A 144,179-nucleotide genomic window follows, 5' to 3' on the forward strand; every position below is an offset into this window, starting at 1 on the left:
ACTCACACGAGTGTAGCACTCACACGAGTGTTACACTCACACGAGTGTAGCACTCACACGAATGAAACACTCACACTAGTGTTACACTCACACGAGTGTAGCACTCACACGAGTGTTACACTCACACGAGTGTTACACTCACACGAGTGTAGCAATCACACGAGCATTACACTCACACGAGCGTTACACTCACACGAGTGTTACACTCACACGAGTGTTACACTCACACGAGTGAAACACTCACACGAGTGTTACACTCACACGAGTGTAACACTCGCACGAGTGTAACACTCACTAGTAAAACACTCACGATAGTGAAACACTCACTCGACTGAAACACTCACACGAGTGTAACACTCACACGAGTGAAACACTCACACGAGTGAAACACTCACACGAGTCGCTCTAACACTCACATGAGTGAAACACTCACACAAGTGAAACACTCACACAAGTGAAACACTCACACGAGTCGCTCTAACACTCACACGAGTGAAACACTCACACTAGTGTTACACTCACACGAGTGTTACACTCATACGAGTGAAACACTCACACTAGTGTAACACTCACACGAGTGTAACACTCGCACGAGTGTAACACTCACACTAGTGAACGTGACACAAACACGAGTGAAACACTCACACGAGTGTTACACTCACACGAGTGTAGCACTCACACGAGTGTTACACTCACACGAGTGTTACACTCACACGAGTATTACACTCACACGAGTGAAACACTCACACGAGTGTTACACTCACACGAGTGAAACACTCACACGAGTGTTACACTCACACGAGTGTAACACTCACACTAGTGTAACACTCACACTAGTTTTACACTCACACGAGTGTTACACTCACACGAGTGTAGCACTCGCACGAGTGTAACACTCACTAGTGAAACACTCACGATAGTGAAACACTCACACAAGTGTAACACTCACTCGACTGAAACACTCACACGAGTGAAACACTCACTCGACTGAAACACTCACACGAGTGTAACACTCACACGAGTGAAACACTCACACGAGTCGCTCTAACACTCACATGAGTGAAACACTCACACTAGTGTTACACTCACACGAGTGTAGCACTCACACGAATGAAACACTCACACTAGTGTTACACTCACACGAGTGTAGCACTCACACGAGTGTTACACTCACACGAGTGTAACACTCACACGAGTGTTACACTCACACGAGTGCAGCACTCACACGAGTGAAACACTCACACGAGTGTTACACTCATATGAGTGTTACACTCACACGAGTGAAACACTCACACGAGTGTTACACTCACACGAGTGAAAAACTCACACGAGTGTTACACTCACACGAGTGTAACACTCACACGAGTGTAACACTCACACTAGTGTAACACTCACACTAGTGTTACACTCACACGAGTGTTACACTCACACGAGTGTAGCACTCACACGAGTGTTACACTCACACGAGTGTAACACTCACACTAGTGTAACACTCACACTAGTTTTACACTCACACGAGTGTTACACTCACACGAGTGTAGCACTCGCACGAGTGTAACACTCACTAGTGAAACACTCACGATAGTGAAACACTCACTCGACTGAAACACTCACACGAGTGTAACACTCACACGAGTGAAACACTCACACGAGTCGCTCTAACACTCACATGAGTGAAACACTCACACAAGTGAAACACTCACACAAGTGAAACACTCACACGAGTCGCTCTAACACTCACACGAGTGAAACACTCACACTAGTGTTACACTCACACGAGTGTTACACTCACACGAGTGTTACACTCATACGAGTGAAACACTCACACTAGTGTTACACTCACACGAGTGTTACACTCATACGAGTGAAACACTCACACTGGTGTAACACTCACACGAGTGTAACACTCGCACGAGTGTAACACTCACACTAGTGAACGTGACACAAACACCAGTGAAACACTCACACGAGTGTTACACTCACACGAGTGTAGCACTCACACGAGTGTTACACTCACACGAGTGTTACACTCACACGAGTGTAGCAATCACACGAGCATTACACTCACACGAGTATTACACTCACACGAGTGAAACACTCACACGAGTGTTACACTCACACGAGTGAAACACTCACACGAGTGTTACACTCACACGAGTGTTACACTCACACGAGTGTAGCACTCACACGAGTGAAACACTCACACGAGTATTACACTCACACGAGTGAAACACTCACACGAGTGAAACACTCGCGCAAGTGAAACACTTACACGAGTGTTACACTCACACGAGTGTTACACTCACACGAGTGTAGCACTCACACGAGTGAAACACTCACACTAGTGTTACACTCACACGAGTGTAGCACTCACACGAGAGTTACTCACACGAGTGTTACACTCACACGAGTGTAGCACTCACACGAGTGTTACACTCACACGAGTGTAGCACTCACACGAGTGTAGCACTCACACGAATGAAACACTCACACTAGTGTTACACTCACACGAGTGTAGCACTCACACGAATGAAACACTCACACTAGTGTTACACTCACACGAGTGTAGCACTCACACGAGTGTTACACTCACACGAGTGTTACACTCACACGAGTGTTACACTCACACGAGTGCAGCACTCACACGAGTGAAACACTCACACGAGTGTTACACTCATATGAGTGTTACACTCACACGAGTGAAACACTCACACGAGTGTTACACTCACACGAGTGTAACACTCACACTAGTGTAACACTCACACTAGTGTTACACTCACACGAGTGTTACACTCACACGAGTGTAGCACTCACACGAGTGTTACACTCACATGAGTGTTACACTCACACGAGTGTAGCACTCACACGAGTGTTACACTCACATGAGTGTAACACTCACTAGTGAAACACTCACACCAGTGTAACACTCACACTAGTGTAACACTCACACTAGTGTAACACTCACACTAGTGTTACACTCACACGAGTGTTACACTCACACGAGTGTAGCACTAACACGAGTGTTACACTCACACGAGTGTAGCACTCACACGAGTGTAGCACTCACACGAGTCTAGCACTCACACGAGTGAAACACTCACACTAGTGTTACACTCACACGAGTGTAGCACTCACACGAGTGTTACTCACACGAGTGTTACACTCACACGAGTGTTACACTCACAAGAGTGTAGCACTCACACGAGTGTAGCACTCACACGAATGAAACACTCACACTAGTGTTACACTCACACGAGTGTAGCACTCACACGAGTGTTACACTCACACGAGTGTTACACTCACACGAGTGTAGCAATCACACGAGCATTACACTCACACGAGTATTACACTCACACGAGTGTTACACTCACACGAGTGAAACACTCACACGAGTGTTACACTCACACGAGTGTAACACTCGCACGAGTGTAACACTCACTAGTGAAACACTCACGATAGTGAAACACTCACACAAGTGTAACACTCACTCGACTGAAACACTCACATGAGTGAAACACTCACTCGACTGAAACACTCACACTAGTGTAACACTCACACGAGTGAAACACTCACACGAGTCGCTCTAACACTCACATGAGTGAAACACTCACACAAGTGAAACACTCACACAAGTGAAACACTCACACAAGTGAAACACTCACACGAGTGTAACACTCACACGAGTCGCTCTAACACTCACACGAGTGAAACACTCACACTAGTGTTACACTCACACGAGTGTTACACTCATACGAGTGAAACACTCACACTAGTGTAACACTCACACGAGTGTAACACTAGCACGAGTGTAACACTCACACTAGTGAACGTTACACAAACACGAGTGAAACACTCACACGAGTGTTACACTCACACGAGTGTAGCACTCACACGAGTGTTACACTCACACGAGTGTTACACTCACACGAGTGTAGCAATCACACGAGCATTACACTCACACGAGTATTACACTCACACGAGTATTACACTCACACGAGTGTTACACTCACACGAGTGAAACACCCACACGAGTGTTACACTCACACGAGTGAAACACTCACACGAGTGTTACACTCACACGAGTGTAACACTCACACTAGTGTAACACTCACACTAGTTTTACACTCACACGAGTGTTACACTCACACGAGTGTAGCACTCGCACGAGTGTAACACTCACTAGTGAAACACTCACGATAGTGAAACACTCACACAAGTGTAACACTCACTCGACTGAAACACTCACACGAGTGAAACACTCACTCGACTGAAACGCTCACACGAGTGTAACACTCACACGAGTGAAACACTCACACGAGTCGCTCTAACACTCACATGAGTGAAACACTCACACGAGTGAAACACTCGCGCAAGTGAAACACTTACACGAGTGTTACACTCACACGAGTGTAGCACTCACACGAGTGTTACACTCACACGAGTGAAACACTCACACGAGTGAAACACTCACACTAGTGTTACACTCACCCTAGTGTTACACTCACACTAGTGTTACACTCACACGAGTGTAGCACTCACACGAGTGAAACACTCACACGAGTGTTACACTCACACGAGTGTTACACTCACACGAGTGAAACACTCACACGAGTGTTACACTCACACGAGTGAAACACTCACACGAGTGTTACACTCACACGAGTGTAACACTCACACGAGTGTAACACTCACACTAGTGTAACACTCACACTAGTGTTACACTCACACGAGTGTTACACTCACACGAGTGTAGCACTCACACGAGTGTTACACTCACACGAGTGTAATACTCACACTAGTGTAACACTCACACTAGTTTTACACTCACACGAGTGTTACACTCACACGAGTGTAGCACTCGCACGAGTGTAACACTCACTAGTGAAACACTCACGATAGTGAAACACTCACTCGACTGAAACACTCACACGAGTGTAACACTCACACGAGTGAAACACTCACACGAGTCGCTCTAACACTCACATGAGTGAAACACTCACACAAGTGAAACACTCACACAAGTGAAACACTCACACGAGTCGCTCTAACACTCACACGAGTGAAACACTCACACTAGTGTCACAGTCACACGAGTGTTACACTCATACGAGTGAAACACTCACACTAGTGTTACACTCACACGAGTGTTACACTCATACGAGTGAAACACTCACACTAGTGTAACACTCACACGAGTGTAACACTCGCACGAGTGTAACACTCACACTAGTGAACGTGACACAAACACGAGTGAAACACTCACACGAGTGTTACACTCACACGAGTGTAGCACTCACACGAGTATTACACACACACGAGTGTTACACTCACACGAGTGAAACACTCACACGAGTGAAACACTCACACGAGTGTTACACTCACACGAGTGTAACACTCACACTAGTGTAACACTCACACTAGTTTTACACTCACACGAGTGTTACACTCACACGAGTGTAGCACTCGCACGAGTGTAACACTCACTAGTGAAACACTCACGATAGTGAAACATTCACACAAGTGTAACACTCACTCGACTGAAACACTCACACGAGTGAAACACTCACTCGACTGAAACACTCACACGAGTGTAACACTCACACGAGTGAAACACTCACACGAGTCGCTCTAACACTCACATGAGTGAAACACTCACACAAGTGAAACACTCACACAAGTGAAACACTCACACGAGTGTAACACTCACACGAGTCGCTCTAACACTCACACGAGTGAAACACTCACACTAGTGTTACACTCACACGAGTGTTACACTCATACGAGTGAAACACTCACACGAGTGTTATACTCACACGAGTGTAACACTCACACGAGTGTTACACTCACACGAGTGAAACACTCGCGCAAGTGAAACACTTACACGAGTGTTACACTCACACGAGTGTTACACTCACACGAGTGTAGCACTCACACGAGTGAAACACTCACACTAGTGTTACACTCACACGAGTGTAGCACTCACACGAGAGTTACTCACACGAGTGTTACACTCACACGAGTGTAGCACTCACACGAGTGTTACACTCACACGAGTGTAGCACTCACACGAGTGTAGCACTCACACGAATGAAACACTCACACTAGTGTTACACTCACACGAGTGTAGCACTCACACGAATGAAACACTCACACTAGTGTTACACTCACACGAGTGTAGCACTCACACGAGTGTTACACTCACACGAGTGTTACACTCACACGAGTGTTACACTCACACGAGTGCAGCACTCACACGAGTGAAACACTCACACGAGTGTTACACTCATATGAGTGTTACACTCACACGAGTGAAACACTCACACGAGTGTTACACTCACACGAGTGTAACACTCACACTAGTGTAACACTCACACTAGTGTTACACTCACACGAGTGTTACACTCACACGAGTGTAGCACTCACACGAGTGTTACACTCACATGAGTGTTACACTCACACGAGTGTAGCACTCACACGAGTGTTACACTCACATGAGTGTAACACTCACTAGTGAAACACTCACACCAGTGTAACACTCACACTAGTGTAACACTCACACTAGTGTAACACTCACACTAGTGTTACATTCACACGAGTGTTACACTCACACGAGTGTAGCACTAACACGAGTGTTACACTCACACGAGTGTAGCACTCACACGAGTGTAGCACTCACACGAGTCTAGCACTCACACGAGTGAAACACTCACACTAGTGTTACACTCACACGAGTGTAGCACTCACACGAGTGTTACTCACACGAGTGTTACACTCACACGAGTGTTACACTCACAAGAGTGTAGCACTCACACGAGTGTAGCACTCACACGAATGAAACACTCACACTAGTGTTACACTCACACGAGTGTAGCACTCACACGAGTGTTACACTCACACGAGTGTTACACTCACACGAGTGAAACACTCACACGAGTGTTACACTCACACGAGTGTAACACTCGCACGAGTGTAACACTCACTAGTGAAACACTCACACTAGTGTAACACTCACACGAGTGTAACACTCGCACGAGTGTAACACTCACACTAGTGAACGTGACACAAACACGAGTGAAACACTCACACGAGTGTTACACTCACGCGAGTGTAGCCCTCACACGAGTGTTACACTCACACGAGTGTTACACTCACACGAGTGTAGCAATCACACGAGCATTACACTCACACGAGTATTACACTCACACGAGTGAAACACTCACACGAGTGTTACACTCACACGAGTGAAACACTCACACGAGTGTTACACTCACATGAGTGTAACACTCACACTAGTGTACCACTCACACTAGTTTTACACTCACACGAGTGTTACACTCACACGAGTGTAGCACTCGCACGAGTGTAACACTCACTAGTGAAACACTCACGATAGTGAAACACTCACACAAGTGTAACACTCACTCGACTGAAACACTCACACGAGTGAAACACTCACTCGACTGAAACACTCACACGAGTGTAGCACTCACACGAGTGAAACACTCACACGAGTCGCTCTAACACTCACATGAGTGAAACACTCACACAAGTGAAACACTCACACAAGTGAAACACTCACACGAGTGTAACACTCACACGAGTCGCTCTAACACTCACACGAGTGAAACACTCACACTAGTGTTACACTCACACGAGTGTTACACTCATACGAGTGAAACACTCACACGAGTGTTACACTCACACGAGTGAAACACTCACACGAGTGAAACACTCACACTAGTGTTACACTCACCCTAGTGTTACACTCACACTAGTGTTACACTCACACGAGTGTAGCACTCACACGAGTGAAACACTCACACTAGTGTTACACTCACACGAGTGTAGCACTCACACGAGAGTTACTCACACGAGTGTTACACTCACACGAGTGTTACACTCACACGAGTGTAGCACTCACACGAGTGTAGCACTCACACGAGTGTAGCACTCACACGAGTGTAGCACTCACACGAGTGTAGCACTCACACGAATGAAACACTCACACTAGTGTTACACTCACACGAGTGTAGCACTCACACGAATGAAACACTCACACTAGTGTTACACTCACACGAGTGTAGCACTCACACGAGTGTTACACTCACACGAGTGTTACACTCACACGAGTGCAGCACTCACACGAGTGAAACACTCACACGAGTGGTACACTCATATGAGTGTTACACTCACACGAGTGAAACACTCACACGAGTGTTACACTCACACGAGTGTAACACTCACACTAGTGTAACACTCACACTAATGTTACACTCACACGAGTGTTACACTCACACGAGTGTAGCACTCACACGAGTGTTACACTCACATGAGTGTAACACTCACTAGTGAAACACTCACACCAGTGTAACACTCACACTCGTGTAACACTCACACTGGTGTAACACTCACACTAGTGTTACACTCACACTAGTGTTACACTCACACAAGTGTTACACTCACACGAGTGTAGCACTAACACGAGTGTTACACTCACACGAGTGTAGCACTCACACGAGTGTAGCACTCACACGAGTCTAGCACTCACACGAGTGAAACACTCACACTAGTGTTACACTCACACGAGTGTAGCACTCACACGAGTGTTACTCACACGAGTGTTACACTCACACGAGTGTTACACTCACACGAGTGTAGCACTCACACGAGTGTTACACTCACACGAGTGTAGCACTCACACGAATGAAACACTCACACTAGTGTTATACTCACACGAGTGTAGCACTCACACGAGTGTTACACTCACACGAGTGTTACACTCACACGAGTGTAGCAATCACACGAGCATTACACTCACACGAGTATTACACTCACACGAGTGTTACACTCACACGAGTGTTACACTCACACGAGTGTTACACTCACACGAGTGAAACACTCACACGAGTGTTACACTCACACGAGTGAAACACCCACACGAGTGTTACACTCACACGAGTGAAACACTCACACGAGTGTTACACTCACACGAGTGTAACACTCACACTAGTGTAACACTCACACTAGTTTTACACTCACACGAGTGTTACACTCACACAAGTGTAGCACTCGCACGAGTGTAACACTCACTAGTGAAACACTCACGATAGTGAAACACTCACACAAGTGTAACACTCACTCGACTGAAACACTCACACGAGTGAAACACTCACTCGACTGAAACACTCACACGAGTGTAACACTCACACGAGTGAAACACTCACACGAGTCGCTCTAACACTCACATGAGTGAAACACTCACACAAGTGAAACACTCACACAAGTGAAACACTCACACGAGTGTAACACTCACACGAGTCGCTCTAACACTCACACGAGTGAAACACTCGCGCAAGTGAAACACTTACACGAGTGTTACACTCACACGAGTGTAGCACTCACACGAGTGTTACACTCACACGAGTGAAACACTCACACGAGTGAAACACTCACACTAGTGTTACACTCACCCTAGTGTTACACTCACACTAGTGTTACACTCACACGAGTGTAGCACTCACACGAGTGAAACACTCACACTAGTGTTACACTCACACGAGTGTAGCACTCACTAGTGAAACACTCACACCAGTGTAACACTCACACCAGTGTAACACTCACACCAGTGTAACACTCACACCAGTGTAACACTCACACTAGTGCTACACTCACACTAGTGTTACACTCACACGAGTGTAGCACTAACACGAGTGTTACACTCACACGAGTGTAGCACTCACACGAGTCTAGCACTCACACGAGTGAAACACTCACACTAGTGTTACACTCACACGAGTGTAGCACTCGCACGAGTGTTACTCACACGAGTGTTACACTCACACGAGTGTAGCACTCACACGAGTGTTACACTCACACGAGTGTAGCACTCACACGAATGAAACACTCACACTAGTGTTACACTCACACGAGTGTAGCACTCACACGAGTGTTACACTCACACGAGTGTTACACTCACACGAGTGTAGCAATCACACGAGCATTACACTCACACGAGCGTTACACTCACACGAGTGTTACACTCACACGAGTGTTACACTCACACGAGTGAAACACTCACACGAGTGTTACACTCACACGAGTGTAACACTCGCACGAGTGTAACACTCACTAGTGAAACACTCGCGATAGTGAAACACTCACACAAGTGTAACACTCACTCGACTGAAACACTCACACGAGTGAAACACTCACTCGACTGAAACACTCACACGAGTGTAACACTCACACGAGTGAAACACTCACACGAGTCGCTCTAACACTCACATGAGTGAAACACTCACACGAGTGAAACACTCACACAAGTGAAACACTCACACGAGTGTAACACTCACACGAGTCGATCTAACACTCACACGAGTGAAACACTCACACTAGTGTTACACTCACACGAGTGTTCCACTCATACGAGTGAAACACTCACACTAGTGTAACACTCACACGAGTGTAACACTCGCACGAGTGTAACACTCACACTAGTGAACGTGACACAAACACGAGTGAAACACTCACACGAGTGTTACACTCACGCGAGTGTAGCCCTCACACGAGTGTTACACTCACACGAGTGTAGCAATCACACGAGCGTTACACTCACACGAGTATTACACTCACACGAGTGAAACACTCACACGAGTGTTACACTCACACGAGTGAAACACTCACACGAGTGTTACACTCACACGAGTGAAACACTCACACGAGTGTTACACTCACACGAGTGTAACACTCACACGAGTGAAACACTCACACGAGTGTTACACTCACACGAGTGTAACACTCACACTAGTGTAACACTCACACTAGTTTTACACTCACACGAGTGTTACACTCACACGAGTGTAGCACTCGCACGAGTGTAACACTCACTAGTGAAACACTCACGATAGTGAAACACTCACACAAGTGTAACACTCACTCGACTGAAACACACACGAGTGAAACACTCACTCGACTGAAACACTCACACGAGTGTAGCACTCACACGAGTGAAACACTCACACGAGTCGCTCTAACACTCACATGAGTGAAACACTCACACAAGTGAAACACTCACACAAGTGAAACACTCACACGAGTGTTACACTCATACGAGTGAAACACTCACACGAGTGTTACACTCACACGAGTGAAACACTCACACGAGTGAAACACTCACACTAGTGTTACACTCACCCTAGTGTTACACTCACACTAGTGTTACACTCACACGAGTGTAGCACTCACACGAGTGAAACACTCACACTAGTGTTACACTCACACGAGTGTAGCACTCACACGAGAGTTACTCACACGAGTGTTACACTCACACGAGTGTTACACTCACACGAGTGAAACACTCACACTAGTGTTACACTCACCCTAGTGTTACACTCACACTAGTGTTACACTCACACGAGTGTAGCACTCACACGAGTGAAACACTCACACTAGTGTTACACTCACACGAGTGTAGCACTCACACGAGAGTTACTCACACGAGTGTTACACTCACACGAGTGTTACACTCACACGAGTGTAGCACTCACACGAGTGTAGCACTCACACGAGTGTTACACTCACACGAGTGTAGCACTCACACGAATGAAACACTCACACTAGTGTTACACTCACACGAGTGTAGCACTCACACGAGTGTTACACTCACACGAGTGTTACACTCATACGAGTGTTACACTCACACGAGTGAAACACTCACACGAGTGTTACACTCACACGAGTGTAACACTCACACTAGTGTAACACTCACACTAGTGTTACACTCACACGAGTGTTACACTCACACTAGTGTAGCACTCACATGAGTGTTACACTCACATGAGTGTAACACTCACTAGTGAAACACTCACACCAGTGTAACACTCACACTCGTGTAACACTCACACTAGTGTAACACTCACACTAGTGTTACACTCACACTAGTGTTACACTCACACGAGTGTTACACTCACACGAGTGTAGCACTAACACGAGTGTTACACTCACACGAGTGTAGCACTCACACGAGTGTAGCACTCTCACGAGTCTAGCACTCACACGAGTGAAACACTCACACTAGTGTTACACTCACACGAGTGTAGCACTCACACGAGTGTTACTCACACGAGTGTTACACTCACACGAGTGTTACACTCACACGAGTGTAGCACTCACACGAGTGTTACACTCACACGAGTGAAACACTCACACGAGTGAAACACTCACACTAGTGTTACACTCACCCTAGTGTTACACTCACACTAGTGTTACACTCACACGAGTGTAGCACTCACACGAGTGAAACACTCACACTAGTGTTACACTCACACGAGTGTAGCACTCACACGAGAGTTACTCACACGAGTGTTACACTCACACGAGTGTTACACTCACACGAGTGTAGCACTCACACGAGTGTAGCACTCACACGAGTGTTACACTCACACGAGTGTAGCACTCACACGAGTGTAGCACTCACACGAATGAAACACTCACACTAGTGTTACACTCACACGAGTGTAGCACTCACACGAATGAAACACTCACACTAGTGTTACACTCACACGAGTGTAGCACTCACACGAGTGTTACACTCACACGAGTGTTACACTCACACGAGTGCAGCACTCACACGAGTGAAACACTCACACGAGTGGTACACTCATATGAGTGTTACACTCACACGAGTGAAACACTCACACGAGTGTTACACTCACACGAGTGTAACACTCACACTAGTGTAACACTCACACTAATGTTACACTCACACGAGTGTTACACTCACACGAGTGTAGCACTCACACGAGTGTTACACTCACATGAGTGTAACACTCACTAGTGAAACACTCACACCAGTGTAACACTCACACTCGTGTAACACTCACACTGGTGTAACACTCACACTAGTGTTACACTCACACTAGTGTTACACTCACACAAGTGTTACACTCACACGAGTGTAGCACTAACACGAGTGTTACACTCACACGAGTGTAGCACTCACACGAGTGTAGCACTCACACGAGTCTAGCACTCACACGAGTGAAACACTCACACTAGTGTTACACTCACACGAGTGTAGCACTCACACGAGTGTTACTCACACGAGTGTTACACTCACACGAGTGTTACACTCACACGAGTGTAGCACTCACACGAGTGTTACACTCACACGAGTGTAGCACTCACACGAATGAAACACTCACACTAGTGTTATACTCACACGAGTGTAGCAATCACACGAGTGTTACACTCACACGAGTGTTACACTCACACGAGTGTAGCAATCACACGAGCATTACACTCACACGAGTATTACACTCACACGAGTGTTACACTCACACGAGTGTTACACTCACACGAGTGTTACACTCACACGAGTGAAACACTCACACGAGTGTTACACTCACACGAGTGAAACACCCACACGAGTGTTACACTCACACGAGTGAAACACTCACACGAGTGTTACACTCACACGAGTGTAACACTCACACTAGTGTAACACTCACACTAGTTTTACACTCACACGAGTGTTACACTCACACAAGTGTAGCACTCGCACGAGTGTAACACTCACTAGTGAAACACTCACGATAGTGAAACACTCACACAAGTGTAACACTCACTCGACTGAAACACTCACACGAGTGAAACACTCACTCGACTGAAACACTCACACGAGTGAAACACTCACTCGACTGAAACACTCACACGAGTGTAACACTCACACGAGTGAAACACTCACACGAGTCGCTCTAACACTCACATGAGTGAAACACTCACACAAGTGAAACACTCACACAAGTGAAACACTCACACGAGTGTAACACTCACACGAGTCGCTCTAACACTCACACGAGTGAAACACTCGCGCAAGTGAAACACTTACACGAGTGTTACACTCACACGAGTGTAGCACTCACACGAGTGTTACACTCACACGAGTGAAACACTCACACGAGTGAAACACTCACACTAGTGTTACACTCACCCTAGTGTTACACTCACACTAGTGTTACACTCACACGAGTGTAGCACTCACACGAGTGAAACACTCACACTAGTGTTACACTCACACGAGTGTAGCACTCACTAGTGAAACACTCACACCAGTGTAACACTCACACCAGTGTAACACTCACACCAGTGTAACACTCACACCAGTGTAACACTCACACTAGTGCTACACTCACACTAGTGTTACACTCACACGAGTGTAGCACTAACACGAGTGTTACACTCACACGAGTGTAGCACTCACACGAGTCTAGCACTCACACGAGTGAAACACTCACACTAGTGTTACACTCACACGAGTGTAGCACTCGCACGAGTGTTACTCACACGAGTGTTACACTCACACGAGTGTAGCACTCACACGAGTGTTACACTCACACGAGTGTAGCACTCACACGAATGAAACACTCACACTAGTGTTACACTCACACGAGTGTAGCACTCACACGAGTGTTACACTCACACGAGTGTTACACTCACACGAGTGTAGCAATCACACGAGCATTACACTCACACGAGTGTTACACTCACACGAGTGTTACACTCACACGAGTGTTACACTCACACGAGTGAAACACTCACACGAGTGTTACACTCACACGAGTGTAACACTCGCACGAGTGTAACACTCACTAGTGAAACACTCGCGATAGTGAAACACTCACACAAGTGTAACACTCACTCGACTGAAACACTCACACGAGTGAAACACTCACTCGACTGAAACACTCACACGAGTGTAACACTCACACGAGTGAAACACTCACACGAGTCGCTCTAACACTCACATGAGTGAAACACTCACACGAGTGAAACACTCACACAAGTGAAACACTCACACGAGTGTAACACTCACACGAGTCGATCTAACACTCACACGAGTGAAACACTCACACTAGTGTTACACTCACACGAGTGTTCCACTCATACGAGTGAAACACTCACACTAGTGTAACACTCACACGAGTGTAACACTCGCACGAGTGTAACACTCACACTAGTGAACGTGACACAAACACGAGTGAAACACTCACACGAGTGTTACACTCACGCGAGTGTAGCCCTCACACGAGTGTTACACTTACACGAGTGTTACACTCACACGAGTGTAGCAATCACACGAGCGTTACACTCACACGAGTATTACACTCACACGAGTGAAACACTCACACGAGTGTTACACTCACACGAGTGAAACACTCACACGAGTGTTACACTCACACGAGTGAAACACTCACACGAGTGTTACACTCACACGAGTGTAACACTCACACGAGTGAAACACTCACACGAGTGTTACACTCACACGAGTGTAACACTCACACTAGTGTAACACTCACACTAGTTTTACACTCACACGAGTGTTACACTCACACGAGTGTAGCACTCGCACGAGTGTAACACTCACTAGTGAAACACTCACGATAGTGAAACACTCACACAAGTGTAACACTCACTCGACTGAAACACACACGAGTGAAACACTCACTCGACTGAAACACTCACACGAGTGTAGCACTCACACGAGTGAAACACTCACACGAGTCGCTCTAACACTCACATGAGTGAAACACTCACACAAGTGAAACACTCACACAAGTGAAACACTCACACGAGTGTTACACTCATACGAGTGAAACACTCACACGAGTGTTACACTCACACGAGTGAAACACTCACACGAGTGAAACACTCACACTAGTGTTACACTCACCCTAGTGTTACACTCACACTAGTGTTACACTCACACGAGTGTAGCACTCACACGAGTGAAACACTCACACTAGTGTTACACTCACACGAGTGTAGCACTCACACGAGAGTTACTCACACGAGTGTTACACTCACACGAGTGTTACACTCACACGAGTGAAACACTCACACTAGTGTTACACTCACCCTAGTGTTACACTCACACTAGTGTTACACTCACACGAGTGTAGCACTCACACGAGTGAAACACTTACACTAGTGTTACACTCACACGAGTGTAGCACTCACACGAGAGTTACTCACACGAGTGTTACACTCACACGAGTGTTACACTCACACGAGTGTAGCACTCACACGAGTGTAGCACTCACACGAGTGTTACACTCACACGAGTGTAGCACTCACACGAATGAAACACTCACACTAGTGTTACACTCACACGAGTGTAGCACTCACACGAGTGTTACACTCACACGAGTGTTACACTCATACGAGTGTTACACTCACACGAGTGAAACACTCACACGAGTGTTACACTCACACGAGTGTAACACTCACACTAGTGTAACACTCACACTAGTGTTACACTCACACGAGTGTTACACTCACACGAGTGTAGCACTCACATGAGTGTTACACTCACATGAGTGTAACACTCACTAGTGAAACACTCACACCAGTGTAACACTCACACTCGTGTAACACTCACACTAGTGTAACACTCACACTAGTGTTACACTCACACTAGTGTTACACTCACACGAGTGTTACACTCACACGAGTGTAGCACTAACACGAGTGTTACACTCACACGAGTGTAGCACTCACACGAGTGTAGCACTCTCACGAGTCTAGCACTCACACGAGTGAAACACTCACACTAGTGTTACACTCACACGAGTGTAGCACTCACACGAGTGTTACTCACACGAGTGTTACACTCACACGAGTGTTACACTCACACGAGTGTAGCACTCACACGAGTGTTACACTCACACGAGTGTAGCACTCACACGAATGAAACACTCACACTAGTGTTACACTCACACGAGTGTAGCACTCACACGAGTGTTACACTCACACGAGTATTACACTCACACGAGTGTAGCAATCACACGAGCATTACACTCACACGAGCATTACACTCACACGAGTGTTACACTCACACGAGTGTTACACTCACACGAGTGTTACACTCACACGAATGAAACACTCACACGAGTGTTACACTCACACGAGTGTAACACTCGCACGAGTGTAACACTCACTAGTGAAACACTCACTAGTGAAACACTCACGATAGTGAAACACTCACACGAGTGAAACACTCACTCGACTGAAACACTCACACGAGTGTAACACTCACACGAGTGAAACACTCACAAGAGTCGCTCTAACACTCACATGAGTGAAACACTCACACAAGTGAAACACTCACACAAGTGAAACACTCACACGAGTGTAACACTCACACGAGTGTAACACTCACACGAGTGTTACACTCACACGAGTGTAACACTCACACGAGCGTTACACTCACACGAGTGAAACACTCACACGAGTGTTACACTCACACTAGTGTAACACTCGCACGAGTGTAACACTCGCACGAGTGTAACACTCGCACGAGTGTAACACTCGCACGAGTGTAACACTCATACTAGTGAACGTGACACAAACACGAGTGAAACACTCACACGAGTGTTACACTCACACGAGTGTAACACTCACACGAGTGTTACACTCACACGAGTGAAACACTCGCGCAAGTGAAACACTTACACGAGTGTTACACTCACACGAGTGTAGCACTCACACGAGTGTTACACTCACACGAGTGAAACACTCACACGAGTGAAACACTCACACTAGTGTTACACTCACCCTAGTGTTACACTCACACTAGTGTTACACTCACACGAGTGTAGCACTCACACGATTGAAACACTCACACGAGTGAAACACTCACACTAGTGTTACACTCACACGAGTGTAGCACTCACACGAGAGTTACTCACACGAGTGTTACACTCACACGAGTGTTACACTCACACGAGTGTAGCACTCACACGAGTGTTACACTCACACGAGTGTAGCACTCACACGAGTGTAGCACTCACACGAATGAAACACTCACACTAGTTTTACACTCACACGAGTGTAGCACTCACACGAATGAAACACTCACACTAGTGTTACACTCACACGAGTGTAGCACTCACACGAGTATTACACTCACACGAGTGTTACACTCACACGAGTGTTACACTCACACGAGTGTTACACTCACACGAGTGAAACACTCACACGAGTGTTACACTCACACGAGTGTAACACTCGCACGAGTGTAACACTCACTAGTGAAACACTCACGATAGTGAAACACTCACACAAGTGTAACACTCACTCGACTGAAACACTCACACGAGTGAAACACTCACTCGACTGAAACACTCACACGAGTGTAACACTCACACGAGTGAAACACTCACACGAGTCGCTCTAACACTCACATGAGTGAAACATTCACACAAGTGAAACACTCACACAAGTGAAACACTCACACGAGTGTAACACTCATACGAGTCGCTCTAACACTCACACGAGTGAAACACCCACACTAGTGTTACACTCACACGAGTGTTACACTCATACGAGTGAAACACTCACACTAGTGTAACACTCACACGAGTGTAACACTCGCACGAGTGTAACACTCACACTAGTGAACGTGACACAAACACGAGTGAAACACTCACACGAGTGTTACACTCACGCGAGTGTAGCCCTCACACGAGTGTTACACTCACACGAGTGTTACACTCACACGAGTGTTACACTCACACGAGTGAAACACTCACACGAGTGAAACACTCACACTAGTGTTACACTCACCCTAGTGTTACACTCACCCTAGTGTTACACTCACACTAGTGTTACACTCACACGAGTGTAGCACTCACACGAGTGAAACACTCACACTAGTGTTACACTCACACGAGTGTAGCACTCACACGAGAGTTACTCACACGAGTGTTACACTCACACGAGTGTTACACTCACACGAGTGAAACACTCACACGAGTGAAACACTCACACTAGTGTTACACTCACCCTAGTGTTACACTCACACTAGTGTTACACTCACACGAGTGTAGCACTCACACGAGTGAAACACTCACACTAGTGTTACACTCACACGAGTGTAGCACTCACACGAGAGTTACTCACACGAGTGTTACACTCACACGAGTGTTACACTCACACGAGTGTAGCACTCACACGAGTGTAGCACTCACACGAGTGTTACACTCACACGAGTGTAGCACTCACACGAATGAAACACTCACACTAGTGTTACACTCACACGAGTGTAGCACTCACACGAATGAAACACTCACACTAGTGTTACACTCACACGAGTGTAGCACTCACACGAGTGTTACACTCACACGAGTGTTACACTCATATGAGTGTTACACTCACACGAGTGAAACACTCACACGAGTGTTACACTCACACGAGTGTAACACTCACACTAGTGTAACACTCACACTAGTGTTACACTCACACGAGTGTTACACTCACACGAGTGTAGCACTCACACGAGTGTTACACTCACATGAGTGTAACACTCACTAGTGAAACACTCACACCAGTGTAACACTCACACTCGTGTAACACTCACACTAGTGTAACACTCACACTAGTGTTACACTCACACTAGTGTTACACTCACACGAGTGTTACACTCACACGAGTGTAGCACTAACACGAGTGTTACACTCACACGAGTGTAGCACTCACACGAGTGTAGCACTCTCACGAGTCTAGCACTCACACGAGTGAAACACTCACACTAGTGTTACACTCACACGAGTGTAGCACTCACACGAGTGTTACACTCACACGAGTGTTACACTCACACGAGTGTTACACTCACACGAGTGTAGCACTCACACGAGTGTTACACTCACACGAGTGTAGCATTCACACGAATGAAACACTCACACTAGTGTTACACTCACACGAGTGTAGCACTCACACGAGTGTTACACTCAAACGAGTGTTACACTCACACGAGCGTAGCAATCACACGAGCATTACACTCACACGAGCATTACACTCACACGAATGTTACACTCACACGAGTGTTACACTCACACGAGTGAAACACTCACACGAGTGTTACACTCACACGAGTGTAACACTCGCACGAGTGTAACACTCACTAGTGAAACACTCACTAGTGAAACACTCACGATAGTGAAACACTCACACGAGTGAAACACTCACACGAGTGAAACACTCACTCGACTGAAACACTCACACGAGTGTAACACTCACACGAGTGAAACACTCACAAGAGTCGCTCTAACACTCACATGAGTGAAACACTCACACAAGTGAAACACTCACACAAGTGAAACACTCACACGAGTGTAACACTTACACGAGTGTAACACTCACACGAGTGTTACACTCACACGAGTGAAACACTCACACGAGTGTTACACTCACACTAGTGTAACACTCGCACGAGTGTAACACTCGCACGAGTGTAACACTCGCACGAGTGTAACACTCGCACGAGTGTAACACTCATACTAGTGAACGTGACACAAACACGAGTGAAACACTCACACGAGTGTTACACTCACACGAGTGTAACACTCACACGAGTGTTACACTCACACGAGTGAAACACTCGCGCAAGTGAAACACTTACACGAGTGTTACACTCACACGAGTGTAGCACTCACACGAGTGTTACACTCACACGAGTGAAACACTCACACGAGTGAAACACTCACACTAGTGTTACACTCACCCTAGTGTTACACTCACACTAGTGTTACACTCACACGAGTGTAGCACTCACACGATTGAAACACTCACACGAGTGAAACACTCACACTAGTGTTACACTCACACGAGTGTAGCACTCACACGAGAGTTACTCACACGAGTGTTACACTCACACGAGTGTTACACTCACACGAGTGAAACACTCACACGAGTGTTACACTCACACGAGTGTAACACTCACACTAGTGTAACACTCACACTAGTGTTACACTCAAACGAGTGTTACACTCACACGAGTGTAACACTCGCACGAGTGTAACTCACACTAGTGAACGTGACACAAACACGAGTGAAACACTCACACGAGTGTTACACTCACACGAGTGTAGCACTCACACGAGTGTTACACTCACACGAGTGTAGCAATCACACGAGAGTTACTCACACGAGTGTTACACTCACACGAGTGTTACACTCACACGAGTGTTACACTCACACGAGTGTAACACACGAGTGAAACACTCACACTAGTTTTACACTCACACGAGTGTTACACTCACACGAGTGTAGCACTCGCACGAGTGTAACACTCACGAGTGAAACACTCACGATAGTGAAACACTCACACAAGTGTAATACTCACTCGACTGAAACACTCACACGAGTGAAACACTCACTCGACTGAAACACTCACACGAGTGTAACACTCACACGAGTGAAACACTCACACGAGTCGCTCTAACACTCACATGAGTGAAACACTCACACAAGTGAAACACTCACACAAGTGAAACACTCACACGAGTGTAACACTCACACGAGTCGCTCTAACACTCACACGAGTGAAACACTCACACTAGTGTTACACTCACACGAGTGTTACACTCATACGAGTGAAACACTCACACGAGTGTTACACTCACACGAGTGAAACACTCACACGAGTGAAACACTCACACTAGTGTTACACTCACCCTAGTGTTACACTCACACTAGTGTTACACTCACACGAGTGTAGCACTCACACGAGTGAAACACTCACACTAGTGTTACACTCACACGAGAGTTACTCTCACACGAGTGTTACACTCACACGAGTGTTACACTCACACGAGTGTTACACTCACACGAGTGTAGCACTCACACGAGTGTTACACTCACACGAGTGTAGCACTCACACGAGTGTAGCACTCACACGAATGAAACACTCACACTAGTGTTACACTCACACGAGTGTAGCACTCACACGAATGAAACACTCACACTAGTGTTACACTCACACGAGTGTAGCACTCACACGAGTGTTACACTCACACGAGTGTTACACTCACACGAGTGCAGTACTCACACGAGTGTAGCACTCACACGAGTGTAGCACTCACACGAGTGTTACTCACACGAGTGTTACACTCACACGAGTGTAGCACTCACACGAGTGTTACACTCACACGAGTGTTACACTCACACGAGTGTAGCACTCACACGAGTGTTACACTCACAGGAGTGTTACACTCACACGAGTGTTACACTCACACGAGTGTTACACTCACACGAGTGAAACACTCACACGAGTGAAACACTCACACGAGTGAAACACTCACACGAGTGTACAGCCTTAGCGCCGGCATTCCTAGTATCGGCTGGCCATAGCAAATGTTGTGGTAAAGCGGTGTCTAGTTGTGCGGTCGTGGTGGAAGTGTACAGCGTGTTAATAGTCGTGTGGTAGTGTTGTGGTACAGTGCAGTCGTGAGGCGGAGCGCAGTTGAGCCAACTTGAAATTGATGTCGCCTTAAGTTTGACCCGCACCGCACTTTCACCCGCCCCTCGATGTCCGTCGACTCCACTCGAGGCTCAAACCGCGTGCGTGCGGAGAGACGCCCAAAGACTTGGCGCTCTCCGCCGCGACGTAATAAGAGGGCGTGGTAGACGTCGCCCCCTTCCTTCACGCCCATAAACGCAAAGGGCGCTGTACGAAACGTTGCAGCGCAACAACCACACGAGCAGACGTGACACAAACACGACTGTAACGTACGGAGCCCGGCGGTCGCTTGACCGTTGGTCCAGCCTTAGCGACGGCGTCCCTAGCAACGGCCGGGTATAGCAAACGGCGTGATTAAGCGGTATAGAATGTAGTGTATTCGTACAACGTAATAAGTCGCAGTGGTAGCGCAATTGTAGCTACTTGTAATTCATGATGTATCCTTCAACGTGACCTGATTCACACGTACTCACCCGTATCTGCTCCGCCACTTGGATGTCTGTCGTTTCGAATGTCGACAGAGCTTAAAACCGCGTCCGTGCGGCGAGACGACTTCGTGCTGCCGCAGCTGCCGCAACTTCCGCCGTTGTGCATTCTGTTGCTAGGCGACGTAGTAGGGAAGGGGGCGTGGTGAACAAGGCCACGCCCATCGACTCGAGGAATGGTCACGTGCCCACTCATGAACATCGCCAGTAAACGATGCACGCACTACCGCCATTCACCACTAGGTGTCGGCGCCGATAACAACGGCGAAGTGCACAACATACCCAGGTGCCGTGGGCTGAGATGACTGACTGGAAGACACACCATGGTCCCAACTGCTAACCTGGGTTTTAACCGTATAGCGCTCGGCTCGTTGTCACTGGAGGGCGACTGCCTCCAACTCCCCAGCGGCGTCCTTCACGAACCTCCTCCACAGTGGCCGATCTTGACACCGCTGGTACCAGTAATCGGCAGTCCAATCAGCTCCGCATCCTTCTGCACCACTGTATTCCATCTCCCTAGTATGTGCCACACCCATTTAGCCCTATCTATCTGGCCAAACAGAAGCTGGCATGCAGTGGCTAGGTATGCAGGCTACATGTCACCGATGGAAGTGTCCAGATCTTTCAAGGTTCTGTGGGTTCCTCGCACAATCCAGTCTGGTTAAATCCAGAATGGATCGTATGGCTAGCCTGAAGGTTTAAAAGTTACGCAGATGTTCCATTAAGAGGGCTACACGTTTCACAAGCATAGAGGGCATAACAAGCCAGGTAGCTTCTACATAGCGTTACACAGCTGATGAAAAGATGTCGCTCGACTGATTCAGAGACCTCGGCTGCCAAACCAGAGCTGGTCATAAGCGCACTGCCCAAGTACAGAGACTTCTCTACTCTCCCCACAACTCTCCCATCACTTATGAGGAGTTAATGGAGGGGAGCATGTGATGACATAAAATACCCAGGCAGGTACTTTGTTTTTGTGGGGCCAATGGCAAGGCGCTATTTCTGAAGTAGCATGCTCCAGGTTCAGCAGTAGGATCTGCAACTCTTTCTCAGTGGGAAGCAATCGCCAGATAATCCGCATACGTAGTATGGTTGACACAGACATGTAGACATGCAAAGATTCCCCCAACTCATGTACTGTACCACTAGGACTGCACTAAACAGCATCTTGGATGAAATACAATTTTATACAAAACTGTGTTGCCTTTAAGGACTAGCCTTATTCAAAATCAGTCAAATTCACTACGGGGTTGCACAAAACTTTCAACATGCAAACCATAGGATATCACATAATCCACATTCATAATTCTCAAAAAATTAATACTCAATTGAAAGTGTGCACTATTGACTTTTTAGGCTGAATTTGAAGAAATATTCTGACACAGCAGGTTGCTGGACGTATGTGGAACGTCTTTCGTACCATACATATCCAACCATGCTAATAAGTACTTAAATCAGTTCTAAATAATGTTAGTTAATGCTGGAGCACCTGGATGTAACATCTTTCAAAAACAGATATCTTGGGCCGTCATCATCCTCTTCCACACAAAAGAGAGAGAGAATAGTGCGTGAGCAACATCTTCCATTTTTAAACCATGAGACTTTCTTTAAAGTAGCAATCACAGTACAAACGTGTAGGGACTGTGTTGGATACCGTCTCCTTTACTAAAACAGATGCTCCCTGCTTCCCCATCTCAATCTCTCCACTGTCAAGTGGTTCAGATGGACAAGCCTCTGAAGGAACCGGAATGGCGCAAGGGTCACGTGCGGCTGCACCGAGCCCTGCTGCAGAGAACATGGGAGAGCCCTCGTCTGCATAGACTGGCTGCTCAACACTTTTAAGATGCCCGGCGCTTGCTGTACACCTTTGTGATCACGCCATTAGTGCGGGTTCCATCCAAGGGTGAGGCGATGGGGGTGATCGCATCCCCCTTGAGACGCCAAAATAGCTTTTCTAGTGTTATTTCTTCTATCTACGTGGCTTTCCCAAAAGACCCAAATAATATTTTATTGATATTTACCAGTAAGACGTGTTTTAAGCAGCTTAAAATGTCGGCGCTACCGTCTCTCCCGTTACGAAGTTTATAGACCCGCCTCTGCACTACTGTGCACTGCAACTCTAATCCAGTGTTGTTGCGCTGCTAGGTGTCATTCAGTGGGCAGGCAGGAACATCGAGACGTCGCTGCTGGGGTTCACTCGAAGTGTGCAGCGCGTGTGGTCCTCGGTGGAGAATGGGGGTCTGGGACAAGTCCGTCGTCCACATCTTCACAGAAGAGGAATACTGTTTGGAATCGGAGACGTCCACATACGAATCTGCCAGCATCAGAAAACAAATATTGGCGATGAGTAAAATTCCATCTTTGGTCACAAATTTTCTTTTGAAATGTGAAAATAAGTACATTTAACTTCACATTGTTTTAGTGTAAGTGCTCATCTCAGAAATATCCACATGCAGCTGATTGCTCACACCATTGCCGGCAGAAGGAACTCAACTGGGGGAGCTCTGGAGAGCTCCTCGAGGATTATCAATTATCTTTAAAGATGGACAGGCGTCTTGGAAAGGAAGTACCCACATGCGTATTGCCGATAAACTCGTTGCAGTGCGCCTATTTTACTGCTGGGTGGACAGGCACTGTGAATTTAGGAAACATGCTTTCACCTTTAGGTCAACCCAGCCTTAAATTAGTCTGAACCTATACTAGGTCTCCCCTAGGTCAAATCAGCCTTAAGTTAATACAAACCTAAATTGGCCCTCCCTTATGGTTTACTTTGGATACATACAAGGCACAATTATTACAACTAATACTCATAACCATACTATCCACCCTACCCCTAAATCTATTCCGAACATTTGCTCCTGTCTGTAGCCGGAAGGTTACACTTCATATGAAAGTGTATGTGCTTGTATTTTAGATGTAAATTTGCAGCATGGGTCTTGCAACGTTGTCATGTACACTCAATGGGGAGAAAACTCGCCACGCAGGAAGTTGCCCATGGTGGAAATGGAACGATGAGATGGGCTGTGTGCAGGGGACGGGTCCTGGCATCACAGGACAATGCAGGGTGGTAAGTGGCCTTGATCAGTGACCATCATGGCTGCTGATTGAGAGCATACAGTAATGTTTCACGACGGATTACCACAACATTTTTTCTTAATAGTAGAGTTTTGTTATGGGTATAGTGCAACAAAACATTCCGTAAAAGTAATCTTCCTACAATATATACATTGCAAGCAGTATTTGAACATGACTTTCTCTAATTTTGTACAAACTTTTTGTGTTTAAAAAGGAAAACATTTCATTTCAATGTTTGTTTGCAATCTGTCCCTTTGAATATTATACGTATGGAAATTAACCAGAGAAAGCCCACAGAAACCACGGGATAACACTCAAGCTAAGTCATTCAGTACTACGTCGCATATCCGACTTGCTGGGGAGTGTGGTATAGGCATATCGGTGAAACGTTTGTATGTGACTGAACATCTATATACAATGACAGTCAATACATGCAAAGATGCTGCACTGGGTGTGGCCGGTGAATTGATCAGGACGAACATGCAACGTACTCTATGTCAAGCATTCTTGCTGTACCAAATCCTACAGGTACCATCCCATCACCCTGCAGGCGCGTGCCCCCAGCAAACACGATGGCTCCATCTCCACAAATCCCACCAAACCCCAACTACAAACCACTGGTTCACAGGCTCATGTCACAGTGGTTATCATGCTGATTTACCCAGCAAAGCGTCACTGAGCAGTGACTATTTTTCAGAAGAGTCTTGCCAGGTTCTCACAGGAGGGGGTTACGATTGCTATGTATATTCCCAATTGAATCATTCGGGCACAATTGTTCATGAGAATAACATGACTCATGATGCCGCCACACAATGGCCTAACCTTGCGAATGACGTCACAAGATCTTTAATGTCCACTCTGAAGCAGACTGAGTGTATGTTTACAGTTAATAAACCCGCAGTATCAAATCCGAGCAGCCGCTGGATTCTAACCGCGCACCTTCGTAATAAGCGGCAAACGCACGACTGCTAGGCGGTCACCGCCCATTTGATTTTCGACCTCCCATTATCTTTGCATGAAAACAAATCACTTTGTTGACGTTTGTTTTCGCCACTAATTTCACGAACCAAATGAACCGTGACCCGGTGAATGTCACCGGAGCGCAGTGGCGACAATGGAGCCTCCAGACGGCGCTCTGCCAGAAGCGCGGAGCGAGTCCCGTGAGCCAGGCCGGCTCCAGTGCCATCACTTTCCTCACGAAGAAGCGAGACGTCTGCACCATCTCGTTCAACACCACCCAAACGCGCGTGCACAAAAGCACGCAGAGAGTGACCTTCGTTTAGAATTAAATACTGGAGGGGGCTGCTGTGGTGCAATGCCTAGCACGCTGGCCTGGCAACAGAGAGGTTGCTCGTTAGACCCTCTGGCACAGCAGTTGAAACAAATGGTCAAGTAATCTTAAATTCCCCTGCCTATCTACCAAGCGGTAAAACATATGACCAGTGTGGAAGAGTAGACCAAATATTTTGTAAAGGGGCTCTCACACGAGCATCCTCGTGGAAATTCTTTCTGCCAGCAGAGGCATGAGAAAAAGCAATATCATGACTGTGCCACAGCTCCACAATCCCAATTGTTTTGGCAAAGTGGTCAAAGAATGTTGCTAATTAAAAAGGTTGCTTATGTATTTAACACGTGGGTGTTTAGAGGCCAGAGCACTGAACTGGCACCACCGAGTACCTGAGTTTGAATCCAGGCAGCTGCCTGTGATTAAAGCGGGTTCTCAAATCGAGTGAGTTAATGGTCTCAGTCCGGTCGTCATTGACTGCACAAAATAATGCATCACATTACTGTCACTCTGCACTTTATTGGGATATATTTCCAGCTATGAGAAGTCACAACATTATTACGACTAACATTACTCCCATATGAGGAACGGGTGGGAAAGTCCTGCCCTTTACTATGTGGACGAAAGGTCAATTTAAAGGGTACAAAGTAGCTCTGTGATATCAGATTTAGTGGGCTATGATCTAACACAAGGCTTGTATTGCTCTGTAAGACACGAATGACTACTTGGGGACCCATGACATGATGGCGAGAGCACAGTCGCGGTAAATTGGGAAAATATGGAAAAAAATGCAGGTTTACGAATAAAAAACATTGCGGGTTTATTACCAATACAGTGGCTTCTTGGCATTGAGCACGGAGGTGGGTGTGGATGTGGAGCTGAAAGTCATCTCATACCTTCCTGTTCCAATAAAAAGTATAAAATCAGAGTACTAGTCAACAGACGTCTACTGCCATTAATATCAACAAAAAATATATAACACACACATTTGCATGAAATTGTCCACGTCTACAACATGGCCGTGATGAACCCAGTGAGACAGTCAAAGCTGGGGACAGCATGAAGAATCTCAGTACTGTTAGATCAGTTTCTCTGGCAAAGACACTGACACAGAAGCATGTACACATACAAAGACAAAGATACCCCATATAGCCTTTACCAAACTTTTGGAACAAGTGGTGTTTTTGCAAGAACCCATGAAGTCCGGCTGGCATACTTGGAGCTGGGTGGCCAGCACCACGCCCGGCCGCCTTCGTCTCCCAAGTGGGTATGTTTACACACCGCACCAGGTACTGATTTCAGGTTGAGTCGACATAGAGGAGGCCGAAGACCGGTTCGGATAATCGTCACTGGTGTTGGCCATGAGCGGGACCGAACTCGGGTCACCAGGTTCGTAGTGCAGCTCGCTAAGCGCTACAATACCACTCCCCACCACTGCACACATACGTACACTCACACACAAAACAAAAACACAAAGAGTCACATCGTTTATACAGGCTGCCATGCAAGTGCTGCTGGTATGTGCCTATTAAGACTGGCAATGTGCACAAGGGGGTGGTGGGGCCAGTTCCAAGCCTAGCTCCCTTTGCTGATGTTAATACACGCTGAAACATGCACTTATTTGGAGCTGAGTCTACATACAGGAGACTCGAATTGGTTAAGATATCACTCACCACTGATGTGAGCCATGGCACGGAATCAAACTTAGGTCGCTGGATTTGTAGCCACTAGCCTCCTGCAACACATACGCCAATTTCTACACACGTACACTCAGACCCCTGAAAAAACAAACAGAAATTACCAGGGATCCAACCTCAGGTGTCAACAGTGCCAGCGTAGTGTATCTGACCCTGGCCATTGTGAACTCTTTCAGAGCAGCAGGTAGATACCCCTCTTAATCCAGGAGCTCAGCAGTGCTCACTTCATGTAGGACATAGCCATTCTGATTGCCCTGAACCACACAACCAACTTTTCTTATTCCAAGCCAAACGTTCCATTATTGCATGTAGTCAGCTGCTTCTATTTCCTTTCTCCGTGAGCTTCCATTCCGTGCCTCTTTTCTCGTCATATCCACCGTCCTCGTGTCTCGTGCCACCGCAGCCTCCCATCTCCCCCTCGGTCGCGCTCTACTCCTTTGGTGCTGCATCGGTAGCATCTCCATAGCAACTTTCCCTTACACCTCCTTTGTCTCTTCTCAACACATACCATCAAAGTCTAACCTCTCTAACCTTCGCGATAATCTCAAAAACCCCTAAGGCACATGACCACTTCGTCACATTAAAACATGAGGCAGGATGGAGAAACTGCACCTGTAAGATTCACTGTGGTGCAGTTTGGCAGCATTGGTGAAGAAACCGGACACAATGCACGGGGTTGGCATCTCCTACTCATGCAGATGGAGCGGAAAACAAGACACACAACACACACATTGGGAATAGTGACTCAAATCCAATTCTTTGGTTCTTTCAGTAAAGTCACGAAGACAGAAAAATAAAACAAAAAATAATATATCACGACGTTAGGATCGCAACACAAGCGCTGCTTCAGCAGTTCCGCTGCTGGATTATTTTTTCTGCCTGAGGACGACCGCTTGTGTTGCGATCGAAACGTGATATATATTTTTTAATTTTCTACCTACGTGACTTCACTGAAATAACCAAAGAGTATGGATTCCTGCAGTCACGAAAGACTCAAATCAAAATTAAAATCCAATTATCTGTGATTCAATTTTCGCCTTATCTGTATTTGTCCACGGGTAAGAGCAGATAATGAGAAAGTTGGCAATGTGGGAAATATCCTGGGTCAGCTGGGGATTTGATGAAGATAACGCTGCAAATAAAAATGGAAAGGAGAAGGGGAAGAGGGAGGAACTGATCAGTTGGTGGAAAAATGTGAACAGTTAGACGGGACTCTCCATGAGAAGAGCCTGAAGATCACGAAAGATGAAGAGCATCGTTCTTGGGCATCAACCCTCGGTTATAACGACGACAAGAGATGGACAAGAGCAATGAGATAAGAGTTGTCATGCAACATGTAACATTACATTTGGTTTTGCACTTCAGCCAGGCAGAGGTGGCGCAAGCCTGTGATCCAGTACTGTGGAGGCAAGAGTTGGCGTCACACAAATGTTTGTTAGAATGCAGCACAGCACAAATCTTGACGCCACCTGTTCCATCTGTATGGGAAGGAATGTTGCACTCCTCCGCACTCAGAGACTGATCTAGGCAACCATACTAAAGGAAAGTGTGCTACTTGAAGGTGAATTGCTAATAAAATTACGATGAACGCTTACAAACCACTGCATTGACATAGTTGGGAACCCAGGTAACCGCAACTACCGGTCAACCCGATATGTTTACCTGTGACACTTGGATCGGACTCGCACGAGTTCAGCCCGTGAGTCTGTCACTCCACATGGTCTCAAAGTGCCCCTAGCCTGGGCAGAAGCAGACATCGTCGGGAAGTCATCTGTACTTGTAGAACATCTCTGAGAGATGGTTGCATCCCTCCACGGTTAGGACGGTGCTCGTGTACTTGTGGTTGAAGAGCTTTGGAATTTCTGGATTAAAAGTAGAAAGTCATGGTGCAGTTCTACAATTATTTGCTTGTGTCACTGCTGGCAGAAGGGCCTCCACTCGAGAGACCGTGCAGTGGCTGGTGCACCAAGCAGTGGCGAGGCCTTTGTGTTCCTGAGGTTGGTGATCATCAGTGTTGATTTCGTCAGCATTTCACTCGTTTAGTATTCGTCTACAATAACCTGCAACATTTTAGTCAACCCATCATCTGTTTTATTTAGACATTAAAATAAACATGCCAACTAAATGAAATCCACAGAATAAGACGTTACGTAAATTCCACAGGTATTTGGTAACTAACAAAATTAACGCTCCTGTTGATACATCAGAAGCCACCGATTACTTTTACTCAGAGTTGACCTACAATAATGGGAACAAAGCAGCATGGGTCAGTATAACCGTAGCACTGAGAACCAACACGGCCTGCTCATCACATGCAATAGCACGGCATCGATACTTGCATTTTAAAGCCACGCTAGCATCAACCACACAATCAACTCAAACCTCTATATCAAAAGTAGCAGATGTAATAATCCTCAGCTCTTCTCTCTTCTTCTTGATTTGCCAATAAAAAGAATACCATGTGTAAGTATGTATGTTGAAACTTCTTTTGCACCATTCAAAGTCAACTGTGCTAATCGGAGGTGTGGAAATTTAAGGTGAATTGTGAATAAAAGTATGAAATAAAGACAATTAGGGCAGGAGATAGTGCTTTTGGAATATCGATTTGATCATCAAAAGCAGCACGACAAAGTGCCTGAATAATAAAGGTTGTTTCCAATCGGTACACATTACCCACTGTGAAAATGATCAGAAAACAATGACACTAAGCTGAAACTTATGCAAAGAACAGAGTTGCATTCTTGGGATTGCAGTGAAAGACAGATAGGGGAACATGTGATTCAGGGAACAAACAGAATCAGAGAAATCTTATTGTAGATGTAGAGGTGCTAACTACTCACTGTTCGGTAACCTGCATTGCCACTAGGTATCAAAGGGGCAGTGCAGCGCTACCTCTGTGTGAATAACGGTTGGGGTCAGACGAGGTGAACTGGATCGTAGCCACAGTTTGGTAACAACCAATCAGACAGTTCCACGTGGGAATGTGGGATTGGTTACACCTGGCCACAAACGGGTATAAGAAGGGTGAGCGCGCGAAGCGCGGGGAGTTCTCTCCCTACACGAAGACCGAAGCCCGGGCTGAAGATAGCCAGGACCCTGGACCCAGCCTTCCAGCCCTTCTGAGGGCTAAGGCTCAGCGTATCCAATGGTCAAGACCCACCGGGCCAGCAGTGGGTCAGATAGCCTCCCCTAGGTCCCAGCCGGAGGACTCTAGGATAGCGGTAGACTCGAGAGTAAGTCCCGCCAAGACAGGAAGCTGTACTTCCTTAGGTTAGCAAGAGACCTGTGTAGGTCCCGCTAAGTCTAGAGGCTGTACCTCCTTAGGTTAGCAAGAGACCTGTGTGTAGGTCCCGCTAAGTCTGGAGGCTGTGCCTCCTTAGGTTAGGAAGAGACCTGTGGGTAGGTCCCGCTAAGTCTGGAGGCTGTGCCTCCTTAGGTTAGCAAGAGACCTGTGTGTAGGTCCCGCTAAGTCTGGAGGCTGTGCCTCCTTAGGTTAGGAAGAGACCTGTGGGTAGGTCCCGCTAAGTCTAGAGGCTGTACCTTCTTAGGTGAGGGGACCGTATACCCCTTTGTGTGTTAAGGACTGTGTAAGAGAAGACAATAAAGAGTGTGCCTCATAAGAAGTGTATTTATCATTATAAACACTACATATGTATGTACAACTTCTTTCGTACAGTATAAAGCCAACCACGCCAATCAAACTGTTAAGAAAAGCAAGGAGGGGCTTAGGCTGGACACCACTCGATGGGATGATAGCCGATGGACAAAACCGGTGCCGGAATTGCAGCCAAAGAAGAAAACAAGGGCAAGACAGAGCGATGAGATTAGTTCAAGAGCGCGATGGATTGTGGCACCGCGCAGGGCAATGAGGGATGCCGATGGCATGGGGATCTGTTCATTCAGCAGTGCAGATACCAGGGCTGATGTTGACAATGTACATTTACATATACAGTACATTGACGATTAATTCTGTACAGAAAGTACAGCTGTTCCATTACGATTACTGTCAATCTTAGCTCATTACACCGAGGTTAAAACGTTCCCATATAAATAAGGTAAATTGTTCTAACTTTCTCAGCAGCCCAAGCGTAATGAATATTGGTGTACAGTGTCCACTCATGTGCTTCATCAAATATAATGGCATAGCGGGCACAAAAAACAAAACTCAATTAACCCTCGCACAGCACTCACTAAACACTACACCAGGAAGCAGAGTGCATTAGACACATTGTTTAAGGGAGGATGAGATACAATCCTGAACTGTATGACTGAAACCACTGCTGGCTGCAGGGCCTCAACTAGAGGGAACCCTAGAGAGGTGAGTGTGACAGTGAGACCAAGGTGAGTGAGCAAGCGCGTGAGTCGCGAGCAAGGCAGCGTCCCTCTCACCGTTGCGTGGGGGGTCGGGCACGAGGCTGTGGCTGCCACTGCAGGTCGTGCACCCCCACGCGTAGCTCCATCGTGTGGCTGGCAAAGATAGTTGTCACCGATGGTGGCCGTGAGCAGGAATCCACCTACACCCTACACATACATAGACAGAGTTGTCATTAAAATGGATCCTCGAGTTGTATTGATTTCATGGTTTCAGCACAGCCACCAATGATTTACATCAAGACCCAGTGTGTCGCACAAGACACCCATAAGCGCACATAGAGACACAGACTCCCAATGAGTTGTGATTAAACCTGATCCTCCATTTCAGTGAGTTGATGGTCTCAGCTCAATCACCGATGACTTACGTAAAGAACAATAGACTATTCTGGAGATACGACTCCTCTACTTAGCCTGGCACCATCAGTAAACCTCATGGCACCTGGGTTTCCCCCGTGACCTTCTGCACCTAGCCTGGCACCATCAGTAAACCTCATGGCACCTGGGCTTCCCCCGTGACCTTCTGCACCTAGCCTGGCACCATCAGTAAACCTCATGGCACCTGGGTTTCCCCCGTGACCTCCTGCACCTAGCCTGGCACAATCATTAAACCCCTTGGCACCTGGGTCTGTCATATGACCTGCTGCACATTGCCTGGTAACATCAGTTAACCCATAACACCTAGGTCTGTCACGAAACCTCCTGCACCTAGCCTGGCACCATCACTCAAACCCGTGGCACCTGGGCCTGCAGAATGACCTTCTGCACCTTGCCTGGCATCATCAGTAAACCCCTTGGCACATGTGTCTGTCCAATGACCTCCTACACCAACCATGTCACAATCAGACAACCCAAAGTACCTGGGTCTATCCTGTGATCTTCTGCAGCACATAGCCTGGCATTTTCAACAACCCCTTGGCACCTGGGGTTGTCCTGTGACATCCGGTACTTAGCCTGGCACCACCAGTTAACACCTTGACACCTGGGTCTGTAGCGTGACCTCCTGCACATAGCCTCGCACAATCTATAAACCCCATGGCACAAGGATCTACCAGTTACATCCTGCACCTGGTCTGGCACCATAAGTCAACCCCTTGACACCTGGGTGTGTCCTGTGATATCCTGCACATAGCCTGGCACCACCAGTCAACCCCATGGCACAAAAGTCTGACATGTGACCTTCAGCACCACTCTTCCTGCCTGTACCCTCTCATCTCACTCTACCTCCCTCCACACACTCACCTGTCTCTCATCTCACTTTACTCCCCTCCACAAAGTGACTTGTCTCCCATTCTAGATTTGAAGTTTTCGTGACTGCAAAGATCCATACTCTTTAGTTCTTTCGGTAAAGTCACGTAGGTAAAAAATAAAATAAAACAAAAAGTGAAAACTAAATCAAATCACGGCGTTTCGGAGGCAGCACAAGCTTCCGTCATCAGGTGGCAACAGTCACAGCAAAATTACTGTGGTGAGTCGAGAGAGCTGTTTGTGACAAGAGATTATATCGGGTAAGAAGGGGGGAGGAGCCAGGGAGGACGGATGCAGGGTGGGGGGGTGGTGGGGGACGGAGATTAGAGAAGCTCCTGGGCATGGTACTCATGTACCACGGATGGGGGGGGGGGAGAGTGGGATGAGGGACAAATTTGCACGACTGAAACATTGCACGTCAAATTTCATAGTGATGGTAGTGTGTAAGGCTGGGAGTAAAAGACCGGAGATATGAATATAAACTATAAAGCAGTTAAAGTTTAACTTGGTTAATAACATCCTTCCAATGATTGCTCAATTGCTCAACACTCTCGTCCACTCACCTACCTCTCCCCTCTCATATCACTCTAGTCCACACGCTCACCTGTTTCTCCCCTCTCCTCAATCTACTTCCCTCCACAAACTCATCCGTCTCTCCCCACTCACCCTACTCGACTCCCCTTCACACTAACCTGTCTCTCCCCTTTCATCTCTCTACGCCCCTCCACACACTCACTGTCACTCCCCTCTAATCCGACTTTACTCCCTCCACATACTCTGCTGCCTGTCCCCTCTCATCTCACTCTACTCAACTCCACATACACAACTATCGTCCACTCTCATCCCATTGTACTCCCCTCCCCACACACACAATCACTTCCCCCTCATCTCACTCTAGGCCACAATCACCTGTCTCTCTCCTTTCATCTCATTCTACTCGTCTCCCCACTCACTATCACTCCCCTCTCATACCACTGTAGTCCCCTCCACACACTCACCTGTCTCACACCTCTCATCCCACTCTGCTCACCTCAATACACTCATCCATCTCTCCCCGCTCATCGCACTCGAAACCCTCCACACACTATCCTGCCTCTCTCCCCTCTCTTCTAACTCTACTCCCCTCCACAAACTCACCTGTCTCTCCCTTATCGTCTAACTATACTACACTCCACACTCACCAGTCTCTCCCCTCATTTCCATGTACTCCCCTCCACACACTCACTGTCGCTCCTCTTGAATCCCCCTCTACGCCGCTCCACAAACTCCGCTTCCTCTGTACTCTCTCATCCACTGTGCTCCCCTCCCCACACTCACTAGGCTCTCACCTTTCATCTCACTCTACTCCCCTCACACACTAATCCATCTCTCTCCCCTCATCTCACTCTAGGCCACATTCAGCTGTCTCTCTCCCCTCTCATCTTACTCTAGGCCACACTCAGCTGTCTCTCTCTCCTCTCACTCGAGGCCACACTCAGCTGTCTCTCTCTCCTCTCATCTCATTCTACTCCTCTCCCCACACTCACTGTCACTCCCCTCGCATACCACTGCAGTCCCCTCCACACACTCCCCTGCCTCTACCCTTTCACCTCACTCGACTCCACTCCACACACTCACCTGTCTCGCCTCTTTCATCTAACTCTACTCCCTACCATACACTAACCTGTCTCCCCCTCTCATCCCACTCTACTCCCCTCCACGAACTCACTTGTCTCTCCCGTCTCATTTCACTCTAGTCCACACTCATCTGTATCTCCCATCTCATCTCACTACTCCTCTCCATACACTCACTGTCACTCCCCTCTCATCCCACTCTACTCCCCTGCCTCTCCCCTTTCATCTAGCACAACTACCCTCGACACTCACCTGTCTCCTCTCATACCACTCGACTCCGCTCCACACTCACCTAACCCCTCTCATCCCACTCTACTCCCTCAACAAACTCACCTGACCCTCTCATCTCACTCTACTCACCTTCACACACTCACCCGTCTCTCCCCTCTCATCTCACTCTACTCCCCTCCACACTCACCAGTCTCTCCCCTCATCCTGTTCTCCCCTCCACACACTCAGTCACTCCTCTCTCATCCCACTGTACTCTCCTCCACACACTCACCTGCCTCTCCACTTCCAACTTACTCTACTCCTCTCCACACACTCACCTGTCTCGCCCCTTTTATCTAACTCTACTCCCTACCATACACTAACCTGTTTCTCCCCTCTCATCTCACTCTAGGCCACAATCACCTGTCTCTCTCCTTTCATCTCATTCTACTCCTCTCCCCACTCACTGTCATTCCCCTCTCATACCACTGTAGTCCCCTCCACACACTCACCTGTCTCACCCCTCTCATCCCACTCTGCTCACCTCAATACACTCATCCATCTCTCCCTGCTCATTGCACTCGAAACCCTCCACACACTATCCTGCCTCTCTCCCCTCTCTTCTAACTGTACTCCCCTCCACAAACTCACCTGTCTCTCCCTTATCGTCTAACTATACTACACTCCATACTCACCAGTCTCTCCCCTCATTTCCATGTACTCCCCTCCACACACTCATTGTCGCTCCTCTTGAATCCCCCTCTACGCCGCTCCACAAACTCCGCTTCCTCTGTACTCTCTCATCCACTGTGCTCCCCACCCACCCCACACTCACTAGGCTCTCCCCTTTCATCTCACTACTCGCCTCCACACACTAATCCATCTCTCTCCCGTCATCTCACTTTAGGCCACACTCAGCTGTCTCTCTCCTCTCTCATCTCACTCGAGGCCGCACTCAGCTGTCTCTCTCCTCTCTCATCTCACTCTAGGCCACACTCAGCTGTCTCTCCCCTCATCTCACTCTAGGCCACACTCAGCTGTCTCTCTCCCCTCATCTCACTCTAGGCCACACTCAGCTGTCTCTCTCCTTCATCTCATTCTACACCTCTCCCCACATTCACTGTCACTCCCCTCTCATACCACTGTAGTCCCCTCCACACACTCCCCTGCCTCTACCCTTTCACCTCACTCGACTCCACTCCACACACTCACCTGTCTCGCCCCTTTCATCTAACTCTAATCCCTACCATACACTAACTTGTCTCCCCCTCTCATCCCACTCTACTCCCCTCCACGAACTCACTTGTCTCTCCCCTCTCATCTCACTCTAGTCCACACTCATCTGTATCTCCCATCTCATCTCACTACTCCTCTCCATACACTCACTGTCACTCCCCTCTCATCCCACTGTACTCCCCTCCACAAACTCACCCATCTCTCCCCTCTCATCTCACTCAAATCTGCTCCACACTCACCTGTCTCTCCCCTCATCTCAATGTACTCCTCTCCACACACTCACAGTCACTAACCTCTCATCCCACTGTACTCCCCCCCCCCCCCAACACACTCCCCTGCCTCTCCCCTTTGACCTCACTCTACTCCACTCCACATACTCACCTGTCTCCCCCTCGCATCCCAATCTACTCCCCTCCACAAAGTCACCCGTCTCTCCCCGCTCATCTCTCTCTACTCCTCTCCACACACTATCCTGCCTCTCTCCCCTCTCCTCTAACTCTACTCCCCTCCACAAACTCACCTGTCTCTACCCTCTCTTCTCACTCCACTCTGCTCCACACTCACCAGTCTCTCCCCTCAATTCAATGTACTCACCTCCACACACTCACTGTCGCTCCTCTCGAATCCCACTCTACGCCCCTCCACACACTCTGCTTCCTATGTCCCCTATCATCCACTGTACTCCTCTCCACACACTCACCTATCTCTCCCCTCTCATCTCACTACTCCTCACAACACACTGCCCTGTCTCCCCCTCTCATCCCATTCTACTCCCCTTAATAAACTCATCCCTCTCTCCCCGCTCATCCCCCTCTACGCCCCTCCACACACTCTGCTTCCTCTGTCCCCTCTCATCCACTGTACTCCACCTCCACACACTTCCCTGCCTCTTCCCTTTCACCTCACTCTTCTCCACTCCAGACTCACCTGTCTCCCCCTCTCAACCCACTCGACTCCGCTCCACACACTCACCTTTCTCACCCACCTCATTCCAGTCCATGCCCCTCCACACACTCCTCTGCCTCCTACCTCTCATCTCACTCTACTGCTCTCCATAAATTCACTTGTCTCTCCCCAATCAACCCATTCACTCTACTCCCCATCACATGCAAGAACCTGTCTCTACCCTCTCATCTCACTCTAGGCCACACTCGCCTGTTTTTACCCTCATCCCACTGTACTCCCCTCCCCACACTCACCGTCACTCCCCTCTTATCCAACTGTACTACTCTCCACACACTCCCCTGCCTCTCTTTGAACTCTACTCCCCTCCACAAACTCACCTGTGTCTCCCTTATCATCTAACTATACTACACTCCACACTCACCAGTCTCTCCCCTCATTTCCATGTACTCCCCTCCACACACTCACTGTCGCTCCTCTTGAATCCCCCTCAACGCCGCTCCACAAACTCCGCTTCCTCTGTACTCTCTCATCCACTGTGCTCCCCTCCCCACACTCACTAGTCTCTCCCCTTTCATCTCACTCTACTCCCCTCACACACTAATCCATCTCTCTCCCCTCATCTCACTCTAGGCCACACTCAGCTGTCTCTCTCCCCTCTCATCTTACTCTAGGCCACACTCAGCTGTCTCTCTCTCCTCTCATCTCACTCGAGGCCACACTCAGCTGTCTCTCTCTCCTCTCATCTCATTCTACTCCTCTCCCCACACTCACTGTCACTCCCCTCTCATACCACTGCAGTCCCCTCCACACACTCCCCTGCCTCTACCCTTTCACCTCACTCGACTCCACTCCACACACTCACCTGTCTCGCCTCTTTCATCTAACTCTACTCCCTACCATACACTAACCTGTCTCCCCCTCTCATCCCACTCTACTCCCTTCCACGAACTCACTTGTCTCTCCCGTCTCATCTCACTCTAGTCCACACTCATCTGTATCTCCCATCTCATCTCACTACTCCTCTCCATACACTCACTGTCACTCCCCTCTCATCCCACTCTACTCCCCTGCCTCTCCCCTTTCATCTAGCGCTACTACCCTCGACACTCAAGTGTCTCCTCCTCTCATACCACTCGACTCCGCTCCACACTCACCTAACCCCTCTCATCCCACTCTACTCCCTCAACAAACTCACCTGACCCTCTCATCTCACTCTACTCACCTTCACACACTCACCCGTCTCTCCCCTCTCATCTCACTCTACTCCCCTCCACACTCACCAGTCTCTCCCCTCATCCTAATGTTCTCCCCTCCACACACTCAGTCACTCCTCTCTCATCCCACTGTACTCTCCTTCACACACTCACCTGCCTCTCCACTTCCAACTTACTCTACTCCTCTCCACACACTCACCTGTCTCGCCCCTTTTATCTAACTCTACTCCCTACCATACACTAACCTGTCTCCCCCTCTCATCTCACTCTAGGCCACAATCACCTGTCTCTCTCCTTTCATCTCATTCTACTCCTCTCCCCATTCACTGTCACTCCCCTCTCATACCACTGTAGTCCCCTCCACACACTCACCTGTCTCACCCCTCTCATCTCACTCTACTCCCCTCACACACCAATCCATCTCTCTCCCCTCATCTCACTTTAGGCCACACTCAGCTGTCTCTCTCCTCTCATCTCACTCTAGGCCACACTCAGCTGTCTCTCTCATCTCACTCGAGGCCACACTCAGCTGTCTCTCTCTCCTCTCATCTCACTCGAGGCCGCACTCAGCTGTCTCTCTCCCCTCTCATCTTACTCTAGGCCGCACTCAGCTGTCTCTCTCCTCTCTCATCTCTAGGCCACACTCAGCTGTCTCTCTCCCCTCTCATCTCACTCGAGGCCACACTCAGCTGTCTCTCTCCTCTCTCATCTCTAGGCCACACTCAGCTGTCTCTCTCTCCTCTCATCTCACTCGAGGCCACACTCAGCTGTCTCTCTCCCCTCTCATCTCACTCTAGGTCACACTCAGCTGTCTCTCTCCTTCATCTCATTCTACTCCTCTCCCCACACTCACTGTCACTCCCCTCTCATACCACTGCAGTCCCCTCCACACTCCCCTGCCTCTACCCTTTCACCTCACTCGACTCCACTCCACACACTCGCATGTCTCGCCCCTTTCATCTAACTCTACTCCCTACCATACACTAACCTGTCTCCCCCTCTCATCCCACTCTACTCCCCTCCACGAACTCACTTGTCTCTCCCGTCTCATCTCACTCTAGTTCACACTCATCTGTATCTCCCATCTCATCTCACTACTCCTCTCCATACACTCACTGTCACTCCCCTCTCATCCCACTGTACTCCCCTCCACAAACTCACCCATCTCTCCCCTCTCATCTCACTCAAATCCGCTCCACACTCACCTGTCTCTCCCCTCATCTCAATGTACTCCTCTCCACACACTCACAGTCACTAACCTGTCATCCCACTGTACTCCCCTCACACACTCCCCTGCCTCTCCCCTTTGACCTCACTCTACTCCACTCCACATACTCATCTGTCTCCCCCTCTCATCCCAATCTACTCCCCTCCACAAAGTCACCCGTCTCTCCCCGCGCATCTCTCTCTACTCCTCTCCACACACTATCCTGCCTCTCTCCCCTCTCTTCTAACTCTACTCTGCTCCACACTCACCAGTCTCTCCCCTCATTTCAATGTACTCACCTCCACACACTCACTGTCGCTCCTCTCGAATCCCACTCTACGCCCCTCCACACACTCTGCTTCCTATGTCCCCTATCATCCACTGTACTCCTCTCCACACACTCACCTATCTCTCCCCTCTCATCTCACTACTCCTCACAACACACTGCCCTGTCTCCCCCTCTCATCCCACTCTATTCCCCTCAATAAACTCATCCCTCTCTCCCCGCTCATCCCTCTCTACGCCCCTCCACACACTCTCCTTCCTCTGTCCCCTCTCATCCACTGTACTCCACCTCCACACACTTCCCTGACTCTCCCCTTCTATCTTACGCTACTCCTCTCCAAACACTCACCTGTCACCCACTCTCGTCCCACTCGACACCTCTCCACACACTCCCCTGTCTCTCCCCTCTCATCCCACTCGATTCGCCCCCACAAACTCACCTGTCGCTCCCCTCTAATCCCACTAGACTCCCATCCACACAATTGTATCTTACCTCTCATCTCACTGTACCCCTCCACACACTCCCCTGCCTCTCCCTTTTCACCTCCCTCGAATCAGCTCCACACTCACTTGTCTCACCCCTCTCATTCCCCTCTACTCCCCTCAGAAAAATCACCTGTCTCCTCTCATCTCACTCTACTCTCCTCCACACACTCAACTGCCTCTCCTCTCTCATCCCACTCTACTCCCCTCCACAAACTCACCCGTCTCTCCCCGCTCATCTCACTCTACTCAGCTCTACACTCACCAGTCTCTCCCCTCATCTCAATGTACTCCCCTCCACACACTCACTGTCGCTCCTCTGGAATCCCACTCTACGCCCCTCCACACACTCTGCTTCCTCTGTCCCCGCCCATCCCACTCTACTCTCCTCCACACACTCCCCTTCCATCTTACTCTACTCCCCTCCACAAACTCACCTGTTTCTTCCCTGCGAGTTTGCGTTGCATTGTAGCCATGCCAGCTGCCCCGGGGAGCGCCAGGACCTGCGCGCAGTTCCAGGTAGGCGAGTGGCGCCGCTGGTGTTGAGTTCCCACCACACTCGCCGCGCCACAGCTGGGTGCAGACCCCAGCTGCGCTGTAGGGGCGGGGGGCAGACACAGAGAGAAGCAGATGCTCGCCGATTGATTCGCTGCTGGGTGGACGACGTGGCAGCGCATCGACGTGCAGAGGGGGAGCGCAGGAGGGAGGAACAGGATCTGCCCGAGCAGACTCCCACCACAGGGAGTTCATGGAATATTCTTGATTCCTCACAGGATACGGTTGTTCTTGCTCTATTTCACCCTTGCAAATGCTTCCAAGCTCCTCTCTCGAGTCCTCACCTGGTGACATAAAATCAACTCTGGGACACTTAAGAATCGTGTCTGGTTCACAGGTGTGTTTCTGGGTCGTGCCGCGAGGTGTGGTTCAGCACGATGAGCGACGTCTTGCTCCACGTGTTGGGAGCTCGTGCAGGAACTGTGGGGAAAGCGGTGTTGGTGGGCGGGGACAATCGGGGTGGGACGGCTTCACGAGTAGCGAGACAACATATAATGAGGACGCCTGTCTCCACGGCTGCATCGCATCGTAACAGCAATGCCGGCGATTGAACTAAGACACCGTGAGGCGGGTGCCGCCACATTTGGATGTTTGACGACAAATTCCATTACTCGTCACAGATTAGCATCATGTGGGAGGAAACCGGAGACCCCGGGAGAAAACCTGCCATGTGTAAGTGGAGACAAGAGGCTGATATTTAGGAATCCACTGCACATGTATCACGTGTCGCTGTGCACCACCTGCCCTTCCCGCACGCGTTCTGGGAGTAGTCGGTGAGCCGGTGGCTCCACGCGCCGGCGACGATCGTGCAGATCGACTCTCCGCCACCGGGGGGTCCTGGTCCTGAAACAACAACAACAAACACGAAGATTCCCCCATAGCCTCAATGCTACGTTGGGGCAAGTGCCGAGTTGAAACCACGTGCTGAGTTTGTATGGTGTCTCCCTTTTTTGCAGAGTGTAGAGTGTGAGCGAGTATATATGTGTTTGGGAGCGTGTCTGAGTGTGTGATAATGTACAAGTGTTTGCGAGTGGGGAGCAGTAGCGTAGTGGCGTGAACCCAGCGAACCGAGTTCTATTCCTGCTCACGACCATTATCAGTGACAAATATACAAACCTGTTCCGAGCCTCCCCTAAATCAGCCTTAAATGAGTACAGGCAGTTCCTGGGTTACGGAAGACCCGACTTTATGAAAATGAAATTTGATTTAAAGCTTTCGTGACTGCAGGGATTCATATTCTTGGTTATTTTAGTGAGAATTTTATTGTTTTATGAAAATGCTCTGATAAATGCATGAAAAAATTAAGATGCAGAAATGTTTGCATAAGTTAAGCGCAAATAGTGCAGCGCGGTGAGGTTGCGGATGAATACCGCGGAGGGACGCATAAGGCACGCCGCCTTACGCCTCACTCCACCAAAACGCCTCCTTCACCAAGCCCCACCACGATTATGGGCAATGTAATTTTTGTATACCATTACATTATTGTTTGTTCTCTATGCTTCGAATTATCTTTTCCCCCATGTTTCTATTGTTAGGTTTTTACTGTATTTAATGTGCGTGCATGTGTGTGCGTGTGTATGTAAAGTCTAGGCCTAGCCTAATGCACGGTAAACAAACATTCGGAAGTGACTGCTTTCTGTTAACGATTTTTATTAAAATGTTTCGTGGTATTCATAAACAATTGGATCCAGAATATGTCCCATTAGTTTAATTATGGGTAGTGTTATTCGATTAAATAAAAAACGAATATGAAGTGCAGAGTATGTAGAGCAATAGAATATAGGTAGCAATAGAAAACAGCACAATACAGTCCTGAGGGAAAACGAACTAGTATTCAGGTAGGGGAGGCACAACTATTTCTGGCTATTGGATTTTAGCTTTAATTCAGGGACAAATTGTTCAATTACTGACATATGGAAAATTCGGGTTACGGATCGTTCTCAGGAACCTAACCCTTTCGTAACCCGGGGACGACATGTACCTGGTGCTGTGTGTAAAACATCAGCACTGGGGAGACTAAGCCAGGTGTGGTGTTGGCCACCCACCCTCTCGTGTGATGTGTCGACCTTCACAGGTGCTCTCGAACAGCACTTTTCCCAGGTAGCGTGTGTCTGCAGATTGCCCGATATGATATAATCACAACTTTCTGGACCACAGAGGACACGTGCTGCAGGATTGGAAGGATACCTTAGTGGTCCCCCTCTATAAGGGGGACCGTACTACCGGAGCATCTTCCTACTCAGCGTGCCGGGAAAGATCCTAGCAAAAAAATGTTCAACATCGCCCTCTCGCCAAACACACCGAGGAAAGGCTTGCAGTGCCCGAGTGTGGCTTCAGACGGGGCGGCCTGCACGGATGTAGTATTCTCTGTCCGTCTGCTATAGCAGCAGCAGCAGATGCAGCCAAAGCAGCTCCACTTCTCAGGAAGAAATGTGAACTTGGCTTCCGATGAGGTGGACTCGCCATGTTCATGATGCAGGTGGTGTCCACCTCCATGAAAACAACCCCTCAGTGTAATAGGGTTTTTCCCCTTTTTTCTGGCACCGAAACTGAAACCTATTTACAAGGATTCATGTCTGGTCGAGCACCAATTGGGTCGAGGCTCGAAAGAAAGCCGTCCCTTGGTGTGGACCAATCAGTTTCAAGGACAATGCATATATTATCATAGTATGTTTTCCTGTTTGCATTTTGACTGCAAGTATTGTGGTTAATGCAGACATGGATCCTTGTAAAAAGGTTTCAGTTTCGTTGCCAAAAAAAGGGGAAAAACCCTATTATTATATTTTGGTACTGGCAAAGGAGGTCTAATGATGAAGATGCTAACCCCTCAGTGTTTAGTGGCAGCAGTAGTAGAGGAAGGCACGCCATAAAGGAGCGCGCGTGACAGAGGGGAGCACAGAAATTGTTATAACAGTTTATTATAGTCATGAATAATGTTACCACCTTCGAAATATTATCGTTGTTTATCAAGTAGAATGCAATGTTGTTAATTTTATCATAGTTTATTGTTCTAAACAATGTTAAGAATGTTATAAAGGTTGTCAATGTTGATATAGAAGAATGCAATGTTGTTAATGTCGATTTAGTTCATAATACAGTTGACTCAATTATCCGCTTGCGATTTATCCCATTTGAGGATTAACCACGCACCTGATATTGACACAAATTAATAACTCATGGATGTTTCCCTTAATCCCAAATTAATAATCTAAAAACAGTGATACACTTATTCATGGAAATGTTTATTACAAGTCACGTGCTCCGGTTAATCTGAAATCCATGTGATCGCCCCTACGGTACTTTAGTTGCATATCTTTACAAGTGGGCGGAGTTTGATGTTGATTGGCGTGGCTCTGCTTCTGTCCACTTAGTGGGCCGAGTCTTCTGCGCGGGAGCAGGAAAGTTATCCCTGAGCATGTGCATCGTTCGGTCGATCGTTAGCATTCGTTCTAAATCAAATACTTTTGTAACAAAAAACAAGATCAATACATTCTTTACTAAAAAAATGTTGTTCATTAACAAACTCAATTTCCTTAACTTAAACATAATGTATATCTATATTAGTGGTTTTTGGCAAAGAGATCCACGTAAAATGGATATTTTTGGATGGTCCGCAATTTTTTATTAGCCATGGCTGTCCTCGGCATTAGCACGGATAGTCAAGAGGCTACTGTATTGTAATATATGTTACCATTTATCAATGTTGATATAGTAAAATGCAATGTTAATGGGGGAGAACATACAAACTCCACGCTCTCTTATACTCACTCTTATATTCACTCACTCAACCTCTTGCATACTCACACTGCGGAATAGCGGGCGAACATACAGAATTCACATGCTCTGATACTCACTCGCACACACACACGCTCTTACCAAATAAATACATTAATTTTAAAAATGTAAAGGTGCAACCCTGGAATTGCTTGCTCACGTCACTGTTGGTGGAAGGGGCCTCCAGTAGAAGGAGCTCTAGTAGGAAAGCCGTGATCCAGCAGTACATTGAACATCGCTGTAAATAGAAATGTGGCACCCATGAAATCATAGAAGTCATGTTACCGGCTTCCTGGACTACCTGGGACAGCTTTCCCTGACACTCCCCACCGGCTCGCGGTTGACGACGCACTGACAAACCAGAGTGACTATGCCAATATAGTAAACCTTCTCTATTCACGAGGGTTACAGCCTTGTGTTGCAGTCGAAACGTCGCGAGAATTGTATTGTTTTATATATATTTTATTGTTTCCCTTCAACGTGACTTTACCGAAAGAACCAAGAATATGTAGAAATCTTGTTCACAGTAAAAATGTGATAGTTATTGATAAGAGAACACAGCACTGGGGGGCGATAGCCGCAACACTTTCCCTGATTGCATTCGCCTCATTCTTGATGGATCTCACAGTCCACGCCAAAATGTCGGCCTATCACAGACGTGCTCTCGAGTGCTAAAATGATAACTGTGCGTTGTTGTTATCAAACACCTGCATCTCCCGATGAGTCGTCCACCTGAATTCCTCACCATCTCCATTGTCATCAAATCATCATGAAAGGTAATAAAAACGAATTGTCATTCATATTTTATTATTTATTGTAGTCAGTGGTATTAAACATTTACTATTCCCCCCTATGTTCACTCGTGCCAGGAACGCAACCCCATTTTTCCTGGTCAACAAGGTTTCTACATTCGCGCGCGTTTTCAAGAACATAACCCTTGTGGTTTGAGAGGGTTTACTGTCCATATTTTATCCTGGAAGAAGCCAGTGTTATTGACGAATGCGTCCATGTATTTGTTGTTGTGCTTGTGTACCACTGCCAAAGTAGAAACACCAAGTCATTCGCTGTGCGGTGTGTACATGAGAGCAAACAGTCGGTGCGGTAGACCAAAATTGTTAACATGGGTGAGGGAATGAATCTGACTGCTCACCCTTCATCTAGATGAATCATCGATTGTGCATTTCATATATTGTACCGTCAAAATACACGACTGCATTCTTCTTCAGGGTCATTGTCAATGACGCGACACAACTGGGTGGGATCGTTTTGCATTAGTTCACCGATTTCAGGCTCACAGCCTTGCAGGTCAATGCCGCGCAAAGAACACATTGGCAGTTCAAACGTCTTTTGTGCATTCCATGTCGCCTTGGGTCTCATAAAGCCATCCTCACTGTCGATGTGATGGTAATGTCTGTCACTAATGGCTTCTCTAGGCCAGTGGTTCGCAACCGGGGGGGGGGGGGAGTACGTGAGGTGATTTATAAATGTGTGAAATTATAGCAAACATGAGTCACTGGTGAATAATCACGTATGAATCTGCCAATAGAAAATTACGACGCTAACATCGAAGTCCATATCGTGACCTAGATCGGTATAAAAGACCTTTCTAAATAAATTATCAACAATGTTGTTTCCAAAAGTAACCAGCGAGCGCGAACAAATTACGCCGTTGGTTTGTTTATTCGCTTACAAGTTACTGGCTAGTTAGGGATACCTCACAAAATGGACAACTGGTTAACATTGACGTCCATTAGTCATACATTTATTTCTCAGAGCCGTGATGGGTCAGGCAAGCGAGGGTAATCGGTTGAAACACAATTCTAAAAGAGGGCTAATAGTAGCCAGAGAAGGTTGCATTCTTTTTAAACGAATCTAGACAGAATATATTCAAACCTACGAACATAAATGTACAAAAGACACTTAAATTGACGACTTGGTTAAGTTTGACTTTTAAACGCTTATCTTAACACTTGTTTTCGATAGAAAGTAAAATAAACATTGAGTGAACCTCTAGGTGGGGGGAGGGGGTAACGCGCAAAACGATTCTGTGATATTTCCATTTGTCCCGCCAAAATACTGTACACGTGAGTTTTACTCAAACTTGCCGCTACCAAAAACTGCAGCCCTTAAGCGTCGGGCACAAAGAGAAGACTACATACCTGATATATAAAATCTATATGTAACACAACAATAATATATGCATAGTCAAGAGCTTACTTACCGACCGCTGTTGTTTGCGAGGGCTGGCAATTTGCGATGGCGGCCCCGCCCGCCGATCCTCGGGTGTGGGTGGGATGGCTCACACCACGCCCGGCCGCCTTTGTCTCCCCGGTGGCGATGTTTACACACCGTACTCATTTGATGCCGAGTCGACCTCGGAGTGTACCAGGACCACCTAGTACAATCGTCACCCGTGTTGGCCGTGAGCGGGAGTCGCGAGTAGCTCCCCACGCGCCGCCATGACAGTTTCGCCACCAACACCACGTGGTCCCCACCTGGGTCACGTGCTCAGGCGGCGCGTGCTCCGGCGGCACGCGCAGCACAGGAGATTGAGAATCTGATGGCTGGGCGTAGGGAACGTGGTAATACGATCCCATTGTTGTAGCGTAGCGGCCCTTGCCAACACGGGACGCGTTTGGTTGATCGGCCTCCGCTTGTTTCGGGAACATGTTCTCGTGTTGCGAACAAATTGAGAGTTATAGCAGACTCTCGTGAAGGAGAACGCTCGTTAAGCGAGACGCGCCTGTGGTTGGGAAACGAAACGACGTGAATGCAAATGTTGCAATGAAACCACAAATATACAAATGAGCGATCAAATCACAGCATCCGTGAGAGATGGTGTGTGCAAGATGAGTTTGTTGAAGTTGAACTGCCGGCTCCACTCAATTTCCAAAGTGTCTTTCCACTTGGGCGAAGACTCACCACCTCAGCTGCCTGGACGCACACTTCGCAACCAATTTCCCTGATTTCGACGTGAAAAGGTGTCACTAGGCACGAAACCCATTTCAATGCCCAGCCTAAAACAATGGATGTGACCGCGGCTGAAACGAAACAACTCGTTGAAATGTCACGTGATGAGTTTTTTTTTCTCACGGAAAAGAGAGAATCCGCAAACCCCGACATCTTAACGCGTGCCTCGAAACCGATGGTACCCTTTGCAAGCATGTAGTGTACACGTGAGTGAGCGCACTGACTTTGGATGTGACCGCTGAAGGTGGGATGTGCAATGTCAGCCACACCGCAAGATTTTGAGAAGCTGTGTCGCATGCCTCAAGCAACACGCGTCTCGACACTCGACCTGGTGAGTCCAAATTATTGCTTCATTTATTTATCAAAAAAATTCATATTTGTTGTTCTATAATACCGACACAAAATGAACGTACAGAAATATCCTGTCACTTGAAATGTTTTTAAATTATGGTTATTGTCAGTTTAATAGGAATTTTGTCTTCAAATAGGGTCATATTGCAAAATTGTTTTGAAAGTGCTGCTATACAGTGCGGTTAAATTGCAATCTTCAGAATCGAATATTAGTGTAATTGATTAATTGCAAATATTGGAGGTTATTCCACACAATCAAAATATTCAAGTTGATCTGTGCAGAGTCCCAAAGACGCCAAGCGTCCAGCAACAAACAGCACCATCAAATGTCAAAGGAATGAGACCCACGTGAGTATTGAACACATCGAACACAGAGCCTAGGACGAGGGTGGGCGGAGCAGAAGTGGTGGTTACATCGAGTTTCCCCCTCCCAAAGGAAAGTGGAATATTGACCACCTTGCTGAGAGCTGCATACAGAATGGCATTGCAGCCCATGCTCGTTTGGAGCAGCAAGACTCAGATTTTTCAGTTTATGCCAAAATACACTTTCATTTACAAAAGCAAACCTGACAGCTCATTTGCGAGTCCACTGCTGTACAAGGGCCTCCACACACCGTGTCGGTCATTTTTGTTGTTCGACCATACTTTACCATGCTGCTCGGTATGGGTTGGGGGGGGGTACAGGATCTGTTCAGATGTCACCGATGTCAGCCATGGCCAGGAATCAAACTCAGATGACGCAGTGCATGAACCACTGCATCATCACTCCATCCATTATCTTGGATCCAGCTAAAGGTAAAAACAATTGCTGTAACATTTTTTTGTTGCAGCAGGAAACCATGAATAGCGAATACAGTACTATAAAGACAAAATCGGTAGCACACGGATACCTTGAGTTTGCTATATCGCAGGTGAGTTCGTTGTCACATTGTGTTTGATATGCCGTTATGTGACACGCACTTGCGAGATCATATGGATTTGTTTTACTGAAATCATGTGTTTTTATGGTGAATTCCTGATTTAGACCCCACCCCGCCCTCAAGCTGGCTAATGTAGACGCAGAGCAACAACTGCAATCTCACATTCAGGTGGTCAAGCCAGACAACCGCGCCAAGAGCAGTGGAGTGTATCATCACTGTGATGTCTCTTTCGTATTTGTGGATCGGGCGTTGCGTCGTTATATGCTGTACGGTCTGTTCTGGATGACCACAGTCACACACTACTGGGGAGTTTTTAATTTTCCACTTGTGCATCAGGTATCCGCATCTACTGCCGTGGTTTGTGCAGTGGATACAGTTTAGGGTGGACCATGAGCTTCGTGGAAGATCAAACCTAGGGATCTTCTTGCGTTGGCTCTTTCACAACAAGGCGGTGTTTGTGGGCGATGGGTGAGGGGCATGTCTAGTATGCGAGACTGAGACTGCGAGCGCAAGACATGGAAACGTCTCCTCGTGGTACATGCAGGCAGTGGTTTGCAAGGCTGGCACGGCCCGGTTTTATTCATTCGGGCTTTAATCGTTTTTTTATATAAAACCGGAGCACCTGGATCCTGCCCAAATCCGGTTTTATTCGGTTTTATTAAAGCGAAGTCGGGATTTCAGTCGCACGCACCTATTAGCAGCGTTCGGGCCGGGGCCCGGGCTCAGCCGCCGTGCGCGTGAGTCACGCGCACGGCGGCATGGCCACGTCGACCGCCGCTGCTGCTGCGTCTGAGCGAAACTGCTCGACGATGGGATTTATCCACTCCAAGTTGAGGAACAGCCTGGCGCCCAGCACAGTCGAGAAGCTCGTCTTCATTAAGTCGAACCTCAACGCGTTCTACGACTGCCCCACGCCCGGCGATGGCCACGACAACACCGAGTCCAGCGGCGAGAGCGACAACGAAGACGACGCGGCGGCGGACGACGACGACGAGCAGGATTGAAGTGTGCACGAGACGCCGATAATACAACCAGGTTTTAATCGGCAAAATCGGGTTTAATTCCATTAAAACCAATAACCCGATTTGTCGGGCAAAAAAAAATCGGGGTTTTCCCACCCTTGAGTGGTGGTGCTGGCCTATTTGGTGACCCCGAGCAGAAATTGTTTTGCCCCTACCCCTTTCCTATCCATAAACTCATTGTGAGGCGACACGGAAGATGTAGCAGTTTTATATTGAATCACTTTTTAAAATATTCCTTAGAAATTGAAATCGAGCTTAAATTTATTCGACCTCTAGTGTCCTGAGTTCGAGACCCTGCATGATTATACAGTTCTATTTTCCTATAACGCGGTAGTTGCGTTCCTGAAGAACACCGCGTTATGGAAAATCGCGTTACAATAAATAATGTACGGGGTGCTTAAATTGTTTTAATACTTGTGAGAATGTGCAACAATACCACAAGAAATGTGCCTCCGGGCTCTGGAGACCACCTAGAGAAGATTCCAGGCATGTGTTGACAATGATGGCGAGCAAGTGGAGACTCTTTGACTTTTTGCAGCTATTAACATACATTTCTTTATCATGTTACAGTGTATTATCCGTTCTTTTTCCATTAAAAACGATAGTCCCATATAAGTGTTAAAAACATGTTGAAGCACCCTGCATAATATAGGGTAAAGCAATGTCTGCGATAACACGTGATGTGCGTACGCAGCCTGAACAAAGACTGAGGCGTGTGGGTAGCATCAAGAGCATCCAGCAGCATCCCACCTTGTGTGATGCTACACCGAGGTCGCCTTACAACTGCTTGTTCCTACTCGCGCAACGTAGTTCTGTTCACTCGATTGCTTTATAACCAATTCGTATGCGCGTTATAAAAATGTGTTCCCTAATACATTCATAGAATTATATCCAATTCGCCTTATGAAAACACGCAGCATTACAGAACAGGGGTTGCGCAATCAGAGGGGAGGTTGAGCGCGTCGCTGCCTCACCTCTCGTCTCTTCCTGTATTTGCAGCGGAGCTCCGCAAATTTGGCGACTTTGACTATAAAAATGTTTGGAATCGTACAGAAATGACATTTATAACACAGATCAGTGGGAAAATTTAAATTTTTATTTGATTATTCTTTTTTTTCGTAACAGCTATTCTCATTGGAGTATGACAGGTGAGGCTGTGCCTCCCCTGACCGCACGTCCCTGCGCTACACGTACATACAAGTGTATTTGATTTTACATTGAGATATGCCGTGCTGTATATAAGTTGTTGATCCTTGTTATGGAGGTGGTTTTATTGGAGACTAAAGAGAAGCCATTGAGTTTCAACAGCTCTCTGTGCCACCCCGCCCTCTATAACCCTATCTATTGTACGAATTTACAAGAGCTTGCCATCACATGCCAAGCTATTGTAAATGATAGAGCAGCTAAGCAGTCCGAGGGCCCCAAAACGCCAAATTAGAAGATTGATCAGGTAAAAAGTATTTGTATTGTTTTAATATAATATAAACTACTTTAGTTTTAAAATGACTCCTTGTTAATTGAATTTCGTGGAGATTATAGAAACAAACGTACAGCCAAGCATACAGATTAGCCACTTATAGAGTAGATGCCCTCCAGTTGGCCAGTGGACCTCCACTAACCGATACATTTCAAATAAACCACCTCAGAAACAATTAGGGCGTGTTTCAAGGTACCTACTGAATTTCCCTCTGACTATACAGCACGATAGCATGATGCATGAAAGAGCCATTGTTATCACGTCTCACATGCCGACTGTAAATACTTTTTTCGTAACATTTTTCACCTCGTGCGCATAACTGTTTATGTGAATAAACACAAAAAGTAAAAAAAACACGGTTAATCTTCTTTGGTTCCTTCGGTAAAGTCACGTAGAATGAGAATAAAATAATAAATTGATAAAATTAAATAACACAATAATATTCTCACTTTAGTTTTGAGAATATTATTGTGTTTTGAGAATAAGTGAGAATATTATTCTGTTATTTTATTTTATCAATTTATTATTTTATTCTCATTCTACGTGACTTTACCGAAAGAACCAGAGAAGATGAATCATTGCAGTCACGAAAGCTTTAAATCGAAATACGGTTAAAATCAAAACAATTACAAGAGCAAATTTTGATTTAAAGCTTTCGTGACTGCAGTAATTCATATTCTTAGCTCTTTCGGTAAAGTCACGTTGAAGGGAAACAATAAAATATATATAAAACAATAAAAATTCTCACGACGTTTCGACCATAACACAAACGGTCATCATCAGGTGTGTCGGTTTGCATTAATGTATTTATTTGTAAACGGTGTATTTATTTATTTATTTAAAAAAAAAACAACGTTTACGCCCTTCGCAGCGATTTGGCAGTTTTATTGTTTCCCTTCAACGTGACTTTACCGAAAGAGCTAAGATTATGAATTACAAGAGCACTTTAAAAAGGAGGAAAAAACCTCCCGCCTGCCCCGATAAGTCCGGTATGCCCGATACCTTAGATGCCCCTTGGAACTGCTGCCCGGAGTGTCAAAATATTGCAATGTATGATGCGAGGGAGGATGTGGAATAAAATATTTTTCATGAATAAAAATTTGGGCCAAAAAAGAAATGGTCAAATATCCTCAAGCAGTGCTGTTCACGAGGGATGTTTGACCATACTTCACTCAGCTTGTCAGTGCTGTTTAACAAAGGGGGCATCCAGGACCAGTTCAGATACCACTCCGCACTGCTTTTTAGCGGTGGCCGGGGATCGAACTTGCTTCGCTGGGTTCACAGCGCAATGCACGAAAACCACCGCGCCGTTCATCCACCCCCATCTTCGATAAACAAGGGGTCATCGTTGGCTTTAGAAACGCATTGTAAATATTGTGCTTCGGTTAAACGCAAATCAACTCTAGGCAAGTGCTATTTTTTAAAAGCTGAAGAAAACAAGGCACTTTCACAGCTCGATTTAAAAACACGACCCAACGCAAAGGCGCCGAGGAGGCTCGCGCGTTACTCGCGTTGGAACCTCGCTCGCGGCACGCTCAGTGGCGCCGATTCTCGTCCTCCTCCAAGAGGTCCTGCTCGATGAGGACGTCCTCGTGCTCCACGAGGCTGCCCTGGCTGATGCACGTGGCCACCGTGGAGGCGCTGCTGACGTGCGGCTCGCTCGCGTGCAGCACGTGACGCGCCTCGTCACGTACAGGGTGCGCGCGTGCACACAGCACGTGACGAGCCTCGTCACGTGCAGGGTGCGCGCGTGCACACAGTGCGTCCCGGGGACCCGGGGGCCCTGCCACGCGTGCTCACGGTGCAAAAAGCACACCGACCTGAGACTCTCACCACACTACCACCAGCGTATCGCAGTCGTCTACGGTTGGCCACGTACGGTGCTAAATAAGTTCAACGTACGTACGTCTCTACTACTATCCTCACCACTGCCATCGTTACAAAGATACTCACCACCATCGTCGTCAGCCAATTCCTATCCGTCCTCACCACCCCCATGATGAGGCAGCCAATCTCCGTCTCTCGCGATCGTCATCCAACGTCAACCATCTGCCGAGACTTGTCATCGTAATCATTGTTACCCAATGAATATGTATGTTGAACTTCTTTCACGCCGTACGTAGAGAACGTGCTAATCGGGGGTGCGGGGGTAGGAAAACAAACTAAATAGGATTGGTTCAAGTGTCGCTCACGTTAGCCTTGGCTGAGAATCAAACTTAGGGGCACGGGGTTTTCATCAGTGGTACGTGTTTAATGCTACTGTACTGCTCCACCCAAACAATTACAGCAACAAAACTTATTGGGTTGGTTATTTATGCATGTCATGATGTCTTAAAGTGAGGTTTGTGTTTATATAATGCTGATAAAACGATAGCGGTATAGAGAACGGATCAGAGAATTATGTCGATTCACTCACGCGCTTTACTGCAGTGTTAATTTCTTCATCGGGATGCTGTCGGTAACTACCCCCGGAACAATATGCTGCCTTGCCCAAATCTTTTTTTCTATCACAGTTGCTTAGCACAGGCCCAAAATGCCCATCGGCCATCAACAAACAGCACTCCTGAAGTTGAAAAAAACAAAATATATTTCTTGCATTGAGCGAGGTTACAAGATCTTGGGAAAGAGACGATGGGAGGGAATGTCGGCGTCACGGTCCAAATTGTGCAAATTGTCTGCAAAAGCCACTCATTAGGAGAAATGCACAGCAACATCACCCCCCCTCCCACTCCCCCCCGCAAAACTCCTGCGGGTCTGCGAGACAGAGAGAATTGGATCGTCGCTTATTAATGCTCGTGGCTGGCGATCGCGAGAGTCGGCGGAGTGGCGCTGTGGCCCTCCAGCTGCGCTCACCCTGGGGGTTGTAGCAGTCCTCGGCCATGCAGCTGAGCTGCTGCCCGGAAGGGCGCGCAGCGCTGTGCGTGTCGGGGCGCTGCACGCGCGTGGGCCACACGCCGCCTGGCACCGGTAGCACGGCGATGTGGGCACGCCCATCTGTCCCCAGCCGCTGCTCACAAACAAGCAGAATATTGATTTATACTGGAGGAATCCCATGAGCTATGAAGCTCTTTTTCACAGATGTCCAGTTAGGGGCGGATCAGAACGTTACAACCACAAATAATACAAAAACACGACAGCAGGACAAATTAGGGGTAGTTTCAAACAATATATAGTTGGTAAGGCCTTCTGAACCATGAGCGCCCAGGGCATCAGAAGACGTGCCATGCTTGGGGAAGGTCTTGACGACCCCATCGATTTGTTCCATGCTTGTGATCACTTCAGAAGGTTTATTTGATACGTCTTCATTATTAATCTGTTGTTTATTTTGATAATACTCTATATTTACTACTTTCGTAATCGTATACAAAATACATTGCGCTAATTATTTTCAATGATTTTCGTTCTCATCATCAGCAGCAATGTTCAATCCACTGCCGGATGAAGGCCTCCCCCAAACAATTTAATAATCCACCGAACACGAGCACCTGTGCGCGAGCCGATGTCGTCGCTCCATCTCCGCAGTGGACACTCTCTGAGATGCGTTTCATTCCTTGCCTGCTGCCACTATCTGTCCTCAACACGGCTTTTGTGGTTCCAGAGGATTTGCTCTCAGTTTGCTTTCACACCCCCCACTTTATACTCTACATCACTATGCAAATGTATTTGAGTGGCGACATCCTTTTAAATGGTTTGCTCCTCTCGTATTACGATATACATTTTTATTTATAAAACACCGTATCTCATGCGCACTCGCGCACAACTCGCGTAAACTTTGCGAATCAATGCATCAATACACACATACAAGCTGTCCCTTTTATCGCCGTCAACCTGAAGGTGTTATCGCAGGTTGTGCAGTTGAAGAGCGCTCCACTCCCCCACTCCCTGTCCCGTGGCACTGGCTGGTACTTCCTGTTGCAGCTCCTGCACTGGGACACCTGCACAGCAAAGACAACGAATGATCCACACCCCGATCAGCAACGGTGGAAGCAACAGAAGTTGTTGTTGGCGGTGGCATTGCCGCTCGTTGGCAAGGTTCACGATTCATCCCCGTGGCCACCCTGGTTAATGCTGTGGGTGTATTACCAGAAAATATATGCCGTATGCTCCACAGTGGATGTGACAAATCCCGTGACGCGATTAGGAAAAAGAGTAGGCCACGTGCACTAGGGTCATGGTTCAAATAAATACAAATATTTGCAGATTACCCAATTGATAAAACCCATTGAAACATTTCGGGCAACTGGCAAACTGCTACCTACTTGCAGCCTGGGGCTGTGTTCACCTTGTGCCATATGGGGACAGCTGCCATCAGGGGCTCCCCTGGGCTAAAAATAAAGTTAAGTATTGGAATGATTGAGATGAGATGGAAGATGCGAGTTTCTGAGGCAAGCACCTTATAAATGGAACTGCAAATCCTACTCGAGCTAATTTATATGAGGCAAGGTTCCAACTCACTCCACACTCACTATTTGCGTTCACCTAAGGCAGGGGTGGGTTACCTTTTATCTGCCAAGGGCCATTTGTATATTTATAACATCATTCGCAGGCCATACAAAATTATCAACTTAAAATTAGCCTGTTATATTTGGTCAAACATTTAATTAACTCGCCCCCTAATGTGATGGCTGGAACTGCTTCTCTTTGGTGAGGCGTATCCTTCTCTACATCAAAGGTCTGCCCGGCTAACCCACGATACCCCACCGCCACTGGTGTGCCCGTCTCGGTGCCTTCACAGACATCCGCTTCCCTCTCTACCCATCAACAGGGGCCGCCGTTGGGTCGTTGCCATTGGCCACGGCGTGCAAACATACTTTTCCGGCCAATCGGATGCTTCCCCTGGTGCTCGTGTGGACCTAACCGCGGTAACTGAGTAGCCTCGTCGTGACCATGCAATTGCACGTCAATTCATGGCTCCGCGGTGTAATTCAACCTGGGGGAAGTCGTCCAATTCCCTGGCCCCAGGAAACCGTGGGGGATGTCCCTACAAAGAGGGCCCCTGGGTGAAAACCTGGAGGCCAGGTGACTTCCCCACGAGGTCCTACGTGGGGGTGTGGGTGTTGTGTGTGCTCATTTGGGGGGTGGTGAGGGAGAAGCAGTGTCGGCCCGGACGCTCTCCCGTGGTGGCGTTGCAGGAACGGCTCCGACGGAGAGGCTTCGCTGTTGTGGCACCACATAGTCTCTCCAAAGGGCCACTGATACTCATTCTTATCCAAGTGCTCCTTACTTGTCTTACCCCAGAATGGACGATGGGTTGAGTCAACTTCCGACTAGCATATGATCTATCTGCCTGTTGTGGGATGGGTGCTCTGCTACCTGGCGAGATGACTTATCATATAAGATGAACTGATGCGATGTTATTTACAAAACACAGCCAATTCTGGCTGTCACCTGATAAGGATGGTTGTAATTACTGTCGAAACGTCGTACTCGACTTTTTAATGGTGTGGGTTTACTCTCCAACACACAACCGGTGTGCTGAACGAGTAAGGGAAAAAAAGTGAGGGAAAAAAGTATTTGATCCCCTGCTGATTTTGTACGTTTGCCCGCTGACAAATAAATTATCAGTCTATAATTTTAATGGTAGGTTTAATTGAACAGTGAGAGACAGAATAACAACAACAAAATCCAGAAAAACGCATGTCAAAAATGTTATAAATTGATTTGCATTTTAATGAGGGAAATAAGTATTTGACCCCTTCTCAATCAGAAAGATGTCAGGGACAAGATTGTAGACCTACACAAGGCTGGAATGGGCTACAAGACCATTGCCAAGCAGCTTGGTGAGAAGGTGACAACAGTTGGTGCGATTATTCGCAAATGGAAGAAACACAAAAGAACTGTCAATCTCCCTCGGCCTGGGGCTCCATGCAAGATCTCACCTCGTGGAGTTGCAATGATCATGAGAACGGTGAGGAGTCAGCCCAGAACTACACGGGAGTATCTTGTCAATGATCTCAAGGCAGCTGGGACCATAGTCACCAAGAAAACAATTAGTAACACACTACGCCGTGAAGGACTGAACTCCTGCAGCGCCCGCAAGGTCCCCATGCTCAAGAAAGCACATATACATGCCCGTCTGAAGTTTGCCAGTGAACATCTGAATGATTCAGAGGACAACTGGGTGAAAGTGTTGTGGTCAGATGAGACCAAAATGGAGCTCTTTGGCATCAAGTCAACTCGCCGTGTTTGGAGGAGGAGGAATGCTGCCTATGACCCCAAGAACACCATCCCCACCGTCAAACATGGAGGTGGAAACATTATACTTTGGGGGTGTTTTTCTGCTAAGGGGACAGGACAACTTCACCGCATCAATGGGGCCGTGGACGGGGCCATGTACCGTCAAATCTTGGGTGAAAACCTCCTTCTCTCAGCCAGGGCATTGAAAATGGGTCGTGGATGGGTATTCCAGCATGACAATGACCCAAAACACACGGCCAAGGCAACAAAAGAGTGGCTCAAGAAGCACATTAAGGTCCTGGAGTGGCCTAGCCAGTCTCCAGACCTTAATCCCATAGAAAATCTGTGGAGGGAGTTGAAGGTTCGAGTTGCCAAACGTCAGCCTCGAAACCTTAATGACTTGGAGAAGATCTGCAAAGAGGAGTGGGACAAAATCCCTCCTGAGATCTGTGCAAACCTGGTGGCCATCTACAAGAAACGTCTGACCTCTGTGATTGCCAACAAGGGTTTTGTCACCAATTACTCATGTTTTAAGTCATCTTTTGCAGAGGAGTCAAATACTTATTTCCCTCATTAAAATGCAAATCAATTTATAACATTTTTGACATGCGTTTTTCTGGATTGAAAATGGCCTTGCTGTCGCTGCCGTTTATTTAATTGGAAACTTTGGCATTAGTTCCAGCTTGGTATTTTTCTCCAGTTTGCACTGTGATTGTGTATTGCTTCACCCTAAGTGCTGTAATCTCCATATATATAAAAGGGAAATTTGTGATTGTGTGTTTGTTCAAAATGTTTAGTGTACTTCCCAACATGCAACAAACTTTAAATTTGCCATGTGGGTACTTTCCAGACTGTACACCATGCAAAAAGTATAAAACAGACTTTTGTATTTTGGGGGGGGGGGGGGCTCAATAATGCATATATTTTTTGCACGGCAAGTGAGCTGTGATGTCACATCTGTCATGTGACCCGTCTGCGGAAGCGAAACGGAGTGTGCCTGCTGATCGCGGCTGAAGTGAAATCCAAATGTGTTGCAGGTCTAAGGCGTTCTTCGCGCAGCATTGCTTTATTATTTCAGTCGTTTACTGCCGAATGCACCCTGAAAGTTGTGTGTCTGCAGCAAGCGCGTCTATGTGTACCTATGGTTAGCGCGCTGCGCTACGAACCCGGCGACCTGAGTTCAATTCCCGTTCATGGCCACCACCGGTGACGATTATTTGAACCGATCCTAGGCCTCCCCTAGGTCGACTCAGCCTCAAACGAGTTACTGGTGTAGGGAGACAATGGCGGCCAGGCGTGGTGAATCCAAGTCCCGAGCGAAGCCGGGTAGTAAAGCTAGTGTATCATATAATAAAAGTGTATACTGTGTAGGAAGTGGTCAGGCATTGTGATGTATGCCCAAATCTGGTGGTATTATGTGAAATTTTATAGTTTACTGCACAGCTGTATAGGCGCAGCCTGACAGAAATGTTAGGAGTTTGTGGAAGCCCCCGTGCCATTTGGCTTCTGAGAGGTACTCCCACCTCTTCCAACATGTCTGCCCCAGCATGGAAGTGGAGACCAAAATCTCAGTGATAGACCAGAGGACGCAAAAAGGCGAACAGCACAAAGACAATGCCACTATGAGGACAGTGAGAGCTCGGGGTGAGCAGCTACATCATGGGACCTCCCTTGCTAGTATCAAAATATAAGAATAGGTTTGACCCTTTCTGGCAATAAAACAAATTCTTATATTTTGATTGTCTCTGTGCTGTTCGCCCTTTGGCTTCTTCTGGTCTAACACTGTTTGAGACTTAGCTTTAAAGAAAGCGATCTCTGGTGTGGATCAATCCGTTTCAAAGACAATGCATATACTATCAAAGCACGTGTTTGTTTGCATGCTCACCACAAGTATATGTGCTTGATGCAGACATGGATGCTTGCAAAATGTTTCAGTTTGGTGTTTTAACATCTTAACACCTTTTATTATATGAATTCCTGTAGTCACGAAAGCTTTAAATCAAAATCTTAACACCTGTTTTATTGCCAGAAAGGGTAAAACCTATTCTTATATTTTGATACTGGCAAGGGAGGTCCCATGATGTCTGGTGATTGTTGAGGGTGGGCAACATAGCAAGGGTGACACTAATGGTGGAATAACAACCAGTAAGTAGAGTGGAGAAAGGCCAGGGCTACCCTCTACTCCATGAAAAACAACCTAAATAGGCCATCATCCTTTACAAGAAAAACAAGTGATTTTCAACAGCCAAAGTAATGCAGTATTGTGTATCCTTTAAGTAATGGGTGAATACACAAGTCCGACATTTTTAAAATCTTTATTGTCGAGCACATGTCATCCACAAAGTTTAAGGCACTTCGGCAAAATTAAGACCATACTTTTACAAACAGACATTCCCCGATTTACGCCCAGGATGCATCCCTAAAAACCAGAAATTTTATCGAAGTAAAGAGATGGGATGGTGGATCAGTCAGGGACGCGAACGCTTCGGCGCCACCTGGCACGTAAATGTCGCTAAACAGCGTAAACAATGTTGGGTCTAAATGGTAAAGTTCGTAAATCTCGAGTATGTTATCGCAACGTGCCACAGTACGTAAAATGGGATAGGGTATAAATAAGTTGAGTACGTTCTCGTTAACGTACATAAAACGGGAGAGCGTACAGACTTAAAAACACTCGTAAAATAATAAAAATAAATTTTTTGGATTTTTAAAAACCAGTAATATCATCTTCTTTCGTATGGCTGATGTAATGATCCCCGCTATGGGGTAAACACTTCGTTGAGAATAAGGGGTAAGGGCATCAAATGGCCCAGCTGGAAAGTGGCAGGAGTGGAAAAAGTAGGGTTGTTATCCTTTGAGCAAGTACAGGCAAGTTATAACATCCCCTGGTCGCATTTCTTAAGGAACCGACAGATTAGTGGGATGCCATCACCAAAACCCCAGACAAGAACTTTGATCACTCTGCACACCCCTATCCTTGACCGGCTAGAGGCACCGAAACTTAATTATAGACTAGAAGCATACCGTCTTGTGGACAGTGAGGGATTTTTGATTATACGCAGCATTAGGTGTGGCACCTAGTCTCTTGCCTGCTGTTCCAGGCTCACCTTTATCGGTGTTACTATTATATTTTCGGTAAGCCAAGTCACTCCTGTGTATTGTGGGTCAAGTCTAGTGAGAACAGTCGTGCCCATTCACCTGAGGCGATTCAATAGGGTTGGTCTGTCTTAAATTTTTAGACAAGCCACCCTGCCAGTTGTCACGCAGTAGCGTATCTCTGGGACAACACGGTGCGCTCACAATGTTACAGGATGACCCCTTTATCCCGACACTCACACCTAAGCCTACACGTTCCCAAACACTCACACATCCTTCTTTGGTTCTTTCGGTAAAGTCACGTAGAATGAGAATAAAATAATAAATTGATAAAATAAAATAACACAATAATATTCTCACGACGTTTCGGCCACAACACAAGCGGCCTTCATCAGGTGAAGGGACGAGACTGTCTGGTAGGACAGCGCTGGGGTGAAAGAGCTACGTTCAGATACGGCCTTTAAGCTGTGTGAGAGGAACAAAGCGCCTTGACAAAGGAATTAGCATATAATTTAGCATTGAAATGGCTGAATGATTAGCTTGTGACTGGTCACAGAAATAGCTATGTTAAAAGTTAAAGCATACACACCCGCAGAGGCACCCATTGTTAAAGGGATTAGCATAGAATTTAGCATTGAAATAGCTAAGTTAAAGCATACACATCCGCAGAGGCACCCCTTGACAATGGAATTAGCATAGAATTTAGCATTGAAATAGCTGAGTGATTAGCTTGTAACTGCTCACAGGAATAGCTACGTTAAAGTCAGAGCATACACATTCACCGAGGCACTTAGTACAAATCAAACAGGAGAATTTAGCATTGAAATAACTAGGCGAATTTAGCATTGAAATAACTGAGTGATTAGCTAGTGACTGGTCACAGAAATGACTATGTTGAAGTCAAGGCCTACACATCTGAGCTATTCACAGTACTATATAGTGAACCAATAAAAAAACTAAAATATAAATTACCTTAATGTTATCAATAAACTCTATATTCTCCAATCAGCTAAGCTACCAACAATAAGTCGTTATATATCACAATGCTATATGGCGAAAAAATGGGTGGATTTGGAATGGAAATAAAATAATAAAAATAAAACAATAAAAAAGATTCTCACGACGTTTCGGCCATGAAACAAGTAGCCTTCTTCAGGTGAATAAACAGGACTGTCCAGAAGACAGCGCTCGAGTGAACATTGCAAAGCCTGGATCGCGTCTTTTTAAGCTGTGTGGGCCGAATTAACATATGAATTAGCATGTTACCAGTACCAGCACCACCAGATCGGGGGAGGGTGGCGGCGGGTACACAGAAAAACGGAAAGAAAAAAGGAATAGGATAGGTGCGCTGCTCTGTCCTGTATTGCGTTAATAACTATGCTATAAACTGGACTACTATACAATGTAATATTATACCTTCAATCTAAACTACATGGTATAATATCATATCCATAGACAAAAAAATCACCTTTGAATTATACAATGCGTTACTCTACACTGCCCTATACTTTAGACTATAAAATATTAGACTTGTAATTTTACACTGTCTTATTTTATCAACCCCACTATATGCCACACTGCTGTATATTCACTATACAATTACGATAACTATATATTGCCATATGAATTGTGTTATTCATATTTGTAAAGGAAAATGCAGATCATAAAGAGGAGGGGTAGAGGCGGGAAAGATGAAAAGTGAAGTGACCCATTCGTTGGGGTTGGTGCCGTGCACCTTCAGGACCATTTTAAACCAAGCAGACGAAGTGAAGGCGACTGTGCAGCAATGTTTTGCTATTGTACCCCCTTCTCTGAAGTCCGGAAACGCATCCCCTATGCCTCAGATGTTATACCTAACTCTGGTAACGACGTTTCTGATAACAAAGTGACGTCATGGAATGCATTTACTTCGTTAACCGAGGTATTACTATACACACACTATGTATTAACAGATTATAAGTTGCATGCACACAGGTAAGTTTTAGCTCTCCGATTTCTTTTATTTGCCAATCTTAAGACTCCCTAGGGAAGGAGTTCTTAAATCCTATTTTAATATGACCAAAACACATGCGATGAGTAGAAATTTTAACTATCGATAGTGTAGTCAATAGTTTGATGAGAACTGTAGAGTAGCTATAGTTTTCTTTAAGGAAGACTCCAAATTTGAATTATTGAAATCCAATAGCATGGTTTAACAAATACAGATTCGATTGCAGGGCCTTCGGCCCTCTATAAAATTAAGAATTAAATTTCGCCAGCAAGCGTACAACATGACAGGCATTGCTCCATCACCAACGAAGAGCTACTTTGCCCACTCTAATTTCAGCCTTCGCGGATTTGACCGTTGCCAAATTTATTGAGGTATAGCTTGCCCATCGTGCCCCTGCGGCTTGACCATCCACAGTTGACCATGAGATTCCTTTATGCATCATAAAGAAGTACTATACTCTAACTGCACTGCTCCCGATTATGAGACCATGAAAACCACATGAAATCATCTTTCATAGTATGTAAAAGTATTTTTAGTTCATGTTTTAAACTGCAAAAAAAAGTACATGTTATTAACCTCATCTTAATTTTCATATTTACTTTAGCGTGTACAGTACAGCACTAGAGATTACACTAAAAACACATTAATCATATTTTACATTTAAATAAATACTTCCCGCTCCATGGTTGGGTTAATGTAGGGTAACATAAAACAAAATGAGCAGTTGTCGTAGTACAAATCAAACCCTATTTGTCTTATGCCTCAGAGTTTGTGGATTTCGTATTTGCCGATTGTGCCAGGGACCCTTGTTGACCCCAGTATGAAGGAGCGTAGATGGCTCGATTTTTTTTCCCCCAAAAGTATTTAATCAACAAAACGATATCAGGTACAGAGGATGTGAAAGGGGGTTGACACCAGTACAAACACACGTTACGAATTACAGTTCAATGGAAACCTGTCTAAACTGCATGTTGAAATAAAATCGACAACCCCAGTCTTCCTAAGCTCTGATACCCCTGTAGGAAAAAAAGGGAGGGGGGGAAGTGCCTAAATGTCCTAATGAATACTCTTAAGAATCAATGCCTACTGGAGGAGAGGTCGTGAAAGGGTTCCATGGTTGGTGGTAAGCTTCTTAGTTTGACACTTAGATGCTCTAGTGGCAAATTTTGAAAGTTTATTGGCCCATTCCTGCACTGTTGGGGGAGCATGCTCTTTCCAGTTGGCTGTAATGGTGCGTTTTGCCATAACATTGAACATTTGGAATACACAGTAATGTATTTGCCCCCCTGGAAAGGCCTTGAGGTTTCAACCTCAATAGGGATGTGTCTGGTGAGGGTGAGACGCTCGTTTTGTGAATGTGGTTAAAGTAGCAAGTGTTGATTTGAAAAAACTTGTTAATGTCTGGACATTCCCAAAAGGCATGCCTGTATGTTTGAGGGGTATCCGGGAGGCATCGTGGGCAGTTGGAGAAGGTTTGGATGACAAATGTTGACGAAATACATTTATGTGAAATAAAACGTTTATACCAAAGTGACACATTTTTTAAAGATCATCAACAAACTATCCATCACAATTATAAACTAACAATCAGTGTAGTTTTTTAAAACATTAAGTACCGTTTATATGCCAATATTTCTGCATCTATTCAGTTTTTTTCATAAATCCACTGCATATGATTAAAACTTCTCCCCAACAGTCTGCACATAACAATAGCCCCTATGTCATAAAGCAGGAGTTTTTGCTCACCTCTGGGATTTACATCAAGAATTATATTATCTTTCACCACTGCAAGGTTTTGGAAGTGTTATTTGGAAAATATATTCCCCACTTTCATTCTTCTGAACGTTGCTCAACGTTATTGTTGCTTTGCCCTTAAGGATGTATCCAGACCATGCAGTATTCTTTCGAGCAGATCATAGGTGTTCAAGGTAACCAAGGACCTAAGCAAAGAACATTTTTTTTATTTACTCATTAATGGTCTTTGAAATGTGAATTGTGGTATAAAATATTAAGTGCACCGTTAAAGACATGCAAAATAATGCACGTGCTAAAACTAATCATAGTAATTGTCAATGTTTTACTTTAAGAAAAACGTGAGCATCCAACAGCAATGTTGGTAATGCTCTTCATTGAAAATGGATAGATATATGGCTACAGAGCACCATTCCTGAGTAGATATTAAGGATCATGTTCAGGAAATTTACAAATTAAATTAGAAAACGAGATGACTCAGATGTTAGTGTTGAGTTAACACCACTCAGATCCTGGGTTTTAATGCCTTTAACTAAATCTAGGTTCTCAAGGTAGTGAGTTTATGGTCGCAACCTAGAGATCAATGATTGCACTAAAATATCTATATAAAGACCTTAATCTGCATGTCTCAAAAACCTCGAGGGTACTTCTCGACATGGTAAAAATCTGAAATTAGGCACAAAGGTAGCTTTGAGGACAAATGACAGGAAATATGAGAATCTGAGATTTTTCATTTGAAGGCCCCATAAAAGTACCCCCTAAAAATGTTTGTCATTCAGAAACCGTTCAAAATATAAGATTGCGGTTTTTTTCGTTTGATAGAGCATTAAACATCAAATAACATTTAATCGAGAACCATTGTTTCATCTTTTATTGTTTTTTACATATTTCGGACGCATTATGATGTTCAAATTTGAATACGAAAACAGTAAAAGATAGGAGCTTCCCCTCGTAGTATTAAGAAAGCAGCCTTGCTGGTCATTAACCACAGAAATACATTCATTCAGAAACTGTGGATTGGCTTAATACATGTAAGTATGGATAAAAGGTGAACATCACAATTGGGAATGAAATATGACTCCCTCCACAGAAGGGTGGTTGCTTATGCAGAGAAATGGATGAGCCAAATGCGAAAACTTTACACACCACCCTGCTCATAAACACCACAGTTATGTCAGAAGAGACCCGTGGAGTGATATAAACTTACCTTAAAGAGTTGCAGCCATTCATTAAATTGGTCTAATTTAGATCGTTGCTCTGGCACGTAGCTGAAGACTGAATTTCATCACAATTCTCATCCATTTCATAAGCGCTCTTCCTGTAACGGTTCACATTGAAAGCCATGAGGTACTGTATGTATTAAATAAGGTACATTCGGGACAGTTTTTAATTACCGATGTGAAATGGCCATTGCTCAATGGAATTAATTGTGCGATGAAACACATTTATTTGCATGTTTACCAAAGTATGCAGTTTGAACATGAATGGGGCACGCACTATCATGTAATAAACATGGATACAACAAAATATGAATATAGATTTGTAACCCTTTCCAACATTTTCTGCTGGATGAGGACCTCCACACAAAGTGGGGGTCGTGTGAGTTAATTGGCCATACTTCACCAGGCTAGTCGGTGCAGGTTAGTGAAGGCTTCCAGTATATAGATGTGGGAGCGTGGAAATGGATGTTGCTGCACTGCCCTCTGCTGCAAATCACGCAGCACTCCAGCTTCTTCTAAAGAACCTGCTGTGGTGGGTGCTCTTTCAAGCACTATCCACCAGGCTCAACACTACTTCGCTTCTGAGATCAGATGCATCCAAGGCAATTGGTTATAGACCAGAAACAGATTAAAAGCCTTGATATCGACCCTGAAGGTCTACATTTGGATTTCATATTGAACCTTTTCTTTATGAAACACCAATTAAGAGCTCTCAAATAACTTTGGCTGGCTACACATCAGCACACACCTTAGCTATATAAAATAACAGGGAAAACAAAGTGCACGCTGACCAAGCATAACAAAGACTGCACTGATTGAGTGTGCTAGAATTAGAAAGTGTTTCCCGGTCAAAAATATTCCCCTGCAGCACCGGATAAGTGAGGCTAAGATGCTTGCCGTTATGGATAAGTATGATTTGTGGGTAGTTTTGAAGTGGTCAGCATCATGTGGCTGCTAGCCATATAAAATTAATTTGTGGTCAATATGTTGCCCACAGGCCGTAAGTTCCTCACCGCTGTCCTAAAAGCAAACTGATGCTACGTCTCTGCGATTACAAACGAGACGCAAGCTGCGCTGTTCCTGGAATTGATTGGCTTGGTTCTTCTCCCAAGATTGACTTGGATTAAACCCCTTCCCTGCCATCCCCTGCATGGCTGGAAGGCAACAATCCATACAAAAAATATATAAAGAACTTATGTTTGGTTTGTCAATGTTTTGAAAATGTTTACTATGAAGTCAGCACTGTTTCCATCCTAGCTAAAGCAGGTCGAGTGGCCCGATCACAGCTTTCTTGACCTCGTGCCCCACTGCCGTGGGAACCCCGACTTGACCCACTTTTCCAGTACCCAAACATAGGTCAGTCCACTATTAAATAAATATGGGAATGCGGTGTATTTTTTCCCTATATGAAGCTCTGTGAAGTGGCTAAATCTGCCTTTTTATGCGAGTTCCTTGCTATCACTTGTATTTACTGACACCATCTGGTCAAATAGTTACAAAAATGAAACATGGAGAAAAATATTCACCTTGTTTATAATGGCAATGGAAATATTGTAAACTACAAGGACAAGGAACAACAGCAGACCGAGGGGTAGAAGGAGTAGTCTGGATATCTGTGGAAACAAAAAAAGCAGCCACCTTGAGACATACAACAATGTAATCGGTTTAAACAGTTTTAAAATACAACACTACAATTGATACACAGTGATACCTCTGTCAACAAATCATCTGGGAAACTAATTCCGTTATAATGAAGTCAACCGTGCAGGGCCCCTTCTGCCCTCCTATTTTTGCAAAAAAAATGAAAAAAATATCTTCAGAAATAATACACAGTGATTTAAGAGTAAAAGGTTGAATGCTGTGCGTGCACATCACTTTTGGACATCTGTGAAGAACTTTATAGATCATTGGATTCCTCCAGGATACATTAATATTCTGATTCTGACTGTGTCAGCAGCCAGTGAAGAGCTGTGCAAGTCTGCCTCACTTGGACCAGTCATCAGCAAGTTTCACCAGTCTTCCCTCATCCCGCTAGCCAGTGCTAGAGCTTAAATTTCTATTTAAAGCATTCGTGACTGCAGAGATTCATCTTCTGGGTTCTTTCGGTAAAGTCACGTGGAATGGAGATAAAATAATAAAAATAATAATAACAGAATCATATTCTCACGACGTTTTGGCCACAACACAAGTAGCCTTCCTTAGGTGAAGAAACTGGACTGTCCGGAAGACAGTGCTTGAGTGAACCCTGCCAAGCTTGGAAGCGTCTTTTAAGCTGTGTGGGAGGAACAGAGCGCCTTGACAAAGGAGTTTTACATATACATTAGCATGTAACTGGGGGATTAGCATGATGTTGGTGTGAGGGATGAGCACCACGGAGAGCGACGAGCTCGGACCGGAGGAGGGGGGAGAGGAGTTTACATATACATTAGCATGTAACTGGGGGATTAGCATGATGTTGGTGTGAGGGATAAGTACCACGGAGAGCGACGAGCTTTGTTCAGACGGACGAGTCCATTTACACTATGTATTATTCTACTAACTGTTGTATATGCCCCCCTATCCATCTTAATATTAACAAGTAATTTTTCAATACATATAGATACATTTTTCTATTGTTTCTTTTAATTTTAATAATGAATAAAAACACCAAACCAGGCCTCAGCATGGCATGTGGAGGTCATATTTACCTTGACCCACTAACACGATTTTGACGTTCAGAGCCCTCCCAGGGTCAGAGGGAGCAGATAGAGAGCAGAGCGCAGCGGATTGCAAGGGGCTGACGTAAACACAAAGCCAGGGTCACTGGGAGGTTGCGTTAGCCTAGATCTTGTTAAGTCAAAAAAGCTAATTGGTTCTGCATTACTATTAAAGTAACTTAAAGTCGGAATTTAATGACAGGGTAGGCTAAAGTTATTGATCTTCACACCCACTTCAATTGAACCCTGCCACAAGCTACGTTAATGTAACCATCACCCGTCTATTAATTTAATATGAAACGTATTTACATATTTTAATAATTTCTATACGACTTGACCCGAAGCCTAACAATCAGGTTTTCCTAAGTCAACATGAATGCTCTAATCCACCCATACGCAAATAATAAGCCGGGTTAAAGTAAGAGTAGAGAGGAAAAGAAATGCAAGCGCACAGCAAAACTGCAACGTAAGCAAAGGGCGATGTTAAACCAAGGGTCGGAGAGAAAGGGAGATCCCGGCCGTCTTTGTATCCCCGCAGCGCGGGGTAGGAGTGTGTATACGCTTGGGGAAACACAAGTCAAAGACCACAACGGGAAGCTGACCCAGACCTTGGATAAATACAGAATCATAACTGTGGAACTCTGATGAAATGAAATGTTAACTTAAAACTTTTTAACCATTTCTTTGTGCGTCGGTGAAAGTCGGAGGGAATATCACCCCTCCCTCCAGGTTGTGCACCCAGACAGAGAGGCGCCTTCAAGACAATTTATAACATTATATTGTTTTACTTGTGGGTTTTATGGTAGGAGTATGACAACGGAATATACCGTGGGTGATCCACACACACTGACACATGTACGGACACACACACGGACGCAGATACATACGGACAAATCCTGACACAGCAAAAATCGATAGAAACCCCGCCTTGTGGGCAGGATCCGAGTGAAGGGATTTTTGGGCATAAAAAGAGGATCCTGAGCATTGAAACCTCAGATCGACAGGAGGGGGTCGGCTCACCAGAGTTCGACCGGGGGGGGGGTCGGCTCACCAGAGTTCGACCGGGGGGTCGACTCTCGGGAGACAGTTCGACCCGGAGGAGGTCGGAACTCGGGGAGTTCGACCAGCGGGTCGGAACTCGGGGAGTTCGACTCGGAGGAGTTCACCTCGAGGGAGTTCGACCAGGGGGGTCGGAACTCGGGGAGTTCGACCAGGGGGTTGGAAGTCGGGGGAATTCGGCCAGTCGGCTCGACTCATCAGCAGTTCAAACTGGAAACGAGAGCAACAGGTCGCCAGCCGGCGAGCTGCAGAGCAGGGGGCGGCGAGCAGAGGCCAAAGTGGCCCCGTCGCTACTCACAGACGTTGGCAAGACTCGCAGGGTAGTGAGGCGTCACCGAGTGTGATTTCCAAGAGCTGAAAGACAGAGTATTGCTGAAAGTTTAATTTACATTGAGTCCAGCTGCAGATCGACCGACGCACCAAGCAAGAGCAAGAGTACGTGCGACTTGAGTCATCCAGGAGTGGAGAAAAACCTGCTTTCAGCAAACCAGCAACGAGTACTTTCGAGTTCTCCACACAGAGAGAGGGAGCGTGCTGATGTAGCTCATCCAGCAGCGGAGAGAAACTGCTGTCAGCGAACCAGCACGAGCGTGATCGCGCAGCTCATCCAGCAGTGGAGAGAGGTGTCCACTGAGCAGCACTAAGAGCGATTAAGCAACTCTCCCCCGTGGACAGAGGCTGGCTGCCGCGTGGAGGAGGGCGGTGATACGTATGATGCACTCCTACACACCTCACCGCTCTAAAGGGAGCAAGTCTATTTCTCCTACAAGTGATGCCAACTTCTGCGTATGTTAACGCAAAGAATTAATTCCAAACACTGACTATTCAAGACAATTCATATCACTCAAACATACACGGGTCCTTAACCAGAAGCGAACACTCAAGTCCGTGAACCATCTGGCTGTGGAAGCATCGATCGTGTGATAACAGTCCGTCGTTTATAAGTATATTCGTAATTTTCCTCTTTGATATTTTGTTTTGAACTGTACTTCTAATCGCATAAGTTACCAACCGATCCATCAGTACGAATTAACCCTTGGCACCTTCGCCACGGAGCTACGCTCCCGGGGAGGAATCGTGCTAAACCGATTTTCTGATCATACAATCTTATTCACGAATTAATTAATCTCCCGTGAGATAACACGTTCCGCCGCACACCCTCACACATAAGCCATTTCGGTAATCTTATAGTCTGTCCGGTGGATCTGTTGTTACATTTATGCCTTTGGAAATAATAACTGTTTGATTGTCTTTTTATATGAATACTGTTGCATGTTAATCAATCGCCTGTGATAATGTGCTGACCATTTCAAGCATAATGATCGTTCATATTATAATGTATAAGCTTTTGTGTAGCATAGCATTGGCATGTTCTGACTCTCTCTCTCACTAACAGCAATCGCTTTATGCGGGGTCCATGTGTTATCAAAGTGAAAACGTACAGTCGTTGATGATACTGTCTTGATACCGTGTGGATACTGTGTTGAAGTTCCGAGATTGAGAGTTCACATACATATTATAGTTAAGGTTTAATTAGAAAATAAATTGATTAATACAGAAGTGGTCATGGGATTCTTTCCTGAAATTTTTCCATAAGACCTGTATCCTGCGATGAGATATGAACTCGGGAACCTAAAATATAAACACACCAATCCACACTCATTAAACTAAAGCGAATGATATGAACTTGGGACCTAAAATATTAACACTCGGGGAGTGTTAAAGTGAGAATCATTGTATTATGCTGATCAATAATACGAAGTTAGACAACGAGGCCGAATTGACACTAGCGTAACTGCACACGATTGATTGTGTTATCCTGATTGATAACCCCACCTCGTCAATGAGGCGGGGCCTGATTATCATAAAGGCTATCATTAACACAACCACACCCACTCGTATAAATTAATACGATTACCTCTCTAATTAGCATAGTTATATGCATAATTACACGAATTAACATAATTTCGGATTAATTATGCAAATTTCGAATTTCATTTAATTTTCAATATTTTTCATCAATTCTCACACACCCACATATTCAACAAATTGGGGGCTAGTCCGGGATCTCTCGCAGACAGTTTATGCTTAAATTAAGGAACGAATCACTGTTGTATTAATCAAGGTTTTGTGAACTAACATTGCCCTGTGACTGTAAACGATGTAAAACAAACAAATAAACGCACTCTGAAGGAAAATACCAGAGTAGGAGTGGATAACAAAGACAGTGGGGGTAAGATTATTTGCTCGAGTTGAACCAAGACATCCTGTGATACAAATGTTTTTATATGTGTTCTGAAGTGGAATTCCAGAGTAACTCACGCCGCACATGAGATGTTAGAATTAAGATACACTCTTAAGTCTATTAACTACACTACATAATAGAGAACGGCATGACCCGCAACATTCTGAGTTTGACACCCCAACGCATAACACCGATATAGAGGGGACCTCCTAGGAGGAGATGTAATCTATGGAAAAACAATATCGTGAATTTGTGTTAAAATGTACTGGACGGACTGCTAGACAGCAGACAGAGCAGAGAGACGTATGGGAGGGGAGACATATAGAAGATGTTAAGGCACATAGGAGGAAACTACTTAAGGACGTGATGACATGTAACAAAGCCGAACGTGATGTAAAAATTGCAGAAATAGTAAGGTTAGACTCATATCTCCTCACACAGACATACAGAGAAAGATTATGGAATGAGGTAAAATTTGAAAGGGAAAGAAAGGAGAAACTGCCCCTAATAGAGGAGGTAGAGCGTCTGCACACCCTCGTGAGAGAGAAAGAGTCAGCACTAACTGCACCAGCGAAACCCCCAGATGTTGATACATATAACACATACGGGAGTAACAGTTTACCACACTCCGAGCCACGCGGACGTAAACCAGAGACAGGTCACACAGGAGGTGTGGCTACCAATCAAAGTGGTTTTGACAGAGATTCCCCCTCGCGACTCGAGAGAGGGGAGGGAGAGATACGGATGAAAACAGGGAAACATGGGACTGACAACTTCGAGGGTAGAGAGGAAAAAAATTAACACTAAGTCAGCAGGATATTCTGTACTGATAGAGCAAAAAAGGGCGGAGCTGGGGCGAGACGAGCGACATGACAGAGACAGCTCACTTGGTAGACACATTCCACGCAAGCACGACCGACGTGGAACCTATGGCAGAGATTACTTTCCAGGAAGATGCACATCACCCAAGCATGAGCCATGGGATAAGCAGGAGTCACCGAGCAAAGTTGACTCACGTTACAGGTGCAAGAGGCACTACAAAAGTTATGTTGAGCAGCGCCACCGTGATGGTGACAGCTCGAGTGAGCACTCCTCAGGAACAGACGCCTCTGACGATGATCAACTGTCCGAATACTCATTCAGTAGTAAAACTCTGAAATTGATGGACAAGGCTCTCGTCAGAATTCCCTACTTCGATCCACACGATAGGAACAGAGACATACACGCTCACATCGCAACGGTAGGAGCAGAAGCAGTGATCAGGGGTTTGAGGAAAACGAATGAGAAAGCCAGTTTACTGAGACGAAGCTTGCACGAGCAGTCTATACCATGGGTAAAGTCGCTATCATGCAAGATTCGGAACGATTTCAAAAAGCTGAGCCTGACAGTGATTCGGAAGTTTGGAGAATATTTAACATGGTCTGAGGGATTTAACGCTGCAAAATCTATGACCCAGTGCACAGACGAGGATCCGCGAGATTACCTCCTACGGTTTAAAAGAGCGTACTACGCGGGTGATGTGGATCAGTATCATGAAGGTGACAAAAGGTTCAAAGTTATGTTTTTTGGGTCTTTGAGTCCAGAGATTACAGAAATTGTGGGAATGGTTTTGAATCCAGAAACAGCCTCCTTACACCATATAGAGGATAAGGCGCACAGAGCTTGGCTGTACAGAGCTAAAGACAATAGTTCTACGACACCCAGGGAGAGGGATGATGTAACCAGCGTTTCAGAGGGAAATAAAAATCACGTGAGCAGAAACACAGCACCACCAGCGAGGCAATGGCCCGCAGGCTGGGAGTGATCGCAGCGTGCAGGGACGCATATTTGCGAGGATCGCGGTGTGTGTAGACCAAGAGCAGAATCATGCCGGGTCCCAATGCCACGACACACGAGGGATCCAACACAATCGGCCCACTTCCGATCGATTCCCCCACCAATTTTACCAGGAGAGAGCAGAGGCATGAGAAATAGGGAGACAGGCGTGAGCTTGGCTGAGACACAAAAAATGACACGGGCACGTGATGAATCAATCACATTGGTTGAGAGGGAGCTTTCAGTGAGAACGGTGTCCGCGGAGCTGCAGGGAAATCACGGACCCGTTAAAAAAATTAAGCAGGCTGCTGTTGACAAGGTAAACCAGGAGGGTCCCAATGATTGTGAAAAAATAAATGCGTCGGGCACCAGTTCTGATAATGTGGTGGAGAGCGCAAGTGTTGATCCCGTAATTGACACACCTATCGAGCAGGGAAACATAACTGCATTAAAGTGTGATCCGACAGGAGATGATAACCAACCGCAGGGAGGGGAAGGATTGTCTGGTAAATAGAAATGCCACTCCTTGTGTCGCGGAAGTGCGTGAGTGTACTGTGGAAGAGGCAGATGAATGCAGACATCAGCCTTTGGATGATAAATTGTGCTCGGGCACACTAAGGAGGGATGGAGATCAGAGTGTTGAAGTGGAGGAGAAGAATATCCGTGACGGATCGGGAATTGTATTGAAACACAGCACACTCAAAAGCACGGAATCGAATCGTGACCCAGAATCGAATCGTGGCACGGAATCGAATCGTGGCACAGAAGGGAATCGTGGCCCAGAGTCAAATCGACTCCCAGAGGCAGCAGATGTGCACAGGGCTGCGGAGAATGCAAATGACCCCAACAGTCGAGCACGGAAACTCGTGGTGTATGTTGATCCTGGTTACGCACAGCATAACTTCACGCCACACAATCTCACATGGAAAGGGAGTGATAAAAGAAATTACCGATACGAACCAGTGAGCCGTGCTCATTTGGCCAAAGCCATCACGACGATGAGCCAGGACGATGTGATGATGTTGCATGGAAGGGTCATAGGTAACTCTAAGATACCTGGCCATGAGAGGTACGATACACTCGTGACTAAAAGAGTCAGTCAGGTTATCAATGACTTGGTACAAAGGTGGCAGAGAGGTAACATGAGAAAGACAGAGAGACACCGTGGTTCTCGTTAACCTGCACTCCGCCATGGTTAACTTAACAATCCAAGAATTGGGTTTCGCAATCCGAGATCTGTACGAAGAAGAGAATACTCGACAGCCAATTCAATGGTTGATCCAAAGACTTGTTGCATTGCACCAGCGGCAGCATCAGTGATCTTCTCCAAGGACAAATTCCTTCATATCTGGTAACTCCAACACTAAAAAAAATGTGCTACCATCAGCATCCCTGGAAACAATCAGTACAACACAGGCACAAATTGCCTTTAAAATGGGTACAGTCACACCCATACATGGGGACTCCCAGACCAGACAGCTGGCATTTTTGTTGAATTTCCCACTGGTCAAACCCGAAAATGTATTCCGATTGCGGACAGTATTGAACGTGGGTACATGGAATAACGACATCTCCTATAACATGTAGCCAGTAAAAGAATTTTCCCTTGTTTTACCTTCCTTTTAGTATTTCTTTTCTTATTTCAAATGTAATCATAAGTTGTGACGTGCACGCGTTGTAAGGAAAAATTACTTGAGTAATATTGATGATTCATTATGGAAAAGTGCATATATTCTTTATTTTAAAAATGAACTGTGGCCAAATGACCCCCGATCATTTTTAAAAGGGTGGATGTTGTATATGCCCCCCTTTCCATCTTAATATTAACATGTAATTTTTCAAAACATATATTCATATTTCCATTGTTTCTTTTACTTTTAATAATGAATAAAAACACCAAACCAGGCCTCAGCATGGCATGTGGAGGTCATATTTACCTTGAACCACTAACACAATTTTGACATTCAGAGCCCTCCCAGGGTCAGAGGGAGCAGATAGAGAGCAGAGCACAGCGGATTGCAAGGGGCTGACGTAAACACAAAGCCAGGGTCACTGGGAGGTTGCGTTAGCCTAGATCTAGTTAAGTCAAAAAAGCTAAATTGGTTCTGCATTACTATTAAAGTAACTTAAAGTCGGAATTTAACGACAGGGTAGGCTAAAGTTATTGATCTTCACACCCACTTCAATTGAACCCTGCCACAAGCTACGTCAATGTAACCATCACCCGTCTATTAATTTAATATGAAATGTATTTACATATTTGAATAATTTCTATACGACTTGACCCGAAGCCTAACAATCAGGTTTTCCTAAGTCAACATGAATGCTCTAATCCACCCATACACAAATAATTAGCCGGGTTAAAGTAAGAGAGGAAAAGAAATGCACGCGCACAGCAAAACTGCAACGTAAGCAAAGGGCGATGTTAAACCCAGGGTCGGAGAGAAAGGAAGATCCCGGCCGTCTTTGTATCCCCGCAGCGCGGGGTAGGAGTGTGTATACGCTCGGGGAAACACGAGTCAAACACCACAACGGGAAGCTGACCCAGACCTTGGATTAATACAGAATCATAACTGTGGAACTCTGATTAAATGAAATGTTAACTTAAAACTTTTTAACCATTTCTTTGTGCGTCGGTGAAAGTCGGAGGGAATATCGCCCCTCCCTCCAGGTTGTGCACCCAGACAGAGAGGCGCCTTCGAGACAATTTATAACATTTGATTGTTTTACTTGTGGGTTTTATGGTAGGAGTATGACAACGGAATATACCGTGGGTGATGCACACAATGACACACACTGACACATGTACGGACACACACGGACGCAGATACATACGGACAAATCCTGACACAGCAAAAATCGAAAGAAACCCCGCCTTGTGGGCAGGATCCGAGTGAATGGATTTTTGGGCATAAAAAGAGGATCCTGAGCATTGAAACCTCAGTTCGACCGGGGGGGGGGGGGGGGGGTCGGCTCACCAGAGTTCGACCGGGGGGTCGACTCTCGGGAGACAGTTCGACTCGGAGGAGCAACTCGGAACAGTTCGACAGGAGGGGGTCGGCTCACCAGAGTTCGACCGGAGGGGGTCGGCTCACCAGAGTTCGACCGGGGGGTCGACTCTCGGGAGACAGTTCGACTCGGAGGAGTTCAACTCGAGGGAGTTCGACCAGGGGGGGTCGGAACTCGGGGAGTTCGACCAGGGGGGTCGGAACTCGGGGAGTTCGACTCGGAGGGGTCGGAATGCGGGGAGTTCGACCAGTGGGTCGGCTCAGGAGCAGTTCCAATCGGGAACGAGAGCAACAGGTCGCCAGTCAGCGAGCTGCAGAGCAGGGGGCGGCGAGCAGAAGCCAAAGTGGCCCCGTCGCTACCCACTGATGTTGGCAAGACTCGCAGGGTAGTGAAGCGTCACCTAGTGTGATTTCCAAGAGCTGAAAGACAAGAGTATTGCTGAAAGATTATTCTACATTGAGTCCAGCTGCAGAGCGACCGACGCACCAAGCAAGAGCTTCTGCAAACCAGAGCAAGAGCACGTGCGACTTGAGTCATCCAGCAGTGGAGAAAAACCTGCTTTCAGCAAACCAGCAACGAGCACGTTCGAGTTCTCCACCCAGAGAGAGGGAGCGTGCCGATGCAGCTCATCCAACAGCGGAGAGAAACTGCTGTCAGCGAACCAGCACGAGCGTGATCGCGCAGCTCATCCAGCAGTGGAGACAGGTGTCCACTGAGCAGAACTGAGAGCGATCAAGCAACTCTCCCCCGTGGACAGAGGCTGGCTGCTGCATGGAGGAGGGCGGCGATACGTATGATGCACTGTCAACTTCAGCTTATGGCAACGCAAAGAATTAATTCCAAACACTGACTATTCAAAACAATTCATATCACTCAAACCTACACGGGTCCTTAACCAGAAGCGAACACTCAAGTCCGTGAACCATCTGGCTGTGGAAGCATGGATCGTGTGATAACAGTCCGTCATTTATAAGTATATTCATAATTTCCCTCTTTAATATTTTGTTTTGGGCTGTACTTCTAATCGCATAAGTTACCAACCGATCCATCAATACGAATTAACCCTTGGCACCTTCGCCACGGAGCTACGCTCCCGGGGAGGAATCGTGCTAAACCGATTTTCTGATCATACAATCTTATTCACGAATTAATTAATCTCCCGTGAGATAACACGTTCCGCCGCATACCCTCTCACTAAGACATTTCGGTAATCTTATAGTCTGTCCGGTGGATCTGTTGTTACATTTATGCCTTTGGAAATAATAACAGTTTGATTGTCTTTTTATATGAATACCGTTGCATGTTAATCAATCGCCTGTGATAATGTGCTGACCATTTCAAGCATAATGATCGTTCATATTATAATGTATAAGCTTTTGTGTAGCATAGCATTTGCATGTCCTGACTCTCTCTCTCACTAACAGCAATCGCTTTATGCGGGGTCCATGTGTTATCAAAGTGAAATCGTACAGTCGTTGATGATACTGTCTTGATACCGTGTGGATACCGTGTTGAAGTTCCGAGATTGAGAGTTCACATACATATTATAGTTAAGGTTTAATTAGAAAATAAATTGATTAATACAGAAGTGGTCGTGTGATTCTTTCCTGAAATTTTTGCATAAGATCTGTATCCTGCGGCGAGATAGGAACTCGGGAACCTAAACTATAAACACACCAATACACACTCATTAAACTAAAGCGAACGATATGAACATGGGACCTAAAATATGAACACTCGGGGAGTGTTAAAACGAGAATGATTGTATTATGCTGATCAATAATACGAAGTTAGACAACGAGGCCGAATTGACACTAGCGTAACTGCACACGATTGATTGCTTTATCCTGATTGATAACCCCACCTCGTAAACGAGGCGGGGCCTGATTATCATAAAGGCTATCATTAACACAACCACACCCACTCGTATAAATTAATACGATTACCTCTCTAATTAGCATAGTTACACGCATAATTACACGAATTAGCATAATTTCGGAATAATTATGCAAATTTCGAATTTCATTTAATTTGAATTATTTTTCATAAATTTTCACACACCCACATATACAACAGTGTGGAACTAGGCCAAAGCATTCAGGAAAATTGGTTTTCATGTCATTTATCTTAACGCCGCTATCTTTTGTCGTTGCGTAATCATGTTCAGGCTTCGGTCTGTACAAGAACTGTGTGTGAAGACTTTCATGAGTTTTCAGGATTTCAATAGGACATAAAAATCCGCAGACTGAGCACATCTCATAGGGCGACGGTGGATTCAACACCGCATTGGCAAAACTGCCGTTATTCACCAAGCCTGGTGCACCCTTTATCATGTAATCCTTTTCATGGGTCTTCAAATGCCTTTTTAATTTTCCTAGCTGATCAAAGCTTCGTCCACATATGCCGCACCATTGATCACGGGTCTCCTCGTGCGTTCTTACGTGGGCTTCTAGGCACCATGCCAGTTGGAATTTTTTCCCACAGACGTCACAAGAGATTAGTTTTTTCACTCTAGTAACTCTACCGGATTGAGGTGGGGTTGAGACGGGTGCTGGTGAAGTGCCATCGATGGTAAAGGCAATTCTCCCAGCACCACCATGACTCGCAGCGGAGTTGCTCTCGCACATCTGAAACAAAAGACAAAGGTCACGCGCATGACACCCGTGTCACGAGTGTACTCACAAAGGCATACTTAAGGTGACATAAGATTCATATATACTACAACTCATTATACCAGAACTCCACAATATTTCAGTTCCTATCATGTACCATTTTAGTCCTCTTATCCACCCAAATCATATTTTGTTTAACAACAATGACTAACTACCTCCATTTTCCTAATGTTACCCACCAAATAGGCCTTTCTGTATATACACACCAACAATATAATGATTGCACCACACGTTCACTCCACTATTCAAACACTCTGACTCGCAATCTCCATATAAGATTGTAATATAATTTATGTACGAGGGCCCGTCAAGAAGTTTTGAGAATGGACACTTTTTTACAAACAACTACGTAAAATAGTCTTCATTAAAAGTACAGTATAGTACTATTAATGACACTTATAAGGGAACGTCATTATCTCTCATGCTAATTATTACAATGTTAACTAGTTACCCAGGAAAGCTTCATTGAGTCTAAATACTGCATTTTCAGAAAGGTCCCATTGCATTGAGATGTTTGTGTGAGTGGAACCCAGAGAGACCCCACCTTGCATATGGGGAAATAACACAACTCCACACAGATGAATTCAACCCACAAACTCAAAGCATTCCCTGTTCAACAAAGTGTTCAAATCAAGTTATTTTCTTTTTACCACAGTACTTTATGGAATCCACAAGAATTAATGCATTTTTAGAAGTATTAAACTATACTTGAAGATGTGTGAGAATGTAATTCTGCAGATGCAAGCACAGGCAAACTCGTATCTGCATATACAAGTTTCTGGGCCTCCTCACTTCACCAAACCCGCATTGACCGGCATGGTGAAGTATGGTTAAACAACTCCCACGAACGACATGGTGTGGGGGAGGCCTCTATCAAAACGCTGGATCGACAAAGGGCTGATACATGTCACGACATTGTACGTTAAGATCGTTCTCTCGTCAGCACAAGCCGTCTATGTGGACAATAGAGGGCACGACACACGTGTACACGATGTTTGTGTGCGTATATTCAGCGTGTGTATCACGTAATCATTATATAAGGTTGCGATTATGCTCAAAACGAACCAAATGTATAACATCACGAATAACTTTGGAGGTCTCCAGAGCCTGAACAATATTTGAAGTAGACACTGACCCTTGTCACGAGTTCTTATGAACTATAAACGAAACTATTTCTATTTTACCAGGTAAGGCCCACTGAGCTATATAACTCTTATCAGAAGCGACCTGGACACAAATGATAGCTCAACGAAAGTGGCTTATCATGTGGACATTTATAGCAGCCAAGTACTCTGAACTCACGTTTCTAAATGTGGAGGGGAACACCGAAGGACCAGGAGAAGAATCTACGCGACCACAGGAGAAAAAAATAAACAAATACAGAGCAGGCGTCAGGGTCTGGATGGAACCTCCACGCTGCTGTAGGCCTGGCGAGGTAGTTAACATCTCGACACCGCGGCGCCCCTTATTAAAAGCTTAGCCATGTCTAGCAAGGTTATTGACTCATCTCACTCGACTCACGGCACCACAAGTAATGTATTAAACAAATAAAACAATAATAAAGTAGCGAGGCGCTACTTACATTTAACAATGTTGTTGTTAACTTTAAAAGGAGCGCGCTTCTCTCTGGCTTGCAGTCCGGCGATCGCGGTTTCCTCTGCGATTGGTCAGCGCAGGCGTCACCCAGGGTGACACGCCACGCCCCCTTTGTTATTTCACGCCCCCACGTAGGCGTGAGACTCCTCCTCCCACTTCCTGGATAAGCCACGCCCTTCCCGGGTATTCCCCGCCCACTATCGATCAAGCCACGCCCTCCGCGGATCGGGCCAAGCTCACCCCACGGTTAAAGCCCCACATCCACAATCGAAATCTTTATTTACAGACAGTCCTCGACTTACGAACGCCCAAATTACAAACAGCCGCCCTTCAAAACCAACTGACATGAAATATAAAATATTTTATATCGCCTGAAAACGCGAACTCGCGTGTGCAAACTGAAACCACGGAACTTTCTTTGTTCAGCGGAGCGATCCTCCGCGAGATGTAATGAGTCAGCCTCGCACTGTGAGTGCGTGAAAATAATAAGCAAAAATCCAGATTCATATTCTTGGTTCTTTCGGTAAAGTCGTGTAGATTGAAAATAAAAATAATAAAAAAAAATGAAAATTATGGAAACTTTTATTATTTTCAATTTATTATTTGTATATATCTTTTTTTATTAAATGCTATCATTTTTATTTTCACATCTACCTGTAGATGCTGCCATCTGCCGGCCACCAACGTGGCGCGTAGATTCTGACAAAACATTTAAATAATAAATTGAAAATAATAAAAGCTTAAATATATTAAAAGCTTTTATTCAATTTTGATTTAAAGCTTTCGTGACTGCAGTAATTCATATTCTTAGCTCTTTCGGTAAATCTTCTTTGGTTCTTTCGGTAAAGTCACGTAGAATGAGAATAAAATAATAAATTGATAAAATAAAACAACACAAAAATATTCTCACGACGTTTCGGCCACAACACAAGCGGCCTTCATCAGGTGAAGGGACGAGACTGTCTGGAAGACAGCGCTGGAGTGAAAGAGCCACGTTCAGATCACGGCCTTTAAGCTGTGTGAGAGGAACAAAGCGCCTTGACAAAGGAATTAGCATATAATTTAGCATTGAAATGGCTGAATGATTAGCTTGTGACTGGTCACAGAAATAGCTATGTTAAAAGTTAAAGCATACACATCCGCAGAGGCACCCTTTTCTGTGACCAGTCACAAGCTAATCATTCAGCCATTTCAATGCTAAATTATATGCTAATTCCTTTGTCAAGGCGCTTTGTTCCTCTCACACAGCTTAAAGGCCGTGATCTGAACGTGGCTCTTTCACTCCAGCGCTGTCCTACCAGACAGTCTCGTCCCTTCACCTGATGAAGGCCGCTTGTGTTGTGGCCAAAACGTCGTGAGAATATTTTTGTGTTATTTTATTTTATCAATTTATTATTTTATTCTCATTCTACGTGACTTTACCGAAAGAACCAAAGAAGATGAATCATTGCAGTCACGAAAGCTTTAAATCGAAATCTTTTGGTAAAGTCACGTTGAAGGGAAACAATAAAATATATTTTTATATTTTTATTGTTTTATATATATTTATATATATTTTATTTACTTCCTTGGTTTTTTCGGTAAAGTCACGTAGAATGAGAATAAAATAATAAATTGATAAAATAAAATAACACAATAATATTCTCACGACGTTTCGGCCACAACACAAGCGGCCTTCATCAGGTGAAGGGACGAGACTGTCTGGAGGACAGCGCTGGAGTGAAAAAGCCACGCACAGATCATGACCTTTAAGCTGTGTGAGAAGAAACAAAGCGCCTTGACAAAGGAATTAGCATAGAATGTAGCATTGAAATGGCTGAGTGATTAGCTTGTGACTGGTCACAGAAATGGCTATGTTAAAGTTAAAGCATACACATCTGCAGAGGCACCCCTTGACAAAGGAATTAGCATTGAAATTAGCATTGAAATAGCTAAGTTAAAGCATACACATCCGCAGAGGCACCCCTTGACAAAGGAATTAGCATAGAATTTAGCATTGAAATAGCTGAGTGATTAGCTTGTAACTGGTTACAGAAATAGCTATGTTAAAGTCAGAGCATATACATTCACAGAGGCACCTAGTACAAATCAAACAGGAGAATTTAGCATTGAAATAACGATGCGAATTTAGCATTGAAATAACTGAGTGATTAGCTTGTGACTGGTCACAGAAATGGCTATGTTGAAGTCAAGGCCTACACATCTGAGCTATTCACAGTAACTGGGTATACACTATATAGTGAACCAATAAAAAAAAACTAAAATATAAATTACCTCAATGTTATCAATAAACTCTATATATTCTCCAATCAGCTAAGCTACCAACAATAAGTCGTTATATATCACAATGCTATATGGCGAAAAAAATGGGTGGATTCTTACCCTCAACTTTAGCAACACGTATAGTTACAGGCCCCGTTCAGAGGGACGAGTTTATCCATGGTCGGAACAGAGGATGGGGAGAGAGACAGCTGCGAGGCGCTGTTATACTCCATGTAGTAAACCATACCATTAACCGTGGTGTGAGAGGTATTAAGAGTCAATGCCAGCGAAAGAGTTGCGGTCTGAAGGTCATTGTAAAATACAATTAATTAAGAACGGAAATGGTTTAAAACATCTTTCCAATGGTTACTAAGCCTGAATCCATCTTCTCGGTTGAAATTGTCTCTGTGCTTGTATATGTGAATGGCCTCATGAACGAATCTCTCATGGTAGCCGGTTGGTTTGCAAAGAACCTCTGTCTTGGAGAAGTCAATGTCATGTGAGCCCACTGAATTATAACAGTGATCTGCCACGGCAGAGGAGTTCGTTCTACCGTGTTTCAAGTCTGCTTTATGTTCGCGGATGCGGTCCGAGATATGTCGTTTGGTTTCTCCAATGTAGCTACTACCACAGAGGCACTTTAATTTGTAAACGCCCGGGTACTGTATGTGTGGAACAGCATCTTTTACAGATGGAACTAGATCACGGATTTTATGTACTGTGTTGAATCGGACCTGGATCTTGTGTTTATTCAGGATTTTGGAGATCTTTTGAGTGACCCCTGCAATGTAGGGTAAGGTGATGGTTTTGAGTGGCTCCACAAGAGGATCCTTCTTCATGACTAGAGTGATGGCTTTGCGGATTGTGTAGTCGGAGTAACCATTAGCCCTGAGAGCCTGGTGTACGTGCTTGAGTTCACTGGTAATGTGTTCCTGGTCGGAAATGCATTGGGCTCTATGGTATAGAGTCTTGATGAGGGAATTTTTCTGGGATGGATGGTGGTGGGAATCCGGTTTCAAGTAAGCATCTGTATGGGTAATTTTCCTGTAGACAGAGTGGCTCATTGAACCATCATGTCTCCTTTTAATCAAGACATCCAAACAGGGTAGTTTGCCATCTTTTTCCACCTCCATGGTAAATCTGATGGCTGGGTGTATGGAATTGATGTGGTCGCGGAATTGGTCTAGAGCAGGCTGGCCATGTGGCCAGATGACAAAGGTGTCATCCACGTACCTCTTCCATAAGGTCGGGCGTAGAGTGGCAGTCTGGATGGCGTCAGTTTCAAATTTTTCCATGAATACGTTGGCTACAACCGGAGATAGGGGGGAGCCCATTGGGGTGCCCTCAGTTTGTTTGTAGAAATTTCCATTCCAGGTGAAGTATGTGTTGGTTAAGCAATGTCTCACCAGGGGGGGTACATCAGTATGCAGTCCTTGATGAACCAGGTCTTCAATTATAGCGATGGTGTCAGGTACCGGGACTTTGGTGAACAAGGACACCACATCAAAACTGACAAGCAGGTCGTCTGGGGACAGGAAAATGCCTTTGATTGTCGATACCAGGTGAGTAGAATTTAGTACCGCAGAGGTGTTTTTTCCAGTGAAAGGTCGCAGTATATCAGCAAGAAAACGTGCCAGTTTATAGGTGGGGGAGTTGATAGTAGAGACGATGGGACGAAGGGGTGTATCTTCTTTGTGTATCTTTGGAAGGCCATATAATCTTGGTGGTCTGGCAGCAGAAGGTTTCAACGAGAACTGTTTGGTCTCATCAATTAATGCTGTTGAATCAGAGATGATTTTGTTCGTTTTGGTAACCAGGCTGTTAGTGGGATCTCTTTTTATTTTTGTATAGCTGCCATCGTTGAGTAGTTCTTGAATTTTGTTGTTATATTCTGTTTTGCCCATGATGACAGTGGCATTGCCCTTGTCGGCTGAGAGGACGACAATATCATCTCTCTTTTTTAATTGAGATAATTCAAAACGTTCGTCTTTGCTGATGTTGCTGGGTGGCAACTTAGCGTTTTTGAGGGTTGCAGCGATTTCAGATCTTGCTACGTCTGCAGAGATGTGACTCAAGCCCTTGAGTGCAACGTCGACATGGGCAATGATATCATTAACCGGTAAGTGTCTCGGTGTGACAGCAAAGTTTAGACCTTTAGCTAAAACGGATTTCAGACCATCAGAAATGGAACTGTTACTGCGATTAATTACGACTTTGTTGACGTCTATCTTTTCGGTGTGCGGATCCGATTTTTTGTTGGAGAGGTGATTGAATTTTGAAATCAAATTGTCCCTACATTTGGTCGACAAAGTGGCAGCCGAAGAGGTAGTCATATTGTCTACATGTTCCCAATCCGATGTAGACATTGTTGCCGTCAATGTTAAGTGTGATTTGTAGAGTGCCTTGTCTAACTGATCGAGTTCGGTGCGTGTAAGTCTGATTTTTTCCGAGATAAGAGCGAAGCTAGTTCTAGCTAGAATTCGTTTTGCATTGAGAGAAGTTGCAACAGCAGAGGTTAGTGTAAATGCGGTTGGTATTACCTTAGAGCAGTGGTTCTTAACCTGGGTTCGATCGAACTCCAGGGGTTCGGTGAGTCGATCTCAGGGGTTCGGCAGAGCCCCCGCCACGGAGGTCCGGACACACTTGAATTATTGTGTAAATTTGTGATGACACACACGGCCCGCTTGGCCATCACTGGCTGCAGATGATCATGCTACACTGCTTGGCCAATCAGCGCTGCGGGGAATTTAGTGCGTACTCAGTAGTCAACGTGTGACTGTTGTTGTCGTACGTCGTGTGATTTCTTTAATATTTTATCCATACTAACTATGTCGGGCAAAAGAAGAAAGTGGTCGGACGAATATGTACAACATGGATTCTCATGTATCACGGAACGTGATGGGAGTGAGCGTCCTATCTGCATGATTTGCAACGCCAAGTTGAGCAACTCTAGTCTTGCACCGGCAAAACTAAAGGAACACTTCTTGAAGCTGCATGGAGACGGGGAATACAAGAACACAACACTTGCTGAATTCAGGGTGAAGAGAGCCAGATTCGATGAAAGGGCCACTCTGCCTGCTCTTGGATTTGTACCTGTTAACAAACCGATCCTGACAGCATCGTACGAAGTTGCTTACCTGATCGCAAAGCAAGGCAAGCCACACACCATTGGTGAAACACTTGTGAAACCAGCTGCATTAAAGATGGCGAATCTGATACTCGGAACAGCAGCCGAAGGTAAATTATCCCAAATTCCCCTTTCAAATGACACCGTCAGTGACAGAATAGAAGACATGAGTAAAGACATCTTGGCTCAAGTAGTCGCGGATCTGATTTCAAGCCCGGCAAAATTCAGCCTTCAACTCGACGAAACCACAGACGTTTCTGATCTAAGCCAGCTTGCTGTTTTTGTACGCTATGTGAAAGACGACATGATAAAAGAAGAGTTTTTATTTTGTAAGCCTCTTACAACAACAACGAAGGCAGCCGATGTGAAGAAGCTTGTGGATGACTTCTTCAGAGACAACAATCTTTCACGGGATATGGTTTCTGCAGTTTGTACGGACGGAGCTCCAGTCATGCTGGGAAGAAAGTCTGGTTTTGGTGCGCTAGTAAAGGCCGATGCACCACACATCATTGTGACGCATTGTATTCTGCACAGGCATGCGTTGGCAACAAAAACCTTACCTCCAAAAATGGCAGAAGTATTAAAAACTGTGGTGGAATGTGTGAACTATGTGCGAAAAAGTGCTCTGAGGCACCGCATCTTCAGTGAGCTGTGTAAAGAAATGGGCTCTGAATTTGAGGTACTTCTGTTCCATTCTAATATTCGGTGGTTATCCTGGGGACAGGTGCTGAATCGTGTTTTTGCCATGCGTGTGGAATTAGCCCTGTTTTTGCAAGAGCACCAACACTGGCATGCAGATTGCTTCAAAAATCCTGAGTTCATTCTCATTTTAGCGTACATGGCTGATATATTCGCAGCTCTCAATCATCTCAATCAGCAGATGCAGGGTGGTGGAGTCAATATCATGGAAGCGGAAGAACACCTGAAGGCTTTTCAAAAAAGCTACCGTTATGGAAACGACGAACAGAGAACAATAACTTCGCAAACTTCCCGCTTCTGGACGACTGTGCAAGTAAGATCGAAGATGTGTCTGGAATCAGAGATATTTCTGTATCCACGGAACTGAAGCAAACAATTGCCACGCACTTAGATGAGCTTGAAAAGTCTCTCGACGGATATTTCCCTACAAGAGAGTCATATCCAGCATGGGTGAGACAGCCGTTCACGTTTGCTGTTGAAACAGCAGATGTCAATGATGAATTCCTCGACAAAATCATTGAAATTCAGCAGAGCCAGGTTCAACAGCAACTCTTCAGAACAACAACGCTCTCAACGTTTTGGTGTCGACAAATGAACAAGTATCCAGTTATTGCTAAGAAAGCCCTGGATTTTTTTATACCATTTGTTACAACATATCTTTGTGAGCAATCCTTTTCGAGGATGCTGGACATAAAAACGAAGAAAAGGAACAGACTTTGCTGTGAAAATGACATGAGAGTGGCACTTGCCAAGGTGAAGCCACGCATATCTGAACTGATCTCTCAAAGGCAACAGCAGAAGTCACATTGATTTCCAGGTATGTAATTTGTTGTGAGTTTATGCATTGTGTTGGTTTTATTCTTTGAACAAGGTAATGTTCATGCACGGCTCATTTTGTGTACCAGTAAAAAACATATCTATGTCTTGAATTTGAAAAAAATCACATTTTATTTTTCACTAAAGAGGGGTTCGGTGAATGCGCATATGAAACTGGTGGGGTTCGGTACCTCCAACAAGGTTAAGAACCACTGCCTTAGAGTCACGGCATCTCTTCAGAAAGGTGAGAGACTCGATTAGTTGAGCCTTCTTATCCCGGAGTCTGTTGAATGATCTTAAGGTTGTGTGGAATCCCTCTCCGTAGAGGCGGTTCAATTTCGATTTAAAGCTTTCGTGACTGCAAGGATTCATCTTCCTTGGTTCTTTCGGTAAAGTCACGTAGAATGAGAATAAAATAATAAATTGATAAAATAACACAATAATATTCTCACGACGTTTCGGCCACAGACAGCGCTGTCCTCCAGACAGTCTCGTCCCTTCACCTGATGAAGGCCGCTTGTGTTGTGGCCGAAACGTCGTGAGAATATTATTGTTATTTTATTTTATCAATTTATTATTTTATTCTCATTCTACGTGACTTTACCGAAAGAACCAAGGAAGATGAATCCTTGCAGTCACGAAAGCTTTAAATCGAAAAATATATTTTATTATTTTATTGTTTCCTTTCAACGTGACTTTACCGAAAGAACCAAGAATATGAATGTGGGTTTTTTGCTTTTATTATTTTAAATTTGATTCTTTTTTATTTTCTATCGACGTGACTTTACCGAAAGAACCAAGAATATTATTTCTTGAAGTCACGAAAGATTGTAGTCACAATCTACACGACACGTTGGTGGCCAGCAGATGGCAGCATCTACACGCCAAATTATTGGTTCCTTCGGTAAAGTCACGTAGATCGAAAATAAAAAAGAATAATAAAATTAAAATAATACATTGAAAATAATAATAGCTTTTATTATTTTCAATTTATTATTTGTATTTAAAAAAATTAACTAATAAATTGAAAATAAGAAAAGCTTTTATTATTTTCAATTTATTATTTGTATTTTATTTTTTTAAATAAATTGAAAATAATAAAAGCTTTTATAAAAGTTTTAATTTTGTTATTATTTTATTTTTAGTTTTATTTTCTATCTACGTGACTTTACCGAAAGAACCAAGAATATTAATCTGGGCTTTTGCTTATTATTTTCAATTTCTTATTTTTATTTGTAACTTTTCAATTTGGAAAAATCTACACGACACATTGGTGGCCGGCAGGTGGCAGAAAAATAAAAATTATAAAATAATAAATTGAAAATAATCAAAGCTTTTATTATTTTCAATTTATTATTTGTATTTTTTTCATAAAAGCTTTTATTATTTTCAATTTTATTATAATAAAAGCTTTTATTATTTTCAATTTATAATTTATATTTTTAAATTAAATTATATCATTTTTATTTTCAAATCTACGTGACTTTACCAAAAGAACCAAGAATATGGCGTGGCGTGTAGATTCTGCCAATTTAAACATTTCAATAATAAATAGAAAATAATCAAAGCTTTTAATATTTTCAATTTATTTTTTGTATTTTTAATTTTAAAAGTTTATTTTATTATTTATTTTTTATTTTCCATCTACGTGACTTTACCGAAAGAACCAAAAATATTAATTCCTGAAGTCACGAAAGTTTTAAGTCAAAATCTACACGCCCTATTGGTGGCTGGCAGGTGGCAGCTTCTACACGCCACATTGGTCGCCACTCCTGTGGCGTGTCGATGCTGCCAGGTGTGATTGGAGAGGTGAGTGCGGTTGGTGAGGTGTGATTGGGGTGGTGAGTCAGGTTGGTGAGTTGCATGGTGAGTGTTGTCGGTGAGCACCTGGAGGATTCTCCTCCACGGCGGCCTTTGTCTCCCCCAGTAGCGATGTTTACGACACACCACACCAGGTACTCATCTGGGGCTGAGTCGACCTCACACTCTCTCACTGTCTCAAAACAACAACAACCGCCATTCGCCACTAAGTGGCGGTGACGTCACCACGACGCTTGTGGCTGGCTGATGCACCACCTGTGCCCCTTACTGTGCCAACTTGCTGAGCTTTAGCCACCCGACGCTCCGCTCGTTTTTCTGAGCGTCGCTCCTCCGCCTTCCGTTGTTGTTGGAGGGTGACTGCCTCCAACTGCCCAGTAGCAGCGTCCTTCACGAGCCTCCTCCACAGAGGCCGATCTTGACACCGCTGGTACCAGTCATCAGCAAGTCCACTCAGCTCCACATCCTCCTGTACCACATCACTCCATCTCTTCTCTAGCCCGTCGCCACGCCCGTTTAGCCTCCTCGATCCGGCCGAACAAAAGCTATTTGGGCATGCGGTGACTGGGCATGCGGGCTACATGGCCCAGCCAACGCAGCCTTGCCTGCTGGAGGAGCTCACCGATGGGACTTTGTCCAGATCTTTCGACGATTTGTGAGCTCCTCACACAATCCAGCCAGGTTAAACCCAGGATTGATCATAGGCAGGCCAGCCTAAATGTTTCCAACCAGCGAAGATGCTGCATTAAGGGGGTCCACGTTTCGCAAGCGTAGAGAAGGGAGGGAATGACTGTGACCGAGAAGACCCGAAGCTTCATGCGAAGCGACAGACCAGGTAGCTTCCACACAACGTTACACAACCGATGAAAAGATAATGCCGCTCGACTAATTCGGAGTGAGACCTCTGCTGTTAAACCGGAGCCGGTCATGAGCACACTGCCCAGGTATGGGAAACTCTCCACTCTCTCCCCAACTGCCCCATCACCGATTGGGAGTTGTGGGGGTGGAGTGCCCAATGGCACAAAATACCCAGGCAGGTGCTTCGTTTTGGTGGGGCTGATAGTAAGTCCCCACCTCTTAGTGGCACACTCCAGTTTCAGCAGCAGCGCCTCCAACTCCTCCTCTGAATGAGCAGCAATTACCAGTTCGTCGGCATACATAATGTGGTTGACCAATAGGGAGCCATCCCTTGACCGCACCCGGGCATCGATCAGCCTCCCATTGTATCTGTACCAGACGGAAATTCCTCCGGTACAGCTAATGAAGGCTTCACGAACTGTGTGGTCGAAATAGAAGTTAAATGTTGGAGCCAGAGGACATCCCTGTCGCACCCCAAGGTGTACATGGAATGGCTCTGACTCCCGGCTACATAGTTTTACCCGGGCCTGCTCACCATCATGAAGGTCCTTAATGAGCGTGAGCAGAGGGTCAGGGACTCCGAAAGCACGAAGAACAACCCAGAGCCCAGGCCTACTGATGGTATCATAGGCCCTGACCAGGTCAATAAAGCCGAGATGTAGGTCTTGTTGGAATTCCCTACACCTCTGCTGTAGCAGACGGACAGAAAATATGGCATCTGTGCAGGACCGCCCTTTCCTGAAACCGCATTGGGGCTCCGCAAGCCTCTCCTCAGCGTACCTAGCAAGGCGATGTTGAATAATCCTTGCCAGGACCTTTCCCAGCACACTGAGGAGTGAGATGCCCTGTAGTTGTTACAGTCTGTGCGGTCCCCCTTCTTAAAGAGGGGGGCCACCAGGGTATCCTTCCAATCCTGCGGAACCCGTCCAGTGGCCCAGACTGTTGTTATGATGTCATGTAGGGCAGTCTACGCACAAACGCCACCCTCCCTCAGCATTTCGCTTTGGAGATCATCTCTGCTCGGTGCCTTTCCTGTTCTCGGACTCTGGATCGCCCTCAGTACTTCCTCAACGGATGGTACCTCAGCCAGCCACTCACAGAGGGTGACTTCCTCCTCCAATATTTGAGGCACCGCATCCTCAGCAGAGTCATTCCCACTTTGTCCCATGATGTTTTCCAGGCTGAGGGATTCCCCCTCCCCCAGGACCTCACAGAAATGCTCAGCAAATCTGCAAACCTGTCCCTGGGGGTCGGAGATTGGATCACCCTTCGTTCCCCTAATGATGTAGTGGGTATAAATTGACGAAGAAACTTCTGATGAGGCAACACGATATTTATTGTCTTCCTTACAAGTCCCTAACACAAAGGGTATATCGATCCCTTTATCCGATCCCTGGGGAGGTATGGCCTCCGGATTATAGGGCCCTATCACTGGGTACCCCGTTACCCTTCCTCTGGCTGGGACCCTAGGAGAGGCTATTTGACCTGACCGTACCTGGTCCGTGGGTCCTGACCACTGGCCTCACTGAGCTCTGGCCCTTAGAAGGACAACGGAGCTTGGGGTCCAGAGTCCTATCTTCAGCCCAGGTCTTCGTTCTTCAGCTTGCAGATGACTGAGCCAGACCTCTGAGAGGTCCGGCTTATGGTTCGTGGCTTGCTCCGCCCTAGCCACGCTTCCCTTCTAGAACGTTCTGGAAGGTGACATCATCCCCCGGTTCCCCCCTCCCGGGGCCCCGGGGAATGTGTCCCAGGATCCATTTGCTAGGGTTTATCGTTGGCCCCTTTTTGGGCCATGGACATTAGCCCTGGCGTGATAGCGCTTCCGCCCCATATTGACGATAAGGGGAAGCTACCAGCCCACAGAGCGGTGAGTAACGATTACCCCTACAATGGTAATAGGTGTGGCGCTGTAGGTTACTTTTTTGATGGAGTTAAATAGGGATTTGTGATCGCGGGCCATTGAGGCAGACTCCATCTCCTCAGCAACCCGCGACCACCACCCATCCTTGCAGCGCCTCACGGCTCTCCGAACCTCCGAGCGAAGGCTGCGGTAAGCCTCCTCATTCTCTGATGTGGGATGCTGTAGACGATTAGAGTGGGCCTGTCGCTTTTTCTCAACAATCCTGAACACCTCCTCTGTCGGCCAGGGTCTCTGGGGAGGTCTGGACCGCGTACACAAAGCAGCCATTGCAGCTGCATGAGTCACAGGCTTAAACCTCGCCCATTTACCCTCGACATCAGGAGGAGTGGGGGACGATGCTGTCTCACTCACACTCACTCACAGCGTGAGGCCGACTCATTACATCTCGCGGAGGATCGCGCTGCTGAACGAAAAAAGTTCCGCGGTTTCAGTTTGCAAGCGCGAGTTCACGTTTTAAGGCGATGGGGGCCATCCATAAATGACGTCACGCACCTGGGGAGGGGGGGTCAGACATTTGTGACGGGGGGGGGGGGGTTTGAGAAATGTGACGTCACGTCAAAATGCGCAACTTAAAATAAATATAGACAACATGTTCTATTTAGTTAAATAAAACTTTTTAATTAATGTTTTCTCCTACAACATCAGAGTGCAGCGCCACATTAAATACAATGACAATAGTTTAAAGCGATTTGAAGCATGTTTTATTTTCAAAATGAAAATATGGTTTTGTGGGGGGGGGGGCAGAGCTTTGTGACGTCATACTTGAGGGGGGGGGTCTGACTTTTTGTGACGCCGTGTGACGAGGGGGGGGGTCAAAAATCGTCCAAAATCGCGTGACGTTATTTATGGTCGTGATATATTATTTTTTATTTTATTTTTCCTACCTACGTGACTTTACCGAAAGAACCAAAGAGTACTTATTTTGGTGGATAAGGAGTAAAATAGTAGATGATAGGATCTGCACTATTGAGGAGTTCTGTTATAATGAATCTGTTGTAATGAATCTTATGTCACCTTAAGTATGCCTTTGTGAGTACACTCGTGACATGGGTGTCATGCGCGTGAACTTTGTCTTTTGTATCAGATGTGCGAGAGCAACTCCGCTGCGAGTCATGGTGGTGCTGGGAGAATTGCCTTTACCATCGATGGCACTTCACCAGCACCCGTCTCAACCCCACCTCAATCCGGTAGAGTTACAAGAGCGAAAAAACTCATCTCTTGTGACGTCTGTGGGAAAAAATTCCAACTGGCATGGTGCCTAGAATCCCACGTAAGAACGCACAAGGAGACCCGTGATCAATGGTGCGGCATATGCGGACGAAGTTTTGATCAGCCAGGGAAATTCAAAAGGCATATGAAGACCCACGAAAAGTATTACATGATAAAGGGTGCACCAGGCTTGGTGAATAACGGCAGTTTTGCCAATGCGGTGTTGAATCTGATAGAGCCACTGGAATCCGATAGAGTCACTAGAGTGAGAAAACGAATCTCTTGCGACGTCTGCAGGAAAACATTCCAACTGGCATGGTGCCTAGAGTCCCACATGAGAATGCACAAGACCGGTGGTGAAAGCTGCCACATCTGCGATCAAAGCTTTGGTCAGCCCTACAAACTCAGAAGGCATATGGAGACCCACGGAAAGAACTCAAGGGGCGCACGTGGCATGGTGAATGACGGCAATTTTGCCAATGCGGTGTTGAAGGTGTGTCAGAGCTACTCGTCTGCGAGTCATGGTGCTGGAAGAATTGCCTTTGCCATGGATGGCACCAGCAGCTCCAGCAGCAGCAGCTTGTCGAGTCCTGGTGGTGAGGAGGCAGAGCTGCAGACAATGCCACCTTCTGCAAAGGGCGCACCTGCGTGCAACGAAGTTATTGCTATCACAGCGACCGCGCATGGAACAAAGGCGCCTGCTGGCAAACGCCACGCCTGACCAGCGCCCGTCTCGACTCCACCTCACTCCCATAGTCACTAGAGTGAGAAAACAAATGTCTTGCCAAGTCTGTGGGAAAGCATTCCAACTGCCATCATGCCTAGAGTCCCACATGAGAACGGACAAAGAGACCCCTGACCAATGGCATCTGCGGTCGAAACTTTGATCAGCCAGGCAAATTCAGAAGGCATATGGAAACCTACGAAAAGGCCTATTGGATATTTATTTGCTGTTCTATTACTGAAGCTATCAACAGAAGGTGTGTACCGGATTAATTGCACTTGTGGCAAATGCTATGTTGGGCAAACAGGATGAATGATCAGCACGAGACTAAAATAACACCACAGAAATATGAAATGCTCACAAATACAACTGTCAGCAGTAGCAGAACACGCGTGCCCACAAAGACACTCAATTGATTTTGATAATGTTGAAGTTCTGTGCAAAACTAGTTACTACTGGCCAAAACAAATTACAGAATCTATCGAAATTTAAAGAAATAAAAATAATTGTAATCGTTTGGATAGCTACCGACTTAGTGCTGCATGGAAGCGAATCATCAAATTACCGTTTGTACGGCTATTTTAGTACACACAATGGACACTAAGTACAAGCTCAATGGGCTAGCATAATGTGCATGTATAATGTACGTTGATTCATTAATCCCCCCCCCCCACCCCCACTTTGCGCTCAAAGAGCGCACAAGTGTTGTCACCACATCTACGCCTCTATACAAGGAATTAAACAGGTGGACTTCTCCCAAATCTTGCTGTTGTCTGATGAAGCTAGTTGTAATTACTGAAACGTCGTACTCCGATAGTAAATGTTGTAGCTTGGCTCTCCAACACACCACACACCGGTGTGCTGTACTAGTGATGAATTGGCATGTTCTGTTTACGTGACAACCCTTACTAGTTGGCTGTCGGGTGGTGGCGGCTTTAACGACACATTTATATATTTACTTGATCCAACCCATAAAACCTGTATTATGGATATTTGTCGCGAAAGCCTACGTGTTAAACTGCCATGTATTTTTACGTCTATTGCTGTATTTTCTTACGTGCAATATATTTAATAAACCATCCTAATTTATTCATATTTTTGTTCATAGTTATATCATTGTTGCGCGTGCGGTGTGGTCGGTGGATATTGTTCAGTGGATCAAACCGAGACAAATATTTTTGCAGCAGCTGTGGCTGCACATTGCAACAGCACATTCCGAATGGTGTAGAACGCATCGCCCATAATCTGTATGTGTGCAAACACCAGGTATGGTTGGTAAGAAACACGTTTGGTTTTAAATGAATAGAACTCGAGCTTCAGCCATATTGTTCATTATAGACCCCACTTTGTAAGCATTAATCACGCAAACCTTGCGCCTGATTCATTTGAGTCGCTGTGCTCATGAGCAACAGGGCATTTGTGGCAAGGTGTTAATGTACCACAGATTAGCACGGTTGGCTACGTACACTGCGAAAGAAGTTCAACACATATTATTTGGGTCTTTCCGTAAAGTCACGTAGATAGAACAATAAAATTATGAAAAAAAAGTGAATAATAAAGTAAAATATATCACGACGTTTCGATCGCAACACAAGCAATCGTCATCAGGAGAAAAATGATGATGATTGATTGTGTTGCGATCGAAACGTCGTGATATTTTAATTATTATTTCGTATTCACTTTATTTATATCATTTGATTGTTCTATCTACGTGACTTTACCGAAAGACCCAAAGAATATGAATTCCTGCAGTCACGAAAGCTTTAAGTCAAGATTCAAGTTCAACACACATTCATACATTTTGGAAAGCGAGTATCCTTGCACGTACAATGCACTGGAACGCATGTTCGTGTTAAGTGAGTCAGGGGCTTTGTCACTGCCTACCCCATGATATAAATAATCTCAGGGAATTCAATTGCAAGTGTGCAATCTCCCTTCCGGTGGGCATCGAGGATGAGTCATACCCTGGCTTGCCAGGAGGCAGTGGATCACAACTGTGGAATCCTTTCCATCTGCACGGGATAGAACGTTGCCCCCTTGCTCACATTCGTTCGTTTTCTGCGAGTGTACTGGTTTCCCCCCACATGTAAACACTCAGTAAGTGGCTGCAAATATCGGAATGTAAAGAGAACCGCAGATCTTGGGCGATTGTTGGGAGTGCCGGCTCACCGCCTGGCTGCTGTCTCCCCGCTCGTCTGTGGGAGACATATAGAGGTACTGAATTAGATTCATATTCTCTACACAAAGCACTCACCGCGTGGAGTACAGCAAGTGATATTCCACGAAATAAAAAAGCACAGTTGAAACGATTCACCACTGCCGGAGAGTCAAGGAATTGTTATGATTCAGGATCATGAATGCAAACTGTCCCCGTTCTCAAACCTGAGTACGATTTAAAAGGTCATAGAACGCCTTTGTCGGAAGCAATTACTTCCCCATGTCACTGCGATGGGCAGATTCATGCCGTTGCAGTCGGCTTACACATTGTCAGTAGACCCCCCATACGCAAGCGTACGCATTTGGGTTAACCCCTCCTCCCGCCTCCATGCATACATACTAAATGGATGCCCCCTAATAGCTACACCACCACTCCCCACACGAGACAAGCACGTGACTCTCGGTGTAAATGGAGCCGGAGCGCGAATAAACGTGCCGATGCCCCAAGTACAGTTGCCACCATTTCCACGACAGAGCAAACCCAGGCACATTTCTCAGCGAGCCCAGGTCTATTGTTAAAACTGTGCAGTGCACGGTGATAAAATTCAACCATAGCCATACCCGGGGTACCAGATCTTGGCCCAAATCAATTCCTGCTGCCACCCGAACACTGTCCTGGGGTCAAACGCGGACAGGTGGCAGCCCCAGTCGCGAGGCCACATCTGCGCCGACTCACGGTAAACGTGTGCAGGGCCAGCAGGAAGAGCCCCGGGATCTCGGAGCGCAGCCACTGGTTCCACGCGCTGTCTCGGTCCACGTCCTCGCGTGACGACGACACTTCAAAATCACCTGACCGGAAGGAGGGGGGTGGGAGGGAGAGTAAGAAGGTACGAAGGGGAACCTTCTAACTCTTTCACAGTGACGCGTTCTTCGCGTGCGTCACCCTGCAGCCAACCTCTCTGCTCTCGTGTGTGAACGTGGGTCAGTTTGGTTTAATCGTTCAGAATGAATGGGGCATGACCCTGGCCCTTGTGCAACTTATTATTTTCCATGAGATAATACCAAACACATCATTCATGTGTGTGTGTGTGTGTGGCCTGCAAGCAAAACCTACATGCTCTCGAGTCATATATCGGGAGCAGTCACATGTGGGAAAGCATTGCCGAATTCCTAGAAAGGCTCAGTTCTCTCCAACTTATGTTGAAAGCATTTATGCATTAGTTCTGCCCGCACCTCTTTGTGCCTGTGTAGTGGGCAGGCAAGTGTGGTGGAGCAGCAGGTCCAGCACACGGGGTGTCCAGCAGAGGAGAGGAACTCCCCGTGGCCGTGGCCGGTGAAGCAGAGGTCGGCGGCGCTGGGAGCGGCGTCAGTTGCGCGGCGTCTGTGGGAGAAGGCAAAGGCCTCTGCTGAAGATTATCATCCGCAGACACATCACACGGCTTGCCGGACACGTCACGCACTCGGCCCTGTGATTGTGGAGGTGAGACAGGTTCGCGCGTGGCAACGAATGGCTTGTCGCTGGACAAACATCGACGGCAACATCGGGAGAACGCGGCACGAACTCGTGCAGAGTTTCTGGCACCGTATGAATTTACACTCCTTGTAGGTATGTGCATTGAACCTCTTTCGCGCCGTACGTAAGCCAGCCGTGCTAATCGGAGGTGCAGATGGATGCAATTGAAGGAAGTGGAGCAGAGATTTCAAAATGAAACAAAAAAATTGATACAGAAATTACACAAGTCCAGGGGACTTCACCAAGGCCGTGTTATCCCAGAATCTGACAGAGCACAAAGGAAGATTGGCAATGGCAAAAAAATGGCTTCATAACTATCATTGTCAGATGGCACACTTGCATCTTCAGTCTTCAGTCAGCGTCAGTAATTTAAGAATGCACGCATGATGCGTGACACCAACTAAAATGGCATCGATGCTGACTAATCACATCCTCTCCAAGATGTGGAACTCAAGAGACATGGATGCCTCTTCCAAACAGGACTACCCTTGACAATTGAGTTGTCGCCTGGGTAAAAATAAAATGAACTAGGAGATTTCAACTTGAAAATCCAAACCATCGCACCAACAGTAATGGATGGAATCCTATATGAGGCGCACACTGCAGTAGCTTCAGGTGGACTCTGGTACCTGCTTTAACGTCTGTGAGAAGCATCTTCTCCCACTGAAATTCAAACAAAGTTGACAGTTAAACAGGACATGTTTTAAAACATCCGCAGTAAAATTCAAGTATGTATACCATTAAAGTAAACTATTTTTTATTTACCAGGTAAGGCCCATTGAGAGCTATATAGCTCTTTTTCAGAAGCGACCTGGCCACAAATTATAGCTTAACGAAGTGGCTTATCACGTGGAAATTTATAGTAGCCAAATACTCTAAACGCATTACTTACAAATAGCTCACAAAGCGGTTATCCTCCCACTACCCTTGGGTTACCTCCTGTCCCGGTCCAGCCGAGACAGTCTGTGAATTGGCATCTGTGTTTGGGTGGCATGAATTAATTTGTACCGAGATCTGGTACCAGTACTGTGCTGAACTTTACTACTGAATGGTTGTTGACAGACCTAGACAGACTGAAACATAGGTCTGGGTTTGATCTCCATAGTGGAAAAGGTGGTAACCCGAAAACTAACCCAAACCCTTCCACATTCAACGATAAACACTTCTAAAACCGAGTTCGCTCGGAAATGACCCCACTAAACCGCACGTATTTAAACGTTTGACTTCAGTGGTTCCTCCGCCGCGTGCGAACGATGAAGTGCACGGCCTCTCGTGATGATGACCTCACACCCGCATGGCTGCACGAAAGGCGGTGCTGACGAGCATGAGGCAGGTGGAAGAGGAAAAACGAGGAGGCAAGATTAGAGTGCTGTAGTCGGTGGGGTATAGTGGGGCCTATTTCCAAATGATTGATTTATGTGGAAATGAAATTGGTCAAGAGCCCGTTACTTTGTAAACATTAGCATGTATCTACTTTAATACCAAGTCTGCAGGGGTGGGAAAGATGAGGTCTATTCATTCTGGTGGGCAAAGAGAATTTAGACACTCCAAGTTAAATCTGGTGGCATACGGATAAAATGCACCTTACAAATGTAAATAATGATTATTAATCAATCTTCTTCTTCACTCCCACGGTGTTTCCAACCAGGGTTAGGCCATGTAATGATCTGACGTGCTGTACACTTGTACAGTGTTACTGAATTATTGTATCATTATGAATTCAGTGCCCCTTCTGCGACCTTTCCCTAGATCCCCCTCTTGTGTATAACCTGGCCTGCTGACGTCAGGGCCGTAAGCCTCAGATCCCTTTCCCTGCCAGCAGACGGCGCTATGCTGTTACATTACGATTCTATGCCACTACACAGGGACTCCTCTACTTACGAACATTCGACTTACGAACTTTCAGAGATATAATCAAACCTGTCCGTATGTCCAGTTTCCTGTTCGGACCGAGAGTCGCAAGTTCAACCACCGCACAATAGGTGGTGATGGTGGCATCTACATCTGCAGAACGTGAAGAACCAGAGGCAACTGTTAAAGCCATTCCCCGTGTTTAGTGTACAAGTCGTAAAACGTGTTTGAAATCGACGGGAGTAAAGTTGGACTCACGAACAAATCGACTTACGAACAGACCTATGGAACCGAACTCGTTTGTACGTACAAGAGTCTGTATATGGTGGTCACTCTGAACAACACAGACCCAGCCTCCTTTTTACTATTTTTGGTCCATTAGGACATTACCAGATGCATCATGATGATGATGATGATCATCATCAGGTGATGATGATTGCTTTGTGTTGCAGTCGAAACGTTTCGACTGCAACACAAGCAATCATCATGCAACACAAGCAATCATCATCACCTGATGATCATCATCATCATGATGATGATGATCATCAGGTGATGATGATTGCTTGTGTTGCAGTCGAAACGTCGTGAGAATTTTATTGTTTTATATTTTTATTATTTTATTGTTTCCCTTCTATGCGACTTTACCGAAAGAACCAAGAATATGAATCCCTGCATTCACGAAAGCTTTAAATCAAAATATAGTTTAGTTTAAAAGTTATAGTTTGAGAATGGCGGTCCGATGGGAGGGAGTGAAGGGGTATTGTGAGGAGGCGTCATCGGGAGTGGAAGCTGCTGGTGGGAGCATGGGAGGTGTGGGGAGTGTGAGGTGCATCGGCATTGTGGAGAGGGAAGGGGTGAGAGTGTTGTAAGCGATGGGGCTGGGGGAGGAGTGGTGGATATGACGATGTGGAAGCTGTGTCGGTGATGAGGTGTGTGCTTGAAGTGAGGATTACATGGGGAGCGGTGCCGAAGTGGTTAGCGCACCGAGCGACGGGATCCGGCGACCCGAGTTCTATTCCCACTCACGGCCAACATCGGTGACGAGTATCTGAACCAATCTCGGTCCCATCCCAGGTCTATTCTGCCTTAAAATGAGTATCCACATTCGGTGAATGAGAGGAGACCAAGGCGGTCAGGCGTGGTGCTGGCTACCCATCCCATCTCAGCGTGTCACCCCATGGCACCTGGGTAATGGAGGTGGTGATGAAGATGGTGACGACGGTGATGATGATGTTGATGACGATGGTGATGACGAGTCACTCACTCAGATTCACAGAGCCACACTCAGAGACTCACAGTCACTCACTTAGACTCACAGAGCCACACTCAGAGACTCACAGTCACTCACTTAGAATCACAGAGCCACACTCAAGAGACTCACAGCCACACTCAGAGACTCACAGTCACTCACTCAGACTCACAGAGCCACACTCAGAGACTCACAAAGTCACTCACTCAGACTCACAGAGCCACACTCAGAGACTCACAGAGTCACTCACTCAGACTCACAGAGCCACACTCAAGAGACTTACAGAGTCACTCCGAGAATCACAGTCACTCACACAGACTCACACTCACTCAAGCAGACCCACAGACTCACTCACACAGACTCACAGAGTAACTCACACACAGACTCACACCCACATACTAGTTCTGACACACACACAGACTCGCAGAGTAACACGCACTCAGAGACTCACAGAGTCACGCTCAGTCACTCACTCAGGGACTCACAGTCACTCACTCAGAAACTCGCACGCACTCACAAAGCCACACTCAGAGATTCAGACACTCACTCAGAGACTCAGAGCCACACTCAGAGACTCACGCTCAGTCACTCACTCAGAGACTCACAGTCACTCACTCAGAGACTCACAAAGTCACTCACTCAGAGACTCAGAGCCACAGACTCACAGAGCCACATTCAGAGACGCACGGAGTCACTCACTCAGAGACTCACAGAGTCACTCACTCACTCAGACACTCGGAGACTCACTCAGACTCACACAGACTCAGAGTAACTCACACACTCACAGACTTACACAGTAACTCACAGTCACTCCCACTCAACTCAGTCTCACCGGGTAACACACTCACAGACTCGGAGTAACTCACATGAACTCACAAAGTAACTCACTCACACAGACTCACAGACTAACAAACAAAAACAAAGATCCCCAGTGAACCCTTAACAGACTGTAGGGGCAAGTGCTGTTAGCGAGCACCTACGAAGGCCGGCACGGCACACGAGGGGGTGGGTGGCCAGCACCACGCCCGGCCGCCTTTGTCTCCCCCATTGGCGATGTTTACACACCGCAACCAGGTACTCATTTGAGGCCGAGTCGACCTAGGGGAGGCCCAAGACCTGTTCAGATAATCGTCACCGGTGTTGGTGGCCGTGAGCGGGAATCGAACTCGGGTCGCCGGGTTCGTAGCGCAGCGTAGCGCTAACCGCTGCGCCACCGCTCCCCACACCCTCGCTCACAAACACAACGCAGGCAGCGTGGGCAGCCCTGGTCCATCCACTGCTGGATGAGGGCCTTGCCATGCCGTGCGAGTTATTTGACCAGAAGCGCAGTGCGTGTTGTTAACATTCCCCGTGTGGTGGATAGAATCGGAGGGCTTTCCCCAGCCCTCACCCACCAGGAATGGTGAAGTATAGTCAAATACTTCCTGTGACCAACACGGCGTTAGGAGACATTCATACAACCCACAGATGGACTAATAATTATTGTAAGTACTGTGGTGTACTTAAAATAATGTGTGGAGGAGGAGGAAGAAGCTCCAGAAGTCGCACTTCAGCAGCCACCACTGCCCCTTCGCAGTATCAACAACCACGCAGACAAATGCACTGCCACATCCAACAACACCCGTTTGTTCCTTCAAAGTAGTGAATTAGCGTCCCAACACGCTGGTTCACGAAGATGGAGCGGTCATATAATGAGCTGGACAGCGACAACAACTTAAATCAGCTGTAATAATGCGGTAGACACGCAGGAAGCAATATTTAGGTAGGCCGCGATGAGACCACGGGGCTCGGATGGCGACCCTGCCTGGGAAGGTGCACACAAACTCCTCACAGAGTGAGCACCACAATGTTGTCCTTACAACACACAGTGGTCTCGCTTTTCTTTCATATCCACGAGCACAGCAACATCCAGCAACACATATCTCCTCACATTGTGCCCAGGGCTGCTTTAAATAAATATTTTAAATAAACGTTCCCGCCAATGAATGTAATTGAGGCGTGTGTGGGTATCGATGTGGAACTTGTGATCACATTGCTAAGAGCCGAAACACAAGGCACCCACCACCACACACATCATACTGTTGCTGCTGTTGCTGCTGCCTTGTGAAGTCTATGATGATGATGATGAGCAGCAGCAGCGAGATAATGAGGAGGTTGAATGTGATGATGATAATGTGGAGTAGAGTCAGGGGGGTTATGCCCAAAGTTCTCTGTCCTCACCTCCCCACCACCGCCACGTCCCAACTCTGAACATCCACACATCATCATCATCATCGACCAGCAATGACCAACAGCACCTCACAGCCCATTAAATACACCACCAGTAGGACAATTGTATGGAGGAGGCCAAACAAACATCTAAAACTAACAAAATAACAATTGCCACCGAGAACTGTTTCACATAACTCGTGCACTCAAAGTTCTCAGACAATTGCAGTTATCTAAAGGTTCTAATTGTGCCCGAGTGTGGCTGCGTCTTGCCTCGACAAAGGCATCGCCAATCCGCAAACTCTCGACGGCTCCGGCTGGCTCTCTGAGCACAAACTTTGACATTTGAACCTCACGAAATGTCTCTGCACAACTTCCAGCGGTGTTTAGGTGGCAGTAAGTGAATGCACGCACGTGTGGAGGAGGAGGAGGAGTGTTTCTATTATGAGGACAGTGCTGCTGCTGTTGTTGTTGTTACTCTACCATGCTAGTAGAACTTAGCTAGAAAAGCCTTTGTCAGGAGGCCCCAAATATCCCCTCCACCAAACAAAACTGTTGGGAACAGAGACTTGAAACTCAGTAACGCTTCGACAAAAGTTCGTCAATGTTCTCATCGCTAGTGCACACGTGTCGTCATTACCTTATCAGTGCCCTACCTTATTACAGACCAATTCAGACATTATTGGTCACCCCTTAACAATCTCCACCGTTCATCCTACAAAGTCCCCATGACAAGGGAGAAACACCACACAGAGACATTGTGTTTTTTAACCCCTATTGAAACGTCCGTACGCCGTAAGGAGCCGCAAACTCAATGTCCCCGCCGCGCAAGAAGACGGCGTAGAAGACCGCGCGGGTCGGCAGGGGTCACGCTGCTGCTGCTGCTGTGGAGCTCCGCTGTGAGTCGACGCAGAAGGGCGGCGGTGGTGGTGGTGAGGGCCCCGACTCCCAGAGTCGCAGTGACAGTCGCGTGGCACGGCAGTCGTGGTGGGGCTCTCTGGCTGCTGCTGCTACGGGAGATGAGCGGCAACTCCGCGATGTCTGCTCCCTCCTCCTCCTCCCTTGTGGTGTCAATGGGGGGGGGGGGGGGGGGGAGCGCTCCTTGAGATCCTCTCGGCAAGGCCTGGCCACCCCTGATGGCTCTCCTCCTCCTCTCGGCGGTGTCACCACCTCGTCCACCTCCTCTTCAGCCTCACGTTGGGATTTTGCTCCACGTAGCACACCACTGTCACTGAGAGTTTACCGTGACAACAACAACAACAATCCTTGTACAGAGACGCAATACGCCTGCCAATATTCCTCTCCCACGATGATATGAGGCCTGTTACTTTCGTCAATTACCCCCTCAAAATATCGGATGGGAATCACTTTGAGATAAAATCACCATCTTAACACGTTAACATAACTGCTCCTCAGCAACAATATTCACCCAAAATAAATATTTTTATTGATGTAATATTTTAAACGATAGTCAACTACTTCGTTTTTTTAAATACGAGCAGACAGCACACATCTATACAGTAAACATACAGAACGATAATCTGTAGTGGTGTCCACTTTAACATTATTTTAAGCCAGCTTCCCCATTGCTGTACATTCGTCAGACACTAAATTAATCTCCCTATGCCTGTCCTTAGCCCAAATAACTTATATCGCCTTGTAACTCGTGTCATAGATCACATTTAGCCACACACAGAGATCACAAATGAATACAAATGTATGCAGCTGCCCCCCCCACCCACCCCCAATTTTAGTCCAAAATCTAAAATGTGTGCATATTTGCGACTTTGGTTTAAAGAGAAAAAAATATAAAATTATATAATTATATCTGTGAAAAAGTTATTTGCAGCTCATCAAATTCCTCCAGTATAAATACACATGCCGATTCTGACATTCATTGTAAGTATGTAATGTTGAACTTCTTTCGCACCGTATGTAACCGACCATGCTAATCGGAGGTGCAGAGGAAGGGCAACAAACTAAACACAAACAGCGTGTTCACGGTGTGTTTAATGGTTCCCTCAGCCAGTGGGATTCACACTCTTGGCTTAGGACCACTCATGGAGGATGAATGAGCATTGCCTCCGCCCCTGCGTGTTGCGATGCTCAGAGCGAGGTGACAACTCTCATTCCGTGCGTTCTCCCCCCCACCCCACAGCATCAACAACAAGAGACAGCAGCTGGAGTTGGAGATCATGAAGATCCTGCAGAGCAAGGGGGACCCTGACAACAACATCGTCACCCTCCTGGACAATTTCACCTTCCGGGGACACAACTGCGTCGTCCTGGAGCTCATCAGGTGAGTGTCATGGCGTCCGGTGAACACCGATCCAAAGACAAAAATTAACCAGTATAGCCTGAGAAGATTGTTGGGGCAAGTGCTGTTAGCAAGTAGCGCCTATGAAGACGGGCAAGGCACACGAGGGGGTGGGTGGGCAGCACCACGCCCTTAGCCTTTGTCTCCCCCGTGGCGATGTTTACACACCGCACCAGGTACTCATTTGAGGCTGAGTCGACCTAGAGGAGGCCCAGGATTGGTTCAGATAATCGTCACTGGTCTTGGCCGTGAGCGGGAATTGTAGAGCAACGCGCTAAACGCCGCATCACCGCTCCCCCAAACACCGATGCGTCCGTGTGTTCACACACATGAATCATTTGGATGTAGAATAAATGTCCGTAGGCTTTCAGAATGCCCTAGAATTATTGTCTTTGTACGCGGCTCCATGGTCAGACATAACTGTTAATAATGCCTTCTGCCTCATTGACTATGTTTTGAGTTGAGCGGCAACCCTGTATGGTTACTCCGTGCGGCTTCACCTCAGTCAAGCACGTGTGCTCCCGTTCAAGGGGCCAATCAGGGAATGGGTCACAAGCAGGAAGAAACTGTAACCGTTCACGTTTTGTGCCGTCACACAGCGGAGACCTCCTCCAGAAGCTGGACGAGACCTATGGCTTATACATGACGGAATTGAAGCCGTACGTGGGCTCCATGCTGCGGGCCCTGGCAAAGCTGAAGGCGATGCACATCATTCTGAAGCCGGTTAGTAAACATCATTCTGAAGCCGGTTAGTAAACTAAGCAGCCCGCTGCGTCTTTTGTCCGTCAGTATGGAGTTAGTGCCTCAGTTCGTGCAGTTGTAGAAAATGAGAACACTCTTAAATTTTGATTTAAAGCTTTCGTGACTCCAGTAAATCATATTCTTAGTTATTTCTTACCGAAAGAACTAAGAATATGAGAACACTCTTGTAAACCTTAGTAACAGGATTTCGAGATATCTTATTCTACACCACAACAACACTCATGCCACGACTTGCTATTTCATAAACACAGATAGCCAAAACTTGCAGAGAAATACAACTTTTCACGTCGATCTCTGTTTGCTCTCAACAACCAACGCTCCGCGGAACATTTAATATTTTCTAATTAGCGTTAAACAACAACGACAACTGCCCTAAGCAACAATTCCGAATGCCAAAGCTAAATGATGGGCGTAGCAGTGGTGGGGTAGTTCGCAAACTGCACTCAGAGGTTAATGACCCGAATTCGATTTCTGGCCACGGCTAAAACCAGGGTTTGGGCGATATCTGAACCGGTCCTGGATCCCATTGCCTTCAACAGCCCCCTGAGCAGCATGGTGAGGTATGGCCCATACAACCCCCTTGATTAACACGGCATGGGGTAAGGAGATCTTCAAGCATGATTACATTTACAAAGGGCATTAAGTGTTCAACAAAAATGAGTACATGAAATCTTTGAGTAAACCGCCATGAACCAATTCAACAAGACGCAAATCTCACCGACACACCACGAGTTTCACTGACAACCACTGTCTTTTTTGCAGGCAAACATCTTGGTCAAAGACCACATCAGTGGCAATATCAGGCTCACGGATTTTGGCCTGAGCATCAGCGAGACCTGCCCAAATGAGTGATCTAGCTGCCCTGTGAATGTGTGTACGTGTGTAGCAGCATGTGTGTGTGTGCGTGTCACAGTGTTTGTGGGGAGCGGTGGTGTTAATGGTTAGAACGCTGCGCTACAAGCCTGTTTAAGCTATATGGGGGGGTTTTTGTCTTCGTGCTGTGGTGGCGTGGTGGTTAGCACCGCTTAAACAAAGTGTGGTAGTGACACTGATACCCTTCAAACGTTACATTTCGTCAATCATTTGGCCAGGATTTCAACTCTCAACCTCCCAGGTTTGAGGAGGGTAGTTGTCAAACAGTAACCAGTAAACCGGTAACAATTTTCATAATCGATTGCTGGTATTGAAAGTCTGGAGCCAGTAGACAATCCCATTGGAATTTTTGTCGCGGATGGATGATTTACGTGTGATTTACATGTGATTTACGATTGCAAATGTACAGATCGCATGGCAGCCCTAAGTACCTTTGTCCTCATTCCTCACTTAATTTTATTCAGAGAGGCGTTGCAGCGCCGTTGCTTTTAAAGAAGTTGTTACTCACCGCAGAGCACTCTCGCGACACGACAGCTGCACTCTATGATAGCTGGCACCAGTGTAATGAAAATAATTTACATTTTTAAGTGCTACCCAGCTGATACACGCATTTATGTGGGCGATCTTTGTCATTGTGCGCATTTTGAGTGCCATACGTGACTGTGTGTGCATACCCTCATCTATTCTGCACTTCACAAGTACAGGTGAATAATGTGCAAGTGCCACCTTGTTTGGTCACCTGTCTGTCCGTGTGCTGCTAGGAGCTTGGTGTCTTGGCTCGATGTGGTACATGGCCCCCGAAATGTACTTTGGGCTCCCGGTCACATGCAGCGCGGACATGTGGTCACTCGGATGTGTGGTGGCCGAGATGCTCCTCGGGAACCCGCTCTTCAAGACAAGCTCGGAAGACCACATCGGCTATCTCATCCAGGTATCTGACGCGTAGGAAAACACCATCGCATATATATCCAGTTGGTTATAAGGTCCTGCTGTTGAGCTACAAGGCTGTCAGTGGGTTAGCCCCACAATACTTACAGGAGCTGATCCACTCATGTACACCAATGAGGTCCTTGAGATCTTCTGATCTCCTACTCAGTTTTCTGAGGTCATGTCTCAATTCCTGGGGGCGATCGGGCTTTTTGCCAGTGCAGCTCCAAGACTATGGAACGCGTTGGCCTCTGATAACAAGACAGCATTTTTAAAGCTATTTAAATCTCGCCATGAAAACTCACCTCGGTAAAATGGCCTATTCCCCATAGTTTTGGTCGTCTCATTTCCTCGTTTTGGTCGTCTCATTTCCCTGCTTTCCATACACGGGGCGCATTGGGATCATCGGATTAAATGCGCCTTACAAATATTAATTATTATAATATATACATACTGATGAATTCTATTATTTTTATTGTAACAAACCTCGAGCCCGATACGGCACCACCAAACCGGGCGTCATATTTCCCATGGGACCGTTCCAACTGCGCCATATAAAGGAGGAGGGAGGGTTTAATTCGAATTTGAACCAACGATGGAGTCCACGATAAACAACAGCAGCAGCAGGGGGTTGGTTATGACTGATGGCGCACGACGATCCACCAGCGTACAGACCCGCTGTGCGATGGCTCATGCGACAAAGCTGGTTACGTGCAGGGCTGTCGTCATCCTCTGGGCCCTTCACTGGTCAAAAAATGTCGCTCAGCTGCCGGTACACGGGAGAGGAGTGGACGTGTTCACTGCGTGATCACGCACCATTTGCATGAGTAAAGAAGTAAAGAGAGATTTCGGGATCATCGGTAATACCAGATAATCAGTGCGTCAGGCTGATGTCCTTCGGAATGATTACTATTGTTATGATTATTGTGGTTTGTTGTTAAGCCCCGAGGCTTTCAGAGCCTGTGTTGGAGAGCAACGAAGCCGCACGTAGTAACCACGTCATCAATTAAAGACCAAATATGTATGCTTCGCCTGATGATAGAGATAAATATCTGCAAACAGTATGTACAAGAGCAGGCAAAGTTCATTGTTCATCGACGTTCCAATGAGACAAAGTGCAGAGTATGTACGCTCTGTTCACTCGAGCGTCGGACCTCATCCAACTCATCCCTCTTGTGATCTTGGTTTCAGATGTTGGGGCTCCCACCCAAAGCCATGATTGACGCCTCGACCCACAACATCATCTCCTTTGGTGAGTGGACAGGGGGGGTGGTGAGGTGGTGGTGTTGGAGTTCGTAGCTGTTGCTGCTGCTGCTGTCACTGCCCGGAGAGTCGTGGCTGTGCAGCCGCGTGTCTCGTGCTCTGTGCTTGAATAGAAAGGCATGGAAACTGCTTCGCGTAATTTAAAAATGAACTGTGCTTTATTTGGGTTTAAAAGTCACAACGGTCTTGGCAACGTACTCGTCAGTACGTGTTGAATTAGTGTGACAGTAAGGAGTCTTATGAAAAAATACTTTAAAAGGAACGGTTATGTTTAGGTAGCAGAGTATATTTGGAAAACCTTATAGGGATTTGCAATCCAACAGAGGACGTGTGTATTAATTACATGGAATTCTGGCCATCACATTTTTAATAAAGATGAGTGGCCGTTTTTTTTATTTCAGCATGACTTAGCACAATTTTTAAAAATTGTGGGGCAGATGCGACGGTATCCTAAATCAGCATAGAGCAGTTCTACCATAGTACAAAACAACCACAGAGAACAACCCTCCACACAAACTGTGGGTCCTTGATTGAGAAATATATTATGCTTAAAAGCACGCTTGTACAACAAATTACCATCCTCTCCAAGTGATGCAAATAATAATATAATACTAAAATAAACATCAAAGTGTCTCCTTGCTCAAACAAGTATCAGGAGGTTCTCGTCTCCTCCGGTGGCCCAGAGTTGAGAGTGGGAATTTCACTTTCACGCTTAGGAGCCATCCTTTCCACACGACTACTGCAAACGTCTCACAAACGGTTACAAATTTTATCGACCCTGGAGGGATGACAGGCTGTAGTCGACCGCCAACATGGAATCATATTTGCAAACATCGCAATTGGAGGGTTAAGGACCGCCCCCGCATTGTACTGATCGCCACAACTAATTCAGTGTTTCTCTCTTTTTCTCTCACCGATAAACAGACAAAAAGAATCGCCCCGTCGTCAACGGGAAACGGATCGTCCCGTGCTCCGTGTCTTTGAAGGCGGTTCTGGGAACCCGCAATCAAAAGTTCATCAATTTTCTCCGCGAGTGCCTTCAGTAAGAGACTTGTTACTATTGTCTACATTTCACCTCGTACAAATAATTAAATATAAATCACTTTGCGTCTGCCATCAACATTACTGGAAACGATCTTAGACCTCACGTGTCGTTTGGGCTAGGACTGCAAAGTTTCGTGTCACACCGGGGCATCGTTTCTTCATCTCGTCGCTTTTTAAAATAAATATCGTTTCTGACAAAAGTGTTGAGGATAGAATTGCGCATTTCACCCCAGACCACGATTCAATGAAGCTATTTTAGAATGCAACAGGCACCTGACTCCCTCCGTTTGCCTCCTTGGCAGGTGGGATCCCCAACGTCGCCTCACACCCACGGAGGCCCTCAACCACCCATTATTGTGGGGCGGCAGGGCCCTGCCACCGCAAGCGAACTTCCCGCCTTGCCCAGCCATGGACACGGAGCCGGTGGCGGCCTGCAGCCTCTTGGCAGTCCCCTGTCTCAGCCAGGGAGATTGCCAAGTCCCTGCTGCAAGGAGGCAGACTTCGGAGTCCACTTGGTCAAATCAGAATACTGCAGGCTCAGTTTCTGTGAGCGAGTGGGCTTCGAACTCGGATTTGGGAATGGAGTCGGAGTGGGGAGTGGAGTCGGCAGGTGACTGTGCAGTAACACGCCTGTCTGAAAAACTCTTCGATCAACGTGACAGCACCAATGACGTCATCGTTGAAGAGGAAATGGAACCGATGGTGGCCTGCAGCCTCTCGGCAATCCCATGTCTCTGTGAGGGAGATTTCCAAGTCACTGCTGCAAGCGAGCAGACTTCGGAGTCCACTTGGACAAATCAGAATACTGCAGGCTCAGTTTCTGGGAGCGAGTGGGCTTCAAACTCGGATTGGGGAATGGAGTCGGAGTGGGGAGTGGAGTCAGCAGGTGACTGTGCGGTAACACGCCTGTCTGAAAAATTCCCCAATCAAAGTGGTGGCACCAATGACGTCATCACGGAGGAGGAGGAGATGGAGTCGGCTACGAGACAAGAGTGAGCCTCCACGCAGAAGTGCACCTTGAGAAAAATGTGTATTGGGGAGGTCATTCAGACAATGTGTCTCCTGATATAAATTAGCATATAGCAAACACCATCGATCATCATAAATTAGTCACTTGAGTAAATTACACATTCCTATAGCAAGGGCAAGTCTATTCATATTACAACCACTGTTGATTCCCACAATGTGGTATTCACGATTGAGAGGAAGTAAAAAATATTGAGGACACATGAGATTTGGGTTCTGTATCAGATGAGACAAGTTCTGTATTGTAAGAACGGGGAATCTGTTTCATGAGGAGTTGTGAAATGAGGATTCTGTAATGGCATTCACCTCTTTAGTTCATCTCACTTGAAGATGTAAATATCCCAGGGCTCCAAAGGATGTAATATCTTATCCCTAACCTCATCTCCACCAATCTGCAGCTAAATGCATTCCTAGTAAAATATATATATCTTAATTATAAATATATGAATTGCACTGCATCCCACTTGGAGGTGCTGCGGTTAGAGCACTCCATGATCACTGTACGCTTGTGAGTTCAAAATCCAGGTCAAGAAGGTTAACAGCTTATTTATCAACCTGAGCTATAGTCAAATAATGAATCCCATTTTGTGGGAAGTCAACAGCGGTGATCCTATTATACACCACCATTGGCTCCTGTTATAGGAATGTAGCATTCCGCTACTGGCCATAGTGAGAGATGTGTGGCATCCTCCTACCTCGCATTTGAGCGGCCGGACACATATGAGGTGCACTGCAGCAACCAGTGTAAGCACAGCCGAGAATGCATGATGGGGCAGACGGTGGCATAATGAACACGCGCATGTCTGTACATTGAAATAATTTTGAACGCGTACGTAGCCGATCGTGCTAACCATAGCCGACCGTGCTAACTGTAGCCGACCGTGCTAACGATGGCGCGTGCGTCCATTTGCCAGGCGGGGCCCTGCTCTCCAACCAGGCAACAACAACAACGAGGAGGATGATGATGATGATGCCGTCGACAAGATTGGGCCAAAGGCGTCACGCGGGCCTGGACGGAGATTCTCCCGCCTGAGGCGGAATATTCGGGGGATTCTGCGATTCATTCGGGAGCACTGTTTCTGTTACCGTGACGATACCGCTGAATAAATCCTGTCATGCGGCTGGGCCCTCCCTGCCCTGTGTACATATTTTTCAATGTTACTGTTGTTTTAATCTCACTTCTTTCTGGTCCAATGACTCAAAGACTCACGGTTTAAACTGAAGATCCCAGTGGTCCTCAAAAATATTTACGGGGACTCCTTCACTTACAACCATTCAACTTAGAAAGTCTCAGAGATACGAAGAAACCTGTCCATATGTCCAGTTGCCTGTTTGTACCGAGATTCATAAGTTCAACCGCCACGCAATAGATGGTGGTGGTGGCATCTACATCTACACAACGTGAAGAACCAGTGGCGTCTACGTCTACAGGAGATTATACAACTCTTAAAGCCATTCCCTGTGTTTAGTGTACACGCCGTACAACATGTTTGGAATCGACAGGAGTAAAGTTGGACTTACGAACAGACTTCTGGAACCTAACTCGTCCGTAAGTAGAAGAGTCCCTGTATATGGTGGTCACTCTGAACAACGCAGACCCAGCCTCCTTTTTACGATGTTTGGTCCATTAGGACGTTACCAGACGCATCTTTCTGTGCTAACGACCACGCGATACACATTAGACGAGTCACAACAGGTCACGTTTAATACTCTAAACTTGTCTGGAGTAATTCGCATACGGCAGATATTTCTGAAAATTTGCAGAATTACATGTCTATGGGAAAGAAACCATGTGTATGGCATTACAAGGGGTGCTTAGTCGTGTGTGGATGCAGGTTGTTGGCAGTGCCACTGATTAATTAGAATCTTTTTTTCACCCTGGAGGAATCCAATGAGCTATGAAGCTCTTTTCACATATGTCCAGTAGGGGCGGGTCAGCGAGGTATGTTCAAAAACGATAATAGAGGCAAGACGGAGAAAATGTAAGCATGTTGCTAAAAATACAAAGTACATAGATTCCTGCCGATTTGTCAACAAATGCTAGTTTGGGCAATTCAGCAACACAACAACAGCACCAGACCACGACAAGACAACGCACAGTCCCTCAATTACATTGCAAATTAAAATCGAAAGTTCAATGCGCGATATTTGAAACAAAGTTACTAAATGGCAATATTCCCCTCGAATACCGAATGAACGAGGCTAAGACGCTTGCAGTAATGTTCAAATATGCATCGCAAGCCATTCAGAAGTGGAAGGCCTCACGTGACCACAGGGCACCACGGTGGCTGGGAGATGTTAACTACCTCCCCTGGTACGCAGGAGGTCGTGGGTTCCATCCCAACCCTGACGCATGCTGTATATTTGTCTGCTATAAATGTCCACGTGACGATAAGCCACTTCGTTGAGCTATCATTTGCGATGGCCAGGTCGCTTCTGAAAAACTGCTATATATGCTCAGTGGGCCTTACCTGGTAAAATAAAAATAGTTTGTCAATTAGTAAATAAATGAAGTATATAAGTTCCAATTTCATTCATATATACATTTCCAAGCTTGAGAAAGGCAGTAAAACAATAGCAAAAACAGCCACAGTCCACACCAGGAAAACATACAGTGCCTCGGTAAAATTATACTTTAAAACTGAACTGTTGATACATTAAGAATACAAAAAATAGTTTAGTTAAAAATCATTTGGTTGATAAGGACCTGGGTAGTGATCTGCGATTATTGAGTGGGGGTTTGGGAGTCGCTGACTGGGAGGAGTGGGAACGGGTGAAGCCGGATCTGCCACGCGTTGCGCTCACCAACTCGAGCTTCGCCGGGACAGCAACAAACGAAGAGACGGAGAGAGGAGCTACCCCGGGTTTACATCGCCACGACTCACGACGACACAACACACACGGCACATGCCCAGGGGGAGGAGGGCGATGACCACCCCACAGTGCGATAGCTACGACTCCCCTTTCAATTAGTGAGCCATCCTCACACAACGCTGCACGGAGTGTGCAGCGTTATCAATGAACACAGCACTACCACTGCACGGAGTGTGCAGTGTTATCAATGAACACGGCACTACCACTGCACGGAGTGTGCAGTGTTATCAATGAACACGGCACTACCACTGCACGCGAGCAGTGGTAGTGCCGTGGTACGGTACGGAGCTATTAACGCGACACGAACCACAGCGTGTTCCCGGGGTACTCAACTACCTTAGTTTCTCAACTACCGGGATTACTCAACTCAATATTTCAAGAGGCGCAATGCACTGTGGTGAATATGAGACAGTGGTCCTTCGTAAATAACATCACCAAACAGTCTTTAAAGAGCAGCATGCGGCACCGGGAGACTCAGATTGCCAACCCCTGAGCTATTCTATTCCTGCGCATGAGGGCAACATGTTCAGGAGCCATAAGCCAATGTCCGAGGTCTGCTGGTCACGACGAGAGGGCTTCATGTAGGGTTACTATTCCTGCTCCTCCTGTTGTTTGTGGAGTGACTCATGCAGCCAGCTGTGGCTCTAGGGTTTGGTGATACATGTTATTTATGTAGTTTATGGTTAAAAATTCGGTCACAGTTCCTATGATCACTGTTACATTGCATTTATAGCTTTATTTTGGTGAGTTCTAAAAGTTTTTAGGTTTGGCCTTAATCTAAGTTTTCTTGTTGTTGTTGTTGTTGTTGTTTGACTTGCATCCCACTGGGATTTTTCACACAGCGTTGGTGTATAAGGTGCTATTTCAGGAATATTTTGATGTTTTTTTCCTGGATTCTCTGTTTGCACATGCACAAAGTCACTTTAAGATGTTTTCTTGTTCATGTTTTTTTTTGTTGCGGTTGCACCCGATTCAAGAGCCGAATGGCTCACAGGGCTATACCAAATAAATGAAAACTAAACTAAACTACTCCGTTGAAGGAGCACAAACGACTGTGGTTCACAATATCGTGAATAGCTTGGGTTGGATGGTCACAATCGCACTGTGGCTTGACTTTAATTTTCTATTGCGTCGTTTCACGTTGTACGATCTGTTCTGGATGACCACAGTCAAACACTGGAGAGTTTAAAATTTTCCATTTGTGCATCAGGTATCCGCATCTGCCATGTTTTGTGCAGATGCGGTTTAGGGGGACCATGATCTTCGTGGAATATCAAGCCCAGGGATCTTCTGCGTTGGGTTTTTCACAAGGTGTGTCAGTTCTTTTGAACTTACACTGATCATGTCGACTCTCTGCAGTGGCAATGTGAAACTATTAAAATAAAAAGCGATACAATTTTTTAGAAGTTGATTCTTACACGTGCAATTCAATACATGAATTGTCAGCTGAATAATACATATTAATCGATTTAACCGATGTATCGCGCTGTTACTACTAACTAGCACAACTCTTTATAACGATCACAGCATGTATAAAGTAAACTTTTAACTACAAATATATATGTCCTGAAGTAATGATGGTTTATTCAAACTGTGTGCAATATCAAGCAACTTCGGAATGATTTCTGAAGCACTGCTGCAATGTTTGGTGCACTGCGATACTAACGCGGCGATCCGAGTTGGATTCCTAGCCATGGCTAACGTCAGTGGTGACTGATATCTGAACAAGTCCTGAACCTAATCCGCGCCCCCTTCACCAAGCGTGGTAAAGTTTGGTGCAACAACCCCCATGACCAAAGCAACGTGGCGAGGCCTTCATCAGGCAGTGGACTGCCAGAGGGGTGTAACACACACAATCATCAGTTTGTCTCGACAATCACTTGCCTTGAACATTGAATCCTTAAGTTACATTACCAATGGCATATTGGTGTGGCTCACTGACCCTTTGATGTGAAAGATTAAAGAACCCAAAGTGTCTGTCGCCGACTCAACAATTTTGAGGAGCGACCCGTGGCGGTCAGGCAAATCACGAGGTGTGCAGAGGGGTGAGGAGGACACTTTGGAGGGGGCTGCCAAACCTCGAGTCGCGAGCACACAGCGCCGTCTCCTCGTACAAGACGGCGCACCGATGGGCACCGCCGCTGCTGCCACCGGGCTTGGCCTTCTGCGCCAGTTTTACCAGGTTGGCCATGGGGCCGTGCCCAAGGTTGCGGCAGGAATGCACGCCGTAGTGCTGCCCCACAGCGCAGTCCACGGCCGGCAGCTGCAGAGCACACAGCCAACAACAGAGACCTGGAACCCTCTCTCTTTCGTTTGGAGGCGGCCGGGTTGCTAGCAGCCCTTTTCCACTGGCGCATCAGATCCGTGCCAGCGCGTAGCACCCCCACGGAACGGGTGGTTTTCCATTGGCTATTTGCTCTGCCGATATAAAATCAAACTGTATACGCCGCCCTTACAAGACCTCTCAAAATGGACCAGGGGCCAAACAGGTCCAGAGGTGGTGCTAATAATAAAGTGTTCATTGCGTACGACGTGAACAGCGTTAATATGACTGCACAAATTTATGGAAACATGGTCGAGTGGTGGTTCTCGGTTCAAGCCCAGCATCCGCCCTGGTTAATGTTGCCGGTTTATTCACCATAAACAAAGAGATCTGTTTCACAATGTATGATAATAATCATGTTACACTGTATTAAAAAAATAGAATTGGCCACGTGTAACCGCATCATGTTCCAAATTTTCCAAATCAGATCAAATACTTGCAAATTACTTTATCGGGGAAAAAACCATGTAGGAAACTCAAACATCGCTCCCAATTGGCAGACATGTCCATTCACAGGCCGGTAGTGCGTGCACCACGTGCCAAATAGGAACAGCTGCCATTGGGGGGGGGTCTCCTCGGGTAGACTGCCGCAGAGCAATGGAATGGTTGAGATGAGACGTTGCTGTAAGGCGCTTTGAGTTGAAGAGTTTATTTCCGCGAGCGCCCTAAATCTCCAAATCCTTATCCCCATCTTTGAGCCGCCCCTGTGGCCCCTACTGGGGCCCGTGTCTCACCGCTGCGGTGTCGAGGCTGCCGCACTGGTGGATGAACTCCATGCAGCTCGTCACGCTTTGGACAGAAGCTTCCCGCTGTGGCTCCAGATCCACCCAGGGCAGAGATCACAACCCCAGTCTCGTCCAACAGCTACCACAGACACAACAAATCCGTCAACATCAGTTGGTTGACACCGAGGCGACCGCAAGGCAAACACCGGCTTAAAGCTAAACGATACGCATGGAGCTGCATCTCACAATGCAGTGCACGAAAACTGATTAAATATTACAGATTTAAGTTTGCAAATTAACACAAAATTCGTTCTCAATTTTAGTTTTCCAAATGCACTATCGACGTAATGTCAAGAGACAAATAAATCATCCACTCGTAAATCTCGCATAGCCGTGTAGGCCGTGTCATAAAATGTGAGGGGTGGCCTTTTATCTTGTACACAATAGGAGCCAACACTTTCACATTAGCTGTGTTATGAGATTGTGCGACGCACGAGAGTCAAGCTGAAATTGTTATTCTCAAAGATGAAATTAGGAAAATGAAGTGCAAAACTCAAGTTTAATGAGACTGTAATTTTGTGCAGTCGCTGGTGACGGGGCTCGGACGATCGACTTGATAAGACTTGAGACCTCGGTTTCAACCCAAGCGGTCAAAATCCAGATTCAAGCCCAGAATCTCATTATTGCCAATGCACCGCTTTGATCTCTGAGCCACCTGGCCACTTTGCATATATAGTGTTATCATATATTTTATCTGAATGTCACCGCTGTACACTCAATTTTAACGGTGATTTTCAATATCTACCTTTGGGATGTTTGCCAAATTCACAGATATTTTTTTAAGAGTGACAAGAGAAAACCCATGCATCTTACGTGACACTTTGTTGCGCTCTGAATTGGCAGTTATTACATAACGCTTAAACGTATTTGAGTTATCGACAAATGAGTTTTAAGTTCGTAATAATAAACTAATATTACCGCGCACAATTTTGGAAACAAACTTAACATTGAGCGCCACTCGGAGGCGGTAAGTACACTCAAACTTTGCACGGGCAGTGTCGTACACCTACTTGCTGTACTGCCTCTTACCAGCTGGAGGCGGGTGGGCTCACGCACGCCACGTACGCACCTGGGCGTTGCGATGGAGGATGTCCAAGAAGGAGCCGAGGCCCAGGCTGGGGAGGTCGCGCGAGTCAAAGTGCTCGGCAAGCTGCTTCTCCAGGCGTGACAGCGCGGGTAGGCCCAGGGGCTCTGTCATCTTACTTGCGTGGCTCAGCAGACGGACCAGATGCTCGGTTACCGCCTCTGCGAAGGAGAGAAGCAATGCCATTGTAGGAGAGGACAACGATTCTGTAACTCGCTCCAATAGGCTCAACAACTGCAACTCTCTCTCTGCCCCACCCCCCCCACGTCTCATCTACGGCCTCCCGATAAGTTTCATCATCACTCTCCAGATGACTCAAAAAACAAGTTTAACACGAAGGCCTTCGCGACCCATATTATCCATAATTGAGATTTTTGGGTTAGGTCACGTAAAAAGTGCATATTAACGCGTATTATTGAGTGCATGTTTACGTGATCTAACCCAAAAATCTAGATGATGGCCTAAAAAAACCACTGGCAGACTTCTCACTCACACCCGTATGCAAGACGATATCGCCCCAATATTCGAATTGTTCAACTATCCCCTGAACCAGTCCAGAATCAATTTCAAGTTCACACTGAGCATTCTGAAGGTCCTCCGTGGTCTGACCCCTTATGTACAATATAAGAAACTACATTTTATTCAAATTGTGCTTTCGATATCGTGTCATGAGACGGAGATCTCTCACGGAGCAGCGGAACCCGTCCTATTGGAGAATGGCCCGCAGAAGAGAACATCACAAAGCTACCTCTGACATTGTTTCTAGTGACCTCTGGTCCACAGAGTAAAGGGAAGCACATTCCCACCCACTCTGTTGAGCCGATATTGGACTTGGTCAAATTAAGTGCATAGCCATTTACTGAGTATGTTTTGGGTTTTTTTGACAGTCATTAATGACCGAGCTGAGACCATCAACTGGCTGCACTTGACAAAAGCAAGTTTAATCACAGGTGGTTACCCAGATTCGAACCCAGGATCTCAGCGTTTCCAGCTCAATGCAAATAATCTCTCTCATCCACCCGGGTCATCTCGATGTAAATTTAACAAACTGATGCGTCGTGATATGCCAAACTCTTACTAATGCATTAGTAATAATCGAGACGAGATGTGAAATAAGGTGTTTAGAGAAGCTACGACAATTCAGCGCACGTGCAATCCAGTAGACTCTTGATTATCCGTGTGCGGTTTATCTGATTTGCGGATTAACCACGCACATGAGATTTTAACTTATTAATAACTCATGGATTTTCCCTTAGGCCCAAATTAATAATCTAAAAATAGTTATACATTGTAATTCTTGGAAATGTTTGTTACAAGTCACGTGCTTATATCGAGCAAATATGTGCGCCCATGAATCCGAAATCTACGTGATCACCTCGACAGTACAGTAGTTGCATATCTTTACAACAGTGGGTGGAGTTTGATTGATGGTGATTGGCGTGGCTCTGCTATCCACTTAGAGGGCCGAGTCCTCTGCTCAGGAGCAGGAAAGTTTTATCACCGACCATGTGCATCGATCGGTCGATCGTTAGTTTGTGGCATAGAGATCCGCAGAAAATAGATATCTTTGGATAATCCGAGATTTTTTTTATCATCCGCAGCCATCTTCCCCGTAATTAGCGCGGACAATCGAGAGTCTACTGTATATGCAAATTTGTCTCCTTACTCCCCGGAGGAGGCGGCGGTCTGGTGTCGGGAGTGCTGATGTTGCCGAGAAACGCGGCCGGTTTCTCCTTGACCACGAGGTCGCGAGGAGTCTCGAGGGAGCCACAGCACAGGGCCAACTGAAACAGCTTCTGGGCCAGCGTGTCCCCTTTCACCTGCCCCAAGAAGTCCTGCACACACTGTTGGTGGAAACAACAAAGGACCCAAACCACGTGCAGCCATATCACTCTGTTGGGACAAATAGAGGGTGACACATGCATAGATGTCCTACCGATTTCAATGCCCCCCTTACTTTTGTCTCAACGTGTGACTGAATTTTGTGAAAGCGATGGCCCTAAATATTATAGAGGAGAGTTAATTCAGTGGTAGAACAAGCCATTGATACTGGTGGAAGTATCGACAGACTTGAAACGTATGGCAATTATCACTCATTAAATAATTCTGAGAACAAATGTATTTTGGAAAATCTTTGACAAATCTAAGCAAATGCATGAACTTTCTCGCACGGTAATTTTGTTGCATTAAGTCCAGACGCCATGGCCCCACCTTCTTCAGCTTATTCACAAAGATGTCATCGGCGTTCTGGAAGACCTGCAGCACCATCTCGGCCGCCGGCTGTGTCGTGAACTGTTGGCGAAGATCGGCGCTCGTCCCTGGCAAGGGGAACGACTCCAATAGGTATTTCTTGATCTTGTGTGGCCGGCCCTCCACCTCCTGCTTGATGTCACACTCAATGCGAGCCAGCCCACGGTCCATCACCTCCCGCTCGCCTTTCTGGGCCTTGCCGATCACCTAAACAAACAACACAATGTTAGCAACTGTGGTGGCCACAGGTGCAGGGCAGTGCTGTAGTTGCGATGATGGAACACGTGATGGACGAGTGGTTCAACAGCGAATGCAAGGTGTGCTGCTAATGCACGATTGCAATCGAGAGATGGGATTGGTGGATCATCCTAGCAGCAGTGGCTTTTGGCAAGCCATCGAACAGAGACAGTCACCGCATCACTCGCTTTCAGATGCGCTTCTGCGGCCAACTGGAATGCTCTTCCTTCCGATATTAGTAAGCCATTGGAGCTATGCACTTTTAAATCTAGATTGAAAACAATTTCTTTAGAACTGCTTTTTGTGTTCAGTTTGTTGTCCTCCACACCTCCGATTAGCACAGTTGGCTACGTACAGTGCGAAAGAAGTTCAACATATATACTTGTGGTTTTACCCAATCCAGTCATTTCTGAGTACCTGTTTAGATTTGCAAATTTTGATTCTGACGCCGGCACACACGTCCTCCTCATTCATTAATAACAACACGGGATTTATTTTTTTACATTATTTGTGAAGCATATAGAAATGCAGTTTTGGATAATACACCCGCAATATTAACTAGGGCGACTCCTGGGATCGAATCGCGAACCTCTGAAACAAGCGACAAATGCACAACCACTCGGGAAAGAAGATTTCTGTAAGGAGTGGTACAGTAAAATAGGCCTCAGCCTTCTATACGATATATATTAACATGATGTACTTACACGAGCAGTTACTTCAGTGCTCTTGTCACAGCACTGCACCCACAAAACTGAAGTCGTGTTGGAAGTCTGTCTCAGACTGCATGACAAAAGTATACACCACATTCACTTGACAAGGAGACAGGTGTGAAACTTGCGTGCCTGAGCAACTGAGGATAGCTCAGCATTGTGGCCGTGTAAGGCAAACGCAGGGGCGGGGGAATATTGGTAAAAGGCTGATGCAGTGTCACTCTCAGGTGTGAACACAGCGACACGTACGTTGTGGCTGTGTGTCAGCAATTCCAGAACGCATTTAATTCAGAAAGTAAACCCCCTCAAGGGCAACAACAATACATACTTGAGGCAATCTTGATTTGAAGCTTTCGCGACTGCAGGAATCCAGACTCTTTGGTTCTTTCGGTAAAGTCACGTAAAATCGAGGAGGAGGCCGCTTTCCTACCTTACAGTTACACGCTAATTTCTCACGTTAACATCACTAGCCCTGGCCACTTCTTTATGACCCATGGGCTACACACATTTCAAACCATTTAAAACAGTCTGCCTCAGCAGCACACCAAGGCTTTCCCACCTGATGACGGACGCTTGTGTTGCGCCCGAAACGTCGTGATTTATTTTATTTTATACCTACGTGACTCTACCGAAAGAACCAAAGAGTCTACTTGAGGCATCCAATAATAATACAATTCGCAGTCAACAAGCGACGCAATGCATACACACGTACACACACGCTCATACACGCAGGCACGGCACGTACGGAAATGCCCAGAGGTATGCTGGTGATGCGGATGCCCAGATCGTGAATATCCGGAGCCCCGTATCGTTCCATGAGATGCTTCAGCAAGTCCGGCACCTTGAAGCGTGCCATCACTCCTTTGCCTCGGGAGCTGCGGCTCTTGGCCACGAAGGTCCTAAACTCTGCCGCAAACAACAACAACAACACGAGCGGGTTACGCAGAGCGCATGCTAGGGGAGCAACGACGACGCATTGATTCAGACGTGATCATTCATCCTGAAGATCGCGATATGCACACCGGATCGCGTGCGTAAGAATTTATGTTTTAGATTTGTATACGTTGCGTGTCATTGTTTCACATTGTCCAACACGCACCCACTCCAGTCACTAGAGCCGGCTGTGTTCACGTTTTAAAACAAGGCGTTGAATCTAGAATTTATTCACGAGCCCTCAATCGCTATAATCGATTGATTCGCGACATGGGTGGCTGGGGTGGCGCGTATCGCTTCTGTTTATGTCTGCACGGAATCACTTGCTGAGCCTTCGTATCATTTCAAATACCAAACAAATTCATGCATCAGTAGCACTGGGGCCTTGAAAAAGGGAAAACATCCGATAAGCGACGTTTCGGGCAATGCCCCTTCTTCATATTGCATATAAAGGCCATAGAGATTGAGTCAACAATAAGAATTGGAAACTGCACTTCACAGCGATTACCGTGTTTCAAAAGTTATTAGGTAACCATTCATATGAACCTTATGGTGGGACCCCGGGGTCCCATAAGTCCCCGGCTCTTGCATAAACATTATATTATATATAATGTAAACATTGTATTATAATGTAAACATTATATTATATATAAACATTATATTATATAAAATGTAAACATTATATTATAATATAAACATTATATTATATATTATATATAATGTAAACATATTATAATGTAAACATAAACTGTGGTTTTTTTCACCAATGGGTTTGAAGGATGGTGGCAAGTGTTGTCTTGTTAAACTATGCCTTTAAAACTGAAAACTACTTACCTACAGTAGCTCTATTTAAATACACTATCGAAAACATAATCTACTCCCCTGTGTCAATCATCGTGTTTCACAGTGTGGATTTGTAAACACACTTGTTAAACAATACATAAAATAGTACGCGTTTTCAATGCGCTGTTCATATTGTAAAATGCGTTTATACCAATGTGACTCTACAGCAGTTGCAGAGCCGCACTTTTATATAATTGAGGTCAAAGCCAGATAAACAGTGGAGGATAAACATCCCATGAAGGCGGGGCAATTGTTGTGCAATCATTTCAGGTCAAATTTACAGGTGCGTTTAATTCATGCCACACAGGTTGAAAGTGAAACCTGGCCCACTGGCATCGTGAATCATGGATCATGAGTCACCCGGATTTGTTGCGTTTGTTTATGGTTGCTATACAAGCCATCAAATCTACACCACGAAGAGAGTTGATGAACAAGTAGGAGAGTGTGTAACTGGATTACATTCATGTGCACAGGCGTTTCACATGTGAATATAAAATAAGGTCGACTCAAACGCCACTCTTTAGGATTTGGCACACTCAATAACATTTTAATTGATAAATTAAGACCAACAAACCATAATCAAATGGGTCATGCATCGATGTACCAATTGTGGTTACGGACTGCTTAAGAAGAAAATGATGAATGCAGATTCGAATCGAGTTTAAACATGAATCTACACCATTTGAATATATTTTAAACAACCCGTTGCAAACATGACAGTAATTTAAAATGTAGCACTGTACATCAGAACAATTTGAAAGACGTTAGAGATTTGAAACTGTCCAAAAAGAAAGGGGGGAAATAAATGTATTTTTACATAATACAGGTTTTTTGGGTAAGATCGCGTAAATATAAAAATATGTCGGTAAACCCACCACCACCCGACACAGCCAATTAGTAAGGTTTGTCACTTAAACAGAACATGCCAATTCGTTACTAGTACAGCACACCGGTTGTGTGTTAGAGAGCAAAGCCGCAACATTAACAATCTGAGTATGACGTTTCGCCAGTAATTACAACCAGCATCATCAGGAGGCAGCCAGATTTGTGGATTTTAAAATGTAGATTTATTTAAATCTAAATTTAAAAACATATAGAGAAACTGGAACATTATTATTACAGAATTTGGTGGGACATATGTCGAAAAGAGACTGACTCCAGCTTAGCTTGCAAGAACTAAGAGACACTGTGTGGCCATGTGGCCTTAATGAGAGAGACTGACTCCAGCTTGGCTTGCAAGCACTAAGAGACACAGTGTGGCCATGTGGCCTTAATGAGACTCACTCCAGCTTAGCTTGCAAGAACTAAGAGACACAGTGTGGCCATGTGGCTTAATGAGAGAGACTGACTCCAGCTTAGCTTGTAAGAACTAAGAGACACTGTGGTCATGTGGCCTTAATGAGAGAGACTCACTCCAGCTTAGCTTGCAAGAACTAAGAGACACAGTGTGGTCATGTGGCCTTAATGAGAGAGACTGACTCCAGCTTAGCTTGCAAGAACTAAGAGACACACTGTGGCCATGTGGCCTTAATGAGAGAGACTCACTCCAGCTAGCTTGCAAGAACTAAGAGACACAGTGTAGCCATGTGGCCTTAATGAGAGAGACTGACTCCAACTTAGCTTGCAAGAACTAAGAGACACTGTGTGGCAATGTGGCCTTAATGAGAGAGACTGACTCCAGCTTAGCTTGCAAGAACTAAGAGACACAGTGTGGCCATGTGGCCTTAATGAGACTCACTCCAGCTTAGCTTGCAAGAACTAAGAGACACAGTGTGGCCATGTGGCCTTAATGAGAGAGACTTACTCCAGCTTAGCTTGCAAGAACTAAGAGACACAGTGTGGCCATGTGGCCTTAATGAGAGAGACTGACTCCAGCTTAGCTTGCAAGAACTAAGAGACACAGTGTGGCCATGTGGCCTTAATGAGAGAGACCGGCAGAACAAAGTTGACGTTGGAATGAAGACAAATGGACGAGGAAGGACACGGACTGCGTTTCACGCATCGCCGAGTGCGTCTCGAAACCTTACCACGCCTACATATATTAACGGACATCGATTAAAGTGGTCCCATTAGATTTACAATTAGTCTGAATCTTTAGTACACATTTAATGCCTAGGAATATAAAACATGTTGTAAGAAAATACAGGTCGTTTAAACAAATTCAAATATTGCTTACTACAACCAAAGCTCTTTGAAGAGTCGTAATTTAAAATCAAATGGCAGAGCAAAAGATTTTAATAAATTTCACTGCTCAAGAAAGTAGTCCGCTCAGAAAGCGCGTTGTGACGGAGCGCGTTCCGCGTTGTGCGAGAAGCGTTCCCTAAAGTAAAGAAAACGCGTTGTAGTGAAAACGCGTTATCGTGTGAACACGCGGGACAGACCCAGGTGTTGTGGCTTAACTCCCCGAGATAAACTTTCTTCCAACTTTGTGTTTTATACGCGCGGTGCTCCGCCAATTGTCGTTGTGAGCGTCGCTCCTCTGCCCTCTGTTGTTCATGGAGGGAGACTGCACCCTAGTGCCCAGTATCATCCTCCGCGAGCCTCTTCAAAATACTATCTTGACACCGCTGGAAGCAGTCATCGGCCTTGACCTCACCCCACAACAGTGCAATTTTAACAGCTCAACATCAAAACACAATGATGGGTCGCTTGCACCAATCGCACAACACCACAGCATTGACTCTCAGCTGTTAAATTTTGATTTAAAGCTTTAGTGACTGCAGAGATTCATATTCTTGGTTCTTTCAAATTTTCTTGTTGTGGTTTTCACACCTGATGATGATTGCTTGTGTTGCAGTCAAAAGGTCGCGAGAATTTAATTGTTTTATATTTGTATTATTTTATTGTTTCCCTTCGACGTGATTTTCCCGAAAGAACCAAGAATATGAATCTTAGCTGTTTCTTGTGTAGAGGGGGTCACGTGTGTCACCATAATTGCCCTAATCCTACAACTCGTGCTGCGTAATATTTTCCTTTCCATATTACCTGTGACACACATAATGAGGACAACCGGTAATCCAAATGAAACCAGAGGTGGGAAATCTGTTATTTATATTATTAATTTCAGGCAATGTGAACACAACTTTTAGAAACACCGATGCAGCTATACACGTGCCATATTGGCCAGAAATTCAGTTGATACTAATAGGGTTTATTTGCCAGTATTGTACATTATTTAAATTACTTTTGTTTGGGCGGCAGGGTGGTGCAGTGGTCACGCCCGTGCATGACATCTTCTGAAGGACTGCCTGGCTTCGCTTTCCTCATTCTGGTCCCTTTCTCTGCATGGGTTTACTCCCATAGCAAAACAACAACAACATACAATGTAACTGGTACTAGCCAAACATCCAAATTACTCCTGCGAAAAGTTGGCAGGCCCCTCCTGAAAAAGAGTCTTGAGACTCAGTGAGGCTTTCCCAGGGAAACAAGCCTACTAACAACATTGTTTCACTGCATGTGAAAAATAAAGATTTTCAGGATTAAATCTGTGGCTGTTTTCATTGAAACATCAAGTTACGTTCAAGTGATAATTGTAACTGGCACACAGTATTCCTTCACTTTGGCGCGAGGAACTACAGACGAGGGAAGGCGGCAGTCAAATGGTGAGCAGCTGGCAACATCCCCCCCCACCACTCCTGCCCATGCTCTGTTGTCCTCTTTATATAAAGATGTTATCGGCAAATTAATGAGGGTTTGTACTCTTTGGTTGTTTATGTAAAGTCGCGTAGGTAGAACAAATAATAATGGATCACGACGTTTCGATCGCCACACAAGCAATTGACGATTTTTGTTTTTGTTTTTTATACCTACGTGACTTTACCGAAAGAACCAAAGAGTATAGATTCCTGCAGTCACGACAGCTTCAAATCAAGATTAATGAGTGTTTACATGTGGGAGGAAATCGGAGCACCTGGAGAAATCCAAGCAAATGAGGGGCCAACGCTCTATCACAAATCTACACATGGAACAGGCGGAGTCCACATTATTCCACACTGCCTTCTCTACCTCCTAGACGACCAAGGGGTGGGAGTTGTCGCAACATTTTTGTGATCCACCAACCCTCACCTCCACGTAGTCGTTGATTACAGGCATACATAGCCACCACAACCATCCGGCTAAAGTAGCTGTAATGCACATCTAAAATTCTACAAAAGTTGATGGGGCAAAGGTCGTAGGTCAATTGGTTTGATTTCTATGCGCATTAACCAGTCTCTAACGTATGCATATTTAGATTCGCATTCGGCCGCCAATGGAACAGGTGGAGTCCAAAAGCAAAGTGGATGTACTGATTGTATCTTCATTGCGGGACTCATCCAGCAGTGGATTGACATGGGCTTCAGGTATCCACGTGTGGACGGCAATGAACACTGGGGCCACCTGGCGGTAAATGTTTGCCGGTGCACATTGGGACCGGCTCACACGTCACTGGCCCCTGGGCTGAAGTTAGGACCCTGGACCCCAAGCTCCGTCGTCCTTCAAAGGGCCAGAGCTCAGTGAGGCCAGTGGTCAAGGGAAGATAGGTCCTGGGGGATAGGACCCTGGACCCCAAACTCCGTCGTCCTTCCAAGCGCCGGAGCTCATCGAGGCCAGTGGTCAGGACCCGAAGACCCTGGCACGGTCGGGTCAGCAGAGCCTCCCCTAGGGCCCCCAGCCGGAGGACGGGGAATTAACGGGTTCCCAGTGTTAGGGCCCGTGTAGTCCGGAGGCCATACCTCCCCAGGTATCGGGTGAAGGGGCCGCTACCCCTTTGTGTTAGGGACCCTGTAAAATAGAGTGTTAATAAATATCGTGTTGCCTCACAAGAAGTTCTCCACCGATGATTTACCCACAACATATGTGCTCCAGTTCACTGGCTAGGTGGCGCTGGTCAGAGATGCAGCGGATTATTTTTTCCGCCTGAGGACGACCGCTTGTGTTGCGATCGAAACGTAATATATTATTTTTTATTTTATTTTTCTACCTACGTGACTTTACCGAAAGAACAAAAGGGTATGGATTTCTGAAGTCACGAAAGCTTCAAATCACCACCAAAATAAGATTTTGTATATGAACAACAATTACTAATTATCTCTATTTTCCCAATGTTACCCACCAGAGATCCTATCTGCATATACACAACAGAAAGTTAATTATAGCACCATACGTTCAGTTCCTATTCATGACACACTTGACTCCCAATCCCCATGTAAGATTGCAATATAATTTCTGCATGAGGGCCCGTCAAAAAGTGTTGAGAATGGACACTTTTTTCAAAAAACTACGTAAAATAGTCTTAATTAAAAGTCCAGTATAGTACTATTCGTGGCACTCATAAGTGAACTTCATTATTGCTCATGCTAATTATTACAATATTAACTATTTACCCAGGAAAGCCTCATTGAGTCTAAAGACTGATTTTTTATCAGAAGTTTCCCATTGCAATGAGATATTTGGCAATTACATTAATGAGCGTTTGGCTCTGTGTGAGTAGAACCCAGAGAGACCCCCACCTTGCACATGGGGAAACAGCACAACTCTGCACAGATTCTACCCACACTCGATAAATAATTCAAACCGATCTTGATTTGAAGCTTTTGTCACTGCAGGAATCCATACTCTTTGGTTCTTTCGGTAAAGTCACTTTGCTTGAAATAAAACAAAATAAATCACGACGTTTCGATAGCAACACAAGCCATCATCTTCAGGTGAAAATCGCGACAGCCGCGATGTCTGCTGCGAGCAGCACGATGTCTGCTGCCTTGTGAAGAGAAGCTGTTACCAGCAAGTCCCACATCCACAATTGGAATTTTTATTTACAGGCAGTCCTCGACTTACGAACGCCCAAATTACAAACAGTCGCACTTCAGAACCAACTGCCATGAAATATTAATTATTTTATATGGGGTCGTCCATAAATGACGTCACGCGATTTTGGACGATTTTTGACCCCCCCCCCCCCCCTCGTCACACGGCGTCACAAAAAGTCAGACCCCCCCCTCAAATATGACGTCACAAAGCTCTGCCCCCCCCCCCAAACCATATTTACATTTTGAAAATTAAACATGCTTCAAATCGCTGTAAACTATTGTCATTGTAGCGCGTATTTAATGTGGTGCTGCACTCAGTTGTTGTCGGAGAAAACATTAAAAAGTCTATTTACCTAAGTAGAACGTGTTGTCTATATTTATTTAAAGTTGCGCATTTGATGTGACGTCACATTTCCCAAACCCCCCCCCCCCGTCACAAATGTCTGACCCCCCCTCCCCAGGTGCGTGACGTCATTTATGGACGGCCCCCATCGCCTTAAAACGCGAACTCGCGCTTGCAAACTGAAACCGCGGAACTTTTTTTGTTCAGCAGCGCGATCCTCCGCGAGATGTAATGAGTCGGCCTCGCGCTGTGAGTGAGTGTGAGTGAGACAGCATCGTCCCCCACTCCTCCTGATGTCGAGGGTAAATGGGTGAGGTTTAGGCCTGTGACTCATGCAGCTGCAATGGCTGCTTTGTGTACGCGGTCCAGATCTCCCCAGAGACCCTGGCTGACAGAGGAGGTGTTCAGGATGGTTGAGAAAAAGCGACAGGCCCACTCTAATCGTCTACAGCATTCCACGTCAGAGAATGAGGAGGCTTACCGCAGCCTTCGCTCGGAGGTTCGGAGAGCCGTGAGGCGCTGCAAGGATGGGTGGTGGTCGCGGGTTGCTGAGGAGATGGAGTCTGCCTCAGTGGCCCGCGATCACAAATCCCTATTTAACTCCATTAAAAAAGTAACCTACAGCGCCACACCTATTACCATTGTAGGGGTAATCGTCACTCACCACTCTGTGGGCTGGTAGCTTCCCCTTATCGTCAATAGGGGGCGGAAGCGCTATCACGCCAGGGCTAATGTCCATGGCCCAAAAAGGGGCCAAGACAATAAATATCGTTTTGCCTCATCAGAAGTTTATTCGTCAATTTATACCCACTACACCATCATTAGGGGAACGAAGGGTGATCCAATCTCCGACCCCCAGCGACAGGTTTGCAGATTTGCTGAGCATTTCTGTGAGGTCCTGGGGGAGGGGGAATCGCTCAGCCTGGAAAACATCATGCGGTGCCTCAAATATTGGAGGAGGAAGTCACCCTCTGTGAGTGGCTGGCTGAGGTGCCATCCGTTGAGGAAGTACTGAGGGCGATCCAGAGTCCGGGAACAGGAAAGGCACCGAGCAGAGATGATCTCCAAAGCGAAATGCTGAGGGAGGGTGGCGTTTGTGCGTAGACTGCCCTACATGACATCATAACAACAGTCTGGGCCACTGGACGGGTTCTGCAGGATTGGAAGGATGCCCTGGTGGTCCCCCTTTTTAAGAAGGGGGACCGCACAGACTGTAACAACTACAGGGCATCTCACTCCTCAGTGTGCCGGGAAAGGTCCTGGCAAGGATTATTCAACATCGCCTTGCTAGGTACGCTAAGGAGAGGCTTGCGGAGCCCCAATGCGGTTTCAAGAAAGGGCGGTCCTGCAAAAATGTCATATTTTCTGTCCGTCTGCTACAGCAGAGGTGGAGGGAATTCCAACTAGACCTACATCTCTGCTTTATTGACCTGGTTAAGGCCTATGATACCATCAGTAGGCCTGGGCTCTGGGTTGTTCTTCGTGCTTTCAGAGTCCCTGACCCTCTGCTCACACTCATTAAGGACCTTCATGATGGTGAGGAGACCCGAGTAAAACTACATAGCCGGGAGTCAGAGCCATTCCCTGCGACAGGGATGTCCTCTGGCTCCAACATTATTTAACATTTATTTCGACCACATAGTTCGTGAAGCCTTCAGTAGCTGTACCAGAGGAATTTACGTCTGGTACAGATACAATGGGAGGCTGATCGATGCCCAGGGGCGGTCAAGGGATGTCTCCCTATTGGTCAACCACATTATGTTTGCCGACGACCTGGTAATTGCTGCTCATTCAGAGGAGGAGTTGGAGGCGCTGCTGCTGAAACTGGAGTGTGCCACTAAGAGGTGGGGCCTTACCATCAGCCCCACCAAAACGAAGCACCTGCCTGGGTATTTTGTGCCATCGGGCACTCTACCCCCACAACTCCCAATCGGTGATGGGGCAGTTGGGGAGAGTGGAGAGTTTTCCATACCTGGGCAGTGTGCTCATGATCGGCTCCGGTTTAACAGCAGAGGTCTCACTCCGAATTAGTCGAGCGGCATTATCTTTTCATCGGTTGTGTAACGTTGTGTGGAAGCTACCTGGTCTGTCGCTCCGCATGAAGCTTCGGTTCTTCTCGGCCACAGTCATTCCCTCCCTTCTCTACGCTTGCAAAACGTGGACCCCCCTAATGCAGCATCTTCACTGGTTAGAAACATTTAGGCTGGCCTGCCTACGATCAATCCTGGGTTTAACCAGGCTGGATTGTGTGAGGAGCTCACAAATCCTCAAAAGATCTGGACAAAGTCCCATCGGTGAGCTCCTCCAGCAGGCAAGGCTGCGTTGGCTGGGCCATGTAGCCCGCATGCCCAATCACTGCATGCCCAAACAGCTTTTGTTCGGCCGGATCGAGGGAGCTAAACGGGCGTGGCACGGACTAGAGAAGAGATGGAGTGATGTGGTACAGGAGGATGTGGAGCTGAGTGGACTTGCCAATGACTGGTACCAGCGGTGTCAAGATCGGCCTCTGTGGAGGAGGCTCGTGAAGGACTCTACTGGGCAGTTGGAGGCAGTCGCCCTCCAACAACAACGGAGGGCGGAGGAGCGACGCTCAGATAAACGAGCGGAGCGTCGGGTGGCTAAAGCTCAGCAAGTTGGCACAGTAGGGGGCACAGGTGGTGCATCAGCCAGTAATCTCAGTCATCTCAGTCAGTCGACCAGTGGCACCTGGGTCTGCCCCGTAACCTCCTGCCAGCCGGCGATCGACACTTCACGTAGCCTCAAGGTGCACATAGCCTGGCACAAGTGTCGTGGTGACGTCACCGCCACTTAGTGGCGAATGGTGGTTGTTGTTTTGAGACAGTAAGAGAGTGTGAGGTCGACTCAGCCTCAGATGAGTACCTGGTGCGGTGTGTCGTAAACATCGTTACTGGGGGAGACAAAGGCCGCCGTGGAGGAGAATCCTAAAATAATAAAAGCTTTTATTATAATAAAAGCTTTGATTATAATATTATGATATTATAATAAAAGCTATACTAAAAGCTTTTTAAATAAAAAAATATAATGAAAGCTTTAATTATTAAAATTTTATTATTTATTTTTTTCAATTGGCAGAATCTACACGCCATATTCGTGGTTCTTCAGGTAACGTCACGTAGATTTGAAAATAAAAATAATTAAATTTAATTTAAAAATATAAATTATAATATTTAAACTAATAAAAGCTTTTATTATTTTCAATTTATTATTTTCAATTTATTATTTTAATTTTATTAACAGGTCCCTGCAGGGTGGGCTGGTAGGACAAGTCTCTGCGCTGTCTATTGCTGATTTTACACCCAACAGCACGAGATTTCACTTCGTTAAAGTATTGAAAGGGGACGGACGGACGGACACATTAATCTATTGCAGGCTGGTACACTCAGTTTACAACTTCGTTCCTACCAGTATTTCACTTCGTTAAAGTATTGAAAGGGGACGGACGGACGGACACATTAATCTATTGCAGGCTGGTACACTCAGTTTACAACTTCGTTCCTACCAGTATTATGACTTTACCGAAGGAAGCAATAATCTGGCGTGTAGATGCTGCCATCTGCTGGCCACCATTGTTGGGTGTAGATTGTGACTTAAAACTTTCGTGACTTCAGGAATTCATATTCTTGGTTCTTTCGGTAAAGTCACGTCCATAGAAAATAAAAAAAAAATCAAATCAAATAAACATGTGACATTTTAAATAATACAAGCAAAAAACCCACATTCATATTCTTGGTTCTTTCGGTAAAGTCACGGAGATAAAAAAAAATCCAATTTTAAATTATCAGTTGAATAAAAGCTTTTAATATTATTTCAGCTTTTATTATATTCAATTTATCATTTTAAATTTTTAATTGCCAGAATCTACACGCCACGTTGGTTGCCGGCAGGTGGCAACATCTACACGCCGAATTCTTGTTTTTTTCGTTAAAGTCACGTAGATTTTAAAATAAAAATAATATAACTTAATTTAAAAATACAAATAATAAATTGAAAATAATAAAAGCTTTCATAATTTTCATTTTTAAAATTGTATTATTATTTTCTATCTACGTGACTTTACCGAAAGAACCAAGAATCTGGCGTGTAGAAGCTGCCATCTGGTGGCCACCAACGTTGGCAGGTGGCAGCATCTACACGCCAGATTCTTGGTTCTTTGGGTAAAATATAAATAATAAAGAAAAGTTTTAAAAAATCATGATTTAGTATTTTTTCATTTAATTCTATTATTTTCATTTTCAAATCTACGTTACTTTACCGAAAGAACCAAGAATATGGCGTGTAGATTCTGCCAATTAAAAAAAAATTGCAAATTAAAATAATAAATTGAAATAATAAAAGCTTTCATTATTTTCCATTTATCTTTTGTATTTTTTATTTAATTTTATTATTTTTATTTTCAACCTACATGGCTTTACCGAAAAAAACTAGAATATGAATCTGGATTTTGATTACTATTTTCAATCTATTTTAATTTTTAAATTGGCAGCATCTACACGCCATATTCTTGGTTCTATCGGTAAAGTCACGTCGATAGAAAATAAAAAAAATAATCAAATAAAATCAAATAAAAAGTGTGAAATGGAAAATAATAAAAGCAAAAAAAACCCACATTCATATTCTTGGTTCTTTCGGTAAAGTCACAGAGATAAAAAAAAAAATGAAACAAAATTTTGATTTTAAAAGAATAAATTGAAAATAATAATAAAAGCTTTTATTATTTTCCATTTTTTTGTATTTTTAAATTGGCAGAATCTACACGCTATAATCTTAGTTCTTTGGGTAAAGTCACGTAGATACAAAATATAAATAATAAAAGAAAAGTAAAAATTTTAATATTTTAAAAAATATTTATTTTATTTTATTGTTTCCTTTCTACGTGACTTTACTCAAAGAACCAATAATATGAATCCCTGCAGTCACGAAAGCTTTAAATCAAAATATAATAATAACAATTCATGATTTTCATTTAATTATTTTCTTTTTATTGTCAAATCTACGTGACTTTACCGAAAGAACCAAGCATATGGCGTGTAGATTATGCCAATTTAAAAAATAACAAATAAAAGTAATTTTATTATTTACGATTTATTTTTTCTTTAATTTATTTCATTATTTTTAAATCTACGTGACTTTACCGAAAGAAGCAAGAATATTAATCTGGATTTTTGCTTATTAATTTCAATTTTTTATTTAAAATTTTCAATTTGCAGAATCTACACGCCACGTTGGTGGCCAGCAGATGGCAGCATCTACACGCCATAATCTTTGTTCATCTTCTTTGGTTCTTTCAGTAAAGTCACGTAGCATGAGAATAAAATAATACATTTAAAAAATAAAATAACACAATAAAATTCTCACAACGTTTCGGCCACAACACAAGCGGCCTTCATCAGGTGAAGGGACGAGACTGTCTGGAGGACAGCGCTGGAGCAAACAAAGCCAAGCTCAATTCGAGACCTTTAAGCTGTGTGAGAAGAACAAAGCGCCTTGACAAAGGAATTAGCATTGAATTTAGCATTGAAATGGCTGAGTGATTAGCTTGTGACTGGTCACAGATATGGCTATGTTAAAGTCAAAGCATACACATCCACAGAGGCACCCCTTTACAAAGGAATTAGCATAGAATTTAGCATTGAAATAGCTGAGTGATTAGCTTGTGACTGGTCACAGAAATGGCTATGTTAAAGTCAAAGCATACACATTCACAGAGGCACCTAGTAAAAATCAAACCGGAAAATTTAGCATTGAAATAACTGAGTGATTAGCTTGTGACTGGTCACAGAAATGGCTATGTTAAAGTCAAAGCATACACATTCACAGAGGCACCTAGTAAAAATCAAACAGGAAAATTTAGCATTGAAATAACTGAGTGATTAGCTTGTGACTGGTCACAGAAATGGCTATGTTAAAGTCAAAGCCTACACATCTGAGCTATTAATAGTAACTGGGTCAGTGTCTACTTCAAATATTGTTCAGGCTCAGGAGACTTCCAAAGTTATTCGTGATGTTATACATTTGGTTCGTTTTGAGCATAATCGCGACCTTATATAATTATTACGTGATATACACGCTGAATATACGCACACAAACATCGTGTACACGTGTGTCGTGTCCTCTATTGTCCACATAGACGGCTTGTGCTGACGAGAGAACGATCTTAACGTACAATGTCGTGACATGTATCAGCCCTTTGTCGATCCAGCGTTTTGATAGAGGCCTCCCCCACACCATGTCGTTCGTGGGAGTTGTTTAACCATACTTCACCATGCCGGTCAATGCGGGTTTGGTGAAGTGAGGAGGCCCAGAAACTTGTATATGCAGATACGAGTTTGCCTGTGCTTGCATCTGCAGAATTACATTCTCACACATCTTCAAGTGTAGTTTAATACTTCTAAAAATGCATTTATTCTTGAGGATTCCATAAAGTACTGTGGTAAAAAGAAAACAACTTGATTTGAATAAATTTCGATTTACAGCTTTCGTGACTGCAGGGATTCATCTTCTTGGTTCTTTCGGTAAAGTCACGTAGAAGGGAAATAATAAAATAATAAAATAAAACATAATAAAATTCTCACGACGTGTCGGCCACAACACAAGCAGCCGTCCTCAGGTGAAGAAACAGAACTGTCGGAAAGACAGTGCTCCAATGAACACTGCTAAGCTTGGCAGCATATTTTAAGCTGGGTGGGAGGAGCAGAGCGCCTTGCCAAAAGAGTTTACATATCAACAGAAGAATTTAACATTGAAGTAGCTGTGTTAATGTGATAGATTAGCAGGATGGTAAAGTCATAAATTAGCATGTAACTGGGATATTAGCATGATGTTAATGTGAGGAATTAGCATGTAACTTGTCACGGAAGTAGCTATGTTAAAGTCAGAGTTTATATATCAACAGAGGCATTTAGTATATTGACGCTAAAGAACTGCAACTACCCAACTATCATACAATAAACCGATGTGAAAGAACTAAATATAAACTACATCAATATAATCAATGTACTCAATATATTCTCCACTAAGCTGAGCTACTAACAATAAGTTATTATACATTACACTTCTATGTCGCAAAAATTATTATAATATGCCTCCAAATAATATTTGTATTATAAACTGCCATAGACAGACACCAACATTGAATTATACACTGCGTTACTATACACTACCTTAGATTATAATAATATTAGACTTGTAATATTACACTATGTATTATTTTACCAACCCTACTATACCACACTGCTGTATATTGACTATACAATTACGATACTATATAATACCAAATAAATAATATTAAACATTACACTGAGTACTTTGTTGAACAGGGAATGCTTTGAGCTTGTGGGTTGAATCCATCTGTGTGGAGTTGTGTTATTTCTCCATATGCAAGGTGGGGTCTCTCTGGGTTCCACTCACACAAACATCTCAATGCAATGGGACCTTTCTGAAAATGCAGTACTTAGACTCAATGAAGCTTTCCTGGGTAACTAGTTGACATTGTAATATTAGCATGAGAGATAATGACGTTCACTTATAAGTGCCATTAATAGTACTATACTGTACTTTTAATGAAGACTATTTTACGTAGTTTTTTGTAAAAAAGTGTCCATTCTCAAAACTTTTTGAGGTGTCCGTCTGAAGTTCGTCACGCGGACGTCTCGAACGGCTGACTCCCCTCCTGCGTGGACCGCGATGATTTTTGAAGAAGACTGTCTTGCTACCTGAATCCCCCTCCCTTTATCCCACCTACAACAAAGCAATTTCGCCGTTTTGCTCTCTTGGCCTCCCGTCCAATCAGGGGCTCGGATTTTCCCGCCCTTTCGATACCGGGATCCCAGCTCGGGTGATGTCGCCGCAGTGATCTCTCCGACGTCCGCTCTCTGTTCTCCCGCTACCAGTCCACTGACCCGTGCTTGTGCGTGTGTGGTTCCACTCGCGGTGGCACGATGGCCCTTGCCGTGACCATGCAACTTTAATATTAGGTCATGGCGCCGCAGTGCATGTCAGCTACAGGGGGAAGATCGCCCAATTTCCTGGCCGCAGGAAACCATGAAGTTCGATCCCATTAGGGACTTCTGGAAAAAAACCTATCGGCCGGGTGACCTCCCCTCCCGGCTCTACGTGGGGCGTGTGTGCTTTCATGCGGGGGGGGGGGGGGGGGTGGTGGCGAGGGTGCACCGCGTCGGCGTCGGAATCCCCCGGTGGCGGCTTCACGGTGGTGGGTACGGCCTCGGCAGAGCGGCTCTGCTGCGGCGGCCTCACGACTGTGCAGTGGGCAAAACGCGGACGTCTGAGAAGGCACCGGCCCCGGGAGAGTGGCGGGAAATCCGAGGCATCGGTGACGGCGTCGCGGCGGTGGGCACGGCTCCGCTGGAGCGGCTCCGCTGCGGCGGCACCACACCCTGCTGACTCAGACTGATTTGGGTAATAGTGGCTCGCAGACACGCCGGGAATAAATCGTTAGTGATCGATAACAGCCTCGTGTGGTTTCTACGAGTGTGGGGAAAGTGCATGGTAGTGTGTTTGCGCTCGCCGTAACGCGTGTGGTCGGCGCGCGGTGTCACGGTAGAAGAAACGCCGCGCCCGAAGGACTCGGCGAGTGAGCGCTTCGTCCTGTGACCCCGGACTCCCGCCCTGCTGCGTGCGGGCTAACACCAATCCCGAATATCCGCCCCTCCAGCCCTTTAAATAAACTCCAATACAACCCCCCAATCGGCTACGCATGTACGAGTGATGTCCCTGCCCTCTGACCCCCGACCCCCCCGTCCTGCGCGTGCGATTGGTGTGTCGCTCTAAAACCGACTCCAAATCCCCGCCCCGCAGCCCTTTAAACAATCTCCATTGCCCGCCCTCGGCGGCAACGCGTGTGCGAAGGACGTCATTCCCTCTGACCCCTGACCCCCCGTTCAGTTCGTGTGAGTGGTGCGTGGGGTTGTGTGAGCGGAGACGTCGCGTTTGAGTGGCTGAGAAGCGACGGATTGATTCCAGGCAGCCACGTGCCAGCCCCGAGCTATGCCCCACAAACAGGACCCGCGGACCCGAGGGGCTGCGGTGTGAGGGGAGGAGCCGGAGAGCGGCAGCCCTCTCACCGCGAGCGAGGAGTCGAGTAGCAGCTGCTCTCACTCGAGCGAGGAGTCCGGAGCCCGCAGCCCTCTCGAGATCAGCCCTCCCCCGGGGGGGGGAGCCGGGGGCCCGCGTCCCTCACAACTGACAACCTGTGTACCAACTGGCCGAGCGAGAGTTTGTGTGTATTTGAGCGTAATCGTGCCAGTGTTTAGCTGTACCAGGGAGTTTGATGCAGCAGAGTGTTTCGGTGTAGCAGGGTGTCCGGATTGTGCCGGCACACTATCCTTCTATCCGTAATGTCGTAGGGTGAGCTCCATTAAAAGTTTACTCGGACCCCAACCTGTCAAAGCGCCTAATCTCTGAACGTAGTTCTCAACATCGTCCCTCACCCATGCTACGTACCTTTGAGACGTCCTGCTTTTACAAATGTTGATGAACTGGAGGGCAAAGGTCTGGAGGACCCCACATGGAGTCTGGTTTCTCACACCCGAGCCTCCTGTGACATTTCTGGAGGCTTCTCTGGGATCTTTGTCCCATTTATTGAGTGCGGATTTGGCTTACTTCTGGCTTCATCCCAAGACGTCATCCAGTTGGGAAATACCCGAAGGTTGTGGGAGTCGCCCCGTGCTTCAGTTTATTTCCAACCCTCGCAATGGCCGGATGCTCACCAGCCGGAAGTCTTTTGCTGCATACACCACGACCGAGGTGTTGAGAGCAGCCATCTCGTGGCTGGTCGGCAATGGAGATGGTATTATCGATTAGGGGAGCGTGAGTCTGTGGCGTTGGTGGTGCTGCTGTCACGGAGGCGACACGAGTTTAGGAAATTCAGTTTTGTGGGTTTCCTGTAGGGAGCACTGAAAGATCCTCTATTCCTCTTTCTCCACCCTTTGTCTGTTGTCTCCATGTCCCCATTCAACTCTTTCTACGCCGCTTTCCTTGAATGTGCAGCCGCCTTTACGGCCTCCCCTCTCCCCTTCTCTCCACCTCCAACCCATCTCCGTCATAATCTCCTTCCCTTTGTTCAGGCTCTTCCCTTTCTTCCTCAGTCTATGGATGGGGTTATTGTTTATCGGGCTCTTATACAAAAATGGAGCTTATTTTAGCCTTTGAATTGGATTTTCTGTTTTCCTTCGGTAGTGTGTTGCGCACATAGGGAAGATCAAGCCACGCCACCGGTTCCCATTATCAAAATCTTTGTCAACTTGTCTCCCTCGGTAGGAATGCCTTTCCTTCTCCAGCAGGCAATTGTCTTCTCTCTCTCACCTCCGGTATTTCTTCCGATGCGCTATCTTAATCTCGCTTGCTGTGTGTATCGACTCTATCATTCAACAAGGGCAAATTTAAAAATTTGCTTTTTTTCCTGTGTCGAGTGGTGGCGGATTTTAACGACACGTTTCTATATGTACGCGATCTAACCCAAAAAACACCTCTATGGATAATATTGGACCCGAAAGCCTACGTGTTAAACCAAAATTTAAAATATATACAAAATAACAATAATTTCTAGATGTCCTCATTCACATCGTGATTCGTATGAAAAGACATGAGATGATTGAGACATGTTAAATCATAAACTATTTATTTATATATATACAGAGAGTCTTCGACTGCAATGTCCTTGTCCACGTGCAAACAGAGTTAGGATAGCAGCCTCCTTTAAAAGTCAGAGCAGATTTATACACTGTAGAAGACAGTTGACGAATCCTCGCTGCTTGATTCCTCCTCGGATCCCTTCAGCAGTGAGGCGTCACCAGTCTTCTCTGCCTGCTCATTCTCCATGTGGCACCGCTGGGGTGGGTGCAATACGCCAGGAGACTGCTTATGCAGCGAGCAGCGAAGCAGGCCCATCTCTGCCTGCTCATCCTCAACGTGGAATTGAGGCGATGGCGGTGAGCTGGGGGCATCGGTGAGGAGGGTGTTACGGAGACGGCCCAGCTCTGCCTGCTGCAGAATCGTCTGTACGACGAAGCGCTCGCGGCGCATGCAGGCGCGCACATGGGATGGCGTGTCCGGGATGATGTATGCAATGCAGGCCTTCGTGAGTAACACCACGTGCTGCACACGTCCACACACAGGTAAAGGATTTTCAGTTTCAGGATTTGCATGTAAAGGGTGCTTACTAAATATAATATGGCAGCATCTCAAAGTGCTTTACATCTCAGGTCAACTATTCCGGTGACCTGAAGCCTAGGGATATTATATTGTTATGTCGTTTTTCCCAATTAATTTAAATCATTTGAGTAATTTTTGAACATTTGGCAAATTATACCGAGGCACTTTTTTTGAATTACTTAATGGGTTTTTTTACGTTCACTATGCAGCAGGCAACATTTATGATGTGCAGTTAATGCACCCACCGTATTCACCTGGGCAGCCGCAAATTACCGCAACAATCAGCAAACACACTCGGCCATGTCACCACTACAAAGATTCCCTGTGTAGCCTTTCACAGACTGAGACAAGTGCATCTATGAAGGGTGGCACAGTGCCTGTGGGGGTGGTGTGCACCTTTATCTCGCCAGTGATGATTTTCACACACTTCATCAAGTACTCATTTTAAGACAGAATCAACTTAAGGGAAGCTCAACACTGGTTCTAATATTTTCCACTGTTGTTGGTTGTGGCCAGAAATAGTACTCCGGTCACACAGGATTGGTAGCGCAGTTCACAAACAACAACGCAGCCGCTCCCCTTCCCACCCACACGCACACATGCTTACGTGTGACAAATTGCATCAACAACATGAATCGTCTGCTGCATGATGAAAGTGAGTATTGTATTACCACTATTATTTGTGATCTCAGAAATACTGTGCAATTGTGAGGTGTAATAGCATTACTGGCATTATCTGTAATGACCCATTGACAATGATCACGGTTTGCTCTGCTGACCTTAACAACTGCTCACAGATGAGTCTATACGATGGTGCAGTAGTGTAAGGCATTGCACACTAGACTTGCAATCCAGAGGTCACGGGTGTGAATTGATCTTTGGTCGTGGGAGTGTAAACAATGGTGAAAGTTTTTTTACATTCCACTGCCTCTATCCACCTAGCAGTGTAAATGGAATACATCCAGTCAATTGGTCGGCTGAGTTTGGTTCTGTCCAGTGTGGGAACTCCCACATCTTCCCAAGACGTCTGACCAGTGTGGAAGAGCAGTAAAAACACATCTTAAGGGTTTCTCTTGAGCTCCCTATAGCAGGAGCGCTTTTGCCATCAGTGACATGAGCAAGTAATTGGAGGGCTGTACCTTTATCTTTCAATGGGTTTATGAATGTGTGTGTGTGTGTGCATGTTGATGTGTACCTGCATGGCAATGACGAAGGCCAGCTTTGCCGTCAGTACTTGCCAGTACTGCTTGGTGACGGAGTAGGCTTGGGGATGATCCGGCGGGTAGCGATAACCTGGATACCTACACACGTACAACCACGCATGGACTATATTGAGCAAAGTGCCTCGAAAGTAGAGTTGGCGCTAAATTGAACAAGTATGGTTGTGCACAAATGGTATATGCGTTCACAGCCCTTAAAAAAATCCGCTTCTGAAAGAGGGCCTTCCCACAACATGCAGCTTGTGGGGGCTCTTTTGACAATGGTTCACGCTGGTCCATGCCAGGTTGGTGAAGGCAGGGAGTACAGATAATGGGAGAGCAATATAGCACAACTGTTAATTTTGCTGAACTACCCACTGCTGACAACCTAGCTCCACAGTCGCCTACTGCACCTGCATTGTGCATGGTGATCATCAATCTAACCACGAACAAGGCTCAAGCCGGCTTGACTTCCGGAATCTAAGATCAGCTGTATTCGTGGTGATTTGATCATAGTCAAGTAAGGTTATATTAAATATCGATCAATATGGTTATATTGATTATAGTTGTGTATGCCAGCAATTCAAAAACGTTAGAGAAAAGGGTTGGTAGATCGCATCAATTTCTTAACTATCTGTGCTGAGGTGACCAGAAGATGGCTGTAGAGCAAGTGGTTTCATGTCTGTGTGAACCTTTAAGCTTCATTTCATTATCATGGGTTCTCCAGGACCTCTTATTGCATCCCACATGCATAAGACCACCTTAAACTGGAATCCCAATGCACGGTCTTCCTGAAAAGGGATCCTGAGACTCAATTAAGCAGTCGTGGATCGATAGATAAATAAATAACATTACTCTTTAGCAAGGTAACAATGAGCTAGAATTTATATCAATCTATTATTATATTTCTCTAAGTGGGACTTTGGTTGTGAAGCCACCCCACCCGTACCCACTGCTCCCCCCCTCCAATTCCCCCCCCACCCCCTTTA

The 144,179-nt window shown here is 46.0% G+C and overlaps 1 protein-coding gene across 1 annotated transcript; it reads right to left on the bottom strand.

Moving 5' to 3' along the window:
* Positions 1-23,950: 23,950 nt before the first annotated feature.
* On the bottom strand, positions 23,951-56,974 carry LOC142906393 (uncharacterized). Its single transcript, XM_076054050.1, has 12 exons — positions 56,965-56,974; positions 56,589-56,617; positions 55,536-55,689; positions 44,214-44,279; positions 42,913-43,011; positions 42,051-42,208; positions 33,229-33,360; positions 30,502-30,578; positions 29,452-29,525; positions 27,970-28,042; positions 25,738-25,823; positions 23,951-25,096 (listed from the first exon to the last, which is right to left on the bottom strand). Exons 1-12 carry the CDS (start codon positions 56,972-56,974, stop codon positions 24,924-24,926), a joined length of 1,131 nt encoding a protein of 376 aa, XP_075910165.1. The 3' UTR covers positions 23,951-24,923.
* Positions 56,975-144,179: the final 87,205 nt, after the last annotated feature.

The sequence above is a fragment of the Petromyzon marinus genome, chromosome 64 (assembly GCF_048934315.1).
Source record: "Petromyzon marinus isolate PM22_M1 ecotype Great Lakes invasive population chromosome 64, UKy_Petmar_22M1.pri1.0, whole genome shotgun sequence".
In the NCBI taxonomy this organism is placed as follows: Eukaryota; Metazoa; Chordata; class Hyperoartia; order Petromyzontiformes; family Petromyzontidae; genus Petromyzon; species Petromyzon marinus.

Coding starts and splice junctions, on each gene's coding strand:
- LOC142906393 (XM_076054050.1), bottom strand. Junction 43,012..44,213: donor TCGACACATCACACGAGAGG/GTGGGTGGCCAA, acceptor TTGTTGTTTCAG/GACCAGGACCCCCCGGTGGC. Junction 42,209..42,912: donor CCAGAACGCGTGCGGGAAGG/GCAGGTGGTGCA, acceptor CCGCCCCTACAG/CGCAGCTGGGGTCTGCACCC.